Source organism: Triturus cristatus, chromosome 1_2 (genome assembly GCF_964204655.1).
Source record: "Triturus cristatus chromosome 1_2, aTriCri1.1, whole genome shotgun sequence".
Lineage (NCBI taxonomy): Eukaryota > Metazoa > Chordata > Amphibia > Caudata > Salamandridae > Triturus > Triturus cristatus.
In genome coordinates, this window is record NC_140580.1 from 1,176,856,775 (window position 1) to 1,177,000,953 (window position 144,179).

The 144,179-nt window shown below is 47.9% G+C and overlaps 1 protein-coding gene and 1 pseudogene across 3 annotated transcripts; one reads left to right on the top strand and one right to left on the bottom strand.

The window, feature by feature from the left end:
• Positions 1-211: 211 nt before the first annotated feature.
• Positions 212-4,481, bottom strand: LOC146868959 (interleukin enhancer-binding factor 2 homolog pseudogene; annotated as a pseudogene).
• A 1,247-nt stretch (positions 4,482-5,728) lies between these two features.
• Positions 5,729-116,980, top strand: SPOUT1 (SPOUT domain containing methyltransferase 1). 3 transcript variants are annotated; one of them, XM_085614042.1, is made up of 14 exons: positions 5,792-5,859; positions 21,146-21,185; positions 25,916-26,143; positions 28,025-28,144; positions 33,768-33,887; positions 34,402-34,561; positions 68,231-68,320; positions 68,593-68,642; positions 68,925-69,055; positions 105,283-105,355; positions 106,253-106,351; positions 110,087-110,189; positions 113,187-113,334; positions 116,318-116,980. In XM_085614042.1, exons 4-14 carry the CDS (start codon positions 28,129-28,131, stop codon positions 116,390-116,392), a joined length of 1,065 nt encoding a protein of 354 aa, XP_085470168.1. In that variant the 5' UTR covers positions 5,792-5,859; positions 21,146-21,185; positions 25,916-26,143; positions 28,025-28,128; the 3' UTR covers positions 116,393-116,980. The 3 variants fall into 3 exon arrangements, with proteins under 3 accessions (XP_085470167.1, XP_085470166.1, XP_085470168.1); XM_085614041.1 differs by lacking the exon at positions 25,916-26,143 and having other exon boundaries at positions 5,729-5,859; positions 33,774-33,887; XM_085614040.1 differs by lacking the exon at positions 25,916-26,143 and having other exon boundaries at positions 5,731-5,859.
• The last annotated feature ends 27,199 nt before the right edge of the window (positions 116,981-144,179 follow it).

Genomic DNA, 144,179 nt, shown 5'->3' on the forward strand with positions numbered 1-144,179 from the left:
TAATTCTAATATACTGAAAAACAGATAATTGCTATACACATAATACCACACAATTCCATGCCACACAATGCCACAACTAATAAATAAAAAAAAAAAGGGTTCACAAATCACATCGGTCAAAATAAAATAATTAAATTCTTGGCTGGTTTTGGTCTAGAATTGTCGTTGAAGCTCTCCTTCGGGATGTGATGAGGTTTTGATTTGGGCGAATGAACACACCACTTCATTCAGTTGTTTCCATGCCCTCGTCCTCCTCCTCTTCAGCTACCTCAGTACCCTCAGCCAAGGTCTCCTCCTCTTCCTCCTCCTCCTCCTCTTCTTTCTTCTCAGCGGGCTTCTCATAAGCCTTTTCAGAAGGAGTAACTATTACGCCATCCCAGGTTGAGATTTCAGTGGCATCGCCTTCTTGCCCCAAGATCTTTCGATAGCCGCCATGTGAAAGTATCCTGACTAGAGTCTGTGCCGTAAAGCAAACCATATCCTGCTGCTCAAGAGTCATAACAGTGTGAACGCGGACGTTTCCACTTTCACAGGGGTCTGTGATTCCAACAGAGCCAGGCAGGAAGAGTCCAGCAGCCAGTATCTGCAGACAGCACCTGAAAGCAATGTTGAGAGCAAGGGGCGTTCTTTGAGGACTGTTCATTACTGCATAGACACCCAGGAGATCAATTAGCCATGGGGTTAGCGGCTCTAACCCAGGGAACCGGTTCCTCAGATCCTTAAGCAATCGGACTAATGCTTTCACTGTAGATTGTGATGCATACTCCTCAAACCAGCGAGCATGCCAGATAGCAGCCAGGGCACTCTGTAACACCTTAATATCCAAGTGAAGATCCCCACCCAGTTTCCGGAGGTTGGGGGGCACTGTGGTGATGAGGACTTTAACAATAGCATCTGCAGAACTGATTGCAAAGTCAGTTTCATTGATCTCCATTAACAACTCTTCTGATGCATCTTGGGCTTTAAGGGTCTCAACTACTTTGTTCCCCAAGGCTGCAACTGCTTCCACGGTAGGCAAGATCTTCAATATAACCACCAAATCTGAAATGTTATGACCAGTCATCATAGTGCACTTCTTGTAGGAGCCAACTTGACAAACTTCTTTTATTTGCACTTCAAAAGTTCCAGGTGCCACAATGAGGTTATCAATTTCATTGTTGATCTTTGTGACCAGGGAAAAGTATAGATGCCTGTTCTGCTGGTGTGGGTGCAAGGTCCTGGTTCCTCTTCAACAATGCATCACTTAACGGGGTCTCATCAGGGGCACTTTTCACATGCAGGAAGGCCATCTCGCACACTTAAAAGTCAAATGGGATGCGTGGAACAAAAGGTCGATACCCGGTAGAAAGGCCATCCCTGGCACCGAAGCGTCCACAAATGCGTCCTCTTTCGCCCCTTATGATTCCTCCATCAACAGAAACTGCAGCTCCGGGAACAATGAATGAAGAAGACTGTGAGAAGGTGGCCTGATATATGCTGTCCACTTTTCTAGTGGGCACCTTGTATCAGTCCAAACAACCCCTTATGGTGATAGGTAAAAGACAACCTTTATTGAAAGCTATCCTAGTGGTAGCTATGGAGAGCAGCCTTCAGGCTAAGTCTTGAAGGAATGTAAAGCAGCTTGTTTTACCAGTCTATAATCTCTTGAATGATCAAATGAAAGGACAACCACACCAGGTATATATTCAAAATATATGTATTTAGGATAAAACACACCCCTCTAGTCTCTTTATGAGACTGGAGTTCGAAGTACTTAGTTTACACGTTAGCAATCATCAGGAATAGCACAAATACACGTTTGGGCCCTAGGGGCGTACCAAACCATATACCAAAAATGTGGTATAATAACCACGACTGGGATAGACACAAGGCCTAGAGCCTGTAGAATCACTGGGACCCCAAGGAACCAACCAAGGTAGTGACACAGGGGACCCATGGGGACTGTATGCAGTGTGTAAACACAACCGCAGGTTCCCGTTAGCTTCTATGGGCAATGTCGCGGTTGGAAATTTAAAGATAAGGAACACTTAGAATCGAGTCAGGACCAAACCCTTTTGGACTCAAGAAGTTGGAGCACCGAAGTACTCGAGTTACTTCACCTAGGGAAGCCGGGTGCATAGGTGTCTTTTGGTGTCGGGTCGCGTCGTCGATTTCAATGGAAGCCTGCCACGAACTGCTGCTGCCGTGAAGAGGAGAAGTGTCTGAAGAGATCCAAGCCTGGATCTAGGATGGAAGGAACCTGAAAGCAGAGGGGACAGAATCTGGGTCACTAGCCAGTGACCGAGGGCAGGATGGACCAATGCCCACAGATGTCGGATGCTTCAGGTGAGTTGATGGGTGTCATGACTCCTCAGCCACGAGGTCCAGGAAGCATTGACGAAGTCCACGAGCCGGATTCGAGCTGTCCCACGAAGTCTATCGAGTGCTGCGGTGTCGGCGACCAGAATGGACCCAACAAGCCTTGGCAACGGCAAGTCACAGGAATTCAGAGAAAGGACTGCGGTGCAGACCAGCAAGGTCTGAGGGACTCACCCAGTGAGGGTAAGTCAGGGCACGTCTGGAGCAACCAGGAAAGCCCAAGTAGAAGAGGAGTTGCCTTCGTGGGGACCTACTAGCCAACGGGCTAGCGATTGCGAAGGAGCCTCGAGCGGTCGCACTTGAAACTGGCCCACGGGTCACTCGTGGAGTGGAGGCCAGCAATCTTCGGTGCAGAAGGTGCTCAAGGCTGGGGCTACTCGGAGCCCAAAGCACAACTTTGAGGAGGACCAGGAAGATAGTGTTGCTGCAAAAGTTCACGGTGTCTAGGGGTCACGGTTCCACGTCACCCACGATAGCCACGGGCCTCAGCTTTGCTGTGGACTCAGGGTAGCCTCGGGGAAGTCTGGAAATCCACCTCTGGTGATGCAAAGACTTCGGCGTCCGGCGGGAGCTTCAGCGATGCAGACCGGTCAGTTGCTTCTTTAGTGCCTGCCAAGCAGGGGAGTCACTCCTTGACCCCAAGGGAGATTTCTTCCGTCTTCTAGTCGAAATAGAAAGTCGAAGGTCCAGAATATATGTTGCAGAGTTTCGTCCAGGGTAATCTAAAGTCGCAAGGACTGGGTTCCCATACTTATACTAAGTTTGGGGGTTGGACATACTCTAAGGCCTCACCTATGGATGGGCTTGGAAAGAGGGGTGGTTACACCCATTTCCTTTGTCCAGTTTCGCGCCAGAGCAGGGGCAGTTAGCCCCTGCAACCGGTTTGAACTGGACTATGCACAGGGACACCAAGTGTGTCCCCAGTGCAGGACTCCAAAGCACCAGAGAGTGCTCCCGCTCAGCCCCAATACACATCTGCCTGTTCGACAGGAAACCTATTTGCCAGGCCTCCCCTGCCGGAGTTTCGGTCAGCAGCAGGAGGCCAGACCCGTGTCTGTGGCAGAGGCATCCATTTTGTGATGCCAGGGCTCAGGAAAGTCCTACCGGGTTAGACCAGTGTGAACATGTCTCTCCCTCTAGAAGGGTGGAATGCTACCCCCGCCGCCAGAACTGGCGGGGGGGGGGTAGAATTCCAAATCGTTTGACACCAAACACAACATGTTTTGATGCAGCCATTCCAAAGTTAGCATTTACCGCGAGGTTATAATGCACTTAAGAGTATATGGTATGGCTGTATCTCAGAACAGCCATAAGGAAGTATTTCCGAAAGCTGCAGAGGGGCTCAGCTCATGGTTGGGCACCCTCTCACACAAAACCAAGCACTCTGCCTTCAGGAAGGTCAAGGCCTGCCATAGGAGTGGCTTATAGGTTTATATGTGTCTGTATATATATGTGGATATAGATAGCCTATACCACTGTAAGGGGTACAAGCACACCCTTTCCCAGGCTGCAGTAGCAGACCTGTGGTGCCAGTTTGGAGTGCTTCCCAGGGGTGGCATAATACATGCTTCAGCCCCTGGTAGGCCTCTGAGGTACCTATGCCCTAGGTACATAGTATATCATATACTAGGGGCTTATAAGGCACTCCAGAATCCAATTGTATATGTACCTAATGTACATGCAAACCATTTTAGAGAGGAAGCAGCTAGGCTGTGGGCCTGATTAGCAGGGCCACAGCCAGACTAAGGTCGAAAAACAGTGAAACACCAGCAAAAAGTGGGGGTACCCAGGTGAAGCAGATCCTACTCTCCTACAAAGACCGCTCAAGACCTGCACACGACCAGGGCCACAACTAACAATTCCAATCCAACCCACATAATTCCACTGCACACCACATACACCCACTCCAATTCATAACATATAGGTAAGAGACATCTACATTTACAGCACCAATAGCTCTAACTCTTTCTTTTTCTTGTAAACACACAGATCTGAAACTTAGCTCCTACTTATTTCTTCTTTTTTGTCAGCAAACAGGTAAAACAATCTACACTGTTCCACATCACACAATTCAACTCCAGACATTTGCAATACGTACCACATAATTTGACACCATACCACATAATACAACTCAACAACACAATGACACAACACACCCAATACATCTAATTCAGTGGAGAAGTGTGGCTCAATGATTAGAGTGGCAGACCCTGATGCAGAGGTCTAGCCCGGGACCAGGGTTCAATTCCCCGCCTCGGCAGGTCTTGGGCTCAAAAATTCCACGGACCTGATAATTCTCACCTCGGTGCCTATTCCAATCATGGAGTCCCACTCTGCAACTCTGGGCAATAGCTTGCTTAATCTCCACAACGCTAAGGATGCCTGGCCTCCACCTTGGGGGTGCCCAGGAGTGGACGCCTCACAGGGAAAGCCAGGATGGGTTCCACAGCGGTATTCGTACAAGCGCCTTGAGACCCTTGTGGGTGAGTAGTGCGCTATACAAGTATAAAATTTTAATTCACAACAGACAATTCCACATCATGCCACAACATTCAACAGCACACCATATAATTAAACTGCACTGCATACCTCTCCACAACACAAAATACAATTCCACATAATTACACTCCATAACACACAATCCCACTCCACATAATTCCAGTACACTCAATACCACATATTTACTATCCATATAAGTCCACAACACACCATACCACATAATTCCGCTAAACAAATTTAATGAAATCCATGCTACACCACACAATCTCATGCCACACAATTACACTATCCAATCCGACACACATAATTCCACTACACAGCACATACATTCCATAGAACATTGGTAAAAGGCATTTCTATTCACAATGCCAATAGCTCTAACTCAAACGAATGGGAGACCGATTGCATTTTCAATGCTTGTTGGATTGGCTGCTGTTTTTTTCCCCAGTAGTAAAGATTGAGAAGCACAATCCTCGCCTCCGGGTCCTTAAGATCTAAAATTCTTGTCAAAGGCTAGAACATGTTCTATTGATCTTCAGGTTGGCAGCTATGCTCTCATAGCTCATGATGTTCATCAGCCTGTCATTTGATGTGCTTTAGTCCCGCCTCCCTCCTAACTACGGCTCGGATTGGTCAGAGCTTCGCAAAAGCGGTTCTTTATTCACTTATCGGATATCAGATGCTGGAGAGAGGGTCTTCGAATGACGCCGAAATAGAACGTGATTTCTGTCGTCGGCAAAGATATTAGGTCACCCGTCTGCTGCGAGCCCAACCCAACATGGCCGCCCAAAAAGCATTTCCTGCTGGGTCTATGAGATTCGCGAGACCAGTCCCATTTACCTAATATAGCCAATAGCACGCCGATAAGCGCTTCAAGGGCGGGCTTATTCTTTAATCTCCAATCAGGTGATCGAGCAGAGTATGTGACCGGAAGTGTACCATCGACAACTAGTCTACACGTGAAAGTGAACGGCAGGCATGGCAACGAGAGGAGAGGGGCAGGTACGGGGGAGTGATGGGCAGGTAGGGGAGGGGGAGGTACAGGAGAGAGGGGCAGAGAGGAGGTGAGGTACATGGAGGGAGGTGGAAGTTGTGAGGATACCTCCAGCAAGGTACTCGGGCAGGTCCTGCTAGGGGAGCTAATCAAGGAACAGGGACGAGGGGCAGCTAGTGGGGAGAGGGGCAATTAATGAGAGAGGAAACCTATCTAATCAATGGAGAGGCGGGACACCTGATTCTGCTAATGGAGAGAGGGGCAACTAGTGGGGTAGAGGGCAGTTAATAGAGTAGAGGAGAAGCTAATAGAGAAAACTAATGTGGGAGATGGGAAATGTTTTACTAATCTGGGACAAGGGCATCTAACCAGGGGGAGAGGCAGCTGGGTTTACTAATGGGCAACTAGAGGAAGAGAGGAGATACATGGAGGGCAGATGAGAATAATCTTCATAAATGGGAGAGGAGACTGATTTTAGGAGACTGATCTTACTAATGGAGGTCAAGAGGACATTAATGCCCCGGTTACTTACCGGTAATCTTCATTACTCCGAGTATAGTCTTCCTCGCCACATGACTAACAAAGTGAGATTCAGCTCTACACCAGAACCCTCCAAAGCAAAAATGTAGCCTCCGATGCCTCCCATCCCTTCCCAATATTGCCGACCCATTACACCCTTGACCTCTATAAGAGGCGGGCCGGCCCAACCCATCAGCCTGAAACTACCTAGCACAAACATGAAGCCGATAGCCAGACAGGGAGGGATGGGAACTCATGTGGCAAGGAAGACTGTACTCGGAGTAATGAAGATTACCGGTAAGTAACCGGGGCATTACCTCCTCGTCAGTCTTCCTCGCCACATGACTAACAAAGTGAGCACATACCAAAGCCAAGCGGCTTCATGGAAACTCACAAGAAAACCAACAGATCTGAATGGGACGCCCACAAAAGAGGGCAAACCCAACAGACAAGAACGAGTAGGAGGACCACCCAAGAGAGAGGCAACCACGAGCAGGAAGAACCAGCCCGGGACAGAAAGACACTGGGAAGGCCAAAAAACCCAGACCCCAGAGACACGCAGTGCCACCCGAAAATCCGCACCAATCGAAAGCCGTAGGAGGACCGAGAAGGCTCGGAACCAGACCGAACGGAGCCAAAAGCAACAGCAAACAGGGCCCAGAACAGAAAGCAGCAAGCCGGGCCAAACCCACCAAGACTGCCCAACGGACAGCCAAAAATGAGAGGGGAGCAAAAGCACCAGAGAGAGGAACTGAATGAACAGAGGACATCCCCACCACAGCGACCCAACAAAAAAAAAAGGCCACAGTAGAAGTAGAGACGCAGTCCGACAAACACAGCAATGCCGCAAGGTTGATCACCACCCGCAAGAGAGCCAAAACCATCAGAGGAACGGGGCAGCGGAACCAGACGCAACCAAACAGACTGGCAAGAGCCGCAAGAACGGAAAGGGGTGCAAAGGAAACAAGCACGCTGACCGAACAACCACAAAAAATTGGGGTCCCCACAGCCACACCCGCAAAGAATAGAAACAGGCGGGACACAGACCCCAATCACACACAGGACCCCCCGGAAGGGATCGCGACACCAAGGAGAGAACCCACGCAGGCACAAGGAAAAATGGACCCAGGAAAGTGCCGGAAACGACACTGAAGAGACCCGGCCACCAAGGGAATCTAACCGGCCAACAGCGAAAAGCGGAAAGCCCATAGGGCCGCCCACGTTCAGAAGGAAGGGAAAAGTAGCGTGGCGGTCTGAGACCGCCCCACACAGGGACCAAGCAACCTGTCCAGGAATGTACCATAAGAAGGAAGCCAGCCGCCGAAGCGAGCACCCAGGCGGCCATACAGCCAGCCAGCCTACAACCAGGACCTGTCCAGCCTAACAATGAAGAACATACAGGAACAGGAGCGCACGGGGAGAAAAAGCGATCGGCAGAAAACACCAAAGGCGAAAAGGACAGAAGGGCAGGGCGAAACGAGCCCGAGCCAAGTCAAGACTCCCAGGAAGACACCATAGCCAACAGGCCCGGGACCCCAAAACCAGGGACAAAAAACGAGGATACAAATCCACACCGGAAGCGCAGGGCCCCGCCAGGGAGATGAGAACCGGGAGTAGCAACAGTCCCCAAGTCAACCACCACAGCAGCAGACGCCAATGGAGATGCACCCAGGCGAGCACCACCAACAGGGCAAAAACCCAGGCCAATCCTAACAAACCCAGAACCCCTGGAAGAAAAAGGACCCCAGGAAAGCGCAAGGCTGGGAGCCCGGACGAGAAGGATGAGGAGCCGACACCGGGGACCCAAAGGAACCAGACGCCCCCAGGAGAACTCCCATCCAGGCACTAAAGAGCCACAAAGCATCTCATGAGAGCCAATGAGAACACGAGCATTCGGGGAGTCACGGCCGGAGCCAAAAGCGACCTAGGCAAGGACAGCACCATTGTGCCAAAAAGTCAACCGGGGCGAACCCAGCAAACACCCCGGATCATGAGGCAGGGGACAAACCTCCCAGAATAGTAACAAATAAGCCCCAGCAAGGCAGGGGAAAACCCCAGAGAAGCCAAGGAATGGAAAACAGAAGCCAGACTGGAAACCTGCCATCAGGGGGACCCAGCACAAATCGGGAACCCAAGCATGCCCCCCCAGGATGGCAAAAGCTGCCAACACTCGGGAAGGGGGTCCCAGAACAGAATGACCCCCGGCCGCACCAGGAGACAGGGCGGGAAGGGAGACACCGGGGCAAGAGAAAGGAACCAAGGAAGGGCCAGAGGCACCGAGACCAACAGGAAGGGGAGGATCCGCAAATGACAGACCGGGGAAACACCGCCAGTCAACAAGACCCAAAACACGTCCCGAGGAAGGCCCCTACCATGGTAGACAACCCCAACCGAAACAGCCGGGGGGCCAAACGAAATCCGATTAACAGGACCTGCCACAAAAGGACCAGCGAGACCGCCAAAACATGACCCTGCAATAAAAGCTCAGAACGCACATCCCAGCAGAGGCGGGCGCTGAACCCCCGGCCCAACCAAGCGGGCACCACCCAAAGGCAGTAGAGCAACCAAAGAGTCACAGCTCCAAGACAAGGAGCAGGGGAGCCCAATAACCGACAACCGGAGCAACCTGGCAGAGGGCAGGACCCAAGGAACCGTGCCATCCAGGACGAGAGGAGAGCTAACAGAAAGGACTACAACAAAGCCCCGACCCCCAGGAGGCGAGGAGAAGCATGGCGACAGCAGGAAGCCGTCAGGAGGGGGTGCAGGAGCCGCCAGCTGAGACAGGGAGCAGGAGGAGGAGGAAGCGGCAAGCCGCGGCCCTGGACAAGACAGGGCTCCCTTGCATAACTTCTGAAACAGACGAGAGCAGGTGTTGTCAGGGTGGAATGGCCATAGGCTATCAGACACGCCACAGCCCCCGGAAACCCCCGGAGGACGTCCAACAAGGAAACGACCGGGACAGACCCCGCACAACAATGGAGAGCAGGCGGGAACAGGAGTCCACAGGACGCAAGAACCGCAGGCCCAAAACCTGGAAGGGATGAAGGAAAAAGGGACAACGCAGCAAAAAATGAAGTCGTGGCCCCGCAACACCCAAACAGTCGAAGCATTGACCACCACCAGCACGTACATGAAAGGCAATCAAAGATGCCCCCTTACAAAGAGCGTAGTACCACAAAGCGAACCAGTAAAGGGCAAGTCTACCCAAGAGCAACTTGGCGCTGAACAGACGCCTACAGTCACCCAACACAATGGCACTCCTTATCACGACCCCAGAAGGACGAAAGGTCGAGTGGACCCGCAGGGAGTAGAACCAGTGACCAAGAGGTCAAACACAGGTGCCCGCAGTGGACGCAACAGACCACTAAGCCACCAGCACAATGGAACCCAACAACGCACCCCCAGAACAAAGAAAGAGTGAGAAGGGTCCAATGTAGCGAATATTGAAATGTCCAACCGTGGACAAACAAATCAATAAAGCCTACATATTCAATCGGGGAAACAGAAACATTGAAACACCAGGAATGGAACACTTAACCCCGCGAGTAAGAGACTAAGATCCTAATCATTAGGCCACAGGGACTCTCCATGAAATGCATGTTGCCAGTGGACATACGGCATCCCGATGCCGCTGCACAAACCGATGAGGCAACCACTGCCCGTGAACACCAAGATGTAGAAACACGCAACTGTAGGAGCAAGAGTCAGCACTCACCCAAGGGAAAACCTAGACCAATTGAATCAAAAGAGAGGCAAGAAAAGCAATTAGGAACACACAACTGCCAGGTATATACCAATAAACACCATCCCCAGAGTACAGAGTACACGTCGTCCGAACCGGGACAGACAGGTGCCAACCCAACCTGCTCCCCCACACTACCACATCCAACATATACTCCTGTAATGATACATTGATTCGAAGGCCAATGAATACAAAAAAAAAAGTAAACGAAAATGAGAGTGGATAGCCTAGAAGCACGGGAAGAAGAGCGGTGAACCGAGACACGAACTGGCAACCCCAGCCCCTGGGACGACCGCACTAGCCATAAGGCTATCTACCAGCTCCTGCACAGCGCACAGAAGCAGGCCAAAACACGTAGGAACAAAAGGGGAAACTCAAAACCCGCAGAGTGGGAAAAATAACCCCACACCCCCCAAGAGAGGAGTAAGGTAAACACAGACACACGGCAATGACCGGAGTCGGAAACCCCACCAGGACACACACAATAACCAGCAAAAGGTGAGCCCGATGTACTGCAGAAAACGAGAGCCCCCAATAGAACATGCGCAGTCCCCCGACACAAGTAAATCAGGGAAAAAGACACGCAACGCAAGTCTCGAATCAACTGGGAACACCGGCGGCCACAAGCATGAATGTGAAAACTCCACAACACCCAAAGCATAGTCGATGACCATAGGAACAGGAGAATACGATACACGGCAACCCCTGGGACTGGGACCCACCGAGGCAACGGTAGCAGCCCACAACAGAAAACCAGGCCAGGAAGGTAAGCCCCCCTGCAGAGCCCGCCCGCGCAGCCAGAGCCTGCAGAAGCCGGGCAGAAACGCCCCAAGGCGTGTGGGTGGCAGGAACCACAAACAGCCCATCGAAGCCACAGGGAAGGATGCGAGTGACATGCAACGAGACAGAAACGCGAGCCCATAACACAGGTGATTTGCCCACAGTGTCGAGACAAGAGCGGGACACGAACCCCGACCGCAATTTCCACAGCCAGCAGTTCCAGTCACTAGGCTTACAACCCCAAAATTGAAACTCGTTCTGTTTGCGCTGCAGCCTATGGAGCCGGCTCAGTGGAAGGCGACTGTACGCCACTTATGAGCCCGGGGCGGAATGCAGCACACGCCGCAGCCCCGTAACCCAGCTGTGGGACAACAAGCTCCACGGCAGGGGTCCATTTGCTTGATCCTCGAAAAACCGCCCAAATACTCCCTGTCCCATGGTGGGTTAATGAGCACCGCCCAGCAGGGCTGCCTGAGCTCGGGGACGCAGCGTGTGCACGAGTGAAACAGCAAGTTTACCAACAACACAACGCCACCCGGGTCTTAATAGAATGCGCGTTAACTGATGCAAAGAATGCTCAATTCCCCCGTGTGGAGGTCCCATGCCATGTAAAACTCGGCACACAGGTCCGCAGCCGTCCCGGGGACCGAAGCCACCCTGAAAAAGCCCGCCGGGCTGTGAGACAGCAGAGACCCAACCGCAAAGCCTGCTATAGCAGGGCAGAAAGCAATAAGGGGGATAAAAGGAAACCCCAGGTGCCCGCAACCACCAGAGCCCGCTAGAGCAGGGCGTCAAAAACCAAAGTGCAACGCGGGGGCCAGAAGGTGTGGGAAGCAGTGCCCGAGCCCGCTCGAGCAGGGCCTCCACACCAGGGCCCTGGGACCTGCTGAAGCAGGACCTCGGCCCAACTTACCTGATTGAAAAGGCTCTGGAGAATCTGCAGCGCAGAACAAAAAAAACAGGTTGATGGGTTGGGCCGGCCTGCCTCTTATAGAGGTCCTGGGTGTAATGGGTCGGCCATATTGGGGAGGCATGGGAGGCTGACTTTTTGCTTTGGAGGGTTCTGGTGTGGAGCTGAAGCTCACTTTGTTAGTCATGTGGCGAGGAAGACTGACGGGGATGTAATGAGTGAGAGAACACTGATCCTGCTAATATGGGGCGACAGGAAATGAATGAGTGAAAGAACACTGATCTTACTAATGGGGGAGAGGACATTAATGAGGGAGAGGAGACTGATCCTACTAAAGGGGGGCAAGAGGACATTAATGAGGGAAAGAAGACTGATCTTACTAATGGGGGAGAGGACATTAATGAGGGAGAGGAGACTTATCTTACTAATAGGGGGCGAGAGGACATTAACGGGGGAGAGGAGACTGATCTTACTAATGGGGAGAGGACATTAATGAGGGAGAGGAGACTGATTTTACTAATGGGGAGAGGACATTAATGAGGGAGAGAAGACTGATCTTACTAATGGGGGGTGAGAGGACATTGAGGGAGAGGAGACTGATCTTACTAATAGTGGAGAGAGGACATTAATGAGGGAGAGAAGACTGATTTTACTAATGGGGAGAGGACATTAATGAGGGAGAGAAGACTGATCTTACTAATGGGGGGTGAGAGGACATTGAGGGAGAGGAGACTGATCTTACTAATAGTGGAGAGAGGACATTAATGAGGGAGAGAAGACTGATCTTACTAATGGGGAGAGAGGACACTAATGGGGGAGAGAAAACTGATCTTACTAATGGGGAAGAGAGGACAATAATGAGGGAGAGGAGACCGATCTTACTATTGGGGTGCGAGAGTACATTAATGAGGGAGAGAAGACTGATCTTACTAATGGGGAGAGAGGACACTAATGGGGGAGAGAAGACTGATCTTACTAATGGGGGGAGAGGACATTAAAGAGGGAGAGGAGACTGATCTTACTAATGGGGAGAGGACATTATTGGGGGAGAAGAGACTGATCTTACTAATGGGGGAGAGAGGACATTAATGAGGGAGAGGAGACTGATCTTAATAAATGGGTGGAGAGAGGACATTAATGAGGGAGAGGAGACTGATCTTACTAATGGGGAGAGGACATTAATGGGTGAGAAGAGACTGATCTTACTAATGGGGAGAGGACATTAATGAGGGAGAGGAGACTGATCTTACTAATGAGGGGAAAGGACATTAAAGAAGGGGAGAGGAGACTGATCTTACTAATGGTAAGAGAGAACATTAATGAGGAGACAAGACTTATCTTACTAATGGGGAGAGAGGACATTACTGGGGAGAGAAGACTGATCTTACTAATGGGGAGAGAGAGGACATTAATGAGGGAGAGGACACTTATCTTACTAATGGGGGAGATAGGACATTATTAGGGGAGAGGAGACCGATCTTACTAATGGGGGAGAGGACGTTAATGGGGGAGAGGAGACTGATCTTACTAATGGGGGAGAGGGGACATTAATGACGGAGAGGAGACTGATCTTACTAATGGGGGAGAGGACATGAATGAGGAAGCGGAGACTGATCTTACTAATGGGGAGAGAGAGGACATTAATGGGGGAGAGGAGACATCTTTCTAATGCTGGGAGAGAGGACATTAATGAGGGAGAGGAGACTGATCTTAATAACGGGGAGAGAGAGGACATTACTGGGGAGAGGAGACTGGTCTTACTAATGGGGGAGAGAGGACATTAATGGGGAGAGGAGACTCATCTTACTAATGGGGGAGAGGACATTAATGAGGGAGAGGAGACTGATCTTACTAATGGGGGAGAGAGAACATTAATGAGGGAGAGGAGACTGATCTTACTAATGGGGAGAGGACATTAATGAGGGAGAGGAGACTGATTTTACTAATGGGGGCGAGAGGACATTGAGGGAGAGGAGACTGATCTTACTAATAGGGGAGAGAGGACATTAATGAGGGAGAGAAGACTGATCTTACTAATGGGGGAGAGATGACACTAATGGGGGAGAGGAGACTGATCTTAATGAATGGGAGAGGAGACTGATCTTATCAATGGGGAGAGATGACATTAATGAGGGAGAAGAGACTGATCGTACTAATGGGGGAGAGAGGACATTAATGAGGGAGAGGAGACTGATCTTAATAAATGGGTGGAGAGAGGACATTAATGAGGGAGAGGAGACTGATCTTACTAATGGGAAGAGGACATTAATGGGGGAGAAGAGACTGGTCTTACTAATGGGGAGAGGACATTAATGAGGGAGAGGAGACTGATCTTACTAATGCGGGAGAGAGGACATTAATGGGGAGAGGAGACTGATCTTACTAATGGGGGGAGAGGACATTAATGAGGGAGAGGAGACTGATCTTACTAATGGGGAGAGGACATTAATGAGGGAGAGGAGACTGATCTTACTATTGGGGGGCGAGAGGCCATTGAGGGAGAGGAGACTGATCTTACTAATGGGGGGCGAGAGACCATTAATGAGGGAGAGGAGACTGATCTTACTAATGGGGGTGAGAGGACGTTGAGGGAGAGGAGACTGATCTTACTAATGGGGGGCGAGAGGACATTCAGGGAAAGGAGACTGATCTTACTAATAGGGGAGCGAGGACATTAATGAGGGAGAGAAGACTGATCTTACTAATGGGGAGAGAGGACACTAATGGGGGAGAGAAGACTGATCTTACTAATGGGGAAGAGAGGACCATAATGAGGGAGAGGAGACCGATCTTACTATTGGGGGGCGAGAGTACGTTAATGAGGGAGAGAAGACTGATATTACTAATGGGGGTAGAGGACATTAAAGAGGGAGAGGAGACTGATCTTATTAATGGGGAGAGGACATTAATGGGGGAGAAGAGACTGATCTTACTAATGGGGGAGAGAGGACATTAATGAGGGAGAGGAGACTGATCTTAATAAATGGGTGGAGAGAGGACATTAATGAGGGAGAGGAGACTGATCTTACTAATGGGGAGAGGACATTAATGGGGGAGAAGAGACTGATCTTACTAATGGGGAGAGGACATTAATGAGGGAGAGGAGACTGATCTTACTAATGAGGGAAAAGGACATTAAAGAAGGGGAGAGGAGACTGATCTTACTAATGGTAAGAGAGAACATGAATGGGGGAGACAAGACTTATCTTACTAATGGGGAGAGAGAGGACATTAATGGGGGAGAGAGAGAACATTAATGAGGGAGAGGACACTTATCTTACTAATGGGGGAGATAGGACATTATTAGGGGAGAGGAGACCGATCTTACTAATGGGGGAGAGCACGTTAATGGGGGAGAGGAGACTGATCTTACTAATGGGGGAGAGGGGACATTAATGACGGAGAGGAGACTGATCTTACTAATGGGGGAGAGGACATAAATGAGGAAGAGGAGACTGATCTTACTAATGGGAAGAGGACATTAATGGGGGAGAAGAGACTGATCTTACTAATGGGGGAGAGAGAACATTAATGAGGGAGAGGAGACTGATCTTACTAATGGGGAGAGAGGACATTAATGGGGGAGAGGAGACATCTTTCTAATGCTGGGAGAGAGGACATTAATGAGGGAGAGGAGACTGATCTTAATAATGGGGAGAGAGAGGACATTACTGGGGAGAGGAGACTGGTCTTACTAATGGGGGAGAGAGGACATTAATGGGGAGAGGAGACTCATCTTACTAATGGGGGAGAGGACATTAATGAGGGAGAGGAGACTGATCTTACTAATGGGGGAGAGAGAACATTAATGAGGGAGAGGAGACTGATCTTACTAATGGGGAGAGGACATTAATGAGGGAGAGGAGACTGATTTTACTAATGGGGGGCGAGAGGACATTGAGGGAGAGGAGACTGATCTTACTAATAGGGGAGAGAGGACACTAATGGGGGAGAGGAGACTGATCTTAATGAATGGGAGAGGAGACTGATCTTATCAATGGGGAGAGATGACATTAATGAGAGAGAAGAGACTGATCTTACTAATGGGGGGGAGAGAGGACATTAATGAGGGAGAGGAGACTGATCTTAATAAATGGGCGAAGAGAGGACATTAATGAGGGAGAGGAGACTGATCTTACTAATGGGAAGAGGACATTAATGGGGGAGAAGAGACTGATCTTACTAATGGGGGAGAGAGAACATTAATGAGGGAGAGGAGACTGATCTTACTAATGGGGAGAGGACATTACTGGGGAGAGGAGACTGATCTTACTAATGGGGGGGGCGAGAGGACATTGAGGGAGAGGAGACTGATCTTACTAATGGGGGAGATAAGACTGATCTTACCAATGGGGGAGAGATGACACTAATGGGGGAGAGGAGACTGATCTTAATGAATGGGAGAGGAGACTGATCTTATCAATGGGGAGAGATGACATTAATGAGGGAGAGGAGACTGATCTTACTAATGGGAGAGAGAGGACAATAATGAGGGAGAGGTAACTGATCATCTTATTAATGGCGGGCGAGAGGACATTAATGAGTGAGAGAAGACCGATCTTACTATTGGGGACGAGAGTACATTAATGAGGGAGAGGAGACTGATCTTAATGAATGGGAGAGGAGACTGATCTTACTAATGGGGAGAGGTGACATTAATGAGGGAGAGGAGACTGATCTTACTTATGGGGGAGAGGACATAAATGAGGAAGAGGAGACTGATCTTACTAATGGGGAGAGAGGACATTAATGGGGGAGAGGAGACATCTTTCTAATGCTGGGAGAGAGGACATTAATGAGGGAGAGGAGACTGATCTTAATAATGGGGAGAGAGAGGACATTACTGGGGAGAGGAGACTGATCTTACTAATGTGGGAGAGAGGACATTAATGGGGAGAGGATACTGATCTTACTAATTGGGGGGCGAGAGGACATTGAGGGAGAGGAGACTGATCTTACTAATGGGGGAGATAAGACTGATCTTACCAATGGGGGAGAGATGACACTAATGGGGGAGAAGAGACTGATCTTAATGAATGGGAGAGGAGACTGATCTTATCAATGGGGAGAGATGACATTAATGAGGGAGAGGAGACTGATCTTACTAATGGGAGAGAGAGGACAATAATGAGGGAGAGGTAACTCATCATCTTATTAATGGGGGGCGAGAGGACATTAATGAGTGAGAGAAGACCGATCTTACTATTGGGGGACGAGAGTACATTAATGAGGGAGAGGAGACTGATCTTACTAATGGGGGAGAGGACGTTAATGGGGGAGAGGAGACTGATCTTACTAATGGGGGAGAGTTGACATTAATGAGGGAGAGGAGGCTGATCTTACTTATGGGGGAGAGGACATACATGAGGAAGAGGAGACTGATCTTACTAATGGGGAGAGGTGACATTAATGAGGGAGAGGAGACTGATCTTACTTATGGGGGAGAGGACATAAATGAGGAAGAGGAGACTGATCTTACTAATGGGGAGAGAGGACATTAATGGGGGAGAGGAGACATCTTTCTAATGCTGGGAGAGAGGACATTAATGAGGGAGAGGAGACTGATCTTAATAATGGGGAGAGAGAGGACATTACTGGGGAGAGGAGACTGATCTTACTAATGTGGGAGAGAGGACATTAATGGGGAGAGGATACTGATCTTACTAATTGGGGGGCGAGAGGACATTGAGGGAGAGGAGACTGATCTTACTAATGGGGGAGATAAGACTGATCTTACCAATGGGGGAGAGATGACACTAATGGGGGAGAAGAGACTGATCTTAATGAATGGGAGAGGAGACTGATCTTATCAATGGGGAGAGATGACATTAATGAGGGAGAGGAGACTGATCTTACTAATGGGAGAGAGAGGACAATAATGAGGGAGAGGTAACTCATCATCTTATTAATGGGGGGCGAGAGGACATTAATGAGTGAGAGAAGTCCGATCTTACTATTGGGGGACGAGAGTACATTAATGAGGGAGAGGAGACTGATCTTACTAATGGGGGAGAGGACGTTAATGGGGGAGAGGAGACTGATCTTACTAATGGGGGAGAGGTGACATTAATGAGGGAGAGGAGACTGATCTTACTTATGGGGGAGAGGACATACATGAGGAAGAGGAGACTGATCTTACTAATGGGGAGAGAGAGGACATTAATGGGGGAGAGGAGACATCTTATAATGCTGGGAGAGAGGACATTAATGAGGGAGAGGAGACTGATCTTAATAATGGGGAGAGAGAGGACATTAATGAGGGAGAGGAGACTGATCTTACTAATGGGGAGAGGACATAAATGAGGAAGAGGAGACTGATCTTACTAATGGGGAGAGAGAGGACATTAATGGTGGAGAGGAGACTGATCTTACTAATGGGGAGAGAGAGGACATTAATGAGGGAGAGGAGACTGATCTTACTAATGGGGGAGAGGGGATATTAATGAGGGAGAGGAGACTGATCTTACTAATGGGGGAGAGGACATAAATGAGGAAGAGGAGACTGATCTTACTAATGGGGAGAGAGAGGACATTAATGGGGGAGAGGAGACCTCTTTCTAATGCTGGGAGAGAGGACATTAATGAGGGAGAGGAGACTGATCTTATTAAATGAGCGAGGATGTTAAAGGGGGGAGAGGAGACTGATATCGCTATTGGGGAGAGAGCACAGTAATGGAGGAGAGGAGGCTGATCGTACTAATGGGGAGATAGAACATTAATGGGGAGACGAGACTGATCTTACCAATGGGGGAGAGAGGACATTAATGAGGAAGAGGAGACGGATCTTATTAATGGGGAGAGGAGACTGATCTTACTAATGGGGGGGAGAGGACATTAATGAGGGAAAGGAGACTGATCTTACTAATGGAGAGAGGACATTAATGAGGGAGAGGAGACTGATCTTACTAATGGGGGGAGTGGACATTAATGAGGGACAGGAGACTGATATTACTAATGGGGGAGAGGACATTAATGAGGGAGAGGAGACTGATCTTACTAATGGGGGGGTGTGAGGACATTGAGGGAGAGGAGACTGATCTTACTAGTAGGGGGCGAGAGGACATTGAGGGAGAGGAGACTGATCTTACTAATGGGGGAGAGAGGACATTAATGAGGAAGAGGAGACTGATCTTACTAATGGGGGAGAGGACATTAATGAGGGAGAGGAGACTGATCTTACTAATGGGGTGAGAGAACATTAATGGGGGAGAGGAGACTGATCTTACTAATGGGGTGAGAGAACATTAATGGGGGAGAGGAGACTGATCTTACTAATGGGGTGAGAGAACATTAATGGGGGAGAGGAGACTGATCTTACTAAAATGGGAGAGAGGACATTAATGAGGAAGAGGAGACTGATCTTACTAAAATGGGAGAGAGGACATTAATGAGGAAGAGGAGACTGATCTTACTAATGGGGAGAGAGAACATTAATGGGGGAGAGGAGACTGATCTTACTAATGGGGAGAGAGGACGAGAAGTGTTAAGTTCTGTACCACTGCCAGTGGTGATGGCACAGCCTGAAGAAGTGAATGGATTCTGTGCATCAGTTAGAAGTGATGGTGCAAGCCACAGGTGCATGTGGCACTAGTGAAGTGAAGCGAGTAGTGGTTAATGAGTAATCCTGGGAAAAAGTGTAATTAGATTTAATAAAATGAGGAAGCGTGAGGCGCGGTGCAGTGGAAGGGAGAGGAGGGAGGGTTTCTAGGCCCTAGGGCCCAACAGGAAATTCACATACGGAAGACCCCCTAGCCTCTCTGCCTTCATCTGTACCCCAAGATGCAGAGAGGGCCACTTGACCTGCTGTGGGCCTAGAGGCCCAAGGGGGCGCTCGGGTTGGCTGATGGATGGTGCATCGGGCATTAGGGAAACCTTTGCGATTGTAAGTGTGGGCATCATCTCAGTGGAAAGGAGGTGGAGGGCAGGTGAAGGAGGGTTTACAGGCTCTACGGTCCAACAGTAAAGTCACCTGTGGAAGCCCCTCCTTAGTCTTTATTCCTTCATCTCAACACCAAGGAGGCAGGGATGGCAGAGAGGGGCATTTGACCCGCTGTATGCCTATGGGTCCATGGGAGGAGGGGCACCGATCGATGGATGGTGCATTGGGTAGTACTGCGACCTTTGAGATTAGAAGTGTGGGGAGTGGTTCAGTGGAAGGGAGACGGAGGAGATCTAAGCTTTAAGGGCCCAACAGTAAAGTCACCTATTGAAGCCATCCTTAGCCTCTCTGCCTTGAGATGGACACCAAGCTGTAGTGTATCCCTATAGGCTCATGGAGGGGGCTCGCGTTGGCAGGCGGATGGTGCATCGAGCAGTAGGGCAGCCTTTGAGATTGCAGGGGTAACTGCAGGTTAAGCTGTAAACTCAAGATGCAGTCTGCCTTTTTGGGGTACAGACCGCAGCAACAAATGCAGATTGAGCGAACAGGGTCATGTCACTTATCTACCCAGGTCCACAGCCCACATTACGCACATGGATGAACGAGTGGTAAAGATAGCAGCAGGTTTGCTCTCAGAGCTTATCATACATGACAGGTGTGCACAGCTGTTCAGTGCTCACCTTAAAGCTCTATTTGACGTGTCCAGAGTTTCAATCAATGCCTTGTAGTCTAATCCCCGCAGGCCACTTTTAAGTCATTGATGCCAGCCATAGATGGGTGAGGTAGTGGAGGTGGATCAGTTAATGGGGGATAGGGGTGTAGAAGCGAATGTAGGAAGGGGTAGGAGCCAGGGCTTAGTAAAGAAGAGTGGGTAATGGAGGTGGTAGGGCAGGTCATGGAAGAAGATGGGGGTTCCAACAGAGAATGTAATGAATGTTGTTGGGAGGCCAGGAAGCGGAGGGGCGGATGATGGGACTCGAGGGGAGTGGGAATTCATGACAGTGCAGATAATAGAATGGAGGGAGCAAGGCAGGCAGGTGAGGGATGATGGATGTGGAAAGGTGATGCTCTGAGGGCCCCAGTGGCTTGGAGGGGAAAGGAGTAAAGGAGTAAATGATAAAGACAGCAGAGCAGGGACTAACTTAGGGAAACAGGCTGGGTAGGGGACAGGCTGCTGGACAGAACAGAACATAGGAGCGATTAATGAGAAAATAATCAGGACACTGCACATGTGAGAGTTAAAAAGGCCTTCCATTTCTCAGGTCAGATACTCATCTTAAATCCACCCCTCGGATGTGGTGGTATTACGAGTACTTGTCAGACCCAGTGCTCTGACCCATGTTCATTCCCGAATCCAGTCTCTTTTGGACCAGATGCCCCAAGACCCACATCCTTCTGAAATTATACCTGCCTCCTTGTACTGAACCCTCTGGTCTGATACTGCCACCTACTTTCTCTTTTCAGGGTGACCAGAAGACCAATTGGCGGGCCCTTACGCAGCAAAGTAAGTACGGATTTTGTTTAGACCATGTACCGTGAGCAATTCTCAGTAACTGCTAGGGCTCCTTTGTACAACCAGAGACTGACTGCTGATGAAACCAGTGGCCGAAGTGCATAAAAAAAAGTATGGGAACGGTGATGCTGTGCGCAAAGGGGGCGGGGTAAGTAAGCGTGTGAGGTGGTATCAAGGTCGTGGCAAAAAAAAAAAAATATTCTGAAGCTTTCTTCAGTCTTTCACCTTTAGGTAACTACATATTAACTAAGACACAGCTTAAATGAAAAATAAATGCGAGTTAATCAGTAGGAAATGCAATAGCGTACATTATGAAACCTCTGTTGGTTAATATACTGCAGAGGTCTGTATGGTTAACCAGAGAGCCACAGAATTGAACCCTGGTTGCTGCAGTGAACAATAACGACCTGTCTGTCACAGAAAGTACTGTGAATCTATGTCATTATTTTAAATTTCCATTACACACAGTATAAGATAGGCTGCTACAAAATGTGCAAAAATGTTTAAGATAAAAAGTGCTTCCAAAATATAGATTTGAGCAACACACAAATTGTACCTCATGCATTTTTTTTTATAACGGACCGTTAAAAGCACACACTTCACAGCTCAGCTGGGATCTCTCTTGCAATCCCTCTCAAAAGAATCAATCTGTGTTATCAGGAAGGGTCAAGTGATTCCTTCAATTAAAGCCAATACTTCTTCCAAGTGCCCTTTACATTTGGAGATTGACCAATTGCGCACATTTGCATTTCTTTCAGGGTAGCAGGCATCTTGGCAGGAAGGCTTGTTTAGCTTTCGGCCCCTCCCTCCATGTCACAGCACAAGAGACTCTCTGCCTTGCACTTCAACTGAAGCATTTCAGCTCTCGGAAATAACCGTCCCAGGAGGGTTCTCTTTTCACAGAAAGTAGGGAGCTGTTTTTCCTAAATTGAAAAAGTATGGGCATGCCGTACCCCTCTGATCCCGCCCACTTCAACCACTAGATGACACTCATTAGTGTGGTACATGTGCTGCCGCTCAATACTGCTGGCAGCACATCTTCAGATCGGGGTCTGATATCTGGTTGTGTTGAACGCCCCTATTTAATGTGTTGTGTTGGTCTATGGGAGTGAAAATGAATAAATAAATTGCATTAACAAAATCTGAGTGGCAGTATATTATTCCCTGTGACCTCGGTCTATGAGCCACACACGTCGCCCTAAGGTTAAGTAAGGTTACTAGGAAAAAAAAATAATAATTTGAAACATCTGCTATCTTTCCTTGCAAGATTTAAAAACTCTTCAGCAATGCCACATACAGTGCAGCTGGTTTGTTAGTAAACAGTAAAAACCTTAGCAGAGCGGTGCAGATCTGTGTGGTGAGTTAATCTGTCAAGCTACAAACATTTAAACCCATTTCCATTGGCCCTGTCCATGCATCGGGACGGACAATGCCTGACTGTGGGTGTTCATGAAGGCCATGCCTGACTTCTGCCTTGGAAATAAGACTTGTGCTGGCCTGATAAGTGGGATAGCGTCCTGGCTGCGGGGTCTCCTGAGGGCTTAGAGTGTGAGATAGCTGACTGGCTGCTGAGTTCTGAGCAAGGAATGGGTGCAATGTCCATTGCTCACCTGTAAGGCCCATGCAGGTGTATATCTAAATCAGTGACACATCTCTTATGCAGTGCACCAGAACAAGCACCATTGCAGGGAACAACACTTTATGAAAGAAGCAACACTGCAGAACCAGTGGGCACGATCGAACACTATAATAGTTTATTTTTAGTTGAAATGGCCTGGACTTGTTTCACAGACCCGCAAACGTTGCGGTGATGAGTGTAAAGTCACTGGGTACATGAAGAATAAACAAGGGTGAGTTGTACTTGATACTGACCGAGGCATGGAAAGCAGGTGTGGTGTGTCTGAAAGCTCGGTTCCCTCTTAAGAGCAACCTGTTTCTGTCTGTCATCCAGGACAATGGATCCATGTCAATGACTTCTGGAGTTGTCTGCCAGTGTTGGGCTAGGTCACATGATGCCTTCTGCCCTATCCAAACCCTCGCTTTTCTTGTTAGTGATGGAGCTTAATTAGTCCCTGACTCCCTTGTAACAGTTGCACCTGTGCTGGCTGAGATGACCTGCCCCAGCAATAGTTGTGTCCTGTGTTGGTCCAAAGCTGCCCACTAGAAATGTGTCTACTTCCGATGAGCTGTATCCTAACATTCCCATTCCCTGATATACCTCTCACTTGCCTGTGCTGAGCTGGTTCGTAAAGTGCTCAGTATTAAGGCTGTGTTGCCTGCCTGCGCTGAGCTGGATTTTAGGTCTCTCCTTCTAATCTGCCCTGCCTGCGTTGAGCTGGATTTCAGGTCTCTCCTTCTTCTAATCTGCCCTGCCTGTGTTAAGGTGGATTTCAGATCCCTGCTGCTTTTTGTAAACTGCCCTATCAGCGTTTATCTGATTTCAGGTCCCTAATGCTTCTTGTAATCTGCCCTGCGTACGTTGAACAGGATTTCAGGTCTCTCTTGCTTCTTCTAATCTGCCCTGTCTGTGTTTATCTGGATTTCAGGTCCCTCCTACTTCTTCTAATCTGCCCCGCCTGCGCTGAGCTGGATTTCAGGTCCCTTCTGCTTCTAATCTGCGTTGAGCTGGATTGCAGGTCCCTCCTGCTTCTTCTAATCTGCCCTGCTTGTATTGAGCTGGATTGCAGGTCCCTCCTGCTTCCTCTAATCTGCCCTGCTTGCCTTTAGCTGGATTTCAGGTCCCTCCTGCTTCTTCTAATCTGCCCTGCTTGCATTGAGCTGGATTGCAGGTCCCTCTTGCTTCTTCTAATCTGCCCTGCCTGTGTTTAGTTGGATTTCAGGTCCCTCCTTCTTTTTGTAATCTGCCCTATCTGCGTTGAGGTGATTTCAGGTCCCTGCTGCTTCTTGTAATCTGCCCTGCGTACGTTGAGCTGGATTGCAGGTCCCTCCTGCTTCCTCTAATCTGCCCTGCTTGCCTTTAGCTGGATTTCAGGTCCCTCCTGCTTCTTCTAATCTGCCCTGCTTGCATTGAGCTGGATTGCAGGTCCCTCCTGCTTCTTCTAATCTGCCCTGCCTGCGTTGAGCTGGATTTCAGGTCCCTTCTGCTTTTTTTATTCATCTACGCTACTTGCATTGAGCTGGATTGCAGGTCCCCCCTGCTTCTTCTAATCTGCCGTGCCTGTGTTTAGTTGGATTTCAGGTCCCTCCTGCTTTTTCTAATCTGCCTTCCCTGCGTTGAGCTGGATTTCAGGTCTCTCCTGCTTCTAATCGGCCCTGCCTGAGTTGAGCTGGATTTCAGGCCCCTCCTGCTTCTTGTAATCTGCCCTGCTTGCATTGAGCTGGATTGCAGGTCCCTCTTGCTTCTTCTAATCTGCCCTGCCTGTGTTTAGTTGGATTTCAGGTCCCTCCTTTTTGTAATCTGCCCTATCTGCGTTGAGGTGATTTCAGGTCCCTGCTGCTTCTTGTAATCTGCCCTGCGTACGTTGAGCTGGATTGCAGGTCCCTCCTGCTTCCTCTAATCTGCCCTGCTTGCCTTTAGCTGGATTTCAGGTCCCTCCTGCTTCTTCTAATCTGCCCTGCTTGCATTGAGCTGGATTGCAGGTCCCTCCTGCTTCTTCTAATCTGCCCTGCCTGCGTTGAGCTGGATTTCAGGTCCCTTCTGCTTTTTTTATTCATCTACGCTACTTGCATTGAGCTGGATTGCAGGTCCCCCCTGCTTCTTCTAATCTGCCGTGCCTGTGTTTAGTTGGATTTCAGGTCCCTCCTGCTTTTTCTAATCTGCCTTCCCTGCGTTGAGCTGGATTTCAGGTCTCTCCTGCTTCTAATCGGCCCTGCCTGAGTTGAGCTGGATTTCAGGTCCCTCCTGCTTCTTGTAATCTGCCCTGCCTGCGTTGAGCTGATTTCAGGTCCCTCCTGCTTCTTGTAATCTGCCATCCGTACGTTGAGCTGGATTTCAGGTCTCTCTTGCTTCTTCTAATCTGCCCTGTCTGTGTTTAGCTGGATTTCGGGTCTCTCCTTCTAATCTGCCCTGCCTGCGTTGAGCTGAATTTCAGGTCTCTCCTTCTAATCTGCTCTGCCTGCGTTGAGCCGGATTGCAGGTCCCTCCTTCTAATCTGCTCTGCCTGCGTTGAGCTGGATTTCAGGTCCTGCCTGCTTCTTCTAATCTGCCCTGCCTGCGTTGAGCCGTACCTCAGGTCTCTTTCTTTTTCTAATCAGACCTGCCTGCTTTGAGCTGGATTTCAAGTCCCTCCTGCTTCTTGTAATCTGCCCTGCCGGCGTTGGACTAGTTTACAGTCTATCCCTTTCCTTCCTGCATTGGCCACTGGAGAGCCATTTATTGGTCTCTTGCTGAACACCAGCCCATGTGGGACTATGTAAACCTGTTCGCAATTCTCCAGTACTGCTTCCACAGGTGCTGAGCACATCCCTATGACATTACCAGTAAACCTAAATAAGATGGACCTCACGCTTGTGTACTTCTCCCAGCCTGCAGCGATGATGCACAGCGGTAAACACTTGCGTTGGTTCCAGAACTGCATGTTGTAGTTGACAGGTTATCTCGTTGACTGGTCTTGCATGCTCTGCATTCCGATACGGATGACCTGGTGGGTTGTCTGTGCAGCACTTCATGAGAGAGCATAGGAGAGGGCAGTAGTCTGTTTGCTAATGATATCACCGTCATGCTTGTCACATGTACAGTCACTCAAGCCATCTTCTTGCAGATGGTGAATGAGGTCCTCCAAGGCACAGAGGGATGCCGCAGGGTATGTCTGTTCTTGGGAGGATCACTTGTACCCCACCTCGAAGAGCTGCTGACCTAACCATAAAAGCAGAAATACGTTAGCAGCAACCAGTCGGCTACCTTGTTCATATGGTGATGACTTCTCAAGCTGATTCATGGAGAGACCTGACATCTCGCCGATTCCTTGTCTAGTTTGCTGCTTTAGAAGGTTTGTTTCCCAGCAGAGTGCATTAGGAGCCCCATTGCCAGAGCATTGTGAGCACTGCTCATTACAACCAAAGCTCACTAGGTCAGACCTTCACCGTCCTCTCACTGCACTAATGTGTGCATCGCTTGTCAGATTGGATCCGCTGCTCTCGCAGGCGTAAGGGGATGGGGTGCATCTTTCAAAAACCCTTGTTTAACCGGGAGGTGGTTTACTCTGTGTTTGTGGGTGTCACAATCGTGTAGGTTCCCCAACCTTATTTCCCTACAGTTATGTATAGTTTTATTGTATTATATAAATAAATACAGTTGGTGAAGATCACATTTGAGGCCAAGAACAAACGTTTGCAATTTAACGCATTCTTGCAAAGTTCTAACTGAAAGGTCAGAGCCAGAGAAGTTCAGAAGGGTAAAGCTGACAGGGTACTTTTAGCAGGTAAAAAAAGCCAGAGGGTCCGCCACTGTCTATTCTTGTTTAGGAACCTTTGAAGGGCAGTGAGACCGAGAAGAACCAGCCCATTCAGCATTCTGCAGAAACCATCTCTAGGAGGTGGTGAAGAACCCTCACTGATGAAACGAGCACTGCGCAACAGTGGCATGTTGAATGATAGTGAGAGAATCCTGCCGTAGCTCCCGCTTATAAACCGCTACATGTCCTCACAGATCTAGATTGAAAATAAGTATTACTGATGATACTGAGAGAATCCTGCCGTAGCTCCCACTTATAAAGCGCTACATTTCATCACATATCTAGATTGAAAATAAGCATTACTGATGATAGTGAGAGAATCCTGCCGTAGCTCCCGCTTATAAAGCGCTGCATGTCCTCACAGATCTAGATTGAAAATAAGCATTACTGATGATAGTGAGAGAATCCTGCCGTAGCTCCCGCTTATAAACCGCTACATGTCCTCACAGATCTAGATTGAAAATAAGCATTACTGATGATACTGAGAGAATCCTGCAGTAGCTCCCACGTATAAAGCGCTACATTTCATCACATATCTAGATTGAAAATAAGCATTACTGATGATAGTGAGAGAATCCTGCCGTAGCTCCCGCTTATAAAGCGCTACATTTCATCACATATCTAGATTGAAAATAAGCATTACTGATGATAGTGAGAGAATCCTGCCATAGCTCCCGCTTATAAAGCGCTACATGTCCTCACAGATCTAGATTGAAAATAGGCATTACTGATGATAGTGAGAGAATCCTGCCGTAGCTCCCGCTTATAAAGCGCTACATGTCCTCACAGATCTAGATTGAAAATAAGCATTACTGATGATACTGAGAGAATCCTGCAGTAGCTCCCACGTATAAAGCGCTACATTTCATCACATATCTAGATTGAAAATAAGCATTACTGATGATAGTGAGAGAATCCTGCCGTAGCTCCCGCTTATAAAGCGCTACATTTCATCACATATCTAGATTGAAAATAAGCATTACTGATGATAGTGAGAGAATCCTGCCATAGCTCCCGCTTATAAAGCGCTACATGTCCTCGCAGATCTAGATTGAAAATAGGCATTACTGATGATAGTGAGAGAATCCTGCCGTAGCTCCCGCTTATAAAGCGCTACATGTCCTCACAGATCTAGATTGAAAATAAGCATTACTGATGATACTGAGAGAATCCTGCCATAGCTCCCGCTTATAAAGCGCTACATTTCATCACATATCTAGATTGAAAATAAGCATTACGGCTGAAAAGACCTGTCCAAAAATAATGCCGCCTTCTTTATTTAATAGTTTCAATGTACTAAATCCCGACTTTGTACATTCAGCAGCTTCCAAATGGAGTGAACTGTGCCCGGCATGAACATGTCTCCATCTTACAGTGATTTTGGATGTATTTAAACAAATTATTTTCACATTTCAGAAAAAGAGGAACGGAAAAAATGGAAAGAGTTGAAATTATTGAAAAAGCTGGAGAAGCAAAGAGCCTTGGAGGAGGTGGGGAAGAAGAACAATGTGGAAGCAGAGATGAAGGCAGCCAATGGTAACCATCGTCATATATACAGCAACCCTCACAACTTGTGTCGGAGACCTGAAGTCTGACATGCAGGGGATTCGGCAACATGATAAAAGGAATAAGAACTCTACTAATCCATCAATTCCACACACATTCCATCATCGCCATATTAGGCTGTTTTTAGAGCTGTTGTGGACACAAGATCATATTAACATTTATTTGTTCCCACCAGCTCCTTATGCAGGATGTACAAATGTTTATCCTCTGCAGAGATGTCTGCATGTGAAATTTCTTTGAGTTGGAGCAGGCTTCTTGTTCATCTGTCCAACTGCCAGAACCGGTCCTCATTCCCCTGTCCTACTGCCAGATCCTGGTCCTCTGTCCTACTGCCAGAACCTTGTCCTCTTTCCTCTGTCCTATTGCCAGAGCCTGGTCCTCTTTCCTCTGTCCTGCTGCCAGAGCCTGGCTACTGCCAGAGCCTGGTCCTGGTCCTCATTCCTCTGTCCTACTGCCAGAGCCTGGTCCTCTTTCCTCTGTCCTACTGCCAGAGCCTGGTCCTCTTTCCTCTGTCCTACTGCAGAGCCTGGTCCTCTTTCTTCTGTCCTACTGCCAGAGCCTGGCCCTCTTTCCTCTGTCCTACTGCCAGAGCCTGGTTCTCTTTCCTCTGTCCTACTGCAGAGCCTGGTCCTCTTTCCTCTGTCCTATTTTCAGAGCCTGGCCCTCTTTCCTGTCCTACGGTCAGAGCCTGGTCCTCTTTCCTCTGTCCTACTGCCAGAACCGGTCCTCATTCCCCTGTCCTACTGCCAGAGCCTGGTCCTCTTTCCTCTGTCCAGCTGTCAGAGCCTGGTCCTCTTTCCTCTGTCCTATTGTCAGCCTGGTCCTCTTTCCTCTGTCCTACTGTCAGAGCCTGGTCCTCTTTCCTCTGTCCTACTGCCGGAACCTGGCCCTCTTTCCTCTGTCCTACTGCCAGAGCCTGGTCCTCTTTCTTCTGTCCTACTGTCGGAACCTGGTCCTCTTTCCTCTTTCCTCTGTCCTACTGCCAGAGCCTGGTCCTCTTTCCTCTGTCCTACTGCCAAAACATGGTCCTCTGTCCTACTGCCAGGACCTGGTCCCCTTTCCTGTGTCCTACTGTCAGAGCCAGGTCCTCTTTCCTGTGTCCTACTGCCAGAGCCTGGACCTCTTTCCTCTGTCCTGCTGCCAAAACCTGGTCCTCTGTCCTACTGCCAGAACCTGGTCCTCCTTCCTCCTTCCTCTGTCCTACTGCCAGAGCCTGGTCCTCTTTCCTCTGTCCTACTGCCAGAGCCTGGTCCTCTTTCCTCTGTCCTACTGTCAGAGCCAGTCCCTCTTTCCACTGTCCTGCTGCCAGAGCCTGGCCCTCTTTCCACTGTCCTGTTAGAGCCTGGCGCTCTTTCCACTGTCCTGTTAGAGCCTGGTCCTCTTTCCTCTGTCCTACTGTCAGTGCCTGGTCCTCTTTTCTCTGTCCTACTGCCAGAGCCTGGTCCTCTTTCCTCTGTCCTATTTTCAGAGCCTGGCCCTCTTTCCTCTGTCCTACTGCAGAGCCTGGTCCTCTCTCCTCTGTCCTACTGTCAGAACCTGGCCCTCTTTCCTCTGTCCTGCTGCCAGAGCCTGGTCCTCTTTCCTCTGTCCTGCTGCCAGAGCCTGGTCCTCTTTCCTCTGTCCTACTGTCAGAGCCAGTCCCTCTTTCCACTGTCCTGCTGCCAGAGCCTGGCCCTCTTTCCACTGTCCTGTTAGAGCCTGGCTCTCTGGTCCTCTTTCCTCTGTCCTATTTTCAGAGCCTGGCCCTCTTTCCTATGTCCTACTGCAGAGCCTGGTCCTCTTTCCTCTGTCCTATTTTCAGAGCCTGGCCCTCTTTCCTCTGTCCTACTACCAGAGCCTGGTCCTCTTTCTTCTGTCCTACTGTCGGAACCTGGCCCTCTTTCCTCTGTCCTGCTGCCAGAACCTGGTCCTCTGTCCTACTGCCAGAACCTGGTCCTCCTTCCTCTGTCCTACTGCCAGAGCCTGGTCCTCTTTCCTCTGTCCTACTGCCAGAGCCTGGTCCTCTATCCTGTGTCCGACTGTCAGAGCCAGTCCCTCTTTCCACTGTCCTGCTGCCAGAGCCTGGCCCTCTTTCCACTATCCTGTTAGAGCCTGACCCTCTTTCCACTGTCCTGTTAGAGCCTGGCCCTCTTTCCACTGTCCTGTTAGAGCCTGGCCCTCTTTCCACTGTCCTGTTAGAGCCTGGTCCTCTTTCCTCTGTCCTACTGCAGAGCCTGCTTCTCTTTCCTCTGTCCTACTGCCAGAGCCTGGCCCTCTTTCCTGTCCTACGGTCAGAGCCTGGTCCTCCTTCTTCTGTCCTACTGCAGAGCCTGCTCCTCTTTCCTCTGTCCTACTGCCAGAGCCTGGTCCTCTTTCCTCTGTCCTACTGCCAGAGCCTGATCCTCCTTCCTCTGTCCTACTGCAGAGCCTGGTCCTCTTTCCTCTGTCCTATTTTCAGAGCGTGGCCCTCTTTACTGTCCTACTGCCAGAGCCTGGTCCTCTTTCCTCTGTCCTACTGCCAGAGCCTGGTCCTCTGTCCTACTGTCAGAGCCTGGTCCTCTTTCCTCTGTCCTACTGCCAGAGCCTGTTCCTCTGTCCTGCTGCCAGAGCCTGGCCCCCTTTCCTCTGTCCTGCTGCCAGAGCCTGGTCCTCTTTCCTCTGTCCTACTGCCAGAGCCTGGTCCTCTTTCCCCTGTCCTACTGCCAGAGCCTGGTCCTCTTTCCTCTGTCCTATTTTCAGAGCCTGGTCCTCTTACCTCTGTCCTATTTTCAGGGCCTGGTCCTCTTTCCTCTGTCCTACTCCTACCGTCAGAGCTTGGTCCTCTTTCCTCTGTCCTACTGCCAGAACCTGTCCCTCTTTCTTCTGTCCTGCCAGAATCTGGCCCTCCTTCCTCTGTCCTGTTGCCAGAGCCTGCTCCTCTTTCCTCTGTCCTACTGCCAGAACCTTGTCCTCTTTCCTCTGTCCTGCTGCCAGAGCCTGGCCCTCTTTCCTCTGTCCTGCTGCCAGAGCCTGGCCCCCATTCCTCTGTCCTGCTGCCAGAGCCTGGTCCTCTTACCTCTGTCCTGCTGCCAGAGCCTGGCCCTCTTTCCACTGTCCTGCTGCCAGAGAACTGGCCCTCTTTCCTCTATCCTACTGCCAGAACCTGTCCCTCTTTCCTCTGTCCTACTGCCAGAACATGTCCCTCTTTCCTCTGTCCTACTGCCAGAACATGTCCCTCCTTCCTCTGTCCTATTGCCAGAGCCTGGTCCTCTTTCCTCTGTCCTGCTGCCAGAGCCTGGTCCTCTTTCCTCTGTCCTGCTGCCAGAGCCTGGACCTCCTTCCTCTGTCCTACTGCAGAGCCTGGTCCTCTTTCCTCTGTCCTACTTTCAGAGCGTGGCCCTCTTTACTGTCCTACTGCCAGAGCCTGGTCCTCTTTCCTCTGTCCTACTGCCAGAGCCTGGTCCTCTTTCCTCTATCCTGCTGCCAGAGCCTAGTCCTCTTTCTTCTGTCCTACTGTCGGAACCTGGCCCTCTTTCCTCTGTCCTACTGCCAGAGCCTGGTCCTCTTTCCTCTGTCCTACTGCCAGAACCTGGTCCTCTTTCCTCTGTCCTGCTGCCAGAGCCTGGTCCTCTTTCCTCTGTCCTGCTGCCAGAACCTGATCCTCTTTCCTACTGTCAGAGCCTGGTCCTCTTTCCTCTGTCCTGCTGCCAGACCCTTGTCCTCTTTCCCCTGTCCTATTTTCAGAGCCTGGCCCTCTTTACTGTCCTACTGCCAGAGCCTGGTCCTCTTTCCTCTGTCCTACTGCAGAGCCTGGTCCTCTTTCTTCTGTCCTACTGCCAGAGCCTCGTCCTCCTTCCTCTGTTTTACTGCAGAGGCTGGCCCTCTTTCCCCTGTCCTACTGCCAGAACCTGGTCCTCCATCCTCTGTCCTACTGCCAGAACCTGGTCCTCCATCCTCTGTCCTACTGCCAGAACCTGGTCCTCCATCCTCTGTCCTACTGCCAGTGCCTGGTCCTCTTACCTCTGTCCTATTTTCAGAGCCAGGCCCTCTTTCCTGTCCTACGGTCAGAGCCTGGTCCTCTTACCTCTGTCCTATTTTCAGAGCCTGGCCCTCCAACCTCACTACAAAAGCCTGGTCGTGGTTTCCTCTACCTGACTACGGGAAACTGGTGTCTCGGTTCTTCAGCTTGATTGCTGGAGTGTGGTCCTGGTTCCTCTGCCTGACTGACTGCTGGAGCCTGGTGTCCCAGTTCCTCTGCCTGACTGCAGGCGCCTGGTGCCCCGGCTCCTCTGCCTGACTGCAGGAGCCTGGCCCTGGTAACTCTGCCTGACTGCCAGAGCCTGGCCGTGGTACTTTTGCCGGAGCCTGGTCTCCTGGTTCCTCTGCCTGACTGCCGGAGCCTGGTCTCCTGGTTTACTCTGCCTGACTGCCGGAGCCTGTTCTCCTGGTTCCTCTGCTGACTGCCGGAGCCTGGTGTCCTGGTTCCTCTGCCTGACTGCCGGAGCCTGGTGTCCTGGTTCCTCTGCCAGACTGCCGGAGCCTGGTGTCCCGGTTCCTCTGCCAGACTGCCGGAGCCTGGTGTCCCGGTTCCTCTGCCAGACTGCCGGAGCCTGGTGTCCCGGTTCCTCTGCCAGACTGCCGGAGCCTGGTGTCCCGGTTCCTCTGCCAGACTGCCGGAGCCTGGTGTCCCGGTTCCTCTTCCAGACTGCCGGAGCCTGGTGTCCCGGTTCCCCTGCCTGACTGACTGCCAGACTCCGGACTGCCGGAGCCTGGGGTCCCAGGTCCCCTGACTGCAGAAGCCTGGTGCCCCGGCTCCTCTGCCTGACTGCAGGAGCCTGGTCCTGACTTCAGGAGCCTTGTCCCGGTTCCTCTGCCTGTCCCGGTTCCCTTTTTCATTCTTTCCCTCTTCCAGTCCATCTCCTTTCCCTTCTTTCTCTGAACCTCTGGTTTTAGGGCTGATCTCTCCCCCTTCCTGCATTCTTTGGCCACTGTCTGGTTTCTTGATGACTGATCCCGCCTCCCTTTGCTTTCTCGGGGGCTGGTCCCGCCTCCCCCTGCTTACTTTGGGCTGACCCCTGCCGTCTTATGCCTAACCTCACCCCCATGCTTTCTTGAAGGAAACTTGACCTCCCAGCTTCCTTGGAGGAGATCCCACCTCCTTGCTCCCTTGTGGGTGCCATGCCCTCCCCCTTCTCTGTGGCTGTCCACTCCAGCGTGCGCCCCCTCCACTCTTACATGTTGCTGTCTTGCACTCTTCTCATGCTCTTATCTGTTGTGCTTTCTAGCATGCTGTTCTTTTTTGTAGCATGATCTGTCTTGCACTCCTATGCTCGTCTCTTGCTAGCATGCTTCTCTCTGGCCTTCTGCAATCCTTGCATTGGTCTCCTCCATTCTCACTCCCTCTTGCTAACTCTGTGCTCTCTTTTATGCACACACTCCTCTTTCTCTCTCAACTCCCCCAGCCCACCCCCCACCATGCTTTCCCTTCCATGTTTAAAGTTGACTTCTGATAAGCTGGCCGTGCTCACGAGTGAATCTAATACTGAACATTGTTTTGCTTTGGGTTATAGATGCAGCTTTTAGTGGGGTGGTTTTTCTGGGTTTTCTTTAGTTAACTTTATGCTTGTCTTCTCAGAAACAGAGGAAGTAAAAAAATGGAAGAAGGCGAAATTACTAAAATCCCAGACAAAGCAAAAAGCTGAAGAGGAGACTGGGAAAAATACCAACATTCAAGAAGAGACCAGAGGAGTGACAGGTAACTTGTGCAAGTGCATGTTTTTGGTCCTGTGCTGTAGGTTAAGACGCACGTCAGCATCTAACAAATTGATACTCCAGGACCGTGTTGTGAATCTTTATTACTTCCAAAACACCCCAGTGAGGGTGCACCGCATGCATCTCACAAGAGATCATCTTTGCTCTGGGATGGTTTGACTGTTTACCAGCTGTTGACTTCACCATGCTTCGTCTCCTCTCTTGCTCACCCCTTCAGCCTCCTCTCCTGCTGGCACCTTTTGTCTTCTTTCCTACCACTTCAGAGTGTCCTTTAGTACAAACATCTGACCTCATAGTCTTAAAACGACCTCTTTCTTCTTACTTTCCACTCTGCAGTTTCCATTTTCTAATCTCCTTTTTCCGCTGGCGAGCCAGAGACCTCAACAAATTCATCCAAGCCCTTTCTCTCTGCGGTGTCATGTCTGCAGCTTGGTCTCAATGCTAGCTTTGAAATTTGTTTGGGGCAGATCGTTTATGTTTTATGTCTTTCTTTCCAGGCTGCCTATACACGCTCAGCGTTGCATTGCCAGGCTCTATATTGGATAACGCTCAGTCTCCTGAGCTGCGGACATACCTTGCTGGACAGATCGCCCGTGCCTGCACGGTCTTCTCTGTGGACGAGATTGTGGTGTTTGATGAGCTTCAAGAAAATACCAAGTAAGGAGAACAAGCAATGTATGGCCCCCCCAGTCTCATTGCATGTGTTTGTGTTGCATGATTTTTTTGTCCCCCTTCTCAATGCGTCTGTTGTTACACAAGCCCTTTGCATGCCTTTGTGTAAGCATTGCCTCCCTACCTATGTAAAATACTGAAGTGCCCTTAGTATATTTTTTCAAACATAGCGTGACAAAAATGTGACCCAGCTAAAGGTTGTCATTTTAAAGTACATTTTGTCAGCATAAGAACTGTGCTCTGATGCCTCCAGCGTCCCCTTTTTAGGCTGAGCCAGGGCAGCGCATGCGCTGCTGCGAGGCATGAAGTAGTGGAGAATGGCTTTGAAGTCTTGCCCATATTTTTAGTTGGCTTGTCTTTGTCCTTAGTAAACGCTGGCTTCCGAGTCGTTATTAGGATTATTCCCTGCTTGGAACCCCCCTTGTCTCCATTTGTAACCTTCCATGGCGACTGACCCTTTTACTTCTGTTACAACAGTGTTTTTGATTAGGTCTTGCGTAGCGTTGCAGCGCAACACGCTGCTCGCTCTGTGAGACCTCTTGTGATCAAGGAGATTTCAGAAGGGGACTTGAAGACCCGCCCATCATTGTCATTGGGTAGCATGAGCGTTTATGCTAAACGCTGGCTTCCCATTGAAAATTATGCTTTCTGGCAATATCTTATCTCAACATCAGCCGCGTGTTTATTTTTGCATCGCGCTTTCACTTAAAGTGAAAGCAGGATGCAAATATAAACAAGCGGCTGCCTTCCCGCAATGGCGAGCGATTGTTGCTTTTGCTTGTTGCTATTGAAGGTAGACAGCGTGCTGCTCTGCCCTTCAGATCTGCGCTCGCACTCGGGTCTGGATCGCTTGCTGACGAGCTGAGGTTGGGCCTCTAAACGACCGAATATTGACAGCTTGTCGCATGTCGAATATTAACTCGACCTGTGACTGTGCGCTGGGGCAGAGTGCTTGCCTTTCCAGTCCCTGTCCTTCCCACAGTGCTCTCTCCCATTTCCCGAGGTATGGGCTCGTCCTTTCGTATTAAGGCAGCCCCTGTGACTGGTGCGGCTCGGTGTTGGCCTGGCATACTGTCAGCTCACGTGGCACGGCTCGTGTGCTTTCAGGAAGGTGTGTCCAGTTCTGCAGAAGGGAGGGAGCTACGCAGACAGCAAAACGAGCCTCCTTGCTTCTTTGAGCCGAGAGCATACCAGAATTTATTCTCGGCTCTGAACGTGTTTACCAGAAATGCAGGCTAGCCTCGTACTGCCCTGTAGTGGGTGCAGAACTTCATTGCCCTTCTTGTAAACAACATGGAGCGCTGCCCTCAAGCAGTCTGTGTGAATGCAGTTCAGGGTGCCGGACATCTCCACCACTGCACCCCTTTCCTGTCCGTGGTTTCCCCTCCAACTCTTGTGCTACTATGTAAAGCGCTGGATAGCACGACACCGTTCTACTCTGTACTGCTGATTGCCTGTGGATCTGTCGGTGCTACTTCATTTCTATTTCATTCTTTGCATACCAGTTAAAACGCTATACTACCCCTGGCTGCTTCTGTTTACAGAGAAGTCCTGCTATACTTGTAATTTGGTTTTCATGTAGTACTGTGGTGACTGGATTAAGGCACTGTCTTTGGCTAGGTTTGTGCTATGTAAATACTATATACATGCAGCAGGCATGGGCCGTGTGCTACCAGAGCTGCTCCGCGCTGCTCCCCATGAAACTGAAGATATCCAGCAACGGATGCATTTCCCTCACACCCCGCCCCAGTCCCTCTGCCGCTACCCGTGGGCCCTAGGTAAGCATGCACATATTCATCAATGGATTCCAAAAATTTACGGTTTCACCTCATTCACAAGAAGGACAGCGTGTTTGTTCTGCTTCGACATTCATCAAACGTCAATGTTAATTGGCAATCACCCGCAATACGCTGTCAGGTGACCCCACTCCAGGAATGACACTTTCAGACAGCCTGTTTATCTTCTTTTTTTACCAAAAGCACTTTGCATGCTAGGCCAAACAGCCACACACACAGGTTTTTTTCTTCTAAACTACAATTCCCAGAATGCAATGTGTTGACAGCTGGACATGCAGAGCTAGGTAGCGGTGTAAGGAGTGACCGCAAGCTACTTCACATTCGAATACCACCATGAGAGCCACATTACATGTGCGCCACTACTAGCGCTATTGTGGACTTGTGACGCCTACAATGGAAGGGCAACTTTTTTCTTCACTCTGCTCTTTGAGGTTTGTGACTGAACAACTGAACAGCAAGCATCCTTGCGGTAGTACCGAAGCTCTAATGCTTTCCGATTCCACGTCAGATTAGATCAGCTCGTTCATTGTTTTTTCTATGCACTCTGGAATCGGCAGTCATGAATAATAGGACTACAAGCACCAGAATGCACAGCGAAAAAAGTATGGCCTACATTTGCATGGCGATGGGAGACCACCCTGACCTATACCGGGTCGTTGCTGGCTACAACTGCACACAAGCGATAGGCAACGGGCTGACCCAGGTCCCCCGCAAGCACTGGTAAACAAAAGGCATTGTTAACAGCTGGTTTTAAGCCAGACATAAAATCAGGCGCAGTATGTGCTGAGGGGCCATCATGTCGGAAGTTGTTTTACACTTAATCTGTCATTTTGTCTTTTCGAAGATCGGTTAAGAAATGTTACTTTCATTTGGCTTTTACAGAATATTTGACATTGTAGGTTTTCATTTATAGTTGTAGGTGTATTGTTACATTTGTATGCATGTCACTTTGTAAATATGTTTATGTAAATTGCAAGTTTTGCTCCCTCGTTACCTCTACCACGCCGCAAGACCCCTTGAGGCGGCAGCGCACTTAAATCGGTTGTATGATATTACAACGCATTCCGTTGCAACGCATGCCTTTACCATGCATGCGTTACAACGAGAATGCCATTAGTACGCATAACCTTTACCACGAAAATGCCTTTACCACGCATGCTTTTACAACGTTTTTCGTTGTTAAAGCATGCGTGTTAATGGCATGTTCTTGCTAAAGGTTATCTCCGATTCCCTTCCCCATTTCTATATACTGCTCGGATTCCCACCCACAAACCCTTTTATTAAATACCCCTTCCTTTAACCCTAATATTTTACCCCTTCTCTACACAACCCCCTCATCCCGTGTTTTTTTAAAAAAATACTAATATCCCCCTTACCTCTCCAAGCTCTCCTCTCCAAGCTCTCCTCTCCAAGCTCTCCTCTCCAAGCTCTTCCAATGTCATCTTGCACGTCGTAAAGAGGAACCGGAAGTGTCTTTCTGGTTACTCTAACGTCGCCGATTTCCTTCACATCGCGACTTCAAATGGTGAGGTTTTTTTTGGGGGGGGGGGACCCCAAAACCCCCCCTTTTTTTCGCCCGTTTATTTTTTGGGGGGGGGTAGAGACCACCCCAAGCACCCTTACCTTTAGCACACATGCCTTTACTACATATCTCGTAGTAATGGTATGCGTGGTAAAGGCTATTCGTGGTAACCAAGCATGCGTTGTAATGCATGCGTGGTTAATGTTATGTGTGGAAACGGCTGTGTTGTAGTGGCCGTTTCGCACTTAAAACCATCTCACATTCGCGTTTTACGCTCGGATCTATCATCAACGCCTAGACCCTTCTTCTAAAGCACCAGCGCGTGGCGACCCCAAATCTTCAGCTTTTCCTGCGTGGTGTTTATCGTTTTGAACCGGTAGTGTAAAGTTTCTGTATGTCCTGCTAGGTACTGCTAGGTACTGCTATCTTTAGTTTTAAAATGTTTGCTTCAAAGTGAAGAACAATATTCTTCCTAAAGCATTGAAAACTTGTATGCGGAGATCTTTAATTCGGAATTTTTATTTCCAACTGCGAACTTGCAGGGGGTGGTGGCCGTCACAAATATATTTTTTACCCAAATGCGAGGACTTGCCACCTTTTTGCATGGTTAAAAAAACACCTCCTGTTCACGTCAAAAGGAAATGAAGACACCTCCCGAAGTTCGCTCCACACTCCTTTGGCACTTCTGATCCTGTGGAAGCAGGAGTGGAAATGCTAAGGTTTGTCCTTTTTTTTTGTTTTTGCATATTTATATAGCGCAAACTCGACCCGAAGGTATTGGAGCGCTTTACACAAGCACCGTATTTACATTACACATTCAGGCACGGGGAGATTAAGTGATTTGCCCAGAATCACAGGATGTGGACGTGACCCCGAGGCTCGAACCCTGGTTTCCAGCACCAAAGTCGGCAGTGTAGCCGACGGACCACATCCTCTGGTTGTGCCGCATAAATCAGCCGTTTCAATGCCGGGGAGCGGTGGCTGCAGCCGGCTTGTGTGGCTAAAGAGGTGAAACGCGTGTTTTTCCAGCACGGTGAAAGGTCAGCTCCAGGTCAAAGCTTGGCCAGTTTTGCATCCGACCCAAAATGTCATTTTTGTGTTAATCGGCATTAAAGTGGCGTTAGCGACCACCTAACGGGCCTGTGCCGATTTGAGGCCTTCGGACCCTGAAAGCCGCGGCCTCGCAGTGGTATCCGCCCGACTCGCCCATTCCCTCAGTGGGGCTGCTGAGCCAAGATTCGTGCCAGCCTCAGGCCTGTGGATTAAACAAAAAGGGGAAATGGTAACAACGATGACGTCAAACACATCCTTCTCTAGAGTTAAGCCGGGACACTGCCCGCCCCAGTACACATCCTTTACCAGACTCGGCCTTCAAAGGGGCCTGGGGCCTCACACCTCTTCTGCAAGAGATTTAAACATTTGAAGTCACAGCTCACATCTCTATATAGCGCTCTGAAGTTTCCCAAATCCAGACGTGCCTAGATTATCACGTCCAGTTTCTTTACTTTGCATGCTGGGAGTTGCAGTTCTAATTTTATAGCGGGATAAACAGGACAACAAGCGCCAGAATGCCAAGAAAACACTGGTTGGTGTAAGTTTACTTGCGCATGAGCCGTGTAGACCTCAGAGCTCTGATGCTACAACACCACTTTGGGTTACACAAATGTGCTGTACATCTCGCAATACGACAACGAATATTATACAGTCCTGTCCCCCTGAACATTGGAAAACAAGCATTGGTATAGCAATAGGTCTCGCATTTTCGAAACTTTAACATATTAGTATTGTAAATGACAATGTCTTTTATTATTGCAGGTTTTTTAAACAAATAAATAAAAGACATTGCCATTTACAATGCCAGTAGCTCAAAATCTCGCAAGTACGAGACGTATTGCATTGCAAATGCTTGTGTACCCTTCCTCTCAGTGAAAGGACCAGTACCATTTACAATACCGATCACTCACACTAGTACAAATGCAATGCCATAGATTTCGCAGTCACAAAAAAGTTAGCTATTGCCATTTTGCATTAGAGCATTTTCTTTGTTTTTTTACAAAGGAGGGGAAAAAAAATTCATTTACACTGCCAATAGCTCAAAATAATGTCATTGCGAGACCTATTGCATTGTAAATGCTTGTTTAGTATGTAAGCACTATTCTCTTTGATTAGTTTCTCCTTCTGTACTCAGGGTGTGCTTTCCTCTCCATGCATGCTTTCACTTTCAAGCAGCCCGGGACAATGGCGGTTGCTTCTTTGAAGTGTAATAGGTCTCGCATTTACAAGAGTTTGAGCTCTTGGCATTGTAAATGCTTGTTTAGTATGTAAGCACTATTCTCTTTGAATAGTTTCTCCTTCTGTAGGCATGGTGTGCTTTCCTCTCCATGCATGCTTTCACTTTCAAGCAGCCCGGGACAATGGCGGTTGCTTCTTTGAAGTGTAATAGGTCTCGCATTTACAAGAGTTTGAGCTCTTGGCATTGTAAATGCTTGTTTAGTATGTAAGCACTATTCTCTTTGATTAGTTTCTCCTTCTGTAGGCATGGTGTGCTTTCCTCTCCATGCATGCTTTCACTTTCAAGCAGCCCGGGACAATGGCGGTCGCTTCTTTGAAGTGTAATAGGTCTCGCATTTACAAGAGTTTGAGCTCTTGGCATTGTAAATGCTTGTTTAGTATGTAAGAACTATTCTCTTTAATTAGTTTCTCCTACTGTAGGCAGGGTGCGCTTTCCTCTCCATGCATGCTTTCACTTTCAAGCAGCCCGGGACAATGGCGGCCGCTTCTTTGAAGTGTAATAGGTCTCGCATTTGCAAGAGTTTGAGCTCTTGGCATTGTAAATGCTTGTTTAGTATGTAAGCACTATTCTCTTTAATTCGTTTCTCCTACTGTAGGCAGGGTGTGCTTTCCTCTCCATGCATGCTTTCACTTTCAAGCAGCCCGGGACAATGGCGGCCGCTTCTTTGAAGTGTAATAGGTCTCGCATTTGCAAGAGTTTGAGCTCTTGGCATTGTAAATGCTTGTTTAGTATGTAAGCACTATTCTCTTTAATTTGTTTCTCCTACTGTAGGCAGGGTGTGCTTTCCTCTCCATGCATGCTTTCACTTTCAAGCAGCCCGGGACAACGGCGGCCGCTTCTTTGAAGTGTAATAGGTCTCGCATTTGCAAGAGTTTGAGCTCTTGGCATTGTAAATGCTTGTTTAGTATGTAAGCACTATTCTCTTTAATTCGTTTCTCCTACTGTAGGCAGGGTGTGCTTTCCTCTCCATGCATGCTTTCACTTTCAAGCAGCCCGAGACAACGGCGGCCGCTTCTTTGAAGTGTAATAGGTCTCGCATTTGCAAGAGTTTGAGCTCTTGGCATTGTAAATGCTTGTTTAGTATGTAAGCACTATTCTCTTTAATTCGTTTCTCCTACTGTAGGCAGGGTGTGCTTTCCTCTCCATGCATGCTTTCACTTTCAAGCAGCCCGGGACAACGGCGGCCGCTTCTTTGAAGTGTAATAGGTCTCGCATTTATAAGAGTTTGAGCTCTTGGCATTGTACATGACAATAGTTTAAACTCTCGTAAATGCGAGACCTATTGCATCGCCAAAGCTTTGTTTTTATTCCATCCATGTCTTCGGGAACTGCTGTACATGGGTTTCTGCTGAAAAGAGATTGTGGATGCAAGTGATGGGGTGACTTGCTAGGGCTCTGCGTGTGTTAACAATGATGGCTGTCGGTAATTCATATTTCCTTACTTTTTTATGATTGAGAGTACCGGGGAGCCCTCTTCTAAAAGTTGATGTATCGTTCTAAGTGATGGTGGTGCTTCTGTAAGATCCTAGCCTGTTGCAGCGCGTTGGAGGAAGGAATGGACAGGAGAGAGGGGACATTGAAAATGATGTTAAAACATGCTGGCACTTTTATAGCCCTTTACAGCACTTGGACGATTTGTAAGTGCCGAGCGGATCAGGCATGATAGAATGGGGTCAGCGTGCATCCTGGATACCCCAGTTTCATTATTTGCGTGCCTCCGGAGTGCGCAGAATATAGAGGCTGGAATTTGAAGTGACTCCCATAGCCAATAACAAGCCACGGTATAGAATGACTCCCCAGAGCTCAGTGCTGGCTGCAACTGCAGGCTGTGAGACTCCCTTACCCTCTCCGTCTCACCCTTACCCTCTCCGTCTCACCCTTACCCTCTCCGTCTCACCCTTACCCTCTCCGTCTCACCCTTACCCTCTCCGTCTCACAATTACCCTCTCCGTCTCACCCTTACCCTCTCCGTCTCACCCTTACCCTCTCCGTCTCACCCTTACCTTCTCCGTCTCTCCCTTACCCTCTCCGTCTCTCCCTTACCCTCTCCGTCTCTCCCTTACCCTCTCCGTCTCTCCCTTACCCTCTCCGTCTCTCCCATCCTAGTGCAGCAACGGGAGTTGGCAAGTGGGCGAGTAAACTCTATAAGGATTTCACAAAAAGGGGATTGTCAATATAGCAATGTAAAGGTAGAGCTGCTGTGCAGCATTTCATTTGTATTGTACATTTTCTGTGCATAAAGTCGCTAAGAGATAGCATAGTTGTGCCAAATAAATATTCCGTACAACAGCACTAAACGGTGTGAACAGTCTTGGCTCACAATTGAGACATAATTGTGTGTGAGGGACAAATAACTTCTCATTATGTCAACATGAATAACTACAGTTTCTTGTGTACGAAGGGACTCCGAAAATCGAACCACCTTTGACGAAGGTCACAGTTTTGGCGAACAAGAGAAGTGAAACGCAAGGGACAGACAGATTTCAACACGAAGATATTGAGTACCTCATTGCACACATTTCCTTTAGAAAGTGAAGAATTGGTGAATTATTTGCAGTGCAAAGGCTGAGGAAGCACAAATGACAATGCAATTGCGCTACAAGTAGTCTATTTGAAAATCTCCATCAATTCTTCCCACGGTGTTGCTGCAGAGTGCCTGACCACTATGTATGCATTTACGAGATGATGGCACGGTATTCATTTTAGAACGGGTACTTTGGTTTGGCTGCAGAACTGTGGCTCCGTGTGCAAATTATCCTCTTACCCAAATACATTAAATATTAAGGCAGAATCCACCTTTCACCATCAGAAGTCGCTCTCCGTTCGACAACCACATAAGTATCTTGTCAGTCTGCGATAGTTCCTGAACTTCAGTCGGCTGCTTCACTTAACCTGAAATCTCTGGCGAAAATTTGCCCCACAGTCACCCCTCTATTGGGACTAAGCGCCACAGATGCTGTAGCACTTCCGTTCTACAAACATTGGGAGTTTGTCTTCAGTTAAAAATTGTGAATATAAGCACTTACATCAAACAGATTTTAAACCAACACGATACCTTGCCTATCGAGGAACAGTACCTCGCAGCAGCACATGACGATATTATGTAAGGGAAAACCTTATTTCGTCTATTGTGCAGGTGTGTCCTCTAGGGTAAAAAAATACCAGAAAAGGGTCTGAAATCCAACACCTTATTAAGTCCAAGCCTTTCCTAAGCTATATTTACCACATGCAGAATGCTTACCCAGGAATGCATTCCATCCATTGTTTACCATTGGCTTTGTGTTTTGTCACTCAGCTTAGCCTGCTTTCTGTTTGCTGACTTTATTTGCTGTAGGCTCTCCAGCATGTTTGTGTACCTCCCATTGGGTCTGTTTACTACCTAAAATACTCTTGAGATGGACTTTTTGGATATACGCTGTTTGTGTGTGTATGCTGACCCAAGTTCTGTCAAGTTACCCAATCTGGTTGTAAATAGATTTATTTTAACCTCTTCGCCGCGGCAGGAATTCCGCCGCGGCGCTGGGGGGGTTTGGGGGCAGTTGTGGTGGCGCTGTGCTCGTGACAGAACCACTCCGTCACGAGCCACGTGTGAGCTGTGCTCATGACGGAGTGGTTCCGTCACGTCTCCGCCCACTGCGCTAATCGCCCGCACAGGCGGGGAATTAGCGCCGCGTGGGCCGAGCGGCCGCAGCATGACGGAACCACTCCGTCATGAGCACACGGCACCCGTGGCTCATGACGGAGTGGTTCCGTCATGAGCGGGGAAGGGGTTAAAAGCTGTTGTAATTGATTGTAGTTTTCTGGCTGTTAAGTTGTTGCTTTGCATGTGCTTTTTTTCTGGCTGGCCTGTGTTACTCGTTCGAATGGAAGCCGCATAACGTTGTCACTTCACCCTTTTAAGTAGCAAACACGTCCTGCTTCCTTCTTTTCTAAGTACACTGCAGGCTCATCGTTGGCTTCTTAGCGCTATATATGAATGTAGTTACAATTGCAGTACACCACAAACAGCCATAACACTCAAAACAAAAACCCATGGGTAAAAGACATTGCCATTTACAACGCCAATAGCTCTAACTCTTGCAAATGCGAGACCTATTGCTTTGCAAATGCTTGTTTATGTAGGTGTAGCTACTTTCTTACCTACCCAAATTCTTTGGAGTCTGGGCGTGGTGGCAGTGTGTAAATAAGGGGCACAGATCTTTAGGTCGAGCCTAGAGCGGCGCATGCACTGCTGCTCGACTTTTAGTAAGGGGCTTTTCAAAGTGCTACCCACAAGCTTTTCCTGGCATAAAGCTTGCGTGCACGCCGCCATCTGCCTTTCTTATCCCTTCCTCCACATCGCTGGCCTAATTACTTTCACTTCCGCGGCCATTGCTTGTTTTTCTCCTGATGAGGTGGAGCGCATGCAGTTCGGGAGCCAACGGCGTTTTTCCCCCCAGATCAGATAATAAATTATATACATGCATGTAAAATAAAAGATAGTCGGGAGGAAATTAGGGGGTGCTCCGGTTTAATTTATTTAGCTTTAGCTTTTTGCCAGGGATACATTATCCAGCTCGAGGGGGAAGAACTCGGAGGGGGCAAGAGGCCAAATTCTGACACAGCTATTCTACTAAACGTCTGGATTGTGTGTTGTCCTTTTTCCCTTTATTACATGTACTTTCCCGCTCTCTCGCTCGCTCCCACTTTCTCGCTCTCTCTAAAATTCTCAACGTTCTTCTCTCGCCCAACCTTTCTGAAGCTTTAGCATTGTCTCTCTGAAGTTCTCTCGCGATAGCAGCGTCTTTCTCTTTATACATCTCTGACTAAAACTCTATATCCCTCTTCCTCCCAAACTTTCTTTTCAGTTCTTTGTCTGTCTTATGCCCTCCCCCTCTCTATAGACCTATCCTCTCCAGCTTTCTCTAACGCGTCCTCGTTATCTTTAACATGGATGTCTCGTACATTCTCAGTTCCTCTAAATGCGTGTCTCTTTCCCAAAAGCTCTTACTCTAAATTTTTCATTCTTTCTCCTTCTTTTAAACTTCGCTCTCTCCTTCTCTCAATTATAGTCTCCCTCTTCCAACATTTCTATTTTTCTCCAATCTCTTACTTTATAGGTCTCTTAAAATCGGCGTTCAATATTTCTCCATTAGCCACAATGTTACCTTCCTACATATAGTCTCTGATCTCACCACCGTTGTTTTGCTCACTCTTTCTTCTCTTGTCCTCCACGTTTTTTTCCTCACACCCCCCCTCTTTACTTCCTCCCGTTTTCCTCTGCCACCTTTTTGTCTTTCTCTTTTTTTTCCTCGTTCCTATTGTTCTCATTTTCTCTTTTCTCTTCGCTCTTTCTCTTCCTCCTCTGCACGTGACTTTCCTTTTGTCTTTATCTTTTTTTATCACTTTCTTTCTTTCCTTTTCATACTTTCTATTTCTCCCTCTCGCTATCTTATCACCTTCTCCGTTTCTCTTTCCTCTTTTATTTCCTGTCTTTTTCATTTGTCTCCCTTTCATGTATTTATTTCCCTCTTTCTTTCGTCTTCTCTCCTCCTTCTCCTGCCTTTCTTTTTCCTTCATTTCTCCTTCCTCTTTTTTTCTCTTCCTTCATCTGCCTCTCAGTTCTCTGGACTGTTTTCTGTCTATCTTTGTGTTTTTTCCTACTATCCTTTCCCGTCCATCCACATCTTTCTCTTTCCTCTGTCTCACTGCTGTCTTGTTTCTTTATCTATCTTTCATGTTTCTCTTTTTTCTTCTCTTTATTTTGTTTCTCTCGTTCCTCATCTCTTTCCCTTCTTACTGTTCCTTTCCTTAATCTATTCATCTTTCTACTTTCGCTAGGCTTCTCTTTCCATTTACCAATATTGGTTTCTTTTAATCGTGTTTTATTTTCTTCGTTGATCAGGCACACTTCTCTACAGTTCTTTCTTTATATGGTTCCTCTTTTTGTCACCGCAGTTGTATCCCTCAATATCCCAATTTTTTGTCACTTTCTTTTAAATTTGTAATACCTTGAATTTAAACAATATTTTTAAGGTGCATCCTTTTGCATCTTTTTCCTTGCCCTGCCTAAAGCTAACTGTTAGCTAAACAGGAAATCTCCAGACATTAAATTCTGTGATGCTGGCACAAATCCTCAGCTTTTATGAAGACCTATCCCCCAAAACCCGCCATCTTCGTTGAATTTTCAGGAGTCTGGATTCCTCATGGGAACATACAGCCAATAATATGTCAATTGGCTGTATGTCCTAGTGCTTGGTTATGGCCTTGCAATACTCTGGGTGGTTTGCTCGTGGATGGTAGACCAAAACCGGATTAATGGTGTACAGTTGTGTGAGATATGTCGCGCTGGAGGACTTGCCTACTATGTCCAAGGCTTAATGGTAAGCCCCACTTAGATATCTTTAGGGTACCTTGCATTGTGATGGTTTTGAGACTGCATGGTGTGGGCAAATCTAAAATGTGTTTGTTACAGTGTTAGACTGTTTGTTGCCCTCTGTGATACATCAGTTATTTGAGCTTGTTGGTAAGTGTGTGGATTGTGAACTGGCATGTATAAAGTACAATACAGAGCCAAACGTACAACAGGGCACGGTAGGGACGAAGCATATTGGTACCTGCTCATCTATGTGTGAAAATAATTAGGTGGTGCAAATGCATTTGAGTAAGGGAATGGCAATATCAGAAACAAGGTCCAGAATATTTCATACTTGAATGCTAGTAGGACAACCGATAATTCAGCCTCTATATAAGCTCTGACAAGATACATCAGCTCACAGAATTCCACTGATGTTGAAGTGTTCACTTTTTAACGAAATGATAGCCTTGGATGACTACCATGCCAGCATCAGACACTTTGACCACTTCTGCTTTGTCTGAAAAATCAAATACATTCTAGAGTGGCCTGGTTCAGTGGTTCCACCAAATATTAACTCTTTTAACGTGCAGCGTAGACCAGTCACCAAACTGGTGGTACATGTGTAAGACACTGCTCTGGAAGGCATGTCCTGTTTACCAGCACTCTACGTCACCTCTCTGAAAAATCTGCGTACAGACCATGTGCAACCAGTGGAACTGCCAGTTCTGCGGTTACCTCTGATGGACAAAAGGAAACCGTGTTGTCATTGTGATAGTTCATACCCAAGAGGCTATCAGGGTACCTTACCTGTGCAAGTGCAGTTACGGCAGGAGCACCATCCACTCCGCCATAGTCTGACGTTCTGCCGATGCCCTTCGCGTCCAAAACACACACACGCCACATTCTACAACACGTCCACAATGGATACCTAGATTACTATATAAACTTGCACCACACAATCTTCAGATTAGCTTCACCTCTTCCAGCAATGTTTTGTGCTCCCAACTACCCTAGAATGAGGAACTCCACATATTCTGACCTCTTTCTAGAGGATCACTCCTCCAAGCACACAGTGGACCTCAGTGAAGAATACACAAAGGCCTTACCTTGGAACAGCTATGCTGCATCATGTAAACACTCTGAGAGCTGCAAAGCGCTCTTTCTCAGGCCTTTCACTAGGAGGTGGAGACCCCTTCGACAAGGATCTGTTCTAATACGTCCACAGGTGCACCCTGTTATGTAATTACTCGCCTACAAGCTGCAACGTATGCAGCGGAAAGAGCCCTTTACCACACGGACGGGGTATGGCGGCAAAGATCCTCCAACAACAGAGTATCTAGCCTTGAGCAGTCTCAAATAGCCAAGTTTTCACTGTCTTCTAAAACTAAGTTGATTTTCAATAACCTGGATGGAAGAAGCAGAGAATTCAACGGCAGAACACCCTGGAAAGGCAGAGAAGTGCTTATGAGTAGACTTAAGGGAACTGAAGTGAATTAGCCTGACCTGAGGCGTAGTCATGTGCATTGGTACCTGCTGGAAATCTTTCTAGGCTGCTGAGGGCATCCGTGTGGCCGTGCAGATAGTCTTAAACTCCAACCATAGTTGCTTTTGGGGAAATAGATTCTTGATGCACATACTTGTATGTAAGAGCTGTTTATCGTGGGGCCTCCGGTCAGGAAAACGTCAGTGGAGAAGTGTTGGCCACCATTAGATACAATATCTCTATTGTGCCTCCAATGACAGCAAGCATGCCTTCTTGCATCCAGTGATACATTTTATTTAAACAGGCGCTGAGAGCAGCCCTAGACTTGTTTCCCGCCTCAAACTGAATGTTTAGTTGTGTGTTGTCCGTGCAGAGGTGGAAATCTAGCATGAGAATCTGATTGGTCCGCTAAGTCTGGCATACCCCCTTGAACAAGAGGGAGGTCATGGCCAATCACTGACGGACCATGCAACTACGCTTGGCAGCCTAGATATGCAGCACAATATCCTTGGTGCAACAACATCAACTGTTGCATGGGTAAACACTTCTAAGGGTCCAAAAGGCGAGACCTATTGGCTATGCCAATGCTTGTTTTATCTGTAACACTGTGGGGGAGACTAACCCCTGGTGTGCCCTGGAAAAGTTCTGTTTAGCCTTCCATATCTGGGATCCTTGGTGCCACTCAAAATGGCGCTCTCCTGTGCGGTCTATCTGGGGCCTTCCAGCCTCCATGGACGTGCTCTTCTTCCCACCCCTTCCTGAAACAGGCACCCCCTTTAGGTGGGGGAGGTAGGCAGCCCAGGCCCTTTGTTGCTCCCACTACAATGAAACCCACCCCCCTGCTACTTCCTGTTTCGTGACCATCATATAACTTCATTTTAAATCAAGTATTTAATTCTTTTAAATATATTAAATTAAAATGTATTTTAAAGATTTATTTAAAAACACCTAAAGTAAAAAGGTGTTATTTGTTTATGTACTAAAAATTAAAAAAAGCTATGTATAGAATAGTGTAATTAAAAAAAATGAATGTACATTTTTTTTAAACTAAATAACGTGTTTGAAAAACGTACTTTTTTAAAAAAAAATTTTTTTGTTTTTGTTTTCCTTTGAACAAAACATAGTGACATTTGATTGTACAGTTTTCCCGTATCACTTGGCAGTACAGCACACGATTTTACATCCAGCCAGTTGAAACCATTTCTACACAGTTTTACAGTTCCGATATTGACGCCCCACGCTCCCGCCCCCAAGCCTCTCCCATCAGTCTGTGTCAGAGGTATCCTCATCCAGCACTGGCGGTGGATCGCATATGCCTCCTCTAAATTTATTCCATGCCCCCCATACCTTATCCCATTTACAGGGGCATCCCCGCCTGATGAATGTTGATCGCTCAGCCAGCATGGCTGCATCCATGTCACTTCCCCATGTGGACAGCGACGGTGCCTCCACCGCCCCCCATTTTCGGGCTATGTTCCGCTTAGCTGTCACAATCCCCAACGTGGCCCAGCTCTGAGCCTGGCGGTTGAGGTCATTAGGTTCCCACACGTTTAACAAACAGCACCTGGGCTCCGGCACCAACGACACTCCCCCCGACTGTGACCTCGTCCGCATCACCCGCCTCCAATAGTCTTGAATTATAGGGCAATCCCAGATGGTGTGGCAGAAGGTACCCTCCTCCCCGCAGCCGCGCAGACAGAATGGGTGCGACGCTCTACCCATTTTATGTAGCGTGTGTCTGGTGTAGTATGAGCGGTGCAGAATCCGGAGCTGTACCAGCCGTAGCCTCGAGGGTATACCTGCCTCACGCGGCGAAGCTAGCGCCTCCCGCCATTCCGGATCATCAAACTCGCCTACATCACTGGCCCATTTCTCCCGCAGGGGTCCCATTGGGTCTGGCAGGTTGTTTACTAGCTTGCGGTATGTGAGTGACGTGGCCTTCTTTGGCATATAATCCGTCAGCAACCTGTCCTCCAGGGGAGATGCCTCCGGAACCTCCACGCCGGGTGCCAACTTTGATTCCAAGGCATGTTTAATCTGCGTATACCGAAACCATTCCGAGGGCGCTAGTTCGTATTGTTGTTGTAGGCGTGTGAATGGGACCACTGCACCTTTCTGCCACATGTCGCCTACCACCGAGATCTCGATGCTGTCCCAGCTATCAAAACCCCTGCTGTTCCTGAGCCGCCCCAACCGCTTTGTGTCCCATAGAGGCGTGAGCTGGGTCAGAACCCACCGCCAACCCAGTTTGGCCTGGGCCACGTGCCAGATGACTACGGTCTGTCTCAGAGGGCCAATTAACTCCGGGGCCAGTCTTCCGTCGTATAAGGGCGACAGCATACCCCTCGTGCCCAATATGTCCCTGTCCGCCTTAAATGCTGGGTCGGACTGTGGCGTGTGGAGCCATTGATTGACTACCTTTAGCTGTGCCGCCCAGTAATAAAGTTGGACATTGGGGAGCGCAATCCCCCCGTCATACCAACCGCGGACTAGTTTACACTGCGCAATTCGTGCCAGCCCGTTACTCCATAGGAGGCTAATGACCTGTGCCGCAATTGCACGAAAGTAGGCCGGTGGCACCTGATACGGCGTATTTTCCAGCACTTATAGAAACCGAGGCAGGGCCATCATTTTGAAGAGCGCCGCCCTCCTCAACAGGGTTGAAAAACGTACTTTTTAACTCATATCTATGTATTTGAATTATGTTTTTTTAAAAAGTCAAAACAAATAATGTTATTTTAACATAATGTGCTGGACTTACTCCGGGGTCCTTTTTGTCTTTAATAAATATACACTGTTAAATTTGTCTCGACCCCCTATTTCAAGACTTGGAGTCATGTAGGTCTGTAGTTTATTTACACTCTGGAATGATGACTAGCCAAAATTAGTACATTTACTACAAAGCGTAAGTAAATTTACAAGTGTAGATTTACTCCTGTGAAGAGGCTCCATAGTGGATGGAGGCCTACTATTCTCCCAAAGTCTGCTTGGCCCTTACCTGGACTCGGCGACTCCAGTATACTGAACTGATCTGTCACAGGACACCAGTGATTAGACAGCAGGTCATCAAAACCACCCGTTAAAGCACCTACTGCTTCTGCAAAAGATAGACACCCTGTTTCTGTGGTAGGTTTTTGGGGTTTGGTATAGTGGGATTTTTAAGTCTCATTCCTTTCAATCCATGGTGTTGGACTATTTTAGGAGAGGAACTGTTAAGTTAAAAGGATGCTTGGGTGCAGTTGTAGTTACATCTAATAGCACCCCAGCAGGAGTATGAAAACCCCAGCTCAGCCCCTTATAACAAGCGCTTCCAACTCGCTGGTGGACGCAGACAACGAACTCTGGATACGCAGCATACAACATAACCGGCCCCTTTTTACAAGCGCATCTAACTCGCTGGTGGAATACCCTGCACATCAAGATTCTACATAAGCTCATCAAGCACTTCCATGTTTTATTCAGGGACCTAAATGCTTTTGAGGAACCTGAGCTGCCCTTCACGTAAAACAACAGTACTGAGTTGAAAGAAGCCACAAATATGCCTGGTGCTGTAACTTGGGCCTAGAAGGTGAAAGAATAGTCTGTTTTTCTTTTCAATTGATTTCAAATTGACTTTTTTTTTCTTCTTCATCTGGGCAGGAAGCCCTGAGTCTAAGTAGAGCAACACTATTCTAACACTCTATCCTGTGTGTTCTTGCCCTCATAAAGCTCATACACGCCCTACTCCAGTCTTCCTTGGTCTTGTCTGAATATCGGCAGCTTATATCTCGCAAAAGATATGTGCAACTCCTTTCCCGTCTCCACTGATGCCCATCACTTTCAACCTAGACTTCCACAGCGCTTACTCGATCCCAACTTTCATACCTGGAACTTGAGTAACCCACCACACCTCGGAGAGTTCTTTAAAGATGGCGAACTATTATCTTCAGAAGTCCTTAAAGAACGCTTTGCTCTCCACGGATCTGAAGATTTTTCCCCTGGTGAGCTGTCACACTGGTCCTCTGGAATAGTATGTAAAGAAGGGGGCAGGGATCAAACGCACTTTGAGTCCTTAGACGAAAGAACATAACCTGGTGATGTAGGTATGTGCAAGCCATCAGACAAAACATAAATATGGCTCACAATGGTAAAAGGATTTTGAGTTGGAAATTACCGAAGACACCTGGGAAAGAATCTGGAGGAGAGCCATGGAATCTTCCATATGTACTCAACATACCGGAAATGCTTACAGGCTCCTGATGAGATGGTACCTCCTCCCTCTTGGGGGCAAAGCAATTTGTTTAATTTATTTATTTTTATTTTTTAGTTTTGGGGGCGGGGAGGAGTGTGGATTGGGGGAGTTGGAGGTGTGCTGGAAAGGTCGTGGAGATAGAGGCTTTCAGTTGTAGAGAGTAATCCCACATCAATCCTCCTGCTGGGTGATTTAAGCAAAAGTATATATATCTCTTCCGTATTTTGGTGGCCGTCGCCATGCGCCAAAGCGAAGGGCGCCTCGTGTCACATGAACTCGGCGATGGCTGCAATTTAGCTTATTGTCCCCGTATCACCAAGGAAGACACTGCTTACATGAGAGTAGTATGAAAGCCGTTACTAGCGTGCTACCCGGATGCGTTACGGCTGCCCTGCAGCCTTGATCACAAAGTACCATTTTTTTCACCCTTATTTACCTACAATGTTTCTTCACTGCATTACGTGCTATGGCCACAAAGATCACACTGTCTTGCCAACACATATTTGTTTGTCACAATACATGATTTTTGAAATACGTACTATGCAGATGCTGAACATTAAGAATTCATTCTGCTTTCAAATTAATCTCCAAAAGAAATTAACTTTCAGTAGTGGTCACATGGTACAAAATTCACATGATGTTCTGCTATTTGTCCGACAAATTCAGATGCTCATAGAACTGCTGTAATTGCGCATTAAACCTGCTTTCGACCCGTCAATTATAACCTGGTCCGAACTTCCACAACCTGACTCTGTGGGCATGCTCAGTACACCGCATCATTCTGTATTCGCTAAAACCCTTATGTAGTCTACAACGCAATTGTATTAGCAGGGACACATTGAAAGCTCAGTATCAAACCACGTGTAATCAAGCCCAAGTGGGCAAAGTCAACCATCGTAAATTAAATGAGATGGCACAATTCTGGCTTGTGCTTAACTAAACATGTTATTGGCTCTTCGGTAAGATGCCATTCAATTATGCCCAAGTGGGCAGCTTTCAGCCAACACAAATTGACGGAAATTTACGGAAGCTTGGCTAGAGTGTAAAGTGTCCTAGTTCGTGTTGTGTGCTATTTCCAGTGAAAAATGTGAACCTATTGTAAAGTTTACGGTAGCTAGGAGCAGTAGTCGCTAACAATTCATATATATTCCAGAGCTAACTCCCATTTGTTGGGCCCTGATGTAATTTGGATCTTTATAGGTAGGCTTTCCTCATTTCAGTTTCTATTTTTTGTAAATTCTGGCGGGGTTTTTTCAGTGTTATCCAGTGATTTCAATACCTTAAAAACAGGGCATATCAGAAGTTACACATTTTTGAGCCATTAAAAACAACAGTGTTTTTCCAGTGTTTATAGAACGTTTTGCTTTATTATTGCTTGCTGTAAGGAAGTGGGTTTCTGTTGCAGTAACCCCCCCACTTTTTGCCTGATAACTGATGCACTTTTCCTTGGTGTGCCCTGGGTCCCTGCCAATCATGTTCCCAGGGCCTGTGTTCCTTCCCTAAAAACTGCCTAACAGCCAAAACCCAATTGGCATCTCTGGTCACATGTCAGCCCCTGGTAAATGGTACCCTAGGTACCCAGGGCTGTGTAACAAGAGTAGGCCCCTAAAGGCAGCAACACGTATTGTGCCACCCTTAGAGGCCCTGTATCCTGACACACACACACTGCCTTTGCAGGCTGAGTGTCTTGGTGCAGAACAAAACAGAGAGTCGACATGGCACACATCCCTGTGTGCCATGCCCACAAAAGACACTGCCCTGGCATACCTCAGTCACCCCTTTAGCTGGGTGCCCTATGCCAGTGGTGTGGGTACAGGTGCATGAGCCCTGTACTCCTACAGTACCCAGGTCTATTCCTGGGCACTATAAGTGCAGTGCTGCCATTTAAGAGTATATGGTGCTGGGAGATCGTCAAGACGAACTCCACAGCACCATGATGGCTACTCTGAAGACTGAGAAGTTTGGTATCAAACTTCTCAGCACATTAAATCCGCACTGATGCCAGTGTGGGATTTAATGTAAGATGCACGACAGAGGGCAACTTAGAGTTGCCCCCTGAACCTAACCTACAATCCACGTCCTGTCTAAGAGGCTGCCTAGGCTCCCCCACAGCAGACATGTTCCTGTACCCCTGGGTAGAGAGCCATCCTCTCTCCTGGGCCTGCAACAATGCACATCCTGGGCGAGGTGCTAGGTCTCCTCCCCCAGGAATGGCAGGGGAAGCTTCAAAGGCATGCCGCCTTTGTGAGCTTCTCCAGGCCACTTGCTGTACTCAGCAACTGGCCCCCACTGGTTCTGACCCCCACTCTGGCGGGAAGACTGGCGGGAAACCCCAAGGGAGGTAAGGGGGTGTGCCAGCCTCTGCCAACCCCACCCCTCAGGTGGGGGAGGCGAGGTGAAGCACATCTCTGGGCTCTCGCCATCTTGAAGATGTGGAGCCCTGCCCAATCAGGACTAGGCTACTGCCCCCCCTCCCACAGGAGAGTAGCAGGATAGGGGATGTACCCACCCCAGGGAAGGGACCCATTGGTCCCTGCCCTTTACCTACCTGTAATGCCCCTAAATTTTGTATTTAGGGGCACCCTGAACCTTCCTTCCTGAGATCCAGATTCCAAAACAAGCAAGAAGATCAAGAAGACCTGACACGCAGCTGCTAACAAGAGGAAGACACCAACTGATTTGGCCCCAGCCCTACCGGCCTGTCGACCCTCGAACCTGCTCCTGCTAAACCCCGGCGTCTCCAGTGGTCAGCAACCTCAAAAACCCCGGAGGACCTGACTGCCTTGTGACTCTAACTAACTGGGACTCCCACGAGCAGTGGTAATGCTCAGAGCAAGTAACAAGACCCTGCACACTCTACACCCGCCAAGCCTGGCCTGTGCCGGAGTGGACAAAGACCACGAGGACGTCCCCCCGGCGACTGTGACTCCGAATCCAGCACCCACGGACCCACCTCGACGCTCCTGACGACGCCTGCAGCCTCAGAACCAGGGACCCTCCAACCGCGACCAGCAGAGGGTAAGATTTCCCGACGCCAAAAGGCACCCCTGCACCTGGCGCCCTGGGTGCCTACCTATCCTCCAACTTCCCAACTTACCTCTTCGAAGTGGTGGTCGCACCTGAAGAATCTTCGTCCCCGAGCTTGCAGCCTTTGTTCGTCCTTGAGCTTATCCATTGAGCGCCCAAAGGCTCAAAAGCACCCTGCACCTAGCCGCCCGAGTGCCCCTGGCAGTGCAACCTCTGTCCTAATCTACTTCTTCATTTGCCCTGAGTAAGTGACCAGGAGCCCAGCTCCCACAGCCGCGTGGCCTGCTAGCCAGCAGCCACCAACCAAGGCCCCCCTGCCTCCCATAGGATAACATTGGGCCTAACTCACTCGGCACCCAGCTGCCCCTGTGCCGCTGAGGGTGTAACAACTGTACCTACCTGACCCTGGGAGACCCCTGAGTCTGTGCCCAGAACCTTAACTCTGCCAGTCGAGTACTTACCCAAAAGCAAAAACCTTTCTTCCATAGGGTAACATTGACTGGTTTCACTTGGAAATTCTTCTAAGTGTCGAGTTTTCAAACTTTAAAATATTCATCTAAAAATACGAAAACAAATGTACTCCCCTGTTATCAGGAGAGATCCCAGTGCTGGATCTTGGTTCCCAGCACTGACCCTGAAAAGTAATTCTAAGCGTACTTACCAATAACTTGATCTTCCTCCATAGGATAACATTGCCTGGTTTTCACCAGAAATTCTTCCAAGTGTCGATTTTGCAAACTTACAAATTATCGTAAAAAATCGCCTGTATAACGAAAACACATTCTTTCAGCTGTTTACAGGAGATGCACCAGTGCTGGATCCAGGATCCAACACGGAGTTAGAAAAAGTAACGATAACCCTACTTACCTGCTATGTGAATTTCCTCCCATAGGATAACATTGGTGATTCTATGTGAAAAAGTTTCTGTCAACTTTTAAAATACAAAAATATTGCTTAAAAATCACAACTGTAACCAAAACGTTTTTACTCAACTGTTTACAGGAGATGTCCCAGGGCTGAATCTAGGATCCAGTCCTGTGGTAAGAAAAGTAATCCAAAAAGTAATCAATTGCATTTAACTAGAAATTCCCATTGAGCTCAATGTATAATTGTGTTTGAAATTGTGTTGCCCATTGCAACAACTGTATCTATTGCATTCAAAAGTCTATTGCCTATTGAAAGTATTCATCTAAAGCATCTCATTCTGAGAAAGTATATTTTGATACCTATTGTTGGTTCTAAATTAAAACAACCATATATTTTTTTATACAAACTATTGGCCTAGAGTTCAGTGCTTGAGTGTGTGAGACCATTTGCTGACTGAGTGTGTGCAACAAATGCTTTACACTGTCCTCTGAGACTGCCTTACTGCTCGACCAAGCTACCACTTTAGAGAGTAAGGTTATATCTAACTTTAACCTCTGCCGAACCTCTGGGGACTGTGGACTCTGTGCACACTGTACCTATTTGGGGACAGTATATACAGAGGCACTTTCTTACACTTTCTGCACTGATAGTGCATGGTATATCGAGAGTTTATGTATAGTGTATATGAGGTCCAAATACATTTTTACAAATCAAACTTATTGTAGTACACCATACAATACTTCTTTAGTGAGTCTTTGGTCATGTGCGCGCGCTCTTTCCTGCCCAAGTAAACTTTTATCTGTTAAAAGGCCCTCTCAACATTGGCACTTGAGACATTGGCACTTGAGCCAGTACATAATTTGCTAACTCTGGCTAATGACATAGCTTTCCACACCAATACTGGTGCACCTGAAGATTGCAATCCTCTGGGACAGGTTATGCAACATATGCATCAAACTGGGCGCATATGCCCTCAGTTATTGAAACGGTCCAAAATGAATAAGTACTTTGAAAGTCCGGAGAAAATTCCCCTTTCTGGGAGGGATCTAGAACTTGTGCAGAGTACCACAGTGAGACTTCATTGACTTCAAACGCCATGGTTGGTGAAGGGTCATTTCTTGCATCATTGCAAGCTATTTCTCATGCCTTGTAAAATAAAGTTTCCTGAATTGTTCCTCAACATTTCTTTGCTTACCAGGTGGCAAGAATTCTAACATGGAACATGTTGCAGTGCCAATGTCACTAAAAGTCTCCCGGCCTACTCTCAAGGAGAAGTTTCACATCTACACCAACTGCGCAGAACACTTGGCAGACAAGGGTGTTTTCAATCTCTTGTTTTTTGATTATGTCCACTGCAGCAGTCATGCTTTCTTGTAAAAATCTGAGAATGCAGTAGAGTAGAGTGTACTTTTTTTCACATCACTATCAATATGTGACCGAAGATCCTCGCATATCTTGCCTTTAACATCACCACTAAGCAAAAATTCTGTAAACGGTCGGCACATGGATAATATAGCGTTCACGGCCTCTAGGACCACCAGCTAAGTTACCCAGTTAGGATGACTCTTTGATGCAACACAAAGCACAAAATGAGAGATATTTGCATTTTAGTTCCCGCGCATAACGAAACAGTGCACCAGAACGTACCACAGAGTCATTACAATTTTTCATTAACTCTGAAGATTGTAAAGATGCTTTCGGCATACCATGTGGCAAGGATCTCTTATAGGGAAGCTCTTCAGCCCAGGTATCGATTTTGACAGGTCAGTTACATAGCTGGATCACTGCAAGTACAAACAATATCACTCCAATCTTTGTTGAACTTGGTAAGACCTTTTTGCAGCAGCATTCCAAGTGACACTGCGGTCCATGTTTTCCAAAAGTCTGGTGTCCTGTTTTCACCACTGTCCCAGATGCTTGGTGACTGCACTCTTTTCACATATACTTGTCACTACACCTTGCATTGAATGTTTAAAACCTGGGGAGTTTGGCAATTCCGCTACTATCAATACTGACTGGCTAGAAAAGGGGGCTGATGTATCAAGGGTTTCTCCCTTTCTCTGTCTGTGGGTAAATGTGATTTGAAAGATTCTTATGAACCCAGCCATTTTACCCATCAGTGAAAGAATCCAACGTAGCCAAAATATCAAATATGATTTTGATATTTTTTGATTCTCTACAGTTTACAAAATAATTAAAAACCTAAAACATGCTTCTAAACCCTGCAACTTTACACCGAAGACCACAAAACTGAAAAAACAAAAAAAAGAAGAAACTATTTTTTAGTGACATCCTTAAACAACAAAAACGCAAGTAGAATAATGTCAGCCCAGTCTTTCCTACTGCTACCTTGTATAACAAAGCTACATTCTATTACCCCCTTCAGGCTTTTGTGACGCTGTCATGAGTGATGTAATATGTGAGGTCATAAGCAGTGTGTAGCGGGGGCATAAGTAATGGTTAGCTCGGGTAGCTATAACTCCTGAATTTCACTTTTTTTTGTACAAGTGAAATCTGAGCTATCTGTAACCTTTGTTTTTTTTCCAGTGAATTGCAAAGGTTTTTTAAAAATTCTATCTGCTAGCTATAACGTCCCTGTAACCTTTTGTTTTTTTCAGTGCAATAAATATATAAACATACATGCACACACACATAGGCTTGGTCACATGTGTACCCTTTCTTTTTCTTTAGTTGGTATGGAATGGAATGAGATCATTTGGAATGACCAGAAGAATGTATAGTTGGAGAAGGTCAGAGGCGGTTGAATTGGATGGATGAAATCTCCACTATCTGCAATAAACTTCTTGAACTCCACAACTGCTGCTCGTTTTTATTAAGAAGAATTCCCTTTTACACTGGGGACGATGATGGGATTCATAATGTTTTTTGGTTGACCGCTCCCTTAGGGAAGCTAATCTCATCTGCTACTTGCGTCCCTCCTATCTGTTCACTAAATATGGAAACAACCAGCATCTTTCCCGATAAAAGTGGTGGGGCAAGGTTTGTTCGATCTTTATTATGGAGAAGTTATCGGCCAGTGTTCATGCCAAAATATCTAAATTTGAGTGAACATAACTTCCCTTTGTTACACTCGGATCAAGTTCAATGTCTGTATGACTAAACTCTTCCACCGGATGAAGAGCAAGTGTCTGACTATACTGAAATTGTGATCTCTGGGGAGACCGCTTCACAATGGGACTCCACCTGTTGGCCAACAGAGCTAGGGCCAGCAGAGGGACCTGCCACAACACATAAGTGCCTCCTCCCCACTTTGTGAATTACGCAAGAAACTATAGGCCTGGCTTTTCAAGTAGTCCCACTAAGCCCTAGGTTTGGATAGACTCACACCTGCTCAGCGCAAGGATATCCTCCTGGGTGATGGTGCGCACTACGAATTTGCTTAACCTAACACATGAAGTGGGCCCAAATGCTGGGCAGAGACCAATCGCTTTTATCTGACACAGTAAATTGCTCTCCACTATGGGACCTCTCTTCACCATGAACTAACAACAACTCACCCTGATCTTCGGACTCATTGGGGAAAGTCATGGCCTCCCATCCTCATCTCGGGACTAACTCTGTACTCCACTGCTTGTTTTGTCCCCACATCTACTGTAGCAGTACACATAAGCAATTACCTGCTTTATGTTTCCTAATGCTTGATGTTTATAAAGCAATTTTAAGCATTTGTCCATCTGCCCGTCTTTCTTCGTAAGTGAAAATGAAAATAGTGTTTTTTTTTTTAATTTACTTTTTTTCCTTAACTGTTAATAAAATGCTGTGTGTTGTCTTCAGTTTTTAACTGTGTTCTTAGTTCTTAATTGTTGCGTTTCCTAGTGTTTGCCTTCACGGCGCTCCCACACCAACGGGTACAGAAAGGGGGTCTTTTGGCTGACCAGCCTGGAGCGCACCAGTGCTGTAACCCTGGGATGCCAGTGGTAGTGGTCTAGCACTGAGCATTGGATGGCTTCAGATTTGCTTTTCTTGGGTACCCTTAAATGGGTTGGTGGCGTTCAAAGGAAAGTACACACTACCTAGAAATGTGCAGATTGCCTACGTAGACATACGTGTGGTATTTAGTACAGAAAAATGGCTGTGCCAGACATCTTCACCCCAAATGAGATGCTGGGCAGACATCGAGCAAGGAAGGGGTGGCGATTATCTCCCAAAATAATTTGGAGACAATTCCACCCAAATCAGCCCTTTCCATCCCAAAGTAAATATGACCCTTCACTTGCTCGTTCAAATCACATATTGAGCCATTTAGATAGTTGTTTTTCTCGTCTACTTCTCACCTAAAGGACTTGGGCTGTTGGAAGCAGAGCGTCATGATGTTGTAGATTACGGGACACTGAATGTCCTGCAATTCTAAGTCAAACACATTACAAAGAGGGAATTTTTCCTTGGTTTTCAGGCTTGCATCCTTAATACAGCAGGTGTCGTTTACTGGCCTAACCATAATCTGTTGCACTTCACATCAGTTTAGAAAAGGACTGGCGAGGCCTAGAGCAAGGAATCTCAGTACCCTAAATGAGAATCATTTGACAGAATTTCTTTCGCATCAGACCCTAAATAAAGCATCTGAAGACTCAAATGAAGGAAGAGCCACCAATTATTACTCTCCACCCCGTGCCCATCTGGTTAAATGCATCTCTGAAAGAAATAAGAAAATAATACCTTTAAAATATCTAACCTGTTGTATGAGTCCTCCTTTAAGAGAATGAAAAATGAATAATATGGTTAGAAACTCATAAAAAAACTGTTCAGTGGAACTGAAATTCAAGCTTTCAGAAAAGGATCCAGAGTAGCTTTCGGAAAAGCTAAAAAAACACGGGGAGAGAACATTTTCAATCAAAACTTTAAGGGAGAATAAAAATTATAGTAAGATGTTTCTGTCATTTTACATGCACCACATCCCTTTTTATTTATAAGCCTTGGTTACTCCATTGCTCATTAAAGCCACTTTAGATCCCAGCAAATCCTATCAAAATATAGGTCAATTTATAAAACACCTTTTGTAATGAAACTTCAGGATAACAATCGACTACATTTCAACTTTAAGACCTCTTGGACAGTGAGGTGGTGTTGACCAATGGCAATCAGGTTTCCGACCAAACCGGGACACAGTGACCGCTTTCGGCCATATTGGACTAAGGGATCCCAGCCTTATACAGTTTGAGCGATAAGTTGCCTGCAACACCTTTGACCACAATATAAGTTTGAATAGAATTGGAAAAGTGATAGGCATGTCAGAAGGTGCAAAAAGATTGTTTGCCTCCTTGTCGAGAAATTGAAATGAAAGCGCTTGTATCTGCAAGTCGAACTCCTCTTGGACACATGGTTTACAGAGCTCAGCAAGGGTCCTGCCTTCAACCTCTCCACATTAATATTGACAATTAGCTGCTCCATGAGCTATTGTAAAGAATGTGGACTACATTTCACAATGTTGCAGACAAACCTATGTTCATGCTTTCATTCGCGAAGGACCCCAAAAAATTGTAAACTGATTGTGGGAAATCAAAGGATGGGCAAACGTTTGAGTCTGAAGACCAGACCAAATTTGGTATAAGAGTTTCAGAGAAAACTACCCTCTCCTCTGATTAAATGAAATCAAAACAAACATGGGAGAAAGTGCCTTTTTTTGCATGGTTAGTCCCCACTTTTTGCCTAGTTTTGATGGGGTGTTGATTGTAGTACAGGGTCCCTGCATTCCAGGTCTCCTGTGCCAGTGCTTCTTTCCTGAAAACATATCCCCAATTGGTACGTTTGCCCCCTGTAAGTCCATAGTAAGTGGTACTCTGTGTACCTAAGGCCTGGGACCCCCTCACTGGGATCATGGCACTGCCTTTGCAGCTTGCAGGCTCCTGTGAGATGAAAAACGACAAAGTCAACATGGCACTCTGCGCAGATATGCCCCTACGATATTTGGGTCCATTCCTTAATATTGTAAGTGCCAGTGAAGACATAGAGAGTACATGGGCTGGGATCTCGACAACTCGAGTTCCACAGCATCATGGCTTCACTGAACACAGGAGTGTTTGGTACCAAACTACACCTCGCAATAAATCCACACTGATGCCAGTGTGTGATTTATTGTAACATGTACCCAGAGGCCACCTCGGAGATGCCCATAAAAACCTACCTACCCTGGCGTGTTCTCTGACCACCTGTAGGTAGCCAGCCACCATCAGACTTGTTTCTGGACCCATGGGTAGCGAGCCCCTGCTCTCTGGGACCAGAAATCGTGCACATCCTGGGCAGAGGTGTCACACCTCCTCCCCCAGGATGGGCCACTTCTTGAAAAGGGAAGCTTCAAAGGCCTGTCACCTTTGTAATACGCTCCCCAGCCTCTGCTACCTTCTTATGGCAGCCCCTGGCTTACACCCTCCACTATGGGCGAGAAAAGTCAGAAAAATGGGAGGTATGCCCACCTCTGCCAACTCCACCCCTCAGGTGGGGGAGGCGAGGTAAAGCTCATCTTTCAGTCTCCGCCATCTTAAAGATGGGGGGGACCCCTCTAGTCGGGGCTAGGTCTATGCCCCCTCCACATGAGGGTGTAGTCGCCCCAGGTAAGATGCCCATTGGCCCTGCCTGCTACGCCCCTAAATGTAGTATTTAGGTGGCTCCCCCAAACCAGGAAACTATATCTGTGACAACCTAAGAAACAAAAGACATCCCTTCCAAGAATATTGAAGACGGCATCTGCCTTGGCCCCAGCCCTGCAGGCCTGTCTCCAGCTTCTGAAAACCTGCGACCTGTGTTGCAGCCAGCGACCTCCGAAAACCCTGGGAGGACTGCTGCTTTTGAAAAATACTCCAATCTCCTGTGGACAGCGGACCTGTCCAGAAGAAATCGACTGCCAGAGCTCTGTATCTAGCTGGAACCGTGATCCCTTCCCGCTCTGAACCCGACGCCCACGACCCTGAGTGGCTCACCTGTGCAGTGAAGTCTCCCCAGTGATCCTGACCTTGTATCCAGAGTTGGCTGACCTCTCCTGATCTCCACGTCAGTGCCTGCAGTGTGAATCCAGAGGCTCCCCGACTGGCTCCGGTAAGAAGATTCTGACATCGAGAGACACCCCTGTACCTGTAGCCCCTGGGCGTTGGTGAGCTGAACCGACAGCGCCCCTTCGGCCCCTATATCTCTGCTTACCTCTGCTGTCGTTGGTCTCCCTCCTGCAACCTCCGGTGCAAGGCCTGCAGCCCGTTTTTGCAAAAGAAGAATCTCCATTGAGAAGCATTGCGTGCTCGACGCTGATTTTGCACTCTGCACCCGGCTGCCCCTGTGCTGCTGGTGGTGTATGTTTGGCGCTGCTTTGTGCCCCCCCTGTGCTTGTGCTAATCCCCAAAGCTTGGCCCTTGCAATCGATTTACCTACCTGCAAGCAGTGTTGCTCAAGGCACCCAGTCTCCATTGAAACACATTGGGCCAAACTCCGATTTTGCCCTCTGCATCCGCCACTCCTGTGCCTCTGGTGGTGCAGTTTTGGTACTCACCTGACCCCTGCCCCTTGCTGACTTTTGGTCCCAGAAACTGGAATTGTGAGTGCATTACTTACCAGTTTAACCAAAAAATGGTTTTCCTCCTAGGATAATATTGAACTGTGCTGAAAAGTTTGTAAGTGTTGATTTTTCAAAGTGAAAAGTATTTTTATTAAAAAACGTACTTGCCTTATTGTGAAGATCTTGGTTTTAAAATAAAGTACAAACAAAACATATTTCTCTAAAATTGGTCTGGATCGCCTTCTTGAGACGTGTGTCCATTATTGATCACTGTTGTACAGTAAATGTCTCACATTCCTCTGCGTGAGGCCTAAAGATGCTCGCCCACACCACCACTAATAGAGCACTTTGGCTGTACACTTTCGGGGATCCCCTGGACTGTGTGGCGCCGCGGCCAGGGCGACTGACGCTGGAATCTGGGGCTCACAGTTTGAACCACGGCACCGGCGGCAGGTCACCCCAGCACCATGTGACTCTGGGCAATAGCTTGCTTAATCTTCCCGACGGCCCCCACCACCGGGATGCCTTCGGGTAGCTGTTTGCGCTTTACAAATACTGTATTTACAAATTCTGGATTTAACTGTCTCACATTCCTCTGTGTGAGGCCGAAAGATGCTCGCCCACACTACCACTAATACAGCACTTTGGGTTTAACATTGAGCCCGTTTGGGGAACCCCTGGACCGTGTGCTGGGTATTCCCAACTAGTGGCGTACCATATACAGAGCCAGCTTCCTACAGTATGTAAAACGCTATAATTCGTTATTTATTACTCTTCGACGCCCATGAACACCATGTTACGTCTGTTCTTTCGGATACAGTTAATCATCTAAAGTTACTGCATGAGGAAAAGGACTCAACAATCATAGCCGGAGCAGAGGTCGCCTCATAACTGGACAGCGGCAAGTCTCCTACGGTAGGACTACAAAAGGCAGTATCTGCGTGTTTCCTGGTGGCGCATCGAGTAGTGGCTGACATAAGGCACCAGGAGGTGTATTGCCCTGGTTCTTTTAGGACTACTCTTGTGCCCAGATGAAGTTAGAGTAAAATTAAAAACAGTATCCATTACTTATAAATACTTCTCTGCCAATTCACCAGAATTCTCGAATGCCAATACCCTACCATACCAGGCGAAATGTACTGAATGTAATAAAGAGTCCCTCAAGCGCATTTTCTGTTCAGCTGTGTGCCTCAGAGTATAAAAAAAACTATGCCATAAAGGAAATATATCAAATCAATGCTCATCAGTGGCTGACCATCAGAGACACAACTCCAACCTTTCAACTCTAACACTCTTATAGAGTTGTATCTCTGTATTCTCTGGTGGTTTTGAAAAAGCCTAGAACAACAACAGAGTCCGTGGGTCTATATTGGTCTACCTCAAACAAAAGCTAAACAGGCCAGCTACAAACCCAGATAAGGGAATCCTTTCAAAAGGGACCAAGTCCCATCACCCACCGAAGTGGCATGCTTCATCATCTGGGACCTCCCTTAACCGCACCTGGTGCGGTTAAAGAGCTACAACTCCTTAAGTTACTATAAAAAGGAGGAGCTCAAGGATGTTTGAACTAATACAACTTGGAGGGAATCACTCCCGAAGTAGGAGGAAGCTGCCTATAGTGTAGTGAAGTAGGGTGCAGTGTGTGAAAACGTGATATTAAAATTGATTATCACTGGAAAAAATGCTTTATTCAGTATCCAGTGATATCAACGGTAAAAACGCAGAAATGGTAGAGTAGAACGTGTACACCAAAAAATTTAGGAACACGTACTCGAAGTGTAGGTCTACATGTTTCAGCCAACTAGCGTCTCAAAAAGATGACCGTGGCTTTCTTCAGGACCATAACAAAACACTACTGCAATGTGATAAAGTGTACACAAGGACATAAAAGGAACGATACAACCAACAATTGTACCTGCTTATCAATAGATATACGGCACCGCCGGGAAGTATAAAGGTCACCTGTTAAGAGAAACAAAATAATATCTACTTGAATAAAATCAACTTTTAACAGGGACAAACATACAAAGTAGTAAGAGCAGGACAAGATAGCAAAAGTAGGTAGGCCTATTACACACGTTTCAAAGGTAAACGTCTATCTGGAAGGGATACAAAATACCTCCTTACCCGTCTAGAGATCGGGGAACGTCCCACACTCCTGGTCACAACTCAGGGCGTGAGGCAGCGCTCTAAAAGACAAAAGGAACAGATACGGCAAGGTATTGTCTGCTCACTGACGTCAACGTAAAAAAGGGTCAGCTGTACGAACTCAAACAATGCAAGGCTGTTTTTAAGCCGACTGGGAATCAAAGAATATAAAGGGCCCCTAGCAAATGGTCTTGCTGTTGGGCCATGCAGTAACTAAAGGCATGCCTGGTTCCTACCTCAAATACATTTGAGAGAAGCACGGGTGTCGGAGCCTGGCCATGAATGACATTTTAACTAGTATGTAAAACGGCATTGTAAGACAGTAAATATGGTGATTTAGAATGAAAGGTTATAGCGGGTCCCAATGTTTACCCACCCATACAGTGAATGAAATCATGCCCGATTCGAACCTCAGAACCACTAGACAGGAGCTAGAGTATCGAAACAGCGCCACGAATAACGTGTCGCCTGAGGTAATGACCCATACTCTGAATGTACAAATGTGACTGGGCCGGTAGGGCAAATAGCGTAGCTTGGGACTAAGTCGCTAGGCTTAACAGGATACCACAAGCAGCCAAACAGCACCAACGAGTCCAAAATTCAAATTTAGCACTATCTGCGCGAAACTGGACAGCGTGAATGTCCAGACAACAAAGGCAGATTGAACACCAGAAAGCTACAAAACTACAGAGTGCTTCAGGGTTGGCTTACCTGTCCGTCGCTACCCCGGACTTCCTTCCTGATTGTTCGGAGTGGTAGCCGGAACAGCTGGTCTTTAAACTCCCTTAGACCCTCCACTCATTTTTGTTTGTCGGTTTTGAAAAAGCCACCTGTTCTACAGTAGAGATCAGATGCCTCACTGAGGCTGATATAGCTGTGCGTTGTCCGGGAACAGCCAGAAAAAACAAGGTGTGGGGAGTGAAGATGGACGTTCAATACAATGAAAAGACCGAACCCCTGGGTATTACGGAGGGGGGATGTTAGAGAGGGTGTCGACAGTTGGCCTCCTTGAATATCCCTTGTTCTATGAGCGGGTAGATTTAAAGCACCTGCGTGCATTGTCTGATGCTCTCGACGTCTCACCTCAACATGACGTGCACAACAATGGAGGACTTGGCATGGAGACCCAGAAGAGGACATCCCAGGCTTGAGTGATGGCTGACTTCCCTCCTGGATCTCTGTGTGAAGCCAAGGTGCAAGGATGATGCGTTTCCTGTTGCTCTTTAAGTTAGGCATTGTCCATGTCTGCTGGCTTGGCTAGTGTCGGCTGGTGATTCAGTAAGTGTGTGGGACATGGCCCAAGATGACAAGAGGTAAAAAGATGAGTGAATTCATGGCCATTCCAAGACCAAAAATGAAATGGGATCGGCCTTGTAGCTGCAGAGTTCTACTTCCGAAAGAATTTAGTTAGTGTGGTAGGAAAGGACTGAGTGGTTTCCATGTTCCCTAACAGCCGCAAGTGGGATGTCAGCGAACGCATGCGTATCTTCAGCCTGTAAATACGTGTTCTCCTCATTGTGAGGATATGTTCTGTGTGCTGTTCCTCTGTATGTATGTGGTGCATCCAAGTGCTCCTCACCCGTGGAACACCTTCACAGGGCTCCTTTGAGTGTGCAAACAACCTGTCTCCCATGCTGGTCATAAACCAATCATGGAAAACAGTTAATCTTAGGCCCCCAGTCAGCAGTTGAGGTGCCAGTGGTGGTAACCCTCAACCTGCAGGTGAGAGACGGTCCAGCTCATGGCCGGTGCTGCGGGGACGGGCATTGCAGAGGCCATGCAGGCGGCAGCGTGGAGATAACTTCTCATCGATGAGTGCTGAGCTGCTCACATCCTCCATCTTCAGCCCTGGAGTGGGAGCGAGGAAGGTGATGTGGGAATCTGGGCTTCATGGAATGGGTCCCTGTCCAGTGTGACAGGGCGGGCCTGGGGCTGCCTGAGGGTGGACCGCCGGCGGACTCGTCGCAGTGGATGATGAAGGTCTGACATGTTGCTGCCTCCTGGATCAGGGGAGGTAACTGCCCTTTGGTCGATCTGCCCCCTCCAGCCTGGCTCCTCTGCATCTGAACCGCATCGGTTTTAGGGGTTTCAGGCTCGATTGCTCCTGGTGTGGGCAAGAAAACCAGTTATTGATCTTAGACCGTTTTCCATTTGGTCTTCATCTGTGTTCTGACCTTGTCTTTCTCTTTTTTCCAATACTTTAACTTTGTATGTCATTAGCACGTGTCAAAGAATTATGTTTTCGTTAGAACAATATAGAAATGATAACATTTAATCTCTTTATATTCATCCCGGTCATTTTTCTTTACAAACTTAAATCATTATTTTATGCATAACTGTTTAATGATGTGCTTAAAGTTTTAGATTTAAAAATTAAAATAAAACCAAGACTTCAAGGATATCGCTTTTACTTCTTGTGTGCTCATGTTATGTGCCTTCTCTCTTTTAGGAGCGTCGAGGGAGAGTTCACAGGAGTTGGGAGGAAAGGCAAGGCCTGTTTGCAGATGGCTCGGATTCTTCAGTACCTGGAGTGTCCACAGTAATAGTTCATCCTTTATTTCTGTACTCCAAGTCTGTCTGCTCGTGTTTTGTTTGCACAGGTGTGCGTGGATACGGTCCGTGTTAATTTGATGAACCATAGGTGAGCGATGCTGTACAATGTAGACACTCGTGATCGCAGCGGATGGGGATGCGTATGAGCCCCAACTGTCAACCTTAACTTGGAGTGACGGGGATTCTGTTTCCCCTTTATTGGCTGTACATATTTGATCATTTCCGGTGACTTCTAATTTATTCTGGTTTATTTTACAGATACCTAAGAAAATATTTTTTTCCTGTGCACAAAGATCTGCATTTTGCAGGTAAATTTCAACTTCTGTTCTTGCCTAGACACCAACTCCCTCAGGAGTTTAACTTGTGCATCAAGCGAATGTGGGTTCTATGCACGTTTCTTAAAACACCCCAACCCCTCTTTTTTAAAACCACATATTATTCCTTCCTGTACTTCCCTGCTTTTTTCAGTGGTTGTGGATGGTGTGGGGAAAGTCTGCCAATTAAAGGAGCCTGAAAGATATTCGCTGTGAATCTCTTCTGAGTGGGGTACATCTTGCTGCTGTTGTCTTAACTTGCATCCTTTTTTCCAGGGCTCCTCAACCCTTTAGACAGTCCTCACCACGTGCGGATAGACGAGGAGCTGGAATACCGAGAAGGGGTAGTGCTGGATCGGCCATGCAAACCTGACAGTGGCTCCTTCGTTAATTGCGGCCTTCGGAAGGTAGGTCTGTGATGGTGCAAAGAGTGTTTCTTTGAATCCCTTCTGTAGCCAGTGTTGGAGGTGGACTGTCTCTGCTGTCTCCTTGTTGGTGTTTGGACAGGTTGCACTGGTATCTTATTGCCCAGTGTGTGGCTGCCATGTCTCACTGCTTCCTCTTAGCCATCTGCTCATGCTAGGGCTGTCCTTGTAACATTAGGCGTCTGCTGTGGGACAGCAAGCTTCTCCCTACTGTCTTATTGTCTTTGGGTGTGTGACAGTAGGGTTCTCCCTAGTGCCACCTAGTCTGCTAGTGCACGTGGTTTGGGTTTCCCTACTGCCTCATTCTGGTCGTGTGTGGCTGCTTTGCTGTCCCTACTCTCTCTTTTTTGGCTGCGTCTGTGACAGGCCTCTTTCTGGTGTCTCTGTATTGTCTGGTGGTCTGCGATGGGAGGGGGCTACCATGTCCCTGGCAGCTGCCTATTGTGTGCGTCTGTTGCTGGGCTGTTCCTGCTGCCTCCTCATTGTTCAGTGTTGAATGTGTTAGGGATGTTTTCTTGTCTCACTTTCTCCTTGGGTGGTGATTTATGTTTTGACTATTTCGTTTACCTCCTCGCTACCTTGGTGGTTTGTGACTGGGCTGTTCTTTGTGTTTCCGCATTGTTACTGTTGTATGTGGCAGGGCCGAGGTACTTTCTCAGTAGGTGAAGTTTCACTGGGCTGTCCCTGGTGTCTCCTCATTTGTTGGTAATTTGAGACTGGTTTGCCCAGGTGCCTTTTTGTTGGCTTGTGGTTCCTGGCCGATTAGTCTCTTAGGGTTTGTGCTGATGTAATGTATCATGGAATTATAGTGGGCGCTTGGACTGCAAAACCTTTTTTCAATCTTTTGGTTGAATAATATTTATATCTACGTACGTATGTCACTTCTTAGACTTTCTAGTTGTCAGTGGCTTTTGTTTGCGTCACACTGCCCCTTTTGTCTTATCTCACTCCTGTTCCTCGGCACGGTTATACGAGCTAAAGGAACTGAGCTTCCAAAATATTCAACTAGAGTAATGTCCTTTAGATTTGTTTTGGTTTGTTTTTGTGTTCATTTGTGATCCTGCTGAACCAGTGCTACATGGGATACTCTTGGTGTCACCATACCTGAGCCATGTTGTAAAAAAAACAGCTGCTGCCAGAAACAAGAAAAAACAGACCAGACCTGAAAGTGCTAAGCAGAAATAGATACCCCTAAGAAATTTAGTGGCCACTATTGCAAGTGTGTCCAAGACACCAGGAAGCTTGTTTGGAAGGAATAATGCTCCACAGCTGAATAGAAAAATAGGAGGAACGACTCTGAGAAAGATGTGTATTGTGGAATCCACTGCCACCCGAGACAGGTCAAACCTGCACATGGATCATGCAGACCAGGTGCTCGCATCCACCGAATGACGAGGACCTGTCAGTGTGACTGGTTTCACGCGGCTTCATTACCACTGGTCGTGACAAACAGATGCCCACAGTTGTACAGTGGGCGCTGATGACCGGATGCTAGAATAACCAAACTCCACTAACATGCAACAGACGCAGACGGGTCCATTGAGCTGGGGAACAATAAACCTCTCTTATTAAGCGCCAAGATGCCTCCGGGTGAACGTGCGCTTTACAAATACACCTAATGTTATGGGCCAAACCTGCTGATTCTGCATGATCAAACCCACCAGTTTCCTTACCAACCTCCCTGGTGCTCATTAAGGCCGGTGGTCATCTGAGAAGCAGCTTTTAATTACAAACCCATCGGTTTGCAGGTATCTCTGTTTCATATGTAGATTTGTTGTTTGAAACTCACAACATTTTCGGAAAGATTTCACCAAATCCTCCCCCCAAAAAAGTCCAGCGGAGCAAGTAAGTCTTTTTTGTGGTGTTCATGCTCGTCAGTGGCATCATCTCCTGGATCGCCCGACGGATATTCCTTCCTGAGCAATGGGTACAACTGGTGATCTCTGGAGGATCCTCTTGGATCTTAATCCACTAAGCCAGGACCCACCCTGGGAAGCCAGTTTAACACGCCCTGTGCATGCAGCTTTGATTTCAGCTTCAGGAGGAAGATTATTTTATGTGAACTATAAACCTTACGATTCTTCTGATCCTTTGAGAATGTAGATACCAAAGTCTCTCTCCAACTCTGGAGCCACAGAAATGACAAGTGGTAGACTCGTAGCTGTGAACATGTGAGTACATGCGTGTGCGGGCAGCTCTTGAGAGACTGCAGTCTTGTGCAGCCTGGTATCTGCGCATAGGTACCGGACGCAGAAGGGACTCTTCAAGGATTAGTACCGACCTGGGGCAGGGTTTATAATGTGCGGGGCATTCATACTAGTTCTGCGGTGCTTAAACAGTTTTGCACATTATAGGAGAAATCTGCATCCAAGTACGGTTTTGCATTACTTAGGCCAATATGGTTCACTCCGGTATTAGTCTATGGGTAAACATGCGTCCCCATGTAGATTTCCAGTCCCTGGCATCATACCTACACTCGTAATGGCTCTTTAAGAATTTTCATAGTTCATGTTAATTCCTCTGTTCTCCAGCAAGATGATCAAGGGCCATCCATCTACTGGCAAAGGAAGGGGTGGGGAGGAAATCTGTTAATTAGCTTGTCACACTAGGCCAGAGGTCTTCAAACTTTTGTAGGCTGAGCCCCCCCAGCTGATTTGTTTTAAATGTCGGGCCCCCCCACCACCGGACAGAAGTTTCTGGAATCTCGTACACCACATAATCGCCACCCTCATATCCCAGGCCATATCCGGCAAATAATGTCCAACACAATAAGTGTGTTTAGTTAACTGCAGGTTTGTGAGTGGTTGTGGTTAAATGACAGAGGCTTATTACACAGCTCAAAACTCAATCTTCCAGCAGGTACATTAGTCACCAGACACTGGTGAACCACACCTGAATATAAGTGATGGCGCTTTCATTGTTGCCTAAAAACTGCTGGATATACAAGGAACTTTGCAGTGTCAGCCCCCAGTAACAAAACCGCCCTCACCTTTCCAGCCTCCCAGGGAAATGCCTGATACCCGGTGTAGCCAGTCCGGCCTTGCTACCACCCTCCAATGGTGCCCCTCATTTTCGCATAGACCGTCCTTCATGTGTATTTGATTTCTTTTATAGTGCTATTCATCCCAAGTATGAACGGCAGGGTGTCGGAGTGCGTTACATCACACTCATTATATAAAGACAATGACTCATATAAATATGAAAGTCAATGTACTTAAGATAATTGGGCTACAAGGTGTAATCATTCTTTCATCCATCATTCAGTCTTTAACCATTCATTCATTTCACCATGTCCTTCCATCTGTGTGCCCATCCATGGCCACACATATTCAACCATTTGCAAACCTTTCCATCATATATCCTTCAATCCATCATTTAATTCATCCATCCATCCTTTCACTCATCCATCCCTCCATATACCCTTTCACCCTATCATCCGTACACTCGTCCATCCAACCAGCCATTTACCCATCCAGCCATTCTTTCATTTACTCATCCATCCACCAGTCACTCACCTTTTCACCCATTCACCCTTTTAGTCATCCATCCATCCTTATTTTCTCTCTCCATCCCCCTTTCTCTTAGCCAAACTTCCACCCACTCATCCACTCACTCATCCACTCATGAATCCATCCATTGACCCTATCACTCATCCATCCTTTTTCTCATCCATCCTTTCTCTCATTCATCCTTCCTCTCATCCAGCCACCCTTTCACTCCTTCACTCATCTACCCACCCTTTTGTCCATCTACTCTCCCTTTTACTCTCATCCATCGTTACATCCACCTTTTCATTCATCTGTCCATCCACCCTTTTACTTATCAATCCATCCATCATTTCACTCAGCCATCCACCCATTCACTCGCACATCATCCACCCTTTCACTCATCCATCCACCCTTTCACTCATCCATCCTTTCACTCATCCATCCAACCTTTTACTCATCTATCCACCCTTCCACCCATACTTCCATCTATTTACCTTTTCTCTCATCCATCCTCCCACTCACCCATTCATCCTCTTTCATTATCCATCCATTCACCCTTTCATTCACCCATTCACCCTTTCACTAATCCACTCAGTCATCCACCCATCCCTTCACTTACCCACTCACCCACCATTTCACATGAATTATGAGCTAAGCTTTCGTATGCTGATCTGAGGGCTTAGTTTTCTCTGGGACTAAAAACTTGCGGGTGTTTTTTCAAACACCTGCAGGATACTTGCATCAGCCTTTGCCTCACGTACCTCCCAAGAGCACTTGTCGATGTAGTGCATCGACTGTCCTGATCCTGAGGTCACTGTAAACAATTGCCTGAAAGTACTTAACTGCCACAAAAGTAGTCATGACACAGAACATCCCTTTGGAAACACCTTGTCCCCATGTTCCAGCCCTTCAACTACACCTGCTGAGTGAACCGGAACAAGGTAAAGGTGGAATGTATGCTGCACTTGTTGTTTCAGCAGCTTCACTGAATCCCCACTACCCGATTTAGGTTCATGTATTTTCACTGTTCAGTCTTGATGGGAGATGTACTCATTCATTCATTCATTGAGTGATTATACTTCAGGCCATGATAGGTTGTCACTCAGCCAGTATGGACACTCTTCTTTTGACCACCACCTTAAGGGGTGAAATGATCAACTCAGTCAACAAGCAGACATCAAAATGTCCCTCAGCTGACCTTTGGCCATTTCCTTCCCCATTTTCTTTCTAACTATATCTTGCTCATCCTTTGCCCATCTCAGTTTTTTGCCCCAATGCTTTCATGAACGCACTTTGGAAGTTAGGTAAACTTCAGTGCTTCCCATTCCTATCCAGAAAATGGAACAGTCCCTACCTACATTATACACCCAGACTAAGCAGCTTAACTTCACCAGACCTGGGGCGTAAAACAGGCCCCTGCAAATCCTGCGGCGCAACGGCCCCTCATCCATTCAGGCGGCGCCCCATTCAGCCCAGGACCAATAAGCATATGTGAAACTCTGGCGCCCCTCCACACATTCTGCAGGGCGGGGCCATCTTTTTGTGTTATGTCACTTCACCAAGCACTTAGAAACGGGGACAGTCATTTCAGCTGCAGTAGGACGCAGGGAGTCTCCTCTGCCATGAAACCGAACACGAAGGAACAGACAGTCCACTGTAGACTGTCTGTTCGTTTGCTTTCGGTTTCATAGCAGAGACTCCCTACCTCCGACTGCAGCTGAAGCATTTCAGCTCTAGCAATTAACCCATTCCTGGGACGGTTAGCTCTTCCCAGAGGGAGGCAACGTTTCCCTTGAGATTAAAAAAGCATGGGCACGTCGTGACCCATCCATTTGCCCTCCAACCCTCCGTGACTGCCGAACCCCCTTCACGTCCTCCCACTCCCCTCATCTCCCCCCCCTCAAAAACAAAGGCGAAGAGGCAGACCACTGGAGCCACCACAGGGGGGACTTGCCAAAGTTTTGGTGTGAAAGGATCAGGCAGGTATGCCTGCTAGGAGTGCAGCTGAGTCTCTCGGGGAAGCTCTGCCCATGGATAAATTGAGTTTGCCATATTAGATTTTCCCAGAATGCTGTGCAGGAGGGTTGGGTCAGGGTGGAGTGATAATGTGGCACCCTGGTATTGCCCAGAGGTGTGACTTTTAGAACTTTTCACCTCCACTTAAACTCCTGCAAACTGGAGAGACCGATAAGAAGACCCTGAACCTGGGAGTGACAACAGGAAAACAATCCCCCACTGGAAGGAGAAGCACATGATGCCCCTGCAAGTATGAGCTTAGAGACTTTGACTCCAGCTGACCCCCGGGTTAGGATGGGTTTCACCAGGGACAGTGGCTCTAGCTTGCATACGCCCCCTGAGGAACAGTTAAGGGAGTGGATCTGCTGGGATATCCTTGGGACTACTGTGGTCTGACCTTTTGATCTGCTGAAACACAGGTGCTCTGCACGTAGGCAGGAGGCCGTGGAGCCAGGGGAGCGCGTCAAGGAGGCGGTTTTGCTTGTTGGATGTGGAGCGGCTGCGCAAGATTCCACCCCCTCCCCCTCCCAAGAAGGAGAAGAGCAACAGAAGCCAGGGAGAGGATGGGTCTCGTGCAGGGAATCCTAACACCCTGCTACCGTTGAAAAGTGCCCTTGGGGGCCGGGAGGCCTGAAGAGAAGGCTCCTGGTGGCTAGTGCTGACCATCGAGGACAAAATGAGGCTACAATTGTGCAGATTGGCCCTATGGGTCCCAAGACGCCCGCTTCCCGAAGGCCTACCTTATTGATAATGATTGTCACTTACATTGTGATATCAGAGTAGGTGGGTGGAATAGGGTTATAGTGTTAAGGACTCACTGGGGGTGTAACCTGATATGAGGGTGTCACCATCTCATCTACTTGATTATATGTACTTGTAAATACTGTGTAATATGTAGTAGTAGTGTCTGTGTAATGTACTTTTGATTTTAATTGGAAAAATCACTTACTGGACAATAATCTGAGTGGTGTTATTGTGTACCAGTGAATTGGGTGTACGAGCCTACGCCAGCTCCACTGAGAAGGCCTTGGATTAATCTGCTTCACTGTCTGAGGGACTCAAGAACTAGCATGGGGTACTTGGGTCCCCCAAAAAAGACAAAGGTGAACCTGGTTGTGATGGACTCTCATCCTTCTCAACTAATAACCCAGTTTCTTACAATAGCTTATTAACTGGCTCTGACAGAGCTGACCAGAAGTCTTTAGAATATTCTGATGGTAACACATCTGGGCCCACAGCTTGCCCATTTTACAGCCTCTTGCCCCATCTCCAGTAGTGTGAAGTCATTATGTGAAGTCTATTATCTCTGTCAAAAACGTTGCCACTTTGCGCTTACGGGGCAGTTATTAAGGGGAGAGCGCTGTCCCTGATGATGGGACACAAAACTGAACGGAGGCGACGGGTTACCGAAATGGAGACGGAGATACTTCATCTCAAACAGGAAACTGCACGCACCCCAGCCCGCGAGGCCCAACACTTACTTGAACTTAAGAAACGGGACAACAAACAACTGCTCTGTGAGGAGGCCAGTCAACGAATCCTCGCCACCCGACACAGAATTTATGAGTTGGGAGAACGCACTGGTAAACTGCTGGCATGGCTGGAGCGGAAAGAAATGGCTGCGCAATGGGTGGGAGCGGTCAAAGGGCCGGATGGGGTGTTGATCACGGACCCTCAAAACATCCCCGAAGCGTTCGCAGTATACTATGAGCAAATATACACCCCGCCGCAAATCTCACAGGCACATCGGGCGGCTGACCTCCTGACCACTATTCAGGTGCGGTGTCTCTCCCAGCAAGACCAAGAGACACTGGAGTCGGATATCTCACTGGAAGAAATCCAGAAAGCCATACGAGATACCCGCTCCGGAAAAGCCATGGGCCCCAACGGCATCCCGATAGAATTTATTAAATCTATGGCTCTGAAACTGGCACCCCATCTGCTAAACCTGTACAAGGAGAGCTATGAGACCGGCGCCTTTCCGGCCGAAATCCGCAATGCCACCATAGTGGTTATCCGCAAACCCGGCAAACCGGCGGATGAATGTGCATCGTATAGGCCCATCTCCCTGATCGCAGTGGAGGCCAAAATCCTGGCTAAGCTGCTGGCCAATCGCCTGCTCCCCTATCTTGCGGCCTTGATCCACGCAGACCAGTCGGGTTTCATGCCGGACCGTAATACCGCCCGCAATCTGCGTCGTGTACACGGGGCCTTCGGACGGGCGGCAACAATCCAAGAGGAAGCACTATTGCTTGCGCTTGATGCTAAGATGGCGTTCGATACGGTTGCATGGGAATATCTCTTCGCGGTCCTGGTCCGTGTGGGGATAGGCCCCCGGTTGTTGGGTTGGATTCGACTACTGTATACCATGCCCACAGCCCACGTATCAGTCAATAACCATCGTTCGACTTCCTTTTCCCTCTGCCGTGGCATGAGACAGGGCTGTCCCCTGTCGCCACTCCTTTTTGCCTTGGCACTTGAGCCACTCGCGGTCTGGATCCGGAACGACCCAGAAATTAGGGGCCTTAAATGGACAGCAGATCATGAAGACCGTATCTCTCTATATGCGGACGATATCTTGTTGTACCTGGCCTCCCCAGCGCGTTCGATCCGTCGGGTATTGCATATTTTTCATATATTTGGGGCCCACTCTGGGTACCAGATTAACTGGTCCAAATCCCAGATGTACCCCCTCTGGGGTGACCCGCCGCTGAGCCCTAGGGGATATAATATACCGATAGCGCCACAGGGTTTCCAATATCTGGGTATTTTTATAACATTGGACTCAGCACTATTTTATGAGCGGAACCTTGAGGGCCCACTACAGCGGTTTAAGTCCGATGTGGTCCATTGGAAAACACTGGCCCTTACACTCCTGGGCCGGGCAGACCTTTTCAAGATGCTAGCCCTCCCCCGTTTTTTCTATGCCCTTCAGAACACGCCTGTTAGGATCCCAGAAGCCTACTTCTTAAAGATCGATGTAACTTTGCGTGGGTTACTGTGGGATACCGGGCCGCCGCGCATTGCAATGCAAAAACTAACTATGGGCTGGTATGACGGAGGGATTGGACTACCGGATTTACGCCTTTATTACCAGGCGACGCAACTGATCGCGATAAACCAGTGGGTGTTTGGATCCCACGATGACCCGAGCTTCCGAACGGACCGTTGGCTCATGGGGAAGGGAGGATATAACAGGGCACTGTACTCAAACCCGAAGAAACTAGGCCTGACTGGCCCCATGGCCAGAACGGTGGAAACCTGGCACCGGCTCCAGAAGCGAATGGGATGGTTTGGACGGCTGACTAAGGCTACTCCACTCTGGGAACCAGACTGTCTGGGGCGGCTGAGTACCTGCGCGGAGTTCGATAAATGGGATCTTATTGGCATCTCTACGGTGGGAGACGTATGGGTAAAAGGCAGGAGGGCGTCCTTCACAGAGCTTCAACTTAAGTATCAGCTTGCACCCTCTGAGCATTATCGCTATCTACAAATTAGCCATGCTATAGACTGCGCCCTGCCCCCTGGGACGGCCCTTCCAAACTACTCACCTTTGGAAGACAGATTGTTGCAAGACCCGATGGATCGTAGAGCCATTTCCTTAACATATAAAAAGTTAATTAATAATCGCGCTGATACAATGCAGAAACTACGGGCCAGGTGGGAAAATGAGGTGGGTGAAATGCCTGACGAGGACTGGAGGGATGCGCTAGCCTCCCCTCGGGAGGTGGCGATACCACTGCGGCTCCACCTGGTTCAGCTCAAGGTTCTGCATCGGGTGTATTTTGATGCAACCCTGCTGTGTAAACTGGGTAGGCGTCCAGATGAGCTCTGCCTTCGTAACTGTCATCAAGTAGGTACATTTACACATATCCTGTGGGCCTGCCCCCCCATACAGCAATATTGGACAGAAGTCACCCGTCAGATGGCGCGAGCCATCGGTAAGTCGGTTGCTCCCTTCCCCCAGCTTTGCCTCCTACGATACGGGCCTTACCCAAGTGGAGCAGGAGGGGCGGCGATGGGTTGGGTCATAGCCAAAAGGAATGTTGCCCAGAAATGAGGGGCAGCCGCCGTGCCATCGCTGCGCACATGGGCCCAGGATATGGATGTAGCGATGGTAGCAGAGAAAACGGTCTACAAGAGTCGCGGATGCCCCAAAAAATGGGACCACATATGGGGACGATGGAACAAATATCGGGGGGACATTTGCATTTCTCCCACGATAGAACTCCGACGAGAGAGACAGGCTATATTGGACGACTTGGGTGTGGGAGCCCTGACCGGAACTCATGGGGAAACCTAGCCTAAGATGCATGGGTTGAAGCCTCCCTCGCCCTAAAGTGTGCCGGGAACCACCTTTACAATGTTGTAAAACTGATTTGGTTTCTGCGTTAAATGCCCTTGATGTAATGCTTGTGGTCTCCAATGCCCTAATCTGTATCCAAGCTCAATGGGTGCCATGTGAATGTCATGATTGATGTACTTGCTGCGGATTTCGCTGTTAATAAAATGTTACTTAAAAAAAAAAAAGACGTTGCCTATTATAACATGACAACTCTATTTATTCTCTCAAACCCCCACCCCTAATGTCTTTTTGTCTATCAAAAGACCTTATTACTTATTCCTCCTGCTTCTTGACCTTTCTGATTAAAGCAAAACTCTTGTTTCGATTTATCTTGCCCTTACACATCGTACTACTGGCACACTTCATGGAAGCCTTTGTTATCATCCGTTCAGTACTCCAGCCGCTGCGAAGGCATGCTAAGCGCTTTGGCGGACATGCTGTGGTGCATTTCATTCCCAGTAATGATACTAAGGCTTCCTTTCAGCTTCCTCGACTTCAGCAGGTTCCCTGTGAGTTGCTTGTTTTAAACACCATTCATTGGGTAACCTTCCACATAGAACTGCTTTACAATACAGAAGGTGAAGAAAACAAGCAAGTGATGCAAGGAGTGTTTGAATTTAACCTCAGCCGCTGGTAGTTACTCGGGCCTCATCCCGTTCCATTGTTTTTCACCCACTATACCACCTCCGTTTAGATCGAGTCATGTGTGAATCCGCCATACTCCTGCACTAATTGGAACAGCCCTGCCTGAACTGCCAAGCCTGGTCCTCTCTGAACCGAAACACAAGCAACCCAAGACCGGTTTCAGTCTATTTGGGCCTCTTCAGTAGGGTGCAGCTTGGATCCAGTGACGCAGTGAGCACAAGACCAACACATGCGTATACCCAAAACTCTTAGGGTGTGGGAGGGCGTGGTTTGGACGCCGGGGAAGTTGGCGGCTCAGAGCGGCGCTCCTCCCGTGGCAAGGAAATACGGAGGGATTTGGGGGTTAATCCCTGACACATAGGTGACGGCAATGAAGTTTTCGGCGATCGGAGGTTGAACCCTACCTCTAGGTGGAATTTGTGGCGGTGAGGCGACCCTGGAAGCGAGTTTGAACGCAGTACTCTGGAGACCGGGCGCGAGCGGCGTGCAACAGTGGGAGACCGCCGGCCCCGGAGGGAAACGGATGCTGCCGCTACAATCACTGGAGTGCTGGAAGGAGCGGAGAAGCACGCTGCTACCAAGTAAACAGTGAGTGGACCTGGGAGCGCTTGGACCCTGCCCGACACGCTTTGATACCGCCGATGGGTGCAGTGTGCAAGATGGCGCAAAATGGCGGATGTCGGCACTCACGGAGAGTTTCTGTGCGTCTTGGAATGTGACGGAGATGCGAGGTCAGTCGAGGAGGTGCCAGCGATGGAGTGGTACTAGGCTCTTACGAGGGGGAAGCAGACGAGAATGGTTTAAATAACGCCGAATGTGTGGAAGCAAGGTCAATAAGCGACAGGGTATGGAGAGACAAAATGGCGGCTACAGGGATCTCCGCTGCCCCTGGAGGTGATCGAGACGCGAGGGCTGCCACCGGAATGTGAACAGGAGATCATACCCCACGATTAAGCAGCATGAATGCAGAGGCAGTTGGGTGCACCAGCATATCAAAGGTATAACGTACCACAGGCCACAGGGGTGTAAGCGGCGATAGTGCCTCGGGGCACACAATCATTTCCCGATTCTTGGAGCACTGGCGACGGCGATTGCTGAGACTATTGAGGCTCCTCCCCGACCATGTAATAAGCTGCTTAGCGTTTCACTACCACAGAATCAACATGTGGAGGGCGCAGATGGTGTCTATAACTGATGACAAGATATACTGTGGAGGGGGCGAAGGGAGGCGTGGATGCCATGGCTTTTCCCAGATATGTGTGAGCACCATCATTGCCTTCCGCTGCTGCTGATCTGAGAGCCCGGAGGGTCCTGGGGTTCTGAGCGAACTGAAAGATCTGAAGGCTGAGAGAGCTGAGAGATCGGTGAGGGCTGAGGGATTTGAGAGTGGCTGTAATGCCATAGCCGAGTTTTGTGGAACGTGGGAGTGGTGCGGCTGTTCAGCGAGGAAGCATATGCCCAACGACATGTTGTCTACAGGTGTCCACAGGTGACGTAAGAGATCGCGAGTGAAATTCCGAGGGGTTCCCTGCAATTTAAAGTCACTGAATACGCCATTGACAGCAGGGGAAGAGTTCAGGTGGAGCTGTCGTGCGGTGGTGGTATCTTGCCCGAGTGCCATAATGTGCCTGGTGCCCTAACCAAAGCTATTTGAGCCTGTTTATACTCGTTAGTCTTAGCGACCGCATCAAGTGTCTTCCAGCTGTGTGTACAAAATGGGGCACAAGGACACGAAGAATCTGAAAAGACTTAAGGCTGAACCTCCGCCACCAATCTCACCTATCAAAGGTAAAAAAGATGTGACCGATACGATGGACATAAAATTGAACAAACTAGAGGAGGTGAAGGAGATTGCTAGGTCTACAAAGGAAGAAATTGTAGCTATCCGTAAAGACATCAGAGACACTAATGCCAGACTTACAGAGTCAGAATCAAGAATCAGCCGACTGGAAGACTCAGAGACCAAAACTTGTAGCTCTCTTAGGCGCCTGCATGTATCCACAGATCAGATGTCGAGGAAGCTGTCGGAGTTGGAGGACAGAAATCGAAGAGGGAATCTACGCATTTTTGGTCAGAAGAGTCATATGATTCCTGTGTTCAATTCCTGGAGGCTTGGTTTTCACAAGCGACCAACCTTAACTTCCATCACCCACTGGAATTTGACAGAGCACATAGGGTCCCGGGCAGGATCGTGCCGGGCCAAAAGGGGCCGCGACCTATTGTATGTAAGCCTTTACGTTACCAGCATGCGGAGCAAATACTGGCATTTGTGTGCAAAAATAACCATGTTCTCTGGAAATCTAGTAAAGTGTACATTTCACAAGACTACAGTAAAGAAACTGTCGACACGAGGAAAGTTTTTCTTGCTTTACGACCACAGCTGAAGTCCCTGGGCTACCAATTTGGTTTTGTGGGGCCGGCAAAGTTCCGCGTCTTTATTAAAGTCTCACCGCAGGTCTTCGCTGATCCACTGACACTCAGGAAATGTCTGGAAGGAGGCGAGGAACTTCACATGGATACTTCGTCGGTGGCCTCTACTTCCTCCACTAAATAGGATTCTTTGTTTTCAAAGCAGACTGTTATGTCACTATGTCATTTGTGGCCATACAATGTTGGGTCCTGATGTATTGCGGTGTTGTTGCAATGTGGGGCCCTGCTGTGGAGTAGAAGGGGATGCAAGTCTTATCTTCTGTGCTCTTGGGAGGCTTGCGCATTTAATGCATACATCTAAGACAAGCATATAAGGGATTCTTGCACCGGGTGGTGTTGAGTTGGCTGAGGTACGATAGATAGAAATGAGGGCTACCCGATAGGTTCTTTAAGAAAACAGGTTAAAGTTGGTAAAGGTGGGTAGCTAATGCTGTTGATAGCTCCACGGGGATAGCACAGCGACGGTTCTATCTGTATCTGTTTATGTTGCTCGCTACTTGGTTGGGTTCTGCTGCCTTACGGGCGCACTGATTTTGTTGCCTTTTGTGTTGGGTTAAACTCCTGAGTTCCTATCACGGATACGAGTTGAGGCCATGGGAGGGATACGATTTTCTCCGTGTCACCATGCCTACTAGTTTATCTCGGGGTGGAGGGGTGGGGGAGGGTGTATGGGAGGGAGAGGGGGAGGGGGGAGGGGGGGAGAGGGTGAGAGGGTGGGGTATGTGTTTGATTTCTGTGTTATTCTTTATTTTTGTTATTGTTTATGTCATGTTCCAATGTAAGCCAGGTCCATCATCATCTTGCTGCCAATGCCTATGCCGGTTGCACTGCCGCGACCATGCCGGTGTGTGTGTCATGTTCCAATACATACCAGGTCCACGCTTATTCCGTTGTCCATGCCTATGCCGACTGTGCTGTCCAAATCCTAATAGTGTTTCGGTCTAACACTGGTGTATTCCAGGTCTAACAGCACTCTCTTGTTCACGCCTATACCGATTATACCTTTTCCTACGTACCAGTCTTGTGAGGGATGGGGTGCTCTGGGAGAAGCTGAAGGGGGTCCAAGTAACTACATTTAAGGGTCATTTATTAATAATTCATCACGTTAGCTCTTGAATGGCTGTGTCGTTGTCCACAATTCACACCCCTATAGGTGTGACAAAAGTGAATAACTTGAAACTACTCTCTCTCAACGTCAAGGGTCTCAACCAGCCAGTCAAGCGTCAGAAGGTTCTCGAGTATTTACGTAGACAAAAAGGTGATATTGTACTGTTGCAAGAATCTAAACTTGAGACATCACAATTTCATACTCTCAGGAACACATTTTTTGTTGAGGTCGCAGGGTCAGGGGCGCTGGGGAAGAAAAATGGGGTCCTGACACTGATTGCAAAAAAATCTAACGTGGATTTGCTTTCCTCCGTTTCTGACTCCAAAGGGCGGTGGGTTACGACCAAGCTATTTAAAGATGACACTGAATTTTATGTGACGAACGTATATGCCCTTAATACATGTGACCTACCATTCTGGTCCGATCTGTCCAGGCAAATAGAGACTATCCCTGAGTCAGCCATACACATTTTGGCAGGGGATTTTAATCTACCATTAAATCCAGTATTGGATATGGATTCCAGATGCCCCTTTCGTAGTAATAGATCCCATAAGGCCTTCACTAATCTATGCGCTCGGTTCCATTTGGTAGACACATGGAGGCTACAGAATCCTGATGGGAGGGATTATACCTTTTACTCCCCTCCACATGATTCCTTTTCCAGAATTGACTATTTATTTATAACAAAGAATGGCATCCCTCGCATGGAAGGAACGTCTATAGAACCAAGGGTTCTATCCGATCACTCTTGTATTTCCCTATCCATATCCAACGTCAAATCATCTACTCAGCAAACAATCTGGAGGTTTAGTGAAGAGATCCTCGAAAAAGAACAACATAGGGTAGCGATAGCGACCGCAATTAGAGAGTACTTAGAACATAATGACAGGGGGGACACTACTGACTTGATTCGTTGGGAGGTGCTGAAGAGTACAATAAGAGGGGTCGTTATTAAAATAAAATCTGCCATAAACAAGAACCATAATAAAGCTTTGGAGACTTTAGAAGGAGAAATTGCCGCGTTAGAGAAGGAACACTTGTCTGACAGGAAGGAAGAAACACTGAATAAATTAGCAAATAAGAAGTATGAATATAACAAAATAGTAAGTGAGAGAGCGGGGATTTGGTTAACTAGGAGGAGACAATTCAAACTCTGTACGTCCAATAAGGCGGGGAAGAGCCTCGCGGCATACCTCAAATTCAAAATACAGAAAAATACGATCAATTCCATCAAAGATCAGGGGGGAACACCACACTCGGATCCGGTTAAGATAGCTGAGGTATTCAAACAATTTTATGAGCAACTATATGCCAAGAATACAGAAGTAGTCGTATCCAACATTGACGGATATTTGGATGGGTCCAATCTTCCCTCCCTCTCCACTGCGAATCGTGATGACCTTAATGGCCCGATCACGCTTCAGGAAGTCGAGATGGTCATTAAGTCATTGAAATGTGGTAAGGCTCCCGGACCGGACGGATTCACGGCCCGATTCTACAAGGGCTTTTCGTCGCTCCTATCGCAACCACTCCTGCACTTATTCCAGGAAATCAGTACTTTAGGGGAAGTGAAGGGTACGTTGGCGGAGGCCATTATTGCGGTGCTGCCAAAAGAAGGGAAAGACCCGGCGCTACCAAAGAATTATAGGCCTATCTCGCTCATTAATCTTGACTGTAAGCTCCTAGCCATGATTTTGGCTAACTGACTTCAAAAAGTCCTGCTCAAATTGATACATGCTTCTCAGGCGGGTTTCTTAAAGCATAGATTGTCTAGTGACAACACCAGAATCCTGGCGCATGTCCTTGAAAGAGCGAAACTGCTATCTACCCCTACTGTGGCAATCACCCTTGACGCCGAAAAGGCGTTCGACAGAGTTGACTGGAATTATTTGAATGCGGTCTTGCATAAGTTCAACCTGGGTCACTCCTTCACAAAGTTGGTGATGTCTCTGTATTCATGTCCCTCTGCGAGAGTTAGAGCTGGCGGCTCATTCTCCTCAGCGTTTCAACTGCACCAGGGCACCAGACAGGGGTGTCCTCTCTCGCCCTCTTTGTTTCTGCTGGCCATTGAGCCATTTCTCTATCGCTTGAGAACTAACGACGGTATTGCTGGAATCCCATTTGAAGAGTGTGTAATAAAGTTGACCGCATATGTGGATGATGTCCTAATAGTATCAGAGAGGGCGGAAGAGGCTATACCGGCCCTCATGTCTACCATTGAGGATTTCTCCGGGGTGTCGGGATACAAGTTGAACAAAGATAAAACAGAGGTTAAACTGCTGAACAATTTAGGTAACAGAGATATTATGGGGGACTCTGGTTTGACGTGGCAGCCAGGCTGCTTTAAGTATTTGGGGCTGGAATTTGATAAAGATCTAATCACTACTTTGGGGGTTAATGAAAGCTTGACTTTGAAGAAAATATCTAACTTACTAGAGGGATGGTCCCCTAAATTTCTTTCATGGTGGGGGAGGGCGGAAACCTTAAAGATGATGGTCACCCCATTGGTGAATTATCTGGCTAGTATGTTGCCAATGACATTCTCTGAGGTCTTCTTGAAAAAGGTGGATGGGCTGTTTGGTGGATTCCTGTGGCAGGGGAAGAAGCCCAGGATATCTATGAAGAAGCTACAGCTATCAAAAGAGAAAGGAGGCTTGGGTCTCCCTAGCTTCAGGAACTACCAGACAGCCTTTCTATGTAAACAAGGGGCGCAGTGGTTGAATGAGAATTCGGATTATACTCCGCTGTGGATCGCAATTGAAAAATCTCTGATTGGTGGTTCCCCTCTGATGGCATTACTCTCAATGGATCTCTCCCATCTCCCCCACTCCAAATACATACTACTAAACCCTAGAAGAGCACTTCTGAGACTAGACCAAACTCATAAGGTTGGTTTGCTGTGGAGGAAGTCTACTATGGTATCTTTATGGTATAATCCATCGCTTAAGCTGGAAGGGAAACCTCTGCAGTGGGGAGGTTGGTCTAAGAGGGGTATTAACCTGGTGAAAGATTTATTTGAAGGAGGACATCCATTACCGTTCTCCTCGCTCCAAGCCAGCCACAACCTGTCGCCAATGGATTTCTATGACTTCTTGAAACTCAAGGTTATCCTGTCTACTCGCTCCCTTCATTCGGGTGACCCCTGGCTTAAGACCCAGATACCACGACTTTTGAAGACGGGTCACTTTGTTTCTAAAATTTATAAGATGCTACTCCCTGCCCCACGGAAGGCGCACAAGAAAAATGAATCCAAGTGGGAATCAGAGCCTAACTCTACCGGGTTAGTATTTGACTGGGATTTGATACACGCTGCTGCCCTAACGAATAAGGTTTCCCCGATTCTAGCCCAAACCAAATATATGCTCATTAATAGGACATACTGGACGCCAGAAAAACTCCATAGACTCCACTTGAGGGATAGCCCCCTATGCTGGAATTGTGCAGTCGAAGTGGGAGACTTATATGCTCTTTGGGTGTCCTGTGTTGGGATTATTCTGGGGGAAAGTGTTTGATTGCATAGACCACATTTTCAAGGCCACTTCTAAACGAGAATTTGTCTGTTATACTGGGGGTGCTGGACCAGGAGCTTCATAATGATAATGATCGTCAATTGTTAGATATTTTACTTACTCTAGCTTGCAAGGTGGTACTATGCAAATGGAAAAGCGCCTCGGAGGTCTCATTCAGGGTTTGGCAGGAATGGCTCTCGTTTCTAAGAGGAGCTGACAACGCAGCTCTGCACTCATCCCCCTGGCGCGCTTCCCATAGGAGGCTCTGGAAGTCTCTGGATGAATCTTCGTTCTCATTTGATCCGCCCTGAATAGTTGTGGCGGAAATATGGAGAGTAGGTTAGAATGGAAAGGGCGAGGCGGGGCCGAACAGGGGACACACGACGAGATAAGGCATTGGCAGCCATGGAGCTCATACACCATAGTGTAATCGGGCTTGAGGGTTGAACTTGGTTTCATGACATATTTTCTTTCCTTTCATTTAATTCATTTAATGTTTTATGAGTTCATTCATGGCACTTGGAAGTGATGACCAGATTCATAGCCCGGACTTACGGATCATGTTATGTACATGATGTTTATGACTTCATATATGTTTGTATTGGGGGCGATCCCCCTATAGATTTGTCCGCTTTTAGATCCGGTGGGTCTGTTTGTCGGGGATTACACATGTCATTTATTTTCATTTATTGTTGTGTATTGTATGTTTTGTCATTTTTCTCTTTCTTTATCAATAAAAAAGATTTGAAATAAAAAAAAACTCTTAGGGTGTTGCAATGAAGGATGCAAAAAAGGTAATGGATGGAAGGCTTGAATTAATCTCAGCTGCTTGTAATTGCTTAGGCCGCACCCAGGTCAATAATATTCTTGCCCACTATGCCTCTTTTGGGAATCCTCGGTTGTGACACTTAGCGATTGAAGAAGTAAAAATATACAATCTTAGTCTTGAAATCATGCTACGAGGATTTGTTATCAATGTCCCCTCCCCTTGAAAGTTTCTTTGATCTCCTAGGCATTTGCTGCACGGTCAGGAAAATGCAATGTTCACAATTACTCTTGTATTTGATTTTTTTTTTTAAATACCCCAGTTAAGTTTATATTGGTGCTACGCGGGTGGTAAGTTATAGTTGGCTCAGAAACTATAACTGGTGAATGTCATTCTATTTTATATTAAAAAGCCCAACTCTTGCACCTCTTTTAATCTTTTGGGATTTTTTCAGTGAATTTCTGTGTTTTTTTAATTATGTTCACCCAACTCCACCAGTGTATATAGTTTTTGACCATGCGCAGAAGGGGATTGCATAAAAGGGCAAGCTTCCCACAGATGTGCACCCCCCTACGGACACGTACCGCACATTTTCATGGTTTTTTGCGGTACTACAACACTGGCATCACTACAAGGTATTCCGGTACTTTTTAACACTTGCACCATTCTGCAGTACTCTCGTGGGACCACAAGGGAAGGCCATCTGAGTCTCACAAGAATACCACAGCACCACACAGGGAGCTTGTTGACACCCATGAGAGTACCTTTGGACTCCCATGACCATTTTTCTTTTATTTTGGCCTCTGGGTTAGGGCATCCCTACCCTGCCCCTATTATACCTTATTATTGTGTTTTTTAACGAAAGGTCTCAGGGACTGAGTTGCCCGTGTCCTAAAATGTCAGCCTCAACATTTCTGTAGATGTGAAGGCCAGCCAGTCATAATGCGTAGTATCATGGGACCAGTACAGAAGCAGCAAATGTGGAAAAAAGCCCTCTCAGCCAATCAGAATGCTCAGTTTTTTAAAGTTGCTGTACCGCACTAATACCGTCGGACAAACCATCTAGATACCAATGTATTTTAAAGCTTAACTTCTCACAAAGGGCTGAAAAGATTTCCACCAAATCATAAAATACACGCTTTCTGAGTAAAGAGCTAGCTTTCTGCCAAAATTGATGTAATTCTATTCAGCCATTTTATTTTCTGTATGACTTCTAGAATTTCCCAAAAAATGTCATCAACCTCCGCTGCTTCCTGGGAAGTTTGAGGGGACCTGCCAAGCGGGTACCGAAAATAGGTGGGATCCCAAAACAGATTTCCCAAGACAAATTCCCATATGTAGGTGAAAATATCAGTTAAACATAACAGTTTAAAGCAAAACCACTGAAATTCACCAGCAGGGCCACTGGAATTATGGCAGGGTTGACTAACTTGTGCTAAGAGAAAAAAAAATGATGCCGCTTATATTTTGACAGTATTACTTCATTAGTTTGTAATTTTACACAAGCTAATACTGTCGAGGCAGAGATTGTACCTCTTTAGTATCCGTTCAACAACCAAATACGTAAACAAGCTACTGGAAAATATCCAATTAATCTTTGCGAAGGGCCTTTCAATGCGAACACACACGACACCAGGTTTTTAGTACCTTTAGATCTATTGGAATTAGAAACAAATTAATTTTTTTGTTGAAATCTGAAAATTATGCAGCAGATGGTGGATTATGTGGCAAATGCGGAAAATCCATTATGTAAAAAAAAGGTTTCGGCCGCAGAATCTCAGACTTTCAGTGGTTGTGTTTATAGTTATTTCCGGTAAGTATACCTCGTGCCCTAAAGTAAGTATAACTCCCACCCCCGCCATGCACTGTGTTGTCATCAGTGACTGCATTTCAGCTGTTGTAGTGTTATCAATGATGTCCTGGAATATGTCATGAGTGATGCAGTATCTGAGGTCATAAGCGGCACGTGGCGTGGACATGCCTTACAGTCACTCTAGGGCATGAGTTACAGTTACTTGAGATTACTAGAACGGGTGAATTTCGGGAGTTTTGTTATTTTAAAACGGTATGTTTTAACTGGCATTTTCACCCAACTATAACGTCACTTTAACCTTCTGTTTTTTTCCATTGACTTTCTAGGTTATTTTTTTCTTCTTAACATAAAGTGATATTTTATCACCATACGCAACACCAACCCTGTGCGCTGTGTGTGCGTTTTGCTACTCCCTGCAGCCTCAACTACATAATAAACATGCTTGCTGATGCCCCTTCCCCTCCTTGAGGCACCACCAGGCTCCACAAACCAGCAGAAAGCACTTGCAGAGCATTATAGGGTGTTCCTTGCTTGGAGCAGTGAATAATAGAGGGACACTTGCTACTTATTTGTTATTCACTTAATCTGGTTTTTTTTGGGTAGGGGTGTGACCCAGTGCCCGCCCAACATCGTTAATTTTTGTGGGTTACCACACAGGAGCCTGCTACACTGTTTTGGTTGGGGGGTGGCCCTGGGGCCTTGAGAAGGCTTGGAGTAGGTTGCGCACGACCTCCCGTTTAATTTAGATAACTGCCCCTGGGGATGGGGTCCTGGTGCCTCAAAAATGCTCGGGGGAGAGGAGTGCATGCCCCCTTCCCTATAAAATAAAAGTTACCGCAAACTCCTCCCTTCCCCCACCACTGCCCTTCAGAGCACTGGAGCCCTTTTTTTTTTTTTTTAATTTACCGCAGATAAGCTGATCCACTGGTAATTTTCAGAAAAAAATTTTTTTGCCTCTCCGCCAAGCCTAGTGGGGCAGGTTATCCCTACCCTGCTCCTTTCTATCTGGTTTTTGCCTTTTTGTAGGACTGGGACTCAATCCTGGAGCGCTAAAGTGTGTGCTGCCACATCTTTGCTGATGTGGTGGCACCCAGTCAGATCTTATCTCAAGATCTGTTGGCTCTGCGGCTCCTCCACTAAGTGAAAACAAGGGTTTCAACCCTTAATAGCTCTAAAACTACTGAATGGAATGACACCAAGTTACAAAAAGCACGCAGTCTCGAGCAAGATCTAGCTTTCTACCAAACTTGGTGTCATTCCGTTAAGCCGTTTTAGCTGTAGTTTTGTATAGAAAAGTAAATGGGGAAAATGCATTCTAGGGCCACTCCCTTTTCCCCAGCCCTCGCTTGACTGATCACCCTGAAACTTTCCAGGAAGGAGCGGAGGTGGGTGAGAGTTGTTTGGAAAGTTTTTTGTGAAGATTTGTCCAACGGTGCCAAAGTTATAAAGAAACCAAAAAATGCTTTTGCTACGAAAGTGTGGTCCTACTATTTCCATCTCTGCTAGTCAACACACCTACAGCTCGAACTGCTGGACGGAATGACACCAAATGTAGCAGAAAGGTAGATTTGGTTACGCAGATTCCACTTTTTCTTATGAAAATACAGTTACTGATATCTTTGCAAAAAATAACAAGCTCGTGAAGAGAAATGCAGAGCTCCGATTGGCTGCCAACACTTCAACCAGGAAGTGTTGGCAGCCATCTTAGGGCTTGTGCTGAGTCCCCCAAAAACCTTTAAAAAAAAATAGAAAAAAGAAATGTCAGTGACCGTGACAGGCCAAACAGCATTTTTTTTCCAAAAATACAGCAAAATCACATAATTCATGAATTTGCAATAAATGTTTGCGCTTGTTTTTATTTAACCCCCAGGTGAACCAGGTCCCAAGGGCATGCCACTGAAATAGGAGGGGGTTATTTAACAATTTGTGGCATACTTAATACCAATAGATGCATTCATCCCATATACCTAATCATTTTACTATATTTACCAAGTTATAACATGAACATCTGATATAACACTTATTTAATAAAGACTAAACATAAAACATAATGCACAACTTTTTTTTTTATCCTGCACTCACTCATAAATACTCCAATCATACCTATTATACCATCCTTGCATACCACATCCCAGCACCTCCACACATACACAAAGCAGGTCACATAGCGGGAGGGTGTTCTCTTTCAACCACTTCTAGAAATCCCACCCTGCGGGCCCAGGTCAGAATAAAGTTATTTTTGTAGAAAAGTAGCGTGCTCCTCCATTCCAGTGGACTGCTCTAGCCGAATAAGGATAATCCTGTAGGACCCGCTTATATTTAATGATCCCACTGCACAAAAATGAGGAGTCCTTATTCTATATTATTGAGTCCTCTGGACTCCTATTCGCTGTATCCTTCTTCTCGAGAAGCAGGTATCCTTGGGAACATTAGATGACGGCTACCAAGCTAGCGAGGGCGCTCTCATTGGAGCATTGCCTTATTCCAGACCTAGAATCAGCTGTATAGGGGGCACTTTTTTTGCTCTGGTCATTTGAGATGTCATGAGTGATGTCACTGACCATGTCATGAGTGATGTGAGATGTGAGGTGCATTGCGGGAGCGTAAGTTATAGTTGGCTCTGCTAACTAGAACTGCCGGATTTCTCAGGTTTAGCATGAGTCAAATAAGAGCCTAACTAGAACGTCCCTGTAACCTTTGGGTTTTTTCAGTGAAAAATATATTTCCAGATCATCAAGGAAGGTTCTGCGGCAAATAACACAGTTGCACATGTCCCAAGTCTGACAATATCTTTTGGTATTTTGGTTGAGTTTAAGGCATAAGTGTGCGTCGCCTCTTGTGTCCATGTCTGTATATCCGGACTAACCGCGTCCTTCGAGTGTTGGGCTAGCATTCACCATGCAGTCAATATAGATAGAAAATATACGTCTCATGTTAAATCAGATTGTTATATTTCTAATGTGATCAGTGCTTATGGAGAATCGATTCAAGTTTACTGGACTGAAAGCATAGCAATTTGATCTAAATGTTTCTCTATCGTCTGTTGTTATATATGCCTATCTGTCTGTGATTCATAGCATTTTGAAAAGGCTGTTAGTATCATAGCACCAGTTGAATATAAATGTAGTCCTTATACTATTCACCGATATATTGGTTCACTAAATTGTCAAACCTGAATAGCTAGAAGAAACCCTGCTTTACCACCCATCTCTTACTGATAGTTTCTGCATGTTGTTGACTTGCTTTAGTGGTATAAATGCTTTGGTTTGTGACCCGATGTGCCAGGTTCTGAACTTGGACATATCAAGCGTGTTGTTCTCCGAGTGCGGCTAGGTGGGCATGAAATGTTGCTATCCTAGCATTCTTTAGCTCGTGTACCCTTGTGGTGTTTTATATTGTAACACAAAGGTACCGGCCTTCGGGGATCTCTGCCAGAAATGTTGTAACATGTGCCCTTAATTCTTGAATAAATGTTTAGTCATTTAAAAGTGCTCAGTTAAATGCCTAGAGTTGTCCATCTACATTATCTAGGTGCATTATTATCTGTACTGTTAGTGTTACTGAAGTATGCTCCGACACACAGTGGGTGGTATTTGCCCACTGAGTTTTCTAGTAGGGTGTAACTAATTAAGAAATATTGGATTCTAGAATATTGTGTGTGTGTGGAGTAGTAGGAATAGACTTTGTCCTGGGAATGATTCCATCACTAGGGATTCCCAGTGTATCCGGACATGCGGCTGTGCCAGCTGATATTGGTGGCCTCTAGATGTGGAGAACTAGTACAGTTGAAGTCCCTTGCAGAAATAAAGCTGCCCACAGTTGCTGCTAGTTTTGCTCACGCCTATGAAAAGTTTATCAGGGTGTCGTTATTTCGGCCATGTTTAGATCAATTGTGCATTTCAAAGCTGCCCCTATTAACAGTAGTAATAACCTCCTGACCGCAGACAGCAGATATACGCTGTATGACCTTTAGAGAGGCGTTGAATGATAAGGTAGCTGCTCCTTGTTGGGTTTTTTCGCAACAATGTTTTGGGGGTTTTAGCACAAAATCAAGGCCGATACAACTCACAAACATATACGGTAGAGTGCAATAAGTACCCGCATGAACAGTGACAAGAAACTTTCACAACTATCCCACCCAAGTACCACTTGACTGCATTAGACCTGCATCCGTCCCCTGCTCCCTGGCACCTTATCGCCTTATTTCTTCATCTATCAGGGAGTCGGTAGAGCGGACTGGGGCCAGGACTATATCCCTGTAGTCAGTCTGCCTCTGGGGTGTTTTTGGTGGGCACCCCCCTTGCCTGATAGACAACAACCTCATGACCCATACAATAGTTCATCTCCTCTTTCTATGCTCCGAAGTATGGAGGTGTAACCGCCTTCCACACTCTGGCTACATCGCTTTTTGCGAAGATTAGCCACAGGAACAACAGCGGTCGTTTATACCTGTTCCCCCGTGCCCTCTATATTATGAAGAAGAATCAACTTTGGATCCACTGGAATAAGGGCTTTCCCCTAGGCAAGACGTCACCCCCGCCAGAAACGAGTCAACGCCACACAGCTCCACACTGTGGAGAAATGTACCATCATCTGCTCTGCAGTGGATGCATATTAGGGGAGGCGATCACCCATAGGCAGTGTCTCGTGTTGTAAGCTCTGTGCAGATAGTTTAATTGTATCAATCGGAGACAGGCTGAGAGCGCCATCGCTCAGGGATCACCACCGCCTCTGACCAATCATCTTCATCCAGTGTGTCAATGTTGGCTGCTCCGTTTTAATGACTGTTGGAAATGGCCCTTTTGGCAGGGTCTTCCCTAAACTTTTTGCCTTCCTCCTGTATTTTTTCGGACCTGTTTGTGTTGGTTTTATGACTCTGGGCACTTTACCACTGCTGGTCAGTGCTAAAGTGCATATGCTCTCCCTTTGTAAATATGACTATGTGAATTGGTATATCCATGAATGGCTTATTTGGTTTACCTGTTAGTCCCTAGTAGCGTGGCCTGTGTGTGCCCTAAGAAAATGGGTTATTTGTTGGGGGGGGGGGGGGGGTACCCATCTCAATTAATAATGACAGTCCTTGCTCGGGTGAACTCAGAGTCACTAAATTACCTGGAACTCATCAACCTGGTAGCTGTGGCTGAGAGCAGACGAGCTCAACTTGGAGGCAATGTGTAAAGTATTTATGAAGTGATAAAGTAGTAAAGTTGAAATGCAAAACAATAAAAATCCCCAATCTAATTAGGAAAAGAGTAACATTTGATAAATCAAATGACATCAGAATTACAAAAATCTAATAAAAGGAACTGAAGATGTCTTTTTTTAATAAATTTTATTCAGTTTTGCAGCGGTACAACATAGACCAAAGGCCGACACACCAATGAGGAACATTACTGTTTGTCGCAGTGTACCAGAGTGATAATACAAGAAAATACAGAGAGAACATATAACAACCATGGCTAACCTAGGCACCGGGACCGCCCCTGCCCACACCACGCTTCTTCATCATTGATACCAGATGTCTGCTGGATAGCTGTATCCAACTTCTGAGGGCTGTACCATTACATAGCTACTCTGGGTGTAGGAAAGTGTCCAGGGATTCCACCTCCGGCAGAGATGTGAATTTTTTTTTTTTTTAATTCTTTTTATTTGCATTTTCAACAACAAGACAAACACAACTCACTGCAGCATAAGTATAAAGTGGGATTGACAGCACAGCTCCCCACCAAAACAACAGTAGCAATATTACACCAGGGTGCCATCTCGTCATTTCACAGTAAGTCCCGCACGATCCTCCCACCTCCGCCTACACCCAGTCCGCATTGTTCCCACAGTACAGTCGATGACCTCGGCACTTCAGTATGTAACTGGTCTCCGGCTCCCCCCGGCCCCCATCAATAAGAAGCACTTTTTCACAGCTCTCGAATCGTAGTGTGAGTCAACCAGTGTGTGAATGGTTCCCATATGTCCTTCGGCTGCGAGCACGCTGGTAAGAGCTCCCCGTATAGTGCGAGTTGCATCTGGCAGTGCACCACGCTTTTAATCCACTCCCTAATGTGAGGCGATGTGCCAGCTCCCCAGTGCAGCGCAACCTGTCGTTTGGCGAGCAGGATTAGCAGTGCCGGCAGTTTTCGGTGTTTAGGCTTGACCATGTGTAAAATCCCTAGTAATGTAGTCTGTGGAGTGCAGGGGATCTGCAGGTCGGTAATTGCATTCACCAGCTCCATCACCCTTATCCAGAATGAGGCCAATGCGGGACATTCCCACGCCATATGTAAAAACGTAGCTCCACGTGCATCGCAGCGCCAGCAGTTGTCGGCGTCCCGCAGGCCCATGCGATGTAGCCGACTAGGCGTGCGGTAGACCATGTGTATGTATTTAAAATGTATGAATCGGAGACGATAATTAGGGGAAAGGGTCTCAAGCTGTCTACACCCAGTGGTCATCAGTGAGCACGGTGCCCAATTCCGTATCCCATAGGCAGCGCGCCGCCGGAACCACAATCGGACTAGCGCTTTGCATGCAACTGTATAATCGGGACACAAGTTTACGTCCTGACTCCACTCTGAGTACATTCTCTAGGGCCAGCAAGTCCGGCGGCAGCGCCGGAAATGTAGGAACTAGCTTCTGACATGTATGTCTCAGCTGATAGTAGAGCAATGTGTCAAGCATCGTTGGTGCCTCTGTGTCGCACAATTGCTCCAGCGTGATGAAAGTGTCCCCCGGGAAGAGGTCCCCCCCCCCGTCCGAAGGCCGCGTGATGCCGCACGTTCCCCAGTTTTCATGTGTTGCAGCGGGGGCCACATGGGGTTCCCGCGCAGTGGCACCGATCTGGTATAAAGATGGTCCAGCTTTGCTCGTCGACGGAGCCCATCCCAGGCCCACTTAAGCGCATGTACAGTATCAATGTCTGTGCATCTCCTCTTGTGCGGTGCATATAGGGCCGTGCTGAGCGGCAGTGGGGCAGCCCTATCCATCTCTATGGCCACATGTGGCTGGAAGGGCGTAGGGTGCACCCAGTAGTGCAAGAATTGTGCTTGCGCACAGTAAGCATATAGCGTGAAATCCGGCGCCGCCAGACCACCTTGCCTCTGCGGGAGAGTGAGGGTCTCCCAGGCCACTCTCGGCTGCCCGCCACCCCACGCCAATTCTATCATCCGCGAGCGCACTTGGTTCAGGAAATGCGCAGTCAGAGGCATCGGGATATTAACAAATAAATACACAAGCTTAGGTAGGAGCACCATTTTTGCCACCGCTATGCGCCCTGCCAGCGAAAGGGGCAAGTGTTTCCAGCGGCCAACCTTTTCCTCTATCCACGCAAGGGCACGTCCATAGTTTTCCGTCCACAGCTCCTGCATGTCCGTACTGATCCATACCCCCAGATATCGCACGGGGCCAGTCGCCCATTTCAACGGGCAGTCCGGAGTGAATCGGGACGTTCCAGTCGTCAGGGGCAAAATGACCGACTTCTCCCAGTTTATAGTCACCCCGGACAGCCGGCCATAGGTCATCAACTCTCCTGTCATGGGGGAGAGATTTACATGAGGATCGACCACATATAGTGTTATGTCGTCCGCGAGAGATGTGAATTTTTAAGGTTTTAGTTAGATTTAGCACCAAGAAACAGTAAGTCATCATCATAATCTTTATTTCGATCACAATGGATCATAAAAGAATACAATAAAAATCGCATAAAACAATTTTACATATTAAGAACAATCAAAAAGGTAGAATACATAAAAGCAGTCATAAGTTAAAAATCATTCAATTGATCACGTGCTCATATTAGACTTGATATAACGATTTCTGACAAACCACATTGCAGTTAAAAATTTGGCAACAGCAAATACGGTGGGGGCCGCTAGATCTGTCTTTAAAATTCTATAGGCAGGAAGGTACCTCCTGATGCCTAAGTTTCTCAGGAGTGGAGTGAGCCAGTACTTCCGAGACTTATTATACGTTGGGCAGAAGAATATAATATGTAAATCAGTCTCCCGCAAATTTGCACATGTTGGGCAATGAGCCATAGTATGTATTTTAGCCCAATGTTCTGTGTATGCCCTCAGGGGAAGGGTGCCATATCGCCACTGCATGAATAGTTTCCTTGTCAGTGGGGGGTCAACATCGTCTAAAACAGTCTCTAAGCTATACTTGTCTTTTATAGCGAAAAAGTGGTTAGATAGGGATCCCTCACGTGTGGTCTCCACTATGACACGTAACTTGTGCTCATAATAAGAATTTACTAAAAGTTTACGTGGAGTCCTACAACATGCATTCACCGGATCTAGCCACAGCTCCGATCTCCCCAGGATTTCAAAGGTGTTCTTCACGTATTTAAACCACGGTATTTTTGTCACTTGTGGAAGGCGCAGAATCTCAATGAGTTCAGCCCGGTAGCTTGATAATTCTGGGGAGCTCCATAACCTACGCCAAAAAGTCAGAGGTTTGAGGCCCAACTCCTCTGTGATCGACCTAAGGCCCAAATCAAGTCTTAGAGGGATAAGTGGGGTGCTAGTTGGTAATGCTACCAGTTGTCTTATAAAGTTGTTTTCAATTGTCAATAGTTTCTGGTCAGCTGTATGCCCCCATATCTCACCCCCATATAATGCTGCTCCTCTGGCCTGTGATTTGTAAATTTGGAGGGGTGGACCCAATGGTTTATATGTTGACCTGGCTAGTGTCCTTGATATACCGCCCATTGACTGTGCCAATTTCAAATATACCTTCGTTCTATGCAAGTCCCAGGTCATATTTTGGTTAAGCATTATCCCCAGGTAATCAAACGTGTAGACCCGCTCTAGTCTGACAGACCCTATCGTGGGGTTTGGGCGTGTGAGTGGATTCGGATTGAAAATCATGTACTTTGTTTTAGACGCATTGATTTCCAAACCGCGCTCACTACAAAAATTTGAGAACCCGTCCAGCACCCTTTGTAGGCCCATGGGGGATTTAGAAAGCAGCAGGGTGTCGTCTGCAAACATAATTGCAGGCACCCTGCTGCCATTGAGCTTGGGGGCATCGATGTTATTTATCCCCGCTATATATTTAATAACCCCGTCCACAAAGAGGCAGAACAGGGTCAGTGCAAGGACACAACCCTGTCTGACCCCCGTTTGTACCGGGAAGCCCTCTGATAAAGCTCCCGCTCTGCCACACCTCACCCTGGCAAAATTGCCATGATGCAATCTAATCAGTATTGAAAGGATGTCAGGCGGAAGTCCTAGGTCGTTTAAAACACCCCATAATTTATCTCTACATACCAAGTGCCAGTGATGGGCAATTGCTGCAGTAGAAGATCGGGCGGCGGCTCCGCTGCTGAGGCGGAGGAGGGTCACCCCACTGCTTTTCAGTAGAGCAAAAGGAATGATAACAATGCAATGTTACCATCATTTTATTTTTCCATAGTGTAGGAAAGTGGCTCTGTATACTGTTCCCAAATAGGTACAGTGTGTACAGAGTCCACAGTCCCCAGCGGTTTGGCAGAGGTTAAAGTTAGATATAACCTTACTCTCTAACGTGGTAGCTTGGTCGAGCAGTAAGGCAGTATCAGAGGACAGTGTAAAGCATTTATTGTACACACTCAGCAAATGGTCTCACACACTCAAGAAATGAACTCTAGGCCAATGGTTTATATAAAACGTATATGGTTGTTTTATTTTAGAACCAACAATAGGTATCAAAATATACTTTTTCAGAATGAGATGCTTTAGTTAAATACTTTCAATAAGCAATAGACTTTTAAATGCAATAGTTACAGTTGTTGCAATAGGCAACACAATTCAAACACAATTATAACATTGAGCTCAATGGGAATTTCTAGTTAAATGCAATTGATTACTTTTTGGATTACTTTTCTTACCACAGGACTGGATCCTAGATTCAGCCCTGGGACATCTCCTGTAAACAGTTGAGTAAAAACGTTTTGGTTACAGTTGTGATTTTTAAGCAATATTTTTGTATTTTAAAAGTTGACAGAAACTTTTTCACATAGAATCACCAATGTTATCCTATGGGAGGAAATTCACATAGCAGGTAAGTAGGGTTATCGTTACTTTTTCTAACTCCGTGTTGGATCCTGGATCCAGCACTGGTGCATCTCCTGTAAACAGCTGAAAGAATGTGTTTCCGTTATACAGGCGATTTTTTACGATAATTTGTAAGTTTGCAAAATCGACACTTGGAAGAATTTCTGGTGAAAACCAGGCAATGTTATCCTATGGAGGAAGATCAAGTTATTGGTAAGTACGCTTAGAATTTCTTTTCAGGGTCAGTGTTGGGAACCAAGATCCAGCACTGGGATCTCTCCCGATAACAGGTGAGTAAATTTGTTTTCGTATTTTTAGATGAATATTTTAAAGTTTGAAAACTCGACACTTAGAAGAATTTCCAAGTGAAACCAGTCAATGTTACCCTATGGAAGAAAGGTTTTTGCTTTTGGGTAAGTACTCGACTGGCAGAGTTAAGGTTCTGGGCACAGACTCAGGGGTCTCCCAGGGTCAGGTAGGTACAGTTGTTACACCCTCAGCGGCACAGGGGCAGCTGGGTGCAGAGTGAGTTAGGCCCAATGTTATCCTATGGGAGGCAGGAGGCCTTTGGTTGGTGGCTGCTGGCTAGCAGGCCACGCGTCCGTGGGAGCTGGGCTCCTGGTCACTTGCTCAGGGCAAATGGAGAAGTAGATTAGGACAGAGGTTGCACTGCCAGGGGCACTCGGGCGGCTAGGTGCAGGGTGCTTTTGAGCCTTTGGGCGCTCAATGGATTTCAATGGATAAGCTCAAGGACGAACAAAGGCTGCAAGCTCGGGGACGAAGATTCTTTAGGTGCAACCACCACTTCGAGAGGTAAGTTGGGAAGCTGTAGGTTAGGTAGGCACCCAGGAGCTGGGCACAGGGGTCCGCAGAGTGCCGGGTGCAGGGGTGTCTCTTGGCGTCGGGAAATCGTACCATCAGCTGGTCGCGGTTGGAGGGGTACCTGGTTCTGAGGCTGCAGGCGTCGTCCGGAGCGTCGAGGTGGGTCCTTGGGTGCTGGATTCTCGGTCTCAGTCGCCGGGTGCAGAGTGTGCAGGAGTCGTGGTTCCTGGTTGGCACCAGGGGCTTGTTACTTGCTTTGAACAGAACCACTGCTCGTGGGAGTCCCAGTTAGTTAGAGTCACAAGGCACTCAGGTCCTCCGGGGTTTTTGAGGTTGCTGACCACTGGAGAAGCCGGGTTTCAGCAGGAGCAGGTTCATGGGTCGACAGGCCTGTAGGGCTGGGGCCAAGTCAGTTGGTGTCGTCCTCTTGTTAGCAGCTGCACGGCAGGTCTTATTTCTTCTTGTTCTTCTTGCTTCTTTCGGATTCGAGATCTGAGGAAGGAAGGTTCAGGGTGCCCCTAAATACTATATTTAAGGGCGTTACAAGTAGGTAGAGGGCAGGGACCAATGGGTCCCTTCCCTGGGGTGGGTACACCCCCTAGCCTGCCACTCTCCTGTGGGAGGGGGGGGGGGGGGCAGGAGCCTAGTCCTGATTGGGTAGAGCTCCCCATCTTCAAGTTGGCGAGAGCCCGGGGTTATGCTTCACCTCGCCTCCCCCACCTGAGAGGTGGGGTTGGCAGGGGCTGGCACACCCCCTTTCCTCACTTGGGCTTTCCCGCCAGTCTTACCGCCAGAGTGGGGGTCAGAACCGGTGGGGGCCAGTTGCTGGGTACAGCAAGTGGCCTGGAGAAGCTCACAAAGGCGGCATGCCTTTGAAGCTTCCTCTGCCCATCCTGGGGGAGGAGACCTAGCACCTCGCTCAGGATGTGCATTGTTGCAGGCCCAGGAGAGCGGATGGCTCTCTACCCAGGGGTCCAGCAACATGTCTGCTGGGTGGCAGCCTAGGCAGCCTCTCAGTCAGGATACTGGTTGTTGGTTAGGTTCAGGGGGCATCTCTAAGATGCCCACTGTCATGCATCTTACATTAAATCCCACACTGGCATAGTGCACCCAGCTAGAGGGGTGACTAAGGTATGCCAGGGCAATGTGTTTGTGGGCATGGCACACAGGGGTGTGTGCCATGTCGACTCTTTGTTTTGTTCTGCACCAAGACACTCAGCCTGCAAAGGCAGTGTGTGTGTGTCAGGGTACGGGGCCTCTAAGGGTGGCACAATAAGTGCTGCAGCCCCTAGGGGCCTTCTCTGCTCGCAGTACCCTGGGTACCAATGGTACCATTTAACAGGGGCTGACATGTGGCCAGAGATGCCAATTGGATTTAGGGTGTTATGCAGTTTTAGGGAAGGAACACAGGCCCTGGGAACATGATTGGCAGGGACCCAGGACACACCAAGGAAAAGTGCATCAGTTATCAGGCAAAAAGTGGGGGGGTTACTGCAACAGAAACCCACTTTCCTACACATAGTGGCTCTGTTGTAGGGGCGGGGCAGGGTAGTCAAGAGCAGGGATAGGAGTGGTGGGCACTCTCCAAGTGCACATGGCGGTTTGGCCTGCTGTCTTGGGCCGGCCAAACAGTCATGCACACTTAGCATGTTCTTCAACAAGTTGTAGTCTACAGCCTGGGTGGAGAAAATGGCCAGGCTCCCAGTCCCTGTCTGCACACCGAACCATGGAGGTCAGATCAATCACGTTGCTGATAGCAACGTGGAGATTGGCTTAGGAGAGCATGTATGCTTCATGCTTCCGGGACTCATCAGGAAGAGAAGCGACGGCGGAAGAGAGACGGCGGCCGTAAAGAGGTAAGTATACATTTTGTTTTCCACCCACCTTCCACTTCTCGCACCCCCAATCCGCACCAGCTGCCACTAGGTCTAGGCACAATTTGACGCTGATCAGAATGGGTCACAGGTCCGCTACACTAACCTGGTTCATCTTGATCAAAGATTTTACCTTCTAACTTTAGTCCTTTAAGTCCCAATCCACCACACTTCTAAAGCCTACCAGGACCTTGGACCTTGAGGGAGGCGTTGCAGGGTGGCAGGCGGAGGGTTCATTCCAGGTCAATTGCCACTGGTCAGCTGGACACTGCAGGAAAATACCTCTTTCGGTTTGTTGTGCCCCTGTACCTTTAACAGGAGGTCAGTTTAATGACCCATGTAGTCCTCCTTGTCCTGCTTGCTCATCTACACATTCTGCAGACTCACTCCATATGCACCTACATTGTCTTCTCTCTTTCACTGCTTGCACACCTATATATTCCGCAGTCTCGCTCACCATGCACCTCCATATCCTTCCCTGTTTCATTGCTTGCACGCCTGTATATTCTGCAGTCTTGCTCCACATGCACCTCCATCCTCCTTCTCGGTTTCTCTGCTTGCACACCTATAGATTCTGCAATGTCTCGCTCCACATGTACCTGCATCATCATCTGTTTCACTGCTTGCACACCTGTATATTCTGCAATGTCTCCCACCACATGCACCTCCATCGTCTTCTCTGTTTCACTGCTTGCACACCTGTATATTCTGTAGTCTTGCTCCACTTGCACCTCCATCGTCTTCTCTGTTTCACTGCTTGCACACCTATATATTCTGAAATGTCTCGCTCCACATGCATCTCCATCGTCTTCTCTGTTTCACTGCTTGCACACCTATATATTCTGCAGTCTCACGCCACTTGCACCTCCATCGTCTTCTCTGTTTCACTGCTTGCACACCTGTATATTCTGCAGTCTCACTCCACATGCACCTCCATCGTCTTCTCTGTTTCACTGCTTGCACACCTGTATATTTCGCAGTGTCTCGCTCCACATGCACCTCCATCGTCTTCTGTTTCACTGCTTGCACACCTGTATATTTCGCAGTGTCTCGCTCCACATGCACCTCCATCGTCTTCTGTTTCACTGCTTGCACACCTGTATATTCTGCAGTCTCACTCCACTTGCATCTCCATCGTCTTCTCTGTTTCACTGCTTGCACACCTATATATTCTGAAATGTCTCGCTCCACATGCATCTCCATCGTCTTCTCTGTTTCATTGCTTGCACACCTGTATATTTTGCAGTCTTGCTCCACTTGCACCTCCATCGTCTTCTCTGTTCCACTGCTTGCACACCTGTATATTCTGCAGTCTCACTCCACATGCACCTCCATCGTCTTCTCTGTTTCATTGCTTGCACACCTGTATATTTCGCAGTGTCTCGCTCCACATGCACCTCCATCGTCTTCTGTTTCACTGCTTGCACACCTGTATATTCTGTAGTCTTGCTCCACTTGCACCTCCATCGTCTTCTCTGTTCCACTGCTTGCACACCTGTATATTCTGCAGTCTCACTCCACATGCACCTCCATAGTCTTCTCAGTTTCATTGCTTGCACACCTGTATATTTCGCAGTGTCTCGCTCCACATGCACCTCCATCGTCTTCTGTTTCACTGCTTGCACACCTGTATATTTCGCAGTGTCTCGCTCCACATGCACCTCCATCGTCTTCTGTTTCACTGCTTGCACACCTGTATATTCTGCAGTCTCGCTCCACTTGCACCTCCATCGTCTTCTATGTTTCACTGCTTGCACACCTATATATTCTGAAATGTCTCGCTCCACATGCATCTCCGTCTTCCCTGTTTCACTGATTGCACACCTATATATTCTGCTGTGTCTCGCTCCACATGCACCTCCATCGTCTTCTCTGTTTGACTGCTTGCACACCTATATATTCTGCAATGTCTCACTCCACATGCACCTCCATAGTCTTCTCTGTTTCACTGCTTGCACACCTGTATATTTCGCAGTGTCTCGCTCCACATGCACCTCCATCGTCTTTTGTTTCACTGCTTGCACACCTATATATTCTGCAGTGTCTCGCTCTACATACACCTCCATCGTCTTTTGTTTCACTGCTTGCACACCTATATATTCTGCAGTGTCTCGCTCCACTTGCACCTCCATCGTCTTCTCAGTTTCATTGCTTGCACACCTATATATTCTGCAGTGTCTCACTCCACAAGCACCTCCATCGTCTTATCTGTTTCACTTCTTGCACACCTGTATATTCTGCACTCGCTCCACATGCACCTCCATCGTCTTCCCTGTTTCACTGCTTGCACACCTATAGATTCTGCAGTGTCTCACTCCACATGCACCTCCATCGTCTTCTCTGTTTCACTTCTTGCACACCTGTATATTCTCCAGTGTCTCACTCCACATGCACCTCCATCGTCTTCCCTGTTTCACTGCTTGCACACCTGTATATTCCACAGTCTCACTCCACATGCACCTCCATCGTCTTCTCAGTTTCATCGCTTGCACACCTATAGATACTGCAGTGTCTCGCTCCACTTGCACCTCCATCATCTTGTTTGTCTCAATCTTTGGACACACATATATATTTCAGTGTCTTTCTCTTTACACACTGGCGTTGTTTGCAGTGGCTTGTTCTTCACCAATAGTTACATGCCCTGCAGTGTCTCTTTTCAGTCACCTCTGTGGCGTGTTGCTCTACAATCTAACTCTGCGCATTCTGCAGTGTTGTTTCTCACACACCCTGGACGGTATGAAGCTCATCACAGATACCCCCAGATTATACATTGTCTCACTCCTCATACCCCTTGGTATGGTGTGGAATGGCTCCCGAAGGCACATTTCTGTGCATACCTCAGAGGCTCACTCATGTCAGACCTACATGGTGTATCTCGCGGTCTGTACTCGTGTATAGCATGCACATTCCTATACAAGTCCGCGCCTCTCTCCGTGTGCACGCACTCCTTTGTGTACCGCAGAATGTGCTCTTCTGTTTAGTGCACGGTTTCTCACATGTTGCACTAAGATGTTGCTATATATTGTTATTTCCAGTGTCTCTTCTGCTATATTGTGCGTGCCTTGATGTCTCGTCACATAGTGCGACTTTCACCAAACATCTGCAAACCTAATCTGCCCTAGCTGCTGTACAGCAGCGTATTTTATGATATGTTATGCAACACTCTGATATCTTCTATTTGTCCCCTTCAATGTCGTGTTTGTGTTCCTTTCCTCTAATGTTGTGTTCTATTCCCCCTCCTTTAATTTTGAGTGCAGTCCCCCCTTCGCCCATTGCCTACCTCTATTCCCCCTGCTCACCCTCTTGCAATGTCTCTATACCCACCCTTTAAGTGTTGTATTTTGTTAAAATGTCTTCTGTTCCCCCAGGAGGTGCAGATCGACCGCCAGTTGCAGCCTGGCCTTCGAGTGACGGTGCAGCTCCACCAGCAGCAGGGTGCAGGTAAGTGCACGGTCCTTTCACTGCTTGGACAGGGCAGGGCTCAGGCGGGCCAGAGGAAGGCGGGAGCCATTGCAATGTGAGATGAGACCTTCTCCAGAATAGATATTCACGTGCATTCTGTAACTGCAGGATTGCACCAAAGTTTTCTCGCCAAGCCTTTGAAATCAGTGTTTTTTGTTTAAGAATGTTTCTGGAATATCTGTCTTTGGCTGACAGCAGCCTTCCATGTGATACTTGCTTTAAAATAAAGCTGTTTTGGAACGAGTTGCTAAAACCGTGGGTACTCCTCTATTAAAATGTGTGTAGAGCCAGGTTTCGCAAGAGCCTCCATCCTCATAGGGCTTCCTGAGGCTGGCTGGGGTCATGGGGGGCATGGGAGGTGCTAATCCCCCACTCTGATAGGAAGAGTAAAAACATCCTCCCTAACGCAATGTGTTTATTAGATATCCACCAAAGACTTCCTTTGACCTCTGCTTCTCCCAGTGCGCAGGCTCCTGTCCTGGGGGGAGAAGGGAGATGCAGCCACAGTGTCAAGTTGAGATTTGAATTTTGTAGATAAAAATTGGTACAGAAATCAGCTTGAGGTTTTACAAATCTACCAATCCCAGGAGTGATCTTTGTTTCAGTGAATTACTCCCCTGTCTTCAGTGACTCCACAATTTAAATCTGAGAGTTTCGCTGCCTGGAGAGAGTGTACAAGCTGAGCAGATTTGAAGTCTGCTCCCCTGATGGGGGCTGATGAGCCCCTGTAATGTATCCTCCAGGACAGGGGGAAGAGGGTTGGTTAAGAGTGTGGCGGCAGAGTGCACTGTGTGTTGTGTGTGTGTGTGTGTGTGATTCTCTTTGTCAGTGCTTGCGTTCCTTTGACCCTGAACAGAACCCGTTTTTGTCCCTTAGGTTGTAAAGTGCTGCAAGGGAAAGTTGTGTCGCCGCATCAGCCGCGAACTGAGGCGGGTCTGCACTGGGGGTACAAAGTGCGGCTGGCCCCCTCCCTGAGTGAGTACTGACCTTGGTTCTGCTCCTGTGTGCAGTCTGTGTAGTGGTTGGGCCTGGAATAGAGAGGATGTATTTACTGGCAGGTTTGGGTTAGCACTTGGGGTACAGCTCTGCGCCAAAGTAGTTAGTCTCCTTGCTTTTATTGGTACTGGCAGTGGAACTATGGAGAATCGCAGGAAGAGAGATGGGGAAGACGCATGAGCCAGTGAAGGGAAAGGGGGGATGACTTACTAACGAGAGCAGCGTGTGATCATTTCCATTGTCAGAACTGACCTCCACTGCATGTGTTTGGGCAGCTGGTGGCAGCAATTGCCCCACAAACGAGGGGGCCTGTGCAGGGGTCAGAGGTAGTTTATTGCCGTCTATAAGTGAGTAGATTCGTGGATCACGATGAGAGTAAGGAGGTGCATTGGTCTTGGACGACCTTCGCACCCACAGACTGAGACACTGCTGCATCTCTTCAACTTACAGAAGGTGTGCTGGCTCCTGTTAGGTGGAGTCCAACCTCAGCAACACGTCCGGTGGCTGGCTGGGGAGGAGATCAGGAATTACGAGTAAGCGTTACATTAAACCGTGAGAGTGTAAGAATCACGACTGACCGCCGAGTCCTTGCTGGACAACATACTTCTATTTCTCTTCAGGGGTAGGAGGTAAAAAACAATGAAGCAATGATGGAGATGACACAGATTTAACCGTCAGCACGGCCATGTACCATAATTAGATTGCGGCTCACCCCTTGAAACGAAGGATCGATCATGGAGAGGGCTCAGGTTTATCTGTCAGCACGGCCTGTACCATAATTAGATTGCGGCTCACCCCTTGAAACGAAGAAGCGATCGTGGAGAGGGCTTGGGTTTATCTGAGAGCACGACGGCCTGTACCATAATTAGATTGCGGCTCACCCCTTGAGACGAAGAAGCGATCGTGGAGAGGGCACAGGTTTATCTGAGAGCACGGCCTGTACCATAATTAGATTGCGGCTCACCCCTTGAGACGAAGAAGCGATCGTGGAGAGGGCACAGGTTTATCTAAGAGCACGGCCTGTACCATAATTAGATTGCAGCTCACCCCTTGAAACGAAGAAGCGATCGTGGAGAGGGCTCAGGTTTATCTGTCAGCACGGCCTGTACCATAATTAGATTGCAGCTCACCCCTTGAAACGAAGAAGCGATCGTGGAGAGGGCTCAGGTTTATCTGTCAGCACTGCCTGTACCATAATTAGATTGCGGCTCACCCCTCGAGACGAAGAAGCGATCGTGGAGAGGGCTCAGGTTTATCTGAGAGCACGGCCTGTACCATAATTAGATTGCGGCTCACCCCTTGAGACGAAGAAGCGATCGTGGAGAGGGCACAGGTTTAACTGAGAGCACGGCCTGTACCATAATTAGATTGCGGCTCACCCCTTGAAACGAAGAAGCGATCGTGGAAAGGGCTCAGGTTTATCTGAGAGCACGGCCTGTACCATAATTAGATTGCGGCTCACCCCTTTGTAACGAAGCAGCGATCGTGGAGAGGGCACAGGTTTAACTGAGAGCACGGCCTGTACCATAATTAGATTGCGGCTCACCCCTTGAGACGAAGAAGCGATCGTGGAGAGGGCACAGGTTTAACTGAGAGCACGGCCTGTACCATAATTAGATTGCGGCTCACCCCTTGAAATGAGGGTGCCTCACTTGTAGACTATCCTTGTCTGTGTCTGGTCCTCCTGGCTGAAGAAGTACTGACATCAGCTCTTCTGATGGGTCAGATGACAGTGGGTTTGAAATGGAAAGAGGAGTTGGGCATGGGTTTGTGAGACAGTTGTGACCCCAACTAGTCTTCTGTTTGAGTACTAAAGGCTGCTGTTATACGGGCGGTGTCAATGAGATTGTGTGGCAGGTTAGGGTGTCTTGGATAGGCAAGAACAGAGCATTGACGTGAAAGACAAGACTCCCATGGATGAGGGGGGTCTGTTCTCATTACCAGACTCTGGTGGTTGTAGTACTGCAGTAGAAACCAAGCCCCTCTCTGGACGGTGAGCCAGTGGGGTCAGACGTCCACAAGCGAGCAGATCTTTCAGGTGGTTCCTGTGGCTGGGCTTGAGAAGCGACTCTTTATTTGTGTCAGTACTGCCCACTGCCACCGCAGAGTGGTTAACTTGTGGGGGCACCAGGTGATGCTACTGGTGCACAGTTTGTCCTGGTAGATTTAGTGTCCGTGCCAGAGTGGATTAGGGTGTCGGAGGAGCCATGGTATCCCTCGGCTGGTCCTTCCAGTCACACGGGCTTTCTGCGGGTCATCGTAGGGATCCGATCTCTTTGTTGCAGGCACACTGCAGTTCCTTAGCAGGCAGCTTGGTCCTCTTTCTCTCCCCAAGCCACAGAAGCAAGGTGGCACATGAGTTATCCAAGCCTGTGCCCAGTGTGCATCTTGAGACCTCACACATCCTCCAGATACACCGGTGTCTAGTAAGGGGCCTGGAGGGGTGTACACTGAGCCTGAATGTCCAAGATGGACCTTTGCACCTCGACACAAGGAGCACCCCCATTTTCAGAAGCAACCACACACTGGATCAAACAGCATCTAAACAGGCCCCACCATTCACCGGTCCACCTGTGAACTGGGGAACTGACATGCACACCTACCAACACCTCCCTCAAGCATGGCCACGACGGCAGGAAGAGAAGGGAGCCAGTTATAAGAGGCTGGATGCACTTCTTGGGGGCAAACCAGAGGGCAGTCGCTTTGCATAGGTACAGGCAAAAAGACTTGTACTCCTCATTGTAAACTTGCTGCCACCGACTGACCTGGGTTGAGTGCAGTTAGACATCACCCTCACTCAGAAGGGGGTACACTTAGCATATATCCCTCACATCAGAGCTTAGCCCTGATGGTGACAACACAAAATAGCACTGAGCACCTCCAGTGGGCTTGCATGACTTTCTAGATCACTGTAATAAAAGCACATAGCCAGAAAAAAGTGCTGAGCATTCAGCCCAGCATTTCGAAGCCACATTTGGGTGTTTTACCCCACATCCCTCACTAAATGAAAGGGAGAGTGACTCGAGAGTAGCCAGAGGTTCAGGAGAGAGCTGAGGAAGAGGAGGCCGCATTTCTAATCATCTAGTTAGCAGATATGCATGTCTCTGCCTCTCAACTTGTCCATCTAAATCGACAGTTGATGCCATTAGGGTCCAATTCTTCTTCGAAAGTTGCGTGACCTCTTCACCCACTCAAACAAAGTCCGACAAAGAATAGAATTCGAATATACTGAAATTGAAAATTGCTGTTGGACAGTAGGACAAGGGCCTTGCCACATATGAAGTGACCATTACAGCCGCGCAGAATGGTGATATGACAAAATAATGCCTGCATTGCTATTGGAGGGAAAACCTGTGGAGCTGCTGAAGCTAGCAGCTGCTGCTTATAATTCAGCAGCTGACCCCATCTTAACTTAAACCTTGTGCCTGATGCAAAGGAGCTATCCGTATATTTGGGCTCAGAAGGTGCTAGGACCCTCTGGCTCTCGGTAGCATTGAAACACTACCTACTTGCCTACTGGGAAGTCCTTTATTTGTAGCTGGTAAGGCAGTGGCTGGACAGTGAGACAGAGTGCCCTCGTGTGTCCTTTGAGTTGTTTCATTCCCTTTCAATGTACAGGTCAGTTTTGCTTGTCTGACCCTCGCTCTCTGTACTGTGCCTGTTTCTTCAGATGTGTTTTACCAGTAACAGCCAGAGCCTCTTCCCGTCTTGCAGGTGCAGTGTTTTCCGAGTGCCCTTACAAAGAAGGTTATGACCTCACGATTGGAACGTCCGAAAGAGGCTCCTCTGTGGATGAAGTGACCCTCCCAGCATTCAGGTATTGCAGCCACCTTGCACACTTTATGGCGATGGAGGAGACTTTTATATAAAGAAACAACAGCAGCATCACTGCTGTTCACTCAAGAAATGCTGACTACATGTGAAGGGCTTCACTTGGTGTATAAACCAAGTGAAGCCCGTAATACACATTCTCCTGTGATACCCGAGTCGGGATTTGTAGCACAGTACATCCCATTGGTGTGATGAACATGCGAAGGCTGTGCGCAGGTGAATACAACTGGGCAAGTAGGCCTGGAAGCGCAGTCGACTGACTCGAAGGAATTCCTTCAAAGCAGGTGAGACGTAGATTTGTTGTCCCTGAGTGCCCAGGTGTTCTGCAGGACCCATAGTGCCAATCAGGCACTCTAAACTGACCACACAAAATTGAGAGATTAAGGTCAGAATTTTGCAGGATGAGAGATGTTATAGTGGCATAAAATGGCAAATTGTGAAGCACTCCTGAAAGATAAGCTTAAGTTGCATCTATGCATGGGTAAGCCTAGGGCCAGTGTCCTCGTTACACTCTCTATATCCAAAAGATTATTTCCAGAACAGTGGGTTTCTCCAGTATCTCAGGAAGGTTCTGTGCGGAGACCGATGCTGTGACGTTCAGTTACTCGCAGTTCTTGGTTGCTCCTCAGACATTTTAAAATGAGAGGAAGATGGTTCAGTTGAAAAGTATGCACATTTTAATATCATTTCTTACATTTTGTGAGACACAAAGTAAAAAGTTCCTCATTTTAGTAAAAAGACCAACATTATTTTAGGTTGTAGGTTTAGAGAGTTATGAGTCAGCTGGGTTTTAAAGTCTTCTCTTGGAATGATGTCTCCAGGCAGGAGTTCAGAGTCAGCGGTGCTTGAGTGAATTTGAAGCATGTAGCGCAGGGACCGATCTTTGAGTAGCTGCAGCCCCTTAGAAATAGATGGAGCATGGTCTTGTTTATGGGAAAACCTCCTCTGGGCAGGTGTAAAAGTTTCAAAAACAATAACTCACAAGCCATTGCCCTCTCCATGTAAGCTGGTGTTGGCGCAATCAACGCTGCGCATCATAGCACTTTTTATTTTTATCTTTACTTTGAGACATGCTGCACAGCAGCTCGTGGTGCTGTTTAACAGGTAAAAGAAACCTTGACAAAGCCAATAGATTTCGCAGAGACAAAACCTTTTGGCTTTGCCAATGCTTATTTAAAAGTGAAGCAACATATTGCAAGCAGCAGCGAGGACCTGATGAAAGTGTCTGGGGAGCAGTCACCCCTGTTAACTTAAACTGCAATGCAACATAATTATTATTTAAGATACAGTCCCAGCACTCCTTGCGAGGGGGTTGGGGTGGTGATGGTGTAGTGAGGCGCCTCCAACCTCCCGGTACACACCCAGAGAGTAAATGTTGATGGGAGGCAGGCAGGTGGCCAATATGACAGCTTGGCCTGTGACTACTCCTGGAGAGCTAACAACAGACGGGGGCAGCAAGAGGTAGGTGCGGGGAAGTAAGGTGCGAGGGAGAGGTAGCTGGTGCTTAGGTAAAGCGCTCCGATACTTCTGAATCGATTTTGCGCTATATAAATAAACAAACCCCTTTAAAAAACAAAAAATAACCAATACAAAACACAAGAGAAGCCCAGGGAGGCTGGGGGCAGCCACATCAGATGGAGGCACCACGAGGCAGGTGAGGGGAAGGAAGGAAGGAGGGAGGGAGGGCAGGCAGGGCGGGCGACTGACCGCAGACATGCACTCTTGGATAGAGCATGTAGAAAGGACACTGACTGCTGCCCGAAAACTGTACTCGGTCCAAGCTCCTGGGAGCAGCCGAACGCCAGGAGGAAGAAAGAGGAAGTGAAATCTGATGATGTCATCCTGATGCTGCTGACCAATGAGTAGTTGCCGCTCAGAATTACAAGAGATTTCACAAGCACGCGCTGTGCAGGCGAAACCTAAAAAGGACTGATAGGTCACCCAGTACCAAGACATGGGAAGGGTAAAAGGATCAAACCTCATAGCAAAACCAGCAGAGATCACTCATTTTCAAGCTTAGAGGCATTTACACTTCAGAATAATAAAAACATGTAAAAGGCAATTTCAAAAGTACATTTTATTCTAGTTTAAAGATTTTTAGAGTGTGCCATCTCCCAAGGGGGTGCTGGCACTGGGACCTGGGATTTGTGGACTGACCAGAAGGGACTGAAAAGTGTTTTATAACTTTCCTCAAGGAAGGATGCTGGTTGTTGAGCCTCAAGGACAGAGGTAGGGTATTACATAGCTTTAAGCCAAGAAAGAAAAATGATGTGCCTCTTAGCCAGCTCAATAGATTTAAGGAAGCAAAAGCAGATGGAGAGAGTCAGAACTGAAGGGTGAGAGCGACTGTAGGGAGTGAGTTTAGACTGACGGTGCAAGGGGTCTTGTTTGTGGTAAGCCTGACGGACCTCAAAAAAGGACCTTAAACAGGATGTGCTTGGGCATTGGAAGCAGGGGAGGGAGGCCATGCAAGATGAAATATGAGAAGCTCTGGGAATATGAAAGATGAGATGTAGAGCTGCATGTTGAATTGGAGTGAAACAAGGGAGAGCTGTAGATGAAATGAGTCCAGTTAGTCCTGGGAAGAAAGAATCGCCACCCGGATTACTATCCTGCTGAGCAGAAAGAAGGAAAGCAAAGGATCTTCTTGAGGAGACTGAGGTGAAGAGACAATTTTATTAAAGTTGGTTGACCGGGATAGGAACTGGTTGAACAAAAATTCTGGGTTGCAGACCTCTGCTTCTCCTTTACGAATCATTTAGCACCCCAACTTGGGGATAGGTAAATAATCAGTGGTTTACGACTGCAATTGTGGTCACAAACCATTGTTACATACCATTCAGACACGTACATAAGAAGGGCCCCCATTCCTTGACTCCTATTAGCGATTCGTAAAAGGTTGTGGTCACAAACTCTCTGGGGATCTGCAGGGCGCATTCAGCTGCTGCATAATCCGCCTGAGAGACTCCGCTTTGTCTTTCAGGCACGCTCTCATCGTCTTTGGAGGTCTCGAGGGGTTGGAGGCCAGCGTGGATAGTGATGAGCATCTGCAGGTGACGGACCCAAGCGTGTTGTTTGATTTGTACTTGAACATGTGTCCTGGACAAGGGAGCCGCACCATCAGGACAGAGGTATGTGACCACCATCTGTATCCACCTCAAGCACCCAGCTCTGGTGTGCTAGGTCCAGCTGTCTTTGTGTAAGAGATATGCTCAGCCCAGGTGCCTGCTGCTGTTGAGCATACATACTCTAGTGTATGGTAGATCCAGAAATCTTCTGCTACGGAGTGCATTAGGCAAAACTATCCTCTGCTTTTCTCATTGTTTTTAGCGTTCAGTCCAGACAGTGTGTATGCTTTATAACCCTGTACATGATGCTAGGTGCAGATATCTGCTGCTAAAAGTACTACTGGCGACAGCTAATATTTGCCGTGTTATCCTATCCAGATGATACAGTTTTCTAGTCCCAGCTATCTTCTTTCTCTTATTTAGCACTGCGCTCGGCATACCAAGACTTTCTCTCAACCTAAGGGATGTGGTTCGTAGTTTGTGTGACTTCCTCTGCATACGCCTGACATCTATTGTTGGGCTCAGACATTACAACTTTTTTTTTCTTTGAAGAAGCTGCAGGATGTGGCGTGCCTCATTCCTTAGTCCACAATGCGCATAGGCATGAACTTAATCTTAAATTGTTTTTCTGCCATTGAGTTCTGGTGCGTTATTCAGCAATGGTTCTAAGATAGACGTGATCCTCATAGTTGTTTTGGGCCTAGCTGCTCCAATCTTCACGATAACAAGATTTCAATGCATTTTTATTGCTCTTTCACTTTGTGAGCAATAAAGATGCCTTTAAATCTTGTTATTTTGTCACATTTGCTGCTTTCAGAAACAGAGGTCAAAAGTCAGTTTGTTTTCCTACATTTACTTTTTGATCTGTTCCTGAAGTTAGAGTATTTTCAGCTCGCCAGAAACGGCAAATAGTCCCTAAAAATAGCTCGTCCTGGAAAAATCTTGCTCAACAATGCGAGTGGGTTTTTCAAGCCCTTTCCTACACACTGAGCGACAACCCCGCTTCAAATCACACAACACTTGTCAGGTGGAGACCAAATGATTTCTACCCTCCCTAGCAGGAATTCACCACAGACAGGTGGATTCTGGCAGTAGTTCAGGGCTATTGCTTGGTATTCCACCCCCATCACCCCGACATACTACCATGCCAACATATCCTCTGCCAAGATGACCTCACCCTCCTAAAGAAAGATGGAGGCACAAGCGCTCCTCCAAGAGGGTGAAAAACAACACATGCCCTCACACGAGCAGGGCAAAGGCATTGACTTGGCTATACTTTTCCATTCTGAATGACGGCTCGCTGCAGCCCATTTTGGACCTGAGGCCATTGAACTGTACATACAGTCCGAGCACTTCCATATGACAATCTTCCAGCTCGTTATCCCACTGCTCCGCAAGGGACTTAATGACGACATTAGACCTCAAATGTTTATTGCCACATCCTCATCTACCCCTCCCATCACCAGTACCTGTGGTGAGTGGAAAACATTACAAATTCACAGTACTACCCTTCTGCAGTACTTACAGCTCCAAGGGTCTCTACTGGGTGTCTGGCAGTGGTGGCTGCTTATCTGTGTAGAGTAGGCATCCACTTCTTCCCATGCCTGGACCACTGGTTGATCAAGAGCAGCAATCCTAGCTCACATTCATATGGCTTGAATACTGCTCGAGAGCCTAGCATTCACCAGAAATGCAAATAAGTCCCACCATCCACCCAAACAGATCTAACCCTTCCTAGGCTTGATATTAGATGCTGTCACGGAAAGCATATCCCCACCAGGAGATGGTGATGACATTCAAAGGCCGCTGCCTCTTTCAGTCAACTTGTCTGCTGACTGTAAGACGTGTAATGAAGCTCTTGGGCATGATAAGATCTTGCATACCAACTGTGCCACGTGCCAGATAATACATGCATCTGCTCCAACAGTGCCTCTCGAGGTATTGGTCACAAGCAAAGTGTCATTCGGAAGATCTAGAGCCGATAAAGCCCAACATTCTACAGTGGTGGGACATGTTTACCCCAATCCTTTCTTAGATCCTCTTCGCTACTGCATCGTTCACTGGGTGGGGCGTACACCTCTTCAGCATGACTGTGCAAGGTACCTGGACACCTCACCACTAGGGTTGACACATCAGTTACTTAGAGCTGATGGCCATCCGTCTAGCCCTCAAAGCCTTCTTCAGGCTTGTCCACAGCAAAGTGGTTCTCATAAAGACAAACAACATGACAGCCATGTATTACATACAGAACTGGAGTGCCTACTCCCTCCAACTGCCTACCACAAGAGACCTGGCTCTGAGCAGTTAGACATAAAATCCATCTTCTAGCCGATCACCTACCAGGGTGGACAACGACTTTGCAGACCTGTTAAGTAGGACTTGTCAACCAGTTTTTGGGTGGGTAGTTAATCTGCAAGCCCACCACAGGTACTTCTACTAGTGGGAAACCCCAGCTGTTAACTTCTTTGCTGCCCCCGAAAATGCAAAATGCTGAAGCTTCTCCTCCAAGTACCTACACCCACAGTGCATTCGCAATGTACCATGGATGAAATGGTCAGGGACATTTGCCTATGTTTTTCCAACACTCCCACTAATCCTGTACCAACTTACAATACTCATGGCGCATCACAGTACTCTTACTCTACATTCCACTTTGACCTTTCGCCCTCTGAGTGAAAAAGAATCTAATGTGCAGTCTGTGCCCGTGCATATTGTGAACTTGGGGAGGAGTTGGGGAACATCCCATGACTCAAAGCTTCTTCAAAGTAAAACAAGTTGTAATATCGGAGCCTAACAGAGGAGAGAATGTAGGCTTACGTCTAGAGCAGTCGACCTCGAAGCTTGAGAACTGGGTTTGAGTTTTGGCAACAACGCTCAAGCCACTTAAAGTTAGAACCCCTCACCCAAGATGGCCGATCTGTGCTAACTCTCATGAGATGCAAGTATTGTGTGCTTTCACTTTGCAGTCTCGATAAGCAGCAGTGGTTTTAAGTGTAGCTTTTTAATGGTTCTTACTGGTTATCCTACTCTCTGGTTTGTTTTTCAGGAAGCTTTGCTGGTATCGCTGTCTGCTCTGAGGCCAAAGATTGAAGCATCTGCCAAAGGTTCCTCTGGGAAGTGAAAAACCAAACAATTGGGTCTTTCTTGCATCGCTGCTGCACAATACTAGCAGGAGTCCGTGGGGGCACTGTTCCATCTACTCTAGTCAGCTGCTAGGATCCTGAGTCCTCTCCTTCACTCACTCAATGTCTTGTGCTATTACCACCTTGTAATTCCCCTTGTCTGCTGTTGCATACCCCTTCCTTGTCTCAGGAGGCTAGTGATAGAGGCTACTGGTCCGTCCTACTCACACGGTGGAGTTGCAGTCTCGATCTCTAACCACTTCAGTTGCAATGAAAAGTAACGATTAGTGTCAGAAAGGACCACTGGACCAGGCGTGCCTGCGGGAGGGCAGTGCTGCAACGTGAGGTAACGCAGTATCTTCCCGTGGATACTTGGAGGATTCCTTCCGATATTTATGTTCCTTAGGAGCGAACGCTACAAGAAGTGGTGCCTGCGTATCCAGCCTGTTGATGCCAGGGTACAGGCTGGTTGATGCAGAGAAAAGGATGAGATAGCTGATTTCTGTGAAATAACAAAGGTCCTCCTTGTGAGATGACGTTGCTGTAGTATGAACTAATTATACCAATAAAGTTCTTTTGCAGGCGGTTGGGTGGATGGATGTTACTGATGTGTATTTTTGGGGCGTTCTCATGTTTACAATATCATGACATAATTTTATACACTTGCATTTGTGGTAAATGTTTTATAATTGGCCCTGGCACCTGGTGTAACAAGTCGGTAGGCACTGTCATACTGGGTTTATATTGGCCTGCACCCTGTCGTCAACATTTAACTTTTCTTGATTAACATGCTGTGTATTACTAGTTGTTGGGTCCAGACTTTATTTTTCTTTCCGGGGCTTATCGGAGAAACAAGTGAAGTGGCACTCCAGAACACAACCCTCTCGATCCTCTCCGGTATTGCAGTAACTGGACACACCCTTTCGCTCTCTCACTCGTACTTGTCCACAATAAGATAACCAGCAGACACAAAAGAAGTTTAGAATATTTATTTAAACTATCGTGCTGTGAAATGCAGTGTGCGTGCCACAATTTAAACACAAAAGCATACTAAAAATACTGTTAGTATGGTTAATAATCCATATATCATGAAAAGCCCTGTCATTTTATAAGACAGAATAACCTGAACCCCCCCCCCCCCCCTCCCCTGCTACTGAAGCTAAATAATTGTATATCAAAGATCTCTGGCTTTACTGGCAGACCTGACTCAACAAAATGAGAGTTACCCTGGTTGGACCAAAAGGGACCAAGTACTATTATACTCAACAAAAAAAGTTTCCCTTATGTGTCAAAGTACACTACTATTAAAATATCAGTTTACACTGAACCAAAACAAGTTTTTCTACTTAAACACTAAGTGTCCATACACATCGTGATTTCATAAAAATTCTTTATTCCACACTTATTAGGCCTAATGATAAGCTTTGAATGACAATTAAAACAATATATTTTGTTTAAAAACCTTTTAAGTACAATTTATACACAAAGTCTGTAGTCACAAATTTTCATAGAAGCTTAGCAATTTTAGAATGAACACATATTCATTAAATACTTAACATTTACAAATACTGGAAGACCTGTACTTTAGCGTAGACAGCTGGATGTTGGACACTTCAGCAGCCTCAGTGCTCTTCTCTCAGAACTCTTGTTCCATGTGTGTTTTTGGCTCACGTGCTCATCTATATGATAGTACATGTGTGCACATAAACAACAGCTGCATGCTTGTGTTATCTAGGTGCTAGTGCCTTGCAAGGAAGACTAACAACAGGCATTGTTATTTGACCTTGTCGGTGATGGTCAGACTAATTCCCATGAAAAGAAGAGAATGCGAAAACATATGCAGGTTCCGTGTGAAAGTTCAATGGGGCACAAAAGCAAGCGTGTTTATATAGTTGTGTGGAAAGGAAAATGAGGCCTACAACGTGCACAGATAGACTAACATAGGGAAAACTACAGTGGGCCATGCAGGAAACACACAACACCCTCCCTTTAGTCAGGACAATAGCGCTGAAAAGGATACTAGGTATAACAAATTTAATCAAAAGTAAACTCGCTCAAAGCCTGTTTAAGAAATGTGAATGGTTAAACTAAAACTAGAAATAAGTCAATTTAGAAAAATGATCAAATTAAAGTGCTTTAGAGGAATTCATAATGTTACTTGCCATTTCATAGGCCAAAGACTCCATAAAGGAATCCGGCTCTGCATATGATGATTTGGTCAACAGCCAAAGTCACAAGCTCCAAAGAACAGACCTGCTCTCCTGTCTCAAGTTGATTCTGAAACAGTTACCGGGCAACCTGCATCTGCGTTAATAGAGCCTGTATGTTGTGAACCATGTCACGATGCTCATGGTTTTTTGTAGGCCAAATTCTCAACCCTCACATTGTGAAGAAGTCGCAAGCCCAAAGGACAGTTCTGAAAACGGGTCACTAGGAGACTCATTAGCAGTCCAAAGTCCAAGGCAGCGGTGGTCTGTGAAGCCATCATATGTCCAGAGGCCATTCGAAGGGCACCAAATGCATTGGATCACACGTTGCACGCAGGTAAACCAGGCAGGCCGGAATGTCAAAGACCAATCAAGATCCAGTTAATGTTGTAGAAGTATCCCAAAGATATGATACAAATGCTCACGGTAGTATTGGAGCGATGCCAGTTGCAGAGCGCCCACAAAAGAAGCATCCATTGCGGAGAAGAAGGAACAGGACAAGAATGGCACAAGTGAGGAATAACAGCAACTGGAATCCTTCGAATACACTAGAGAAAAGGGAGTGGATAAAAGGCGGGATTACTCCAAAAACAGCCTGAAAAGAACTAACGAGGCTGGATCCTGCAACCTTAAAGTGTGGAAGGCGGGCCGTACAAGAGTCATTAAAAATTTGATGCACTAATTCTCCGATAAGCAGGGGATGATTAGTATTTAACGATGACTATTTCACTAGAAGTTCTAGGCACCTGCAATTCGAAGGTCTCGCGAGCAGATGTAAAAGCTACTTGTTGAAACAATAATGCTTTGAGTCTGCTTAGCTTGTTGAAGTCTGCCTTCAAAGTTGGAATGGAAGGCAACAATGAGCTTTCTACAATGCCATGTGGAGGGGGATACAAGACATTGTTGCAACAAGTGACCAGCTGGGAAAAGGACAAAATAAACAGGACTCCAGCCCGCATTCCCCAACAGTTTTGATCACTAAGCATGTGAACTCCCACATAGGTGGTAATAATACCAGAATGTGCTGACTAGTATTGGAAATCTGGTCTACTTGATTTAAATCTAGTTGTGGAATTAAGAAAACTAGCATGACAACCATTTATGTCCACTGGCCACAATAACCACTTGCCAGGACTTGAAAACAAAGAATTGAATGTACCGTTCCATACCATACTATTTAATTGTTCCTCTGTGTAATTTATAAAACTCTGCCAATTATCAAAGCAGGCTATGGAGGGAATGGTTGGAGCATTCATTTCTTTAATCTTTGCCAATCTCAAACAAGTAGTCTACTGGATTGTTTCATGGAAGAAAATAATTTGTGTGTGAATTAGACGGACTTGAAACAAAGTGTTCGAGGCATATCAGCTGCAGATTGTACACTGCATAGATAGCCATCTGGTGTTGGGCTCGGATGCTTGCACCTTGTTATTGTCTTGGGAGAAGTCTTTTGTAGTCACGAGATAGGTGACTCCTCCCTTGGACGATAGTGCGCATGGGCCATCGGATTCGGATGTAAATTCTGTGCTCTGGTTCGGCACCATATTCTCCAAACCTTTTCGACGTGCAAACCATCATAAACTCAACGGTATAGTTCTCGATCGCGTGATCTTCGACGTGCTCTTCAAATATTCGATTCCGGTCGTCGACGTGGGTCGCCAGTCCTATCGACGCCATTCGGGCCTACGGCTCATGGAAAGGACTCCCATTAAAAAAATTCCCCCAGTGTGGATCCAAATTCCCACACAGTGACCACCATAAGGTCTGTAACCGGTGTCTGTCGCCCGAGCACAAGGAGAATAATTGCCAAGCCTGCGTCTCCTTTCGATCCAAAAAGGCCATCCGTGTTCGCCAGGCTCGACGACACATCAAGGCGCAAAAAGCAGCTCCGGTACCGGTGGACATCTTCGATGAAGGCCCCGGTGTCCTGGAGGAGGATTCTGAGGATCTGGAAATCGTGTCCAAAGCAGACGACTCAGACTCAGACGACCACATCACTCCAGGTCAACGAGTGAGTACAACTGCCCCAACCCCACCTGACTTCGCCTGCTGGCCCCAGTCGCGACCGAAAAACAAGTTTCAGAAGCCCCGCCCCCAAGCCCGGCTCCGAAGATAAAGGACAAGCCTTCCGGCAGCTCTGGACCCAGCAAGCCGCATATCAGTGTCCCACAACCGCCATCGGCGCCGAAGCCAGGAGCGCAGCCTACTCCCAAAAAGACATCGGCACCGACCACCTCGGCGCCGAAAGAAAAGGCATCTGATCCAAAACCGAAACATTCGGAACCGAAAAAGATTTCCCCCTCCACATCGAAGCCAAAGTACCCAAAAACATCTTCCAAGGCTCCGGAGCAGAAATCCAAACCTCGCTCTGACCCGAAAAAATCGGCGCCGAAAGCGTCTACCGAAGAGGAAGAACTTTTCCGACCGGATCCTATCGATCCGAATCAAAAAACTCTCCACATAGACCCTAAAACAGGACATGTGACTACTGTTCCACACAAGAAGAGGAAATTGGACACCCCCAGCATTCCTGCAGTGCCTGCAAAGAGGAAAGACTGTGCTACTTCACCTTTACGATACCTCTTCTCCTGTTCTTCCTACTAAGCCTGTCTCTCCTCCACATTCTCCTATACTTCCACCAAACTCACCACAGGTTGATGATGATTTAGGGGATGGGGATGATGATTTAGGGGATGGGGGAGGCATGTTTGCATTGTCAGCATTCCGTCCATCATTTGTTTGCTGTAACACATTTCGCCCTAAGTGGGATGGGTATGCCCAGACGTGGGTCCCTTGCTCACTGTGCCACTGGATTCAAGCTAGCCTGGCTGAAGAAGGATGACATACCCTGAAACCGGTCCCAGGATGCTTGTTTCCGGTCCAGGGAGGACCTGGCCTGGCAGTTCGGTCTGGACTGTTCCCATGAGGCACAGGGTCAAGACTGATTTGCATATGGCTGGGTCCAAACTGGGGTGGCATAGTGGGCAAAAGAACAATGGATTTAACCCAGATCTTTTGACTGGGGGAGAATGTTTGCATTGTGAGCATTCCGTCCATCATTTGTTTGCTGTAACACTGGAATGTGCAATAGGCATAAGTCCCGATGAAGACTTGCAAGTCTGTAATAACAGTTGGAGCGTCAGCCAAAACCCAGAGGAATCTAGAGCAAGAATCAACTGCAACCAAAATGTGAACGCAGTTTATGGACTCAGTGGTGCGCAATGATCTAGATAAATGCAGCCAGTGCTGCTTAGAGATAGAGTTGTGTCTGCGGTGGACAAGACACAGTAGAGCTTCTAATTTGCTGACAAATGTCACAATATAAACCATATTTTCTGGTTTATTGGTATAAACCTTGCCACCAATTATGCTGTAATAGTGAAATGGTGGCAGCCATACTGGCATGTGCAGAGGCAATACCTTCATGTGCAGCTACAATTAAATCATGTCTGCGGTCCGTGTTGGGAATCATGCGATCATCAATGCAATGCATCAGTTGCAAATGTTAAAGGAAAGCAACTGGGCGCTGCTTTTAATAGCACTAATGGCTACCAAACTATTGTCTTTACGTGTCTTGGAGCGCGTGATTGCTGCTATTTTAGCTGTGTCTACTGCAGATTTGGCTGCTGCATCAGCCAGAGAAGTTCCTACCGCATGTGCTCCCACACGTCGACGACTCAATGTATGTATAATGTGAGTTTGTGGCAACCTATCCTTAAGATCAACCCCTTTAACCCTAAGCATCTTGTGCTTGATTGCGATACCCTTCGAATCTCTAAAATCATTTTGTTGGCAAAAATGAAAATTCTGATTGACAGATTGTACACAACAATACAAATCACACACAATAAGCGTGGGAAATTCAGGATTAGTATTTTCAAGTGCTGAAAGCAAAGCTTTCAATTCAGCCAACAGCGCAGTGCAGTCTTCAAGAGACGGCGTGCGGGTAGTTGGAGGGTGGAAGATGCCGTCGGAGATAACGGCAAGAACGATGGGCTGTTAAGGATGCAGCCTACTGAATCCAACAAGGGTCAAGGGCTCTTGCATTAGGAACCGCAGTTTCATGCTGTCCACTCTCACTAAATAAGGGTTCAATTTGTTGTCCGTTAAGCAGATATCCACATAGTGTCAGGGCCAATGTCGTAAAGTATCGACACTGTACTGCAAAAACTCCTGGGCTGTTCGTATATACCTTAGGGAGTCATACATTGCGCATCTGAAAACCAAGGACTCTAAGTGCACACCAGCCCCGGCTCTCTGGAGCCAAATTGTGACTGATATATCCAAAGTGGTCTTATATTTTTTCCGGCCCACTTTATTAGTGAGTGCCGTACTGTGTGTATTTTGTACCGTAATGGTGCGTGTATGACTATTTAAATGTCTAGAATCTAAGACTATGCGATAGGAATGATCTGCTTTCAAAGCAGAAAAAAAGAGGATTATTCATCGGAGATGCACAGGGTTCAATTACTCACTGGTACTGCAGCTGGGAAAGAATCTCTCTCGGGTGCTTTAGCATCTCGTTTAATAGGATACTGTGGTTATGCCTGAGGTGGGGACCGTATAGGGGTAACATGGTAAGGAGAATGATAAAGTGTGGGGGCCAATGCAAGGGCCCATTCAGAAGGGCCCATTCAGATGCATAAGCTTGCTTGACCTTGTCAGGAACAAGGTGTGCGAAAGAAGGGTGAATGACATCCTCTCCCTAGTCGCATGCTAGAATGAAAGGTGGGGGCCAATCAACCTCTGCTAACAGAATGTCATAAGACATAGGAAATGGTCCCATAATACGGCTTTAATGGTGCATTTCACGTCATCTTCAATGTGAATATCCAAGTCGTATAGTCAGTCTGGGGAAGCTACGCGTGTGTCCGCAGTTGCAACTGTAATTAATGTTTCAATTGCTTTCGCTGCCAGATAATGGTGTAGAGTCTGGCGTACTATGGTGACCATTGCAACGCTGTCGAGGGAAGTCACTGCCCAGCTCCTGTTCAGGAGCAGGCTTCTCACCATCTGTGGCATATTTAGCAGTTAATGCAGCATCTTTCTTTTTCTAAAAATGGGGTTTATGTGGAGGATGTCAATCCTCCTTCTTTATCTTCATGTCAGAAGAGCGTTGTGTCTTCCTTTTCGGATCCACGTACTCTTCTTGTCTGCGGTCAGATCGCCCTTCTCTGTCATATTGATGGTCAGACGAGTCTTGAAAGGAACTGGGATTAGGAATCTGATACCTTTCAGGAGTTTTAATTTTTGTGTGATCACAAATATATCTCCTCTCAGAGATTTCAGAGGAGAAGAGTGCCTCGCATGGTCTAGGTTTTTGATGTTGTTTAGAATTGTCCCATGGTTACTTAGTAAACTTATGCGTGGGTCTGGCATCCTTGTCGGAACTCGGCTTGCCAAGTGGTGCTACTGAACGCCTGGTTTCCAAACTATTACATCCTAGAGACGTATATACATTAGCAATAATGACTGGCAACGCTGGTGTATGGCCAAAGATGCTGCTTCACCTTTAACATCAGCAAGCATAATTTTGGAGACAACCAGAAAATTCCTGCCAAGTTTCATCCCCAAATCAAGGGCAAGAACTGCCCCACGGGGGGAGGAGCCTAGCGCGCAACCAAGATGGCCGCGTAGGTGCGAGGCTCCCGAGGACCTCCGCAACCTCCTACGTTTATCCTGTCTTCATCCTGCCTCGGTTGAGGGGACTGTGTCGGTGAGCCTGAGCCGAGGTGGTACCCGTTCTCCGTTCTCGAATCGGACTTCGGGTACCGGAGTGAGCACCGATTGAAGTTTGCGGCCTACTTCTCGCCGGACCCCGGATTTGCGCTGGGGGGTGACCCAGTGGCAAAGTGAACAACAACGGCGGGCTGGGCCTGGCGAGTCGCGTACCCCGCACTTTCGCTTTCACTTTCGCACCCCCTTGCCGTCTCTGCAAGTGAGATCGCGGAGCTCTTTGTGTTGGTGTGGCCTCGCGGGGAGACCCTGCCTGCCTGCCGGCTGTGACCCACCCCGCCGACCTGGGGTGGCCCCCCGGAGCTCGTGGCCTTGATTGCCTGCCCTCTACGGCGTAGCTGGTGCGGGTGTGTGACCCGTGGCGATGGCCACGAAACAAGACGGAGATCGGTCGAAGACCAGGTCGACCCGGCGTGGCGCCGTACATCAGGCCAACATCATGGACCGCTATACCCTCCAGAAGGGATCTCCCGGCGGACCGCACAAGTCCTCTGAGGGCCCCCCTGATGCCCCGGATTTGCCCACGGATCTGACTCTGCAAGACGTCATGGGCGCCATTGCTGAGATGAAGGCCTCGGTGGGCCAGCGGTTCGACACCTTGGCGCATAAGATCGACGCGGTCCTCGTGGATGTCGGCCTGGTGAGGGCTGATCTCTCCAAGACCAACGACCGGGTTGATTCTTTGGCCCGAACCACGTCGGGCCTCACGACTGAGGTGGCGGCCCTCCAAACGGAGGTGCACCGACTTCGTCAGGCGAGTGCGCTTATGGATCGGCGCCTGGAGGATTCCGAGAGTCGGGCCCGGAGGAATAATATCCGCATCATCGGAGTACCCGAGGGACGGGAGGAGGCGGCGGCGGATCTTTTTGTAGAGGACCTGATCGCTACCCATCTCCAGCCTCGGGGACTGAGTAAATTCTTTGCCGTGGAGAGGGCCCACAGAGTTCCCGGGGGAAGGCCGAAGGTCGGAGCCCCTCCGCGGCCTCTCATTGCCCGGATTTTTAACTTTCGGGACAGGGACGCGATCTTGCAAACCTCCAGACTGCAAGGGCCGATTAAGCTGGAAAATATGGAGGTGAACTTTTATCCCGATTTTACCCAAGCGGTCCAGAAGCAGAGACTGAGTTTCCTGGGTGTCAAGCGCCGTCTCCGGGACATGAACTTAAAATACGCCATGCTCTTCCCGGCCAAGCTGCGGGTAGAGGTGGATGGTCGCACGCACTTTTTTGATCGTCCCGAAGCGGCCGGGGACTGGCTGGACACTCTGCCTGGGGGTAGTGATCGAGATGGTGGGGGTGGGGGGCGGCGGGAGGAGACGGCCCACAGGATCGGGACTGAGGGGTTGATATTGGGCCTCACTCTGGACGACTATGATGCCACTTTCGATCAAGCTTCTGTCTTTGTTCTTTCCCCTCCCTTGGAGGTTGTGTGGGGTCTAGAAGGGGTACTCTTTCCTCCTCTAGGGGGTTTAGCTAGTTTCATTATATAGGGCGACAGGCACACTGCAAGTTGGGGGGGGCTGTCTGGGCTCATGCAGGGGTGCAGGGAGGGGGGAGTTTTGTTGGGGTGGGTGGGTTGGGGTGGGGTGTTGTTCGTTTATACCACAAGGCAAAAGTATCGTTGTGTTATTTCTAAAGTGCTCTCTGGGGGACGAGTGATGGCTTCTGTTTATGATGGGGGGTAGGGGACTGAGTCTGTTGTCCTGGAATGTTAATGGATTGGGGGACAGGATAAAACGAGGTGTGGTCCTGCAGTTCTTAAAGCGAATTTCGCCCGATATAGTTTTTTTGCAGGAGACACACCTCATTGGCAACTCCTTTTGTGCTATGAATCGACGGGGCTACCGCCTTGTGGCCCATTCGGGCTTCACGTCTGGTTCAAGGGGTGTGGGCATTATGGTTAAGAACTCGCTCCCGTTGGAGATTGATGAAGTGCTCCATGACGACAGGGGACGTTACACGGTTTTGGTGGGTAGAATGGAGGGCAGAGTGGTCGTTTTTGTGTCTGTTTATGGGGCTGCAGACGACCACCTTTGCGGATCTGGGGAGCCTCCTCCTTGGCCTTCCGGAGGAGATTCTAGTGGTGGGGGGGGGATTTTAATGCTGTGGTTTCCGGAACTGTGGATCGTCACCCCCCTAGGGATCTCCCCCGTGCCCAGGCGTGGTTGTCTGGCCTCTTGGATACCTTGGGGCTGGTGGATTGTTGGCGTTTGAAACATCCCACGCAGCTACAGTACACCTTCCATTCAGGGGCTCATGGTAGTCTCTCACGGCTAGATTATGTCCTGGTTCCGGCGGCGCATGTGGGGAGGATAGGGGAGGTGTGCCATTTGGCACGGGGTATTTCGGACCACTCCCCGCTCTTGTTGCACTTTGATATTCTTCCGAGGGGAGAGGGTAGGGTGGTCCTGATTAATCCCTGGTACCTGCGTGACCCCACCATTCGCGCAGAGCTGGTTAAATCCCTTAAGCGCTACTTTGACGAGAATGTGGGGTCTGTGTCATCGGCGGTCTCACTGTGGGAGGCGTTCAAGACGGTACTCCGGGGAGAGGCCTTGTCCCTTATTTCCCATTCCCGGAGGCGCGAGCGGGAGGAGGTGACCCGTGTTGAGGCTGAGATAACCGAGTTGGAGGGTGCTCTAGACGGTGGGGTGACGGATGACAAATTACATGTTCTCCGACTCAAGCAAGCGGCCTATAAGGCCCTCGTCACGGAGGCGGCCAGGGGCCTCAGTAGAGAGCAACAGGGGAGACTGTATGATGTGGGTGATAAGGCTGGTAAATTGATTGCGTGGCTGGACAAAAAGGAGAGAGCGAGTCGAGTTGTCCCGTTGATTGAGAAACAGAATGTGTGTGTGTCACTGAACCAGAAGAAATTGTCTCCTGCTTTGCAGACTATTTCCGTGGGGTGTATTCCCCGGTGTCCTCCCGCTCTGAAGAGGATTCCCATGCCCTGCTCAGGGATATCGCGTTGCCCTCCCTTTCGGAGGAGGACAGAGTGTCGTTGGACGCCGCTCCAACTTCCGAAGAAATTGCCCTCGCCATACGTTCGGTCGCTTCCGGCAAGGCCATGGGTCCTAATGGTCTTCCCATCGAGTTGTATAAACTGCGACCGGATACGCTGGCGCCGCATCTCCGTGCTATGTTCCTCGCGGCCCACTCGGCGGGTTCCCTCCCGCTGGACCAGCGTCTAGCTACTATCGTGGTTATCCATAAGGAGGGGAGGCCACGGGACCGGGTCACATCCTATCGGCCTATTTCGCTATTGAATGCGGAGCCCAAAATCCTCGCCAAGGTGTTGGCCAATCGGCTGGTCGGCGTAGTGTGTGACTTGATTCACCAAGATCAGTCCGGCTTTATCCCTCATCGCAATACAGCGCTTAACCTGCGGCATTTGCATGGGGTGCTCGCACGTGTCCCGTTCATACGAGAGCCGGCCATTTTGGCGTCCTTGGACGCCACTATGGCGTTTGACACGCTTGAATGGCCTTATATTTGGGCGACGCTCGCGAAGTTTGGGTTTGGCCCAGGATTCATCAGTTGGGTAAAATTGTTGTACTCTGGCCCGCTGGCGCAGGTGGTTGTGAACGGTAGAGTGTTGGCTCCGTTCGAGCTGGGCAGGGGCACGCGGCAGGGCTGCCCGTTATCGCCGCTCCTTTTCGCGCTCGCCTTGGAGCCTCTGGCTGAGTGGCTGCGGTGGGAACCTTCTATTCGTGGTCTCCGCTGGACCCCCGAGTATGAGGACCGCGTATCTCTATACGCTGACGATATTCTCCTGTACCTGGCTTCCCCACGTAAATCACTGATAGTACTGGTTGATGTATTGCATTCATTTGGTCTTAACTCCGGCCTTGTCATCAACTGGGCTAAATCGTGCGTCTATGTTCTCTCTGGGGAGGATCCTATCCTTCCGCGGGGCTGTCCTATCCAGATCGCCCCGCGGGGATTTCGGTACCTGGGTGTCTTCATTACCCTGGACGCGGAGGCCCGATATAGTCAGAACTTGCTTCCCCCCCTCCAGCGCCTGAAGGAGGATGTCGCGCGTTGGAGGCGCTTGCCGCTCTCGCCGCTCGGCCGAGCGGCATTGTTTAAGATGATGTCGCTGCCGCGTTTCCTGTACGCTCTGCCGAACACAATGGACGTCGTCCCGGCGCGCTACTTTCGCGAGGTGGAGAGTTTGCAGCGCCGACTGTTCTGGGAAGGTAGACCGCGTATCGCCCTGGCGAAGCTGACGCTCCCGTGGTATGACGGGGGGATTGCCCTCCCGGATATCAAACGGTATTATTGGGCCTCCCAGCTGGCTGCGATTAATCACGGCCTGTACGGGCCCGCTCTAAACCCGGCCTTTGAAATGGATAAGATGTTACTGCCGGGTGGTGATTATAACCGAGCGCTTTACTCCAGCTCGCTTGACGCACGTCTGACGGGCCCCACGCGTGTCATGGTACGAGTGTGGCACACGGCTAATGTGGCGATGGGGTGGAAAGATCGTTTGACCCGGGCGGTGCCACTATACGCATCTGAGCAGTTGGGCTCCCTGTGGACCTCGAAGGGCTTTGAGAAGTGGGACATGATAGGCATCAGCAGGGTGGGTGATCTCTGGACGAGGGGGGGATTCAAAACATTCGAGATGCTACAGACAGAATTCCAGTTGCAGGACAGGGAGTACTTTCGGTATATGCAGATCCGTCATGCGCTATGCTCCGTATTCCCGGACGTTGCCTCCATCCCGGAGTATTCCCCTCTGGAGGATAGAGTGCTAGATGGACATGTACCGGACAGCACGATTTCATTAATCTATAAAAAACTTATCAATGACCGCTCGGGACTGCTGACTAACCTTCGTGAGGCATGGGTGTCCGATGGATTGGAGCTGGATGACGAGGACTGGGTATCTGCGGTGGCCTCCCCGAAAGAGGTGGCCATACCGGCCCGCCTTCGCTTCGTCCAGCTCAAGATACTCCATAGGGTCTATGTTACGGGGCCAAGGCTACTGCGTATGGGCTATGCTGTGGACGGGTTGTGTAAGCGTGGGTGTGGTTCGTTGGGGACCTTTCTTCATATTTTGTGGGAATGCCCGAAGGTGGAGCGATTCTGGCGTGGTGTGCATGAGGTCCTGCGGGTGGTTACGCGTGTGTCGCTGCTGCCCGAAGCGAGGAGATGCCTTCTGAATGTGTGGGAGCCAACCGACTACTCGGTGCCGCAGACGCGGTGGGTGACTCTGGGATATATGGTGGCCAAACGCGACATTGCTCAACTGTGGGGTTCCCAGAGGTCGCCGACTGTCTCGGCATGGAAGGATAACATGGATTGGTGCATGTTTCGGGAAAAGGTGGTGTATGTTGCGAGAGGTAAGCCTGGGACATGGGTGAACGTATGGGGCCCCTGGAACGCCTACCGCGGGGGAATCTGTACCCCGCCGTTATTGCCCGATCCGTCACCGGCCCCGTCCCCTTAGCCAGCTTATCTCCCCGGTTCCGGGCACTGAGTCCACCTAATCCCCGTCTTGACCTTTTCCCCCCCTTGATACTCCTATGGATTGGTAGGGTCCCCCCTCTAGGGGAGCGCATGCTGCTGTTTCCGATTGTGGGTTGCCTTGTGGATTTGTTTTTTGTTGTTATTTATATTAAAATGAAACCGTTATGTGGGGTCCGGATGGCGTGGCTACCACCGCTTCTAACTCCTGTGCATTTCCCTTTGCCGCGGCATGCGCGCTATTGTTTGTATCACATGCTCCTTTTGCTTGCTAGCGGCCGGCCTGAAGGTTGTAGGCCCATCTTTGTATATTTTTTTAATTTTGTAATAAACGGTTTCAAAAAAAAAAAAAGAACTGCCCCACGTTCATTCTGTATCTGTTTGAGGACGTTTGTTAGAAGGGCCATCAAGCGTGTAAACAGTGGCAAAAATGGTCCTCCAGGTATTGCAGTCGGCTAGAGGCGGAACCAGGCCATTTGGTAAGCACATATTCAAAATCCTGTGCTTGCCCTGCGGTCCTGTAAGGGGTAATACTGCTTCAAGTTGATCCATTTTTTTTTTAGCTATTCTAAAGGGTATTTCTTCACTTTTTGTAGATCGTTTGCCCATAACTGATTGAACAATTACAGGACTAATAACATGAGCTGCAGGCACCTGAGGTTGTCCTTGCGGGGCAACCCTAGCTGGTCCAGCCAGCAAGGCACTAGCAATGAATTGCGTCAAGTGTCTATAGAAGGCAACAGAACACTATGTAATGCGCACGTCTTCAGTAAATTTATATTTTCTAAATCTGGATACGGGGTACAGCCTGCGAGTGCTGGCCAAGTGGCCGTTTCAATACTTAAGGGGCCTCTTCGGACAGGCCCAGCACGTGGGGAAGGGCGCCATTAAACCAAGTCTGGTGCTCCCAGACTGAAATGTGACATTTTAGTAAGGGAATATGAGCGATATGCATTAGGAAATGGTGGTATTGTGTTTTCATGGAAATTATTATCATTAACGTTGACAGTCAGGAAATTGACCCAAGAAAAAAATACTTCAAATCGGGACGCTGTCTCAGCAGACGCGGTGCTCTTTTTTTCAGAACTCTCCTTCCATGTGTGTGTTTTTGGCTCATGTACTCATCAATATGATAGGACGTGTGCACATAAACAACAGCTGCATTCTCGTATTGTGTCTAGGTGCTTGTGCCTGGCCAGGAAGAATAACAAGGGACATTGTTGTTTTAGCTTGTTGGTGGTGTTCAGACTAAATCTCAAGAAAGGAAAAGAACGTGAAAACAGATGCAGGTTCCGTGTGAAAGTACAATGAGGCACAAAAGCAAACTTGTTTATATAGTATATGTACAAAGGAAAATGAGGCCTACAACGTGTAGTTAGGCTACCAGGGAAAACTACAATGGGCCATGCAGGAAACTGCGATGAAATTACTGGGGATGATTGCCTCTGCATCCCACTAATCTCTCAGGCCAGACTACACATGTAGCCAGTTCAGGAATAGTTATCGGCACATTGGTCGCCAGCAACGAGGCACTGGGGGGGGGCATCTGGTGGTTGTAACAGAGAAGATATGCAAAGGGAGATGCTGTGGTGGAGTGTCAAACAAATGACCATGACTCTCCCCTCTATGGCCATCACAGGAGACGCCTCCCTCGTGGGCTCGAGGGGTATGCTTATGGGAAACGTGAGGATCAGTAATCAGTGGAGCCCTAAAACACATAAATGTACTTCAACTACAAGCATTTATTTGACACTTCAAGCCTTTCACAGGCATGTACTGGGAAGTCGGAACTCATACAAACAGACAACACAATTACTATGTTCCACCTGAATAAGCAGGAGAAATCTGGAGATAGACTCTGATTAGGGACAAATCATTAGCAGTCAAACACCCGGCTAAGGTACAAAACTGAGCGGAAGCTCAACCTGGAGATGACGGTTCCAGCACTGGGGATATTATCTATAGCCGGTACGCAAAACATGAGAATGCAACCGTTCCAAACTTGGCGTCCAGGGATGCACAGCACCAATTGGAAGGGAATGACCTTTGATAAACGGGTCGAGTACGTCTGCTTTCCTTCTGATTCCATTCATCGCATTAGTGATGAACAAAGTCAAACAGGCAACCATGATACTAGTCGCCCCACACTGGGGCAGGCAGACCTGGCTCTCATTCCACATAGAGATGGCCATGGCTGGTACCTTAGAGGAACTTCTCATATGATGAGGGGGACTGGTATGCCACCAGGTACCACTAGCCTTCATTTAGCGGCATGGCTCCCGAGGACCTGGCGCTCGGACAGGGATGCATTGAAATCCTCCAAGAAGCCAGAAAAGGAAAAGCATGCAAATGTTACTCTGCTAAGCGGAAGAAATGTACCAAAAGGTGTTTTAGGAGGAACTTTATATGGAACAACTCTACTGACACCACGGTTGTCAGGTACTGAACACACCCAGTAGACAAAGGGCTAGCATATAAATCCATCAAGGTAACTTAGCAGCAATAGTCACGTACACCAGAGGTACCTCAGGGAAAAGCTTCTCCAACACACCTGTAGTTAAGAGATTCCTAGAGGGAGTAAAAAGAATTGCACCTCTCAGGTCAGCCTTCCCCCGTCCAGTGTAGAACCTTAACGTGGCGCTAACATAGCTAATGAATGCTAACTTTGAACAGATGCACAGAGCAGGTTTAAACTTTGTTACAATGAATAAAGCTTCCCTCATCACGATTACATCACTACGGAGGATCAGTGAGCCGCAGGCACTCACAGTACAGGAGCTGAACCTACAAATACACATGGAAAGAGGGCTGATGAGCACACGGTCATCGTTCCTGCCCAAGGTCATTTAACATTTCCACATCCATCATACAATCCAGCTGCCTGCATTATTTCAACAAACAAAGGCTCGCGCAAAGAGGGCCCTACTCACACTTGACGTGGAAAGAGTAACCATGTGCTACATGAAAGAGACAAAACCGAACAGGAAGGGTTGCAGCTCTTTGTGGCCTTTGGACCTGCCAATAAGCGAGCCCCGGGCTCTAAAGGCACCATTGCAAGGTGGATAGTGCGAACTATCGAAATGTGCTCCGCCGAAGCAGGGCAGAAATTGGAAGACAACCCTAAAGGACATTTGCATGGCGGCAGCAGGGGACTCAGGCCACAACTTCACCAAACACTACTGCGTGGACATGCAAGTGAACAGAGAAGCGCAGGTGGCACAGAAGGTCTTCAAACACCCGTTTGCTAACTCTCACTCAACTCAAACTACAAAGTGGGGAAAATATCAATTTGTAATCAATAACCAGCATGTGAAGCCAGGCACTCTGGAAGACAAAAAAGATCACTTGCAAGTAGAAGTATTTTTGCATCTTTAAGAGTTATTAGAATTCACATGCGACCCCCCCCCCCCTCCTGCCCCCCTCCAAGGCGGGATCACCAACAAGGAGACAAAAGAATCTAAAGAGGGCAGCCACGCACAGCAGCTTCCAGAGCATAGATCTGACATCATGGGAGAGAGACAAGACACTAAAGGGTTTGTGACGCCCAGGAAAAAAGATAGCGAAACCAATTCCGTACTCAATCGCTAGCTGGGGGAATAATGCACAGCATGTGAATCCAGAAATACTTTCAGCAGCCACACTCCCTCAAGTAAGCAAAGCGTTTTGTTTTCTTTTACTCTAGAAGGGGTGGTGCAGTCTATGCAGCCCGCCTCTACTTTCAGCCATGATTTTTCGTCTGTTAAAATCTTGCCTCCCGCACCCTGCAAACTGCGGCTCTGTCAAGTGACGCTTTGAGCGTTGTCACGTCTGTTGCAAAAAGAAATAAGCACAATATCCCCGAAAAAGCACAACTGTGATCTCAAAACAAGCCCAGGCCAAGCCATCAGCACTTACTGGGTACGGGAACTATACAATGAACATTCACTATAAACTACAGGGATATGAATTTAAATCAAGAACTGTCTCCTTTACAATTGTTTTAAATGACAGAGTTTTTGATCAGCTGTTGAGGGTTCCTAAACAGAATGTGAAACTAGTTTCACTGTAAGGGGAAACGGACAGCAGGGGAAATGGCTCTTCTGTGGTTGAGGAAGGAGGCAGGGCGACATATATATTTGCATTCATTATAAGGAGAAGTAGAAAGTGTGCTCCAAGCCCCCCGTTTATGCACCCCTTGTGTCCTTGGAACGTGCAGATCTGGGTTCGCTATTACTGCTTTTGGGAGTTAGTTAAAAATCATGATGGGAGCAAATCTCTGGACTTCAAAATGTAAATGTGAGCTGTTTAGACGTGTCCTAATAATTATTGCTATCCTTGACATCTGCACCACATTCTATTTATTAGGTTGAGCCTGAGTCAGCGCGCATGCGCAGCTCGCGAGGCTTGTTGTCCTGGAGTATGGTGGAGAAGCCCCGCCCACTCTCCGCCCATAGTTGTCATTGGCTTGTGATATTGTCCGTCCTAAATGCTGTCTTCTGATTCCTTAGTAAGCTTGTTAGTCCCTTCCTAGTACCACATTGTCTATAATTGTAACCTCCCATGGTAACTGGCCCCTTTACTTGGGTTGTTACACGGTACCTGTTTTTAAGTCTGTGAGCACTCTTTTCTTTAATGAGTTTCTCTACGTGCAGGCACGGCGTGCACTGCTTCAGCTGGTTCTCCAGTATCTGATTTCAGTTTGCCCCCTGTGGCAGTGCCAGGGCAGCCTGTTGCTTGCATCAGTGCCTGGATGCGGGTATAGGTCGTTGTTAGGAAAAGTTTCATGCCCATTTTTGAGGGTCTTTTAATAAAAGTAAAGTTTCCAAGACACATGGATGCGGGTATAGGTCGTTGTTAGGAAAAGTTTCATGCCCATTTTTGAGGGTCTTTTAATAAAAGTAAAGTTTCCAAGACACATGCTGATCGTGGGGACTAATAACGAGTGTCCTTATAGTGCTTAAAATCGCCATTTTTCGGACCTGGGTTTATAACCAGAGAAGAATGCGACAAGCACTAGAATTAAATTTAAAAGCAGACAGCTGGAGTTTGCTACCATTCTGAGGTGGAGAGGGGGCACCTGGTGGTATGTGCAATGGCATCGTGCCCAGAGGACAGACTGCTTGTAGTAGTATGGTTATGGCTAGAGGTGGTGTGCGTGGGTGGCACTGAAGTGGCAGCAGAAAGTGAGCACTGTGGGCACTTGAAATACTCAGCTGTGCTGCGTTCACCGCCCACACCCCACTCGTGCCCCCTCCCGCCTGGACACGAAGCACAACAGGCCATCACGGGCGCGTCAGGAGACTTGTAGGTGCAGCCTGCCCTGAGAAGAAAGCGAAGGTGTCACAGGGAGTGTTTGGGCACAGGGAGCGTGTGGGCACAGGAGGTGTGTGCGGACTATGACATGCGTCGCACTTTACTTCATAAAATATTGTATACTCCTCGGAACAAAAGTCTGCTAAGACGTGGACACGTTCTTCTTTTATGCACGTTTCTAAATTGCATCACGTGGCGTGGGAAATGCTTCTTGGCGCTGTGAGTCAGTTCTCTTGTCCTGGGTTGTTCATGTTGGTGGGGGGAGACTTCATCGTCTGGGTGAAGTTACTTATTAAATATTAGTGTTTATTTTATATCACTCTGTTAAGCCCTTAGCCACTTCATGGCCCTACGAAGCACGAATACAGCTAAAGATTGCCTGCCTGTCTCACAAAGCACTCCATTTCAAAACCCCCAGGTATCTAGCGCAAAAGCTAGAATTATCTGGAGGTGGTACACCGTCAAGAAGTGCTAACTCTTTCCTCCAGAAATCACAGATCTTTTGCAAAAAGAGAACGTGTCACCGACCTTTCTCCAGCTCTGCCCCGAGGGTCTGGAACTCTCCCAGAAGTACGTAGAATCTCCTCCTCAGTTGCTTTCAAATTGGAAGTTAAAAGATTCCTTATGAACAAGTTCTTACCTTAAAGGGGTTTGGACCGTCTGCTCTAAGGTATTGAACTTACACCTTTAAGCCCTGCTCTGGCTGCTACTCTTGTTTTAACTTATCATTTTCTCCCCTCCTAGTTCACTATGTACCAGTTTGTCTTATTCTCTATTGACCCCTTTTGCTTGTGACTGTCCTGTGTGGGATTCTTATTTGATGCCGGTACTGCATTTATTACCTTCCTTCCCTCCAATTGTAAAGCGCTCTGATAACCTTCGGGATCATGATCGCGCTATATAAAACTTTATAAATAATTGAATGGCACGAGAGGACACCTCAAGTGTGTCATTTGCTTCCGTATCGCACCACACCACTATTAATAAGTGTTCGTAAGGTTACCGGGTGAACATGCTTGTTATGGTTTCTCCATATTGCATCGGTGTGAGCACATTTCATATAGTAAGGATGACATTGTCGCGACCCCGCAAATCCCATTCATAATGTGGTTAGGGGCAGGGCCGGACTGGGAACTGAAAGCAGCCCTGTCAAATTTTTCCAGATCAGCCCCTGTCCGGCACGTAGCGAGCGCAGCGAGCGAGCCCGACCGCTACTAGGTGGGTTTGGGGGGGTTCTCCCTTCAAGAAAATTTTGGAAAAAGACCAAAATGGTGAATTTTACAGCACATTTTTCATTACATATTCAATTGTATCAACTTTCAAAGCACAGTATATAGTAGATGATGACCTTAAAGAGCACCAGGTTACCCACCCAGTCATATGCACCCATAGACAGAGCACCAGGTTACCCACCCAGTCATATGTACCCATAGACCTTCTTTCAGAGAGCACCAAAAATAGACACAAGTAGTGAATCAGAGATAACAAAGTAAAAGTGAAACCAGCCCCCACATGGTGGGTAGCGAGCAAGCGCAGTGAGCAACCACTACTAGGGGGAGTTTGGGGGGTTGTCCCCCCCCCCCAAGAAAATTTGAGACAAAAAGTCCAAAACAAAGCATTTTTCAACACATTTTTCAATACATATTAGAGTGTATTAACTTTTAAAGCATAGTAAATGATTACCTTATGGAGCACCAGGAAACCCAGTCATAAATCACAGACATTCCGACAGAGAACACTAAAAAATGAAATGTCGAGCACGAAACATGAATTTAAATATAACCAATTTATTCTCCATATAAAATAGCATAAAGTCATTTAAAAACGCACTTAACTTCAAACAATTGTGCAAATGTTCAGAGTAAAAAGTGTGCACTTCAACCCTTGTGGTACCAGCACTTTTGCAAAGAGCTGCTACTCTTTAGTGCGACCGGAAGTAACACTTCTAAAGAGGCCTGATTTCCTTTCTTGGTGCAGCACGTCACTGCCAGGGTGTAATAACTGTGATAGGTCAGTGACTGCACTTCTGAGGTGAATGCAGCAATATGGGACACTTAGCACACACTTTATTTATTTTAAACATTTGCTAACCCGTTTGCAGCAATGCTGTGTGAGGGACGAGGCATTTTTTGTTTGCTTTTTATACAGAATGGGTGATCTTTGTAGCGTTCTGGTGCAACTGCAAGATTTGGGTGCCCTTTGGGGTGAGTTGTTCTGCCATAAGGGTGCACTCACTGAATAATTCTTGAAAAGGGATGAGTCTGAATTTCTCAGTTCATTGAGGAAAAAAAGGCCCATTATAATAGTAATTAAAAAAAAAAAAGTAACAGAAGACCAGTTAGGTTTCCCCTGAGTGAGGCAAAGTACGTTTTGCCAATTAGTTGTGCTGTGTATGTATTCTATAATGAGTTCTGGAAAAGGCCCGAGTGATGCTTTAGCCGAAATATAGCGAAGACTCTCCGCCTCCTCCTACCCCCTGCTCACCACATGCCCTCGAGGTGCTCCTGGATTGCAGGTTGATGCATGTAGCATGTTTCGACCTCTGAGGGGTAATGATGGCTCATGGCTGTCTAAGTTACATGGAGGATCGGATCCGGGATAGCCGCTCCTCGAGTCATCAATCAGAGCCTGCCTGGCTTAGAGACTGAGGCCTGCCACCACCTCGCTCCACCCCTGCTCTCAACAAACAAAACCACTACGCTGTGGAACCGGGCCGGGGCCTAGCCCTGCTGCCCCTTGCCGCTTTAGGCCCCTTTTCCTCCCTTTTGCTTTTAGTGAATTTCTCTGGCCTGGTCGCTACACCCCCATACAGTGCTGCCCAGCGCCCACCACCCAGTGGTCGAAGTGGGGGGAAAAAAGTAGGGGAACTGTGGGCAGAGTATCAGAGGGCGGGAATAACCCGTGGATTGGGTCAGTGGGCGGAGTCAGAGGTGTGGCAGAAAGAGCAAAATATCCCAATGTTTAGTATTTGTTTCCCATTTCACTAAACTGTTACAGTTTATTATGTTATTTAATTTAACCAATGGATACACATGTTTATTTAATGTTTAATATTAGTTATTGCCATTAAAATACATTCACAAAGTGGGATACGTTTCCAATCATAGAATGTCCCAAATATCCTGAAAAGTGGAATCGCAAGAAATTTGTCTCCCAGCCATGGAGTTTCTGTCATCAGCACTTCTCCCTTTTCCACAAGAGCAGTTCAAACACGAATGGCAAAATATCCTAGATTGCAAATGTTTTCCACATAATTATGGCTCTGTCATATTTGCCACATAATACATAATCTGCTGCATAAACGGACGATTTTAACTAATAAATTGTTTATACCTCAAACGCATCAAAAGTTACTAAAACAAATGGGCTTGTGCTGCTGTGAAGTGGAGGGCCCTTTGCAAAGGTTGTCTGGCCACCTTTCTCACTGCTGCAGTTGTATATTCCACTGGTACTAATAAGGAAAATTCTTTGCAGAGGCTGTTAGCATGTGTAAAAATGTAAAAATAATAAAGTATCAGAAAATGTACAGCACCACTTATACCCGTGTAGGGTGTCAGAGCTTTTTACATCACACATATTACACAGAGACAATCAATCCTACGTGTGTAAATCACTGTATAGGAAATGTTACATAAGACAAAGGACTGCAAGGTGTAGGAGTCCCATGACAACCATACCGGTAAACTGCATAGCTTAATAGTGATTGGTGAGGAGAAACACCAACTCAGAATGTAAAACGTAATACCATGGTTGGGGGTTCTCTTTAATAATCAGAATTGATTTCTACCCCACTGAACCCTTTTTTGTAACATTAGGATAATCAAAGACTGGGGAAAAAACATAACGCTCTGATTTATACCTTGCAGTTTGCATGCAGCTCTTACATGACCGTTAATAGCTCACTGTTCTATGTTAGGATTTTAACTTATTAACTGCAAGTAACAATAGGGCCTCTCTGGCTAAAGCAGGAACCCACTGACCTATTTACATTATGCAAAAACAACAATTGATTAACAAAATGCAGAACTATGTCATGCATTCACCCCAGTACAGAGATCTGGGCCTAAATCCATCGTTTTTTTGCTCACCATGCCATTCCAGTTTGAACCCAGCCATATGCAAATCAGTCTTGACCCTGTGCCTCATGGGAACAGTCCAGCCCGAACTGCCAAGCCAGGTCCTCCCTGGACTGGAAACAAGCATCCTAGGACCGGTTTCATTTGTTGCAGTTGCACTATTTACATTATGTGCACTTTGTGATCTGTATGGTACATGTTCTTAGCAGCAGGCACATTAACCCCCTTTCCATGAGTCAAAACGTCCACTAGACTAAACACCTTCTGTCTCCACTAAAAACATGAATCACTGGAGTTATCATGCCATTTTTATTGTTGGAGGCCAGGAAGGAGGCAGCAAGTGCTTTAACCCCTTCAGTGCCCATGACGAGCTGGACTCGTCATGGGCCGCGGTTGCGCTGTGCCCATGACGAGTCCAGCTCGTCATAGACCCCGCCCGCTAATGCAACGGCCGGCACAGGGCGGGGAAAGGGGCGGGCACTGAAGGGGTTAAAAACCATATTATACTTGCAAACACGACGCCCCCACTTGAAGTTAGCGTCAGCCGCGGTCCGTGCAGGTAAGAGCGGTGGGTGGTGGGGCCAGGTAAAGGGGGATTTCGAGAGACAACGGAGAGGGAAAATTAATTATTTATTTAATTTTTCCTCTGCATCATCCTTCGAAATCCCCCCTTACCCGGCCCCTGTGCCCCACTGCTGTTACCTGCACAGACCATGGCTGGTCAGCGCCTAGTGCGGTCGCACTGCCCTAGAGCCACCCTGCTCAAGGGTCCTGTGACCGAGTCACTGTCACTCTATGGTGTGCTGCTTCATAGGCCTGCCTGCAAGAGTGAAGGTGAACTTCAGAATGAATTGTGGCAGACAGGCCTTCTAGGTTAACCCACACTGGCCACTGCTAGGGTCCACCTGTTGGTGCTAAGATACCCGAGCTTCTAAGGTCTTGTGGGGCCTTCTAAGGTCTAGCATGGGAATGTGCTCCCTCAGGAGAGTGGTCTGGTGGACTGACCCGCTATAAACACCTGGATGTGACTCAATTCAAATCACGCACTAGACAAGGGCAATATGCGGCCTAAAAAACCAAATTAACAACATTCTAGAAAAAGCAAACACTCATGGGGAACACAAGATTAAGTAAAGCATGTGAAATGTAAGCAGGAAACAACATGGTTACCTTTTTCTTTTTACACTCATTATTCAGAAATTAGTGAGTAATTTTGCCTGAAAAGTTAAGGCCATGACTAGAGGGCGTAGAAGGAACCCGTTTCAATGCGCATTGCTTATATCCTTACAAAACATAAGCAGTATGGTTTAAAGAGGCCACGTTTGTGAACAGAAAGCTGCTGTACACATTTTGTGTTCCAATTCACCCATCAAGCAGGTATTTTGGTACCTCCAGAAATAGTGCACTTTCCCACCCAGGGTAAGCAATGTTGAGAGATGAGAAAACAAAAGTAGCGCTTCCCTGGCATACACTGTAAAGTGGCGCTAATGGGTTTAGGTGTGAATAAATTAATCTGGCCACCTTGCAACCCCCCTGTCTTGCTTTAGTTTGTTAGTTCGTTATTTTTCATATTCTGAATGTTTTATTTCTCTCCACCCCGAGGCTGCACTTAGAAATTGAAAAGTGTCAGAAAAAGAGACGTTTCCACCAAAAGTGTTTTTCTTTTTTGTATCCATTTCACAGGGGAGCAAATAAACGAAAGGAGGAAAGAGAAGGTAATACCCGTTTCTTGAAGTTTCGGTTTTCACTAAATGAGGAGGAGCGAGACAGAAAGAGAGGGAAGAGGGGAACAAAGAGGGGGGGGGGGGCGGTTGCCAGCGGAAGGAGAACTGGTCACTTTTTCCTCTCTGCCCGTCCCCAAAAGCCGAGCCTTAACTATCGGCGTGGGTGACATCTGCCCCCCGGGACGCATAATAGGGGAATGGACTCTATGAGAATAAAGAAGTAGGGGCAGCCACTTCGACCGCTGCCACCACCCATGAATCGTGATTAGATCATCTGCATCACGCCAGGAGGAGCGGGAGGATCGCATGCACTTTAAACGAATAGACCCGGTTCCCAAGCTTCAAGGTCGGCCGCTCTAGCCGTTAGCCTACATCCTCTCCTCTGTCAGGCTCAGATATTACAACTTGGTTTACTTTGAAGAAGTTTTGAGTCATGGGATGTTCCCCAACTCCTCCCCAAGTTCACAATATGCACAGGCTGCACATTAGATTCTTTTCCACTCAGAGGGTGAAAGGTCAAAGTGGAATGTAGAGTAAGAGTACGGTGATGCCCATGAGTATGGTAAGTTGGTACAGGATCAGTGGGAGAGGTGGAAAAGCATAGGCAAATGTCCCTGACCATTTCATCCATGGTACATTGTGAATGCACAGTGGGTGCAGATACACGGAGCCAGACTTCCATCGCCATTTTAAGAGGGGTGTTGGGTGATACTGCCTAAAAGCAGTGGGTGACATGAGAGCGCATGCTGGGGTCTACAGCCTTTCAAATCTGTGTTCCCTTTAACTAGAGGTGCTTTCACCCATCTGTTCCAGATGAAATCTTTAGCTAATCCCTTTGTGCTGCCCTGATCGGATAGTACCAGCAGACCGTAGTATGAGGCTAGCAGTACCAGTCCCAGAAGGCCTTGTGCATGGCATCACATACATTGTAATTGGTTCCTGAGTCAATCAATCAATCAATCAAAGCATTTATATAGCGCACTACTCACCCAGAGGGTCTCAAGGCGCTGGGGGAGGGGGGTCCGCTACTGCTCGAACAGCCAGGTCTTGAGTTGCTTCCTGAAGGCGAGGTGGTCCGGGGTCAGGCGGAGGTGGGTGGGGAGGGAGTTCCATGTCTTGGCGGCGAGGTAGGAGAAGGACTGTCTCCCTGTGGTGGCTCTTCGGATGCGGGGGACGGCGGCGAGGGCGTGGCCGGTCGATCGAAGCTGGCGTTTGGGAGCGTAGAAGTTGAGGCGGCTGTTGAGGTATCCTGGGCCTTGGTTGTGTAGGGCTTTGTGTGCGTGGATGAGGAGTCGGAAGGTGATTCTCTTGTTGACCGGGAGCCAGTGCAGGTCTCTCAGGTGTCCGGAGATGTGGCTGCGACGGGGGATGTCCAGGATGAGTCGTGCTGAGGCGTTCTGGATTCGCTGGAGTCTCTTCTGGAGTTTGGCGGTGGTTCCGGCGTAGAGGGAGTTGCCGTAGTCCAGACGGCTGGTGACGTGGGCCTGGGTGACCGTCTTCCTGGTCTCGATGGGGATCCACCGGAAGATCTTACGTAGCATGCGCAGGATGTTGAAGCACGACGAGGAGACGGCGTTGACTTGTCTGGTCATGGAGAGGGAGGAGTCCAGGATGAAGCCCAGGTTGCGTGCGTGGTCTGTTGGTTTGGGTGCGCTGCCTAGGGCGGGGGGCCACCAGGAGTCGTCCCAGGCGGAGGGTGAGGATCCCAGGATGAGGACTTCCGTCTTGTCCGAGTTCAGTTTCAGGCGGCTGTTCTTCATCCATTCGACTACCTCTTTCATCCCTTCGTGAAGGTTGGCTCTGGCGGTGGCGGGGTCGTTGGTGAGGGAGAGAATCAGCTGGGTGTCGTCGGCGTAGGAGATGATGTTGAGGTTGTGCTGGCGTGCGATGTCTGCGAGGGGGCTCATGTAGACGTTGAAGAGGGTTGGACTGAGCGAGGAGCCTTGAGGAACGCCGCAGATGACTTCGGTGGCTTCAGATCTGAACGGGGGGAGGCGGACTCTCTGTGTCCTTCCGGCGAGGAAGGAGATGATCCACTCCAGTGCCTTCTCCTGGATTCCGACGTTGCTGAGTCGCTGCACTAGTGTACGGTGGCAGACAGTGTCGAAGGCCGCGGAGAGGTCTAGGAGGATGAGGGCTGCTGTTTCTCCGTTGTCAAGCAGTGCTCGGATGTCATCGGTGGCTGCGATCAGGGCGGTCTCGGTGCTGTGGTTGGCCCGGAAGCCAGACTGCGAGAGGTCGAGGGAACCGTTTGTCTCGAGGAAGGCGGCCAGCTGCTTGTTGACGGTCTTCTCGATGACTTTTGCAGGAAACGGGAGCAGCGAGATGGGGCGGTAGTTCTTGAGGTCGGTGGGGTCGGCTGATGGCTTCTTTAGTAGAGCGCTGAGTTTGGCGTGCTTCCAGCTCTCCGGGAAGGTAGCGGTGTCGAAGGAGGTGTTGATGATGTCCCGCAGGTGGGGTGCGAGGACAGCGTCGGCCTTGTTGAAGACGTGGTGAGGGCAGGGGTCGGTAGGAGATCCGGAGTGGATGGAGTTCATCGTGCGGACGGTGTCTTCGGTGCTCATCGGGGTCCAGGCGCGGAGGGTGGTGGTGGGGGGCAGTGGTTCGGTTGTGGCGTGCGTCGGTTGAGTGCTGAAGCTGTTGTGTATGTCCGTGATCTTGTTGTGGAAGTAGGAGGCGAGGGAGTTGCAGAGGTCTTGCGAAGGGGTGATGTCGTTGTTTCCGGCGTTGGGGTTGGAGAGCTCTTTAACGATGTTGAAGAGTTCCTTGCTGTTGTGTGCGTTGTTGTCCAGTCGTTCCTTGAATGCGGTTTTCTTGGTGGCGTGGATGAGTTGGTGGTGTTTTCGGGTGGCGAGCTTGAGGGCAGTCATGTTGTCCGGTGTTGGGTCTCTGCGCCATGTTCTCTCGAGGGCTCGGCAGTTCTTCTTGGAGCTCTTGAGTTCGTCGGTGAACCATGGGGCTTTCTTGCTACCGGGTCTACTACCGGGTCTAATGAAACACACTGAAAAGACTTGTTACATTTGTGGCTTATTGTGGTGGTGGCTAAGATTCACAACCTTAAAAGTATTTAAGAATGTTCTTTAGAACAACTGAGTAAAACAAGTGTACGTGGTCTTGTCATTACTGGGCCTGTCCTACGCCTCACGCGGATAACGGAGGCGCCATTTACAAACTAATCAGAAATGCTCTTTTGACACCAATGTAAGGTGCAAAGGCAACTGTTAAGACAGTCTGTTTTTGGGACTGGGAACATGCGAAGGAAGGATGCTAGAGTCTT

Coding starts and splice junctions, on each gene's coding strand:
- SPOUT1 (XM_085614040.1), top strand. CDS start 5,836: ATGGCAACGAGAGGAGAGGGGCAG. Junction 33,888..34,401: donor AGAGACCAGAGGAGTGACAG/GTAACTTGTGCA, acceptor CTTTCTTTCCAG/GCTGCCTATACACGCTCAGC. Junction 106,352..110,086: donor GCGGCTGGCCCCCTCCCTGA/GTGAGTACTGAC, acceptor CCCGTCTTGCAG/GTGCAGTGTTTTCCGAGTGC.